Source organism: Natrix helvetica, assembly GCF_964273705.1.
Source record: "Natrix helvetica genome assembly, chromosome: 2".
Lineage (NCBI taxonomy): Eukaryota > Metazoa > Chordata > Lepidosauria > Squamata > Natricidae > Natrix > Natrix helvetica.
The window spans coordinates 82,282,361-82,426,539 of NC_138552.1; the positions used below are offsets into that span (position 1 = coordinate 82,282,361).

Here is a 144,179-nt window from a genome sequence, read left to right on the forward strand (position 1 = left end):
AAAGAAAGAAAGAAAGAAAGAAAGAAAGAAAGAAAGAAAGAAAGAAAGAAAGAAAGAAAGAAAGAAAGAAAGGCAAGATATCCAGGCATTTAGAAACCTTAGGAAACGGAACGTTTTATGGCTTCTGCTTCAAATCCGCAATATTGTTTCCTGAAATTCTTTTGTTGCTGGCTAATTTAGAATTTGCAGGACAGATAATGAAGCAGGAAGAATTAAAGGAGTGAAAGAATGCAAAACAAACCCCCAAACCCAAACCCAATTTTTTTAAAATTATCTCCATTAATTATTTGCAGCACCAGGCATCTTTCTCCAATTTGCAGTTGTGAGCCCAAGCAGCAGGGATGGTCTCCAGAATTCAGCTAACAAAGGGGTTGCTTTCATTGGGAAAGTTTTAAGGCTTTCCAAGTTTCCTCTCCCCCTCCAATCCCAGAGTTGCTTAGTTAAGGCATCAACAAGGGAAGGTTACATATTAATGAGGATTAAAAGACTAGCAGGCACTGGGAACCCTCTGCAACAAAAGAAGGACATAATTATCTAATTGGGGTTAGAGCAGAACAATTGTTCTCTCACAACTTTCAAGAATAAATAGGAATACTTAGCTTGTTTCAGGAGCCTTTCTTCCAGGTGTTAACTGAAGATATAGGTTGACCATAGGAGTATTGGCCACCATAAATGTAAAGAGGAAATAAAATAGAATTGCAGAACTTTGGAGATAGGAAGGTTGGCCCATTGAGTGGGTTGCCATCAGGGGTGAAATTCAGCAGGTTCTAACAGGTTCTGGAGAACCAGTAGTGAAAATTTTGAATGGTTCGGAAAACCGGCAAATACCACCTCTGGCTGGCCCCAGAGGGGTAGGAATGGAGATTTTGAAGTATCCTTCCACCTGGAGTGGGGAGGGAATGGGGATTTTGCAGTATCCTTCCCCTGGAGTGGGGTGGGAATGGGGATTTTGCAGTATCCTTCCCCTGCCATGCCCACCAAGCCATGCCCACAGAACCAGTAGTAAAAAAAAAATGAATTTCACCACTGGTTGGCATGATTGCATGCCAATGTGTGGGTAGGTCCAAGACAATCACATAAGTTTGTTAGAACAAAATTAATTTTAGCCTCAGTTGAATTAAATTACAGTGGTATCTTGGTACTCAACTGCTTTGAAACTCATCCTATTTGCTACTCAATGTGTTTTGACATGAAAATCTTGTCCTGGTACTCATCATTGGTTTGGTACTCAATGCCCAAACTACAACTTGTCTGGTACCTTGTTGTGACTCACTCCATTATTCATTATGGGGGGGGGGGATGTTTGATACTCATTGCTTTTGACACTCATCACACCTCCCAGAACCAATTAATGATGAATAGTGAGATACCAATCTACATGGAATTTAAAATTAACATGATCATTCTCACCATATTAAGACTCGGAGGTTGAGTGTCTTTTCAGTAGGAATAGACTTAATGCAAGCTTGATGATCAGATAAGTATCACTTGGTGGAATGGAGAATTGCTGGAGTAAAGGAGAAGGATATCTAATGGCACAAAGGAACCCATTTACAGTACCAGAAGCCAGAGGAATTTTCCAATGTACTCTTATTTGCAGGTTGACCTTTTACTTTCAGACAGTGCCAGCGTATCTTCATGATTTTCTCCGCACATGGCTTGCAGTCATAAAACACCATTATTTCAGAATGCATCAGTATTCTCATCCTGTCTCTCCATACTGTGGGGATGTTAATTATGTGCCCATTTTAAATCAACAAGCTTATTATACATTAGCCAAGATTAGAATTTGATATTCAAAAGGGGCATGATTCAATAAACGATTCAACCACCAATCCTAGTGGGGAAAAGGAAAACTTTAGCTGCTTCGTTTGGGGGCAAAATGGGGAGGGAGTAACAGAAATGGTAAATTTCAGACAGGTAGCTTCCATGATTGCAATATATCTCAGTAGCTCTTTCAAGGCATAGAGAGCAGCGCTCCGGAAAGGACAATGCAGCAATCTCCAAAAGGAAGACCCAAGAATCTGTAAAAGAACCAAAGAAGTTGTGTTGAACAAATATAAGTCTTCTACTCCAATAGAAAGATTAAACACTTTGGATTATTTTAAAAATGACTTCTTACTATACTCAAAAGCAAAATCCAACCCTCCTTTCTCTAGCTGTGGCACAGCAATTTTTTGAACCCAACAAAATGATTGGCTGCAAATGACCAAATTATTCATCTCATTCCTGAACTCTGAACTCTGTATTTATTGCGCATCTATGGAAGGAAAGCTGCAGGGGTGGGCTTCAAAAATTTCAGCAATGGGTTCTCTGCCCGGTTGCTGGGTGGGCGTGTCCATGGTGGGTGTGGCCTAGATGGCCTCCTGCAACACAGGGGCGTGGCGTTTTCACCTTCCCCAGGCTCTCGACGCTTTCCTCAAGCCTCTGGGAGAGCAAAAACTGCCTCCCCCAGGCTCCGGAGGCCTTCCAGAACTTCTAGGAGGCCCATTTCCCTCCCTCCCTGAGCCTCCGTGCAGGCCTGCACTTACCTCATATCCAAAATGGGCCATGTGGAGACTCCTGGGCGGGGCGGGGCGGGGCGGGGCGGGAGGAGTGGGGTGGGGCCAGCCAAGGTTGTGATTTGGAGGTTCTTCGAACCCGCCATAATGTTAACCCGGGCGAACCTCTAGCAGCTCACCCCTGGAAAGCTGCAGCAATATTTGAGCCTCGACCAAGGCAAACAGCATCAGAAAAGTGCACCAAATCTTTAAATTGTCTTTGAATTTCTCCAAAGCCTTTGAAAACTCCTGATCTTATGCTACATCTTGAGTTGATTTAAAGAGCCTGTTCAAAGGTTTGATTATCAACAGCACGACTTGATTTGATCAACTGAAAATCACATCATTCCATTGTAACTGTCTCAAAATAAGTATATGCATTAGATTTGGTTTTTATATGAAGTCATGCACGTATAGGAAGCTCTTGACTTGTGACTGCAATGGAGCATGCCCATTACAGTGGTAAGCATTGATGGACGTAAAGCACCACAAGATCAGATCCATTTTTTAAAAGTGTTTTTTACTTGACATTTCCCAAACATTAAAATCACAATTACACTTCCACAGCTTTCTGTTATCGGTATTTGTTTTTTATGATTTTGGGTTTTCCATTTTCCATTCTATTATCTTACACATACAATACAATAGCAGAGTTGGAAGGGACCTTGGAGGTCTTCTAGTCCAACCCCCCTGCCCAGGCAGGAAACCCTGTATCGTTTCAGACAAATGGCTATCCAACATCTTCTTAAAGACTTCCAGTGTTGGGGCATTCACAACTTCTGGAGGCAAGCTGTTCCACTGATTAATTGTTCTAACTGTCAGGAAATTTATCCTCAGTTCTAAGTTGCTTCTCTCCTTGATTAGTTTCCACCCATTGCTTCATGTTCTGCCCTCGGGTGCTTTGGAAAATAGTTTGACTCCCTCTTCTTTGTGGCAACCCCTGAGATATTGGAACACTGCTATTATGTTTTCCCTAGTCCTTCTTTCTCTTAAGCTAGACATACCCAGTTCCTGCAACCGTTCTTCATATGTTTTAGTCTCCAGTCCCCTAATCATCTTTGTTGCTCTTCTCTGCACTCTTTCTAGAGTCTCCGCAACTTTTCTACATCATGGCGACCAGAACTGGATGCAGTATTCCAGGTGTGGCCTTACCAAGGCATTATAAAGTGGTATTAACACTTCCCGCGATCTTGATTCTATCCCTCTGTTGATGCAGCCTAGAACTGTGTTGGCTTTTTTGGCAGCTGCTGCACACTGTTGGCTCATATTTAAATGGTTGTCCACTAGGACTCCAAGATCCCTCTCAGATTATTCTTTGTTTCATACTTTCTCATTTTTACAATATATACATCTATATACAATCTTTCCATATCTATTGCTTTCTAAGTATATGCCATCTCTTTTCATTGTGTTTACTATGTGTCCCTTATGCATTGATTTTACATCTCTTTTCAAGCCAGTTATACCACCTATTCCATATCTTGTAGTACTGTTTCCTCTCTATCTCTTAGTTCCATTGTTAGTTTCTCCATTTCTGAGCATTCTAGCACCATTTTTTATGATTTCTGCATTTGAGGGAATGGTTTTTTGTTTCCAACTTTGGGCAAATGAGATTCTGGCAGCAGTAATTATATGAAGCATCATATATTGGATATCTTTACTAATATTTTTTTTTTATTATTCCTAGAAGAAACAGATCAGATCCATTTTATTGACATTTTTTTGTAGTGGCCGTACAGTATAAAATCTATTGTCCACTATTGCCTACTTTTGCCCCCACCCACAAAAAAGGAAGTATGACAAAAATGTCATAAAATGTGATCATCTGACAATGGGATGCTGCAAATAGCTGTGACATGCAGTAGGAGCATTAGGACTTTGGAACCAGGTTGTAAGTATCTTTGGGAAGGAGGAGTAAATTGTAACTTTGAACAGTCACTAAGTGACCAGTCATAAGTCAGGGACTACCTGTATAAGAGGTGGCACAATGGTTAGAATGCAGTACCGAAGACTACTTCTGCCAACTGCTGACTACCTGCAATTTGGCAGTTCAAATCTCACCTGGCTCAAGGTTGACTCAACCTTCTGTCTTTCCAAGGTGGCTAAAAAGAGGACCCAGATTGTTGGGGGCAATATGCTGACTCTGTAAGCCGCTTAGAGAGGGCTGTAAAGCACTGTAAAGCGATATGTAAATCTAAATGCTATTGCTATAAGATCAAGCTGTTTAAACCAATTTTAATTTTCAGGCTGGTTGCAAGAGAATAGCATTCTGAATTGGAAAACATTTGTCATCATGCTCTTTTGTAAGCATTTGTGGACTGCTTCAAACAAGTAGAAAGGTGCAGAGTGGTAATACTGGCTGTGACACAGCAAAATTCTTACATCCTTCCCTCCCTTATAGAATGATTGTCACAGCAATGGGTATTTTACTCAATCAAATGGCTTGGATGTATTTCTGCTTTCTAACTTATTGACAGAAGACATGATTTAATCTTGGACAAAGGCACATCTAAGTACGTAGATAGAAACAACAAAAAGTTTTTCATATATGCAAAGAATAGTCTGGAAGAAGTTTTGGAAGAGTTTGAATTAATAAATCAGTCACACAGAGGGTGCAAACATTCAAAAGGATGGGTGCTGTTCAGCAGAGCCTCTGTTCTCTTTGGGAATACTCATTTGTTACTTGTGGCTTTGTCTGATTAGCTGTAGACTGGTCTGACCTCTCTAGCTGGGTTGATCAGCCTTGTGCCCTCAGTCAAATTGTCCATCAATACAAGACATCATTGGCAGGCTTTTCCAATCGCCCCCTTCCTTGGGACTTTCACTTCCTCGAGAAGAAAGTGCTCTTAAATCCATGCAGCCCTGCTGTCTGTAACGGTGGAGTCCAACTGTGCAGGGAATCAAACAGCTATCTTTCATGTGCAACAGGCTGTGTGCAAGTCGCACTTTGGAATAATGAGAGTAACAGGTCTCCAGCTCTTTTAATGAATACCGTAAATGCAGTTTTCAAAACTTTTAACTACTCTTTTCCAAGTTAATCTTTTCTTTCTTTCCCTTGCCCCCTTCTTTCTTTCTCATCATAAAAAAAGAATATGGTTTATACATTTACATTTCTGCCTACCCGTGACTTTTTTTCTTTCATAATAAATAAATAAATAAATAAATAAATAAATAAATAAATAAATAAATAAATAAATAAATAAATAAATAAATAAATAAATAAATAATAAATAATAAATGTAGCAATCCTATTGTTAAATTTAACATGAAACTCTTATATACTAACTTCCAAGCTGCTGGACAGATATGGGCAGATTTAAGGAGCCAATAATAAAACTATCTTCTCAACAGCCTCATTAAATGATATAATTTAACAAAGTGTAAATTAGAAGTTTGTTTCATCCAATGAATTTTTGGCTCATTGTCTATTTTTATAGATAGAAGCCCTAAGGGCTGGCTTATGGAAAATGATCCCAGCGCAAATTAAATAGATCAAAGCCTATATACAATCTTTTTGCCATTACTTTAAAAAAATCAAAATGTCTATATGGGACAGATAGCACTAAATGAAATGCAATTATTTGTTCTAGAAATTATCTGAACCACGTTCTTCCCATAAAACTATTGCTCTATGATGTGTAACTGGACTTCATTCCAATACTTTTGATTTATAGTTTGGGTTTGGTTTAGTTTGAGGGGGTGGAAACTGGGGAACAGTAAGCAGGGACCATTAAAGCTGCCGGCTAGAGCAAATTTTCAGAGGTTATTAATTCTTAGAGATTCTTAAGCCAATGACCTGAGAAATGTTGAATGCAAGAAAAATATGCTCCAATAAAGATCTTTTTCTACTTGTATATACCACACAAAAAACCCACCTTCCTTTACTACAGTGTATTTGTGTTTACTACAAAAAGAGAAACAAAAAAAAATTAGTTTTATCAGAACTTACTAGGCCTTTTAATTTCCCCTCATTTCTCTAAACAGGAATAGCAAATGAAAATCCATGTAAGGAAATTGAAAATAATGCTGACTATTTTTTTTTAAAAATTGCAACTACATCATGATTACAATTTTATCGTATTATCGCGCCTTCATCCAATAATTCCATGATAGTTTCATGTGAGCTGGATCCTATTCTCACACCAACCCAGTGAGATGGTAAAAGCTGTGGGAAGGCATTGAAGCAAAATTTACTCAGTGGCTGTGGGGAAAATTGAACATAAGAGCAATTCTGCTGGATCAGACCAAAAGGTCAATCAGGTTTAGCATTAAATTTTCTACAGTGGTCAACGAGATGCCTTGTGGAAAACTCACCATTGAAGTATTTCATCCTCTCCTGATGTTCTTCCACAGTGAGTAATATTCAAAGAAATGTTGCCTCTGATCCTGGATGTAGTATCTATCATGATTAATAGCCATTGATAGCCTTTTCCCCATGGATTTGTGTAACAGGCCTGTAAAGATCACTTGATGAATGAGCAAAGAATGTCCAGATCTGCTTTTCAAAGCAGCTACAGCTTTTCAACATCGCCTGTCTACTGACACATTGACATTGACACAATCTTCCTTTTTCAGAAACATTACATTTGAATGCTCGAATGACTTGGAAAGAAATTTGAGGATTGCCACCTAAAGAGGTTTCCACTTAAGAGTTTCAGGAGGCTATTTTAGAGATCAGTTTGTATTTCCAAAGAGCCATTTTTAAAAAATAAAATAAAATAAAACAAAATTGGAAGAAGGTAAGGTCTTGCAATTGCACATACATTTTAAGTAGTTTCTGCGATTAAAACCTATTTTACTAGAAGGGAGAACTTGTTAAGTCTGGCCAACTTGTTTTGAATCTGGTAATACCCATCAGCTGACATTTTCTCACCAATTGGCTCAAAGAGATATAAAAGATTCAGAAGCAGAAAGTAAACATTGATTATCCACTGAATAAAAGTGTCAAAATCGTATTGTTGAGTAACACTTATGAAATATTTCTGACCTTCCAGTGGACTTTTGCCTTTGTGATAGAAATGAATAAATAAGTTGCTGTCATCATGTTTAGTACGTCTATGCATGAGTAGAGCTACTGAGGCTGTTTCCAAGAATTTTCATACATGTTCATCATCAAATTATGTCCATTCCATTCCACCTTTGACTCTGCATTTCATTTCAACAATGCAATGTCTGGCAAAATACTACTGACTATAATGTCTGTTTAATATAGGTCCTAGCAGACTATTCAAGCTATTCCCCCAGATACCAAAAACAAACAATAACCTATAAGATAACTATGGAGCAATCTATTGAGGATTGAAATTCCCCAAACATCTGATCCAACTTTTATTTTTTGTCACCATCAGCTTCCCTTGTACTTCCCTAATGGTAAAATTGGCTCGCCTCCCCCTTTCTCCCCCAGCTCCACACTCTAGTTATTTAGAAGACCTTTTATCCCAAGGTTAAAACAAACAAGAGAGAAAGAAACCTTGATTCCTTAAGGGCTTTCCTTCAGCTCTTCTTGTTTTTCACAGAGCTCTTTCACCATATGAACTAATTATAATTCGAAGGCAAATAGAAATATCATTAAATAGCCAACTGAGAATTTATAACATTTTTAAAGCCAATTTCAGATGGCTTTGGGCACTTTCACAAGAGGATTTCGCACTAGTTTTATGGCACTCTGGACTACTCGACCAGCTATGAGCCAATTTCCATCGCAACAACGGTGGCATGTTTAAAACTGCAGTAAAATGATTCCATGCTTTAAACCACTGAAGCTTTATGGGGCTTGTGGGTGGCCTGTTCCCTTACCATGTGTCCTGGGCTTCTATATGTCAAAATAAAAACCAGTTTAGTGCTTTTTAGGTTATTCACATGACCAAAACCTGGGATAGTTGTTTGTTTATTGCATTCAATCAAATAATTGCACACAAAATGGACAACCTGCAAAGGTGGGTATATGCAAGCAATTTATTCCCTTTTGTGTGAAGTGGAGAGTAAGGGGAATTTTGTTACTGTAGAACCTATGACAGCTCAGGAGTGAGCAGTGATTTTTGCTCTTTGTTCTTAGAGTTTTGAAGTCAGCAGATCTGAAGACAGTCAAGTGATCTTGGAACATCTCCAGACTATTTCTGAGTGAGTGGGAGAAGAGGCAGTGATACTTTGGAACTTCAAGAAAAGTTTAACTTTTCTTGAAAAATATTCACTCACTCAGAAATCCAATTTATATATATATATGACAGAGAAAGAGACAGAGAGAGCGAGAGAGCTTTACTTTTTCTTATACCTAGCATTTGAAGCACCTTAATATCCTGAACTAAAACAAGATACACATTTCACACACACACTTCATTCATTTACGCACACAATCTCTCTCCCCACCCCTCCCTCACACACAGACACACACATTTCTAAGCAGAAAATCCTGAGCTTCTGCCCTACGTCGAAAACATTTTCATTCTTTGGAATTAAAGTAGAATTCTTTTTTTGCTTGTATCCTCCTTTGAAAATCCATTCTGAAAAGAGAATCCCTTGATTCTTCAGGATCAAGGTTTATGTGAAAAGTATAGATGGAGGATGGAAGAAGTAAAATGTGTTTGGCTTTCTTTTAATGTCTTCATCTCAAAACGTAGTTTGACTGCATCAATAATCTTCCACACATCCTAATATTTATACTTCTTTTTTAATTAATAAAGCAAAATTCCACTCCTAAGAACAAACCATTCAAAATGTCCCTCCAGTATATTAAAACAGTACACTAAGAAATATCAAACATTTGATTTCTTTCTCCCAAGTAAAAATACATGTATATTTAATGCATAACATGAAACTCTGCAAGGCATGATTTTCTTCTCAAAACAAAGAATCTATGGAGAAAAGAGAACTAGACCAAAAGATCTAGGAAAGGAGTTTTTTTTTCTTGCAACCCAACTTTCTTTCCTAAAAATGTCTCCCAGTAAGGCAAGAGAAACAACATAGTAATCCATGATGCTTTGCTCCCTTATATGGTAGTTTTGTCATTTAGACAAAAACAGGACAAATTTAAGGAAGTTTTAATCATTGGTCAAACTCATAGGAATATTTTTTTTTCTACAAAACCTTCCTATAAAATTGTAAATGAAACCTTTAACAGGACCAATTCCAACTGGAATGAAATGTGTTTCATATTTATATCTTGTTATTTATTACTTCTATTTGTAGACCACCCTTTAAAAAAAACAACAGGTGGATGACGCCACTAAAACTTCAGTGGAATCACAATAATGATGACAGCAGAGAGAAAAAAGCAAACTGCACAATACTATACATCCATGAAACATATAATATTTAGCCAGGCACTGATTTATCAAAAAACATAATGTAATCCACCATATTTTAGAAGGTAGTATTCCACATTCAGGATTTCCCCATTGATAAATTCCTCTCATATTACTCTGTGATGTATTTTATTTACAGTAATGATGGGATGAAATCTAAGAATATGGAAGATTTGCATAAAGAGTAATGTTCTTGAAGATACCCAGAACCCAAACTGTTTATGGTTCTGTATTCTAATACAATATTTGATTTTGGCTTAAAAACTAATAGGTAAGCATTCCAGATATTTTAAAATGGGCATTATATGTTCCGTAATTATTGTTCTTATCAGCACCTTGGCAACTGCAGTTTCCAGATGATATGTGAGTTCACCAGTGTAATATTTCTCCATTCCTTTTTCTCTGTTTTACTGTAACTTGGTACCTCAGTCTGCTTTGTAATGACCGTGCACCATCTGGAACTGGATCTTTTGATTAGTCATATATAATTATTTATTGTAGCTGTTGTTTTGGGTTCCGTTTATGGAACTTTAAATAATAAAACAATTTTACAACAACCAAGAAGCAATTATCAGAATGATGTGTGGAGGTGCAGACTGGTTCAAGATTGGAAAAGGTGTGTTACAGGGCTGAATTCTATGCCCATTTCTATTCCATATACATATATATATTTTGACGAACTTTGATTTAGATAGAAATTGGAAAACAAACTGGTTGAAGAAACATTAACAATCTAAAATTTGCAGACAACACCATTCTACTAGTAATAAATGGTTTCTCCTGCCCTGCCCCAAAATATCTGGATTGTTTGCCAATTGTACAGTGGCAGACAGGACAGCACTCCAGAGGGCTGGATTGTAGCTCAGAACCAAGAAGATTAGAGTGATGACAAAAGCTGGACATCAAGTGAAAAATTGACAACAAAGAAATTGAATCTACCCTGAACTTTATTTTTATCAACTGAAACACGACACTGGAGTTGAAATTAAATGTACAATATCATTTGGGTGCATTGCACTGACGAGCATGGAAAAGATACGGAAAAGCAAGATTCTGAACACAAAATATTTCACAGTATTTAGAACAGTCCACTTCAAAATGTGAGGCAATTGTTTCACTCCGGAGACAAAATGCACTTGAGACACGTGAATGACCCATGCCATCCATTTACCTGAAAACACAGAGCATAACTAAATTTGCAGATGATAGAACGGTGGTAGGACTCATCTCCGGTGTGTGTGTGTGTGTGTGTGTGTGTGTTGAGTCTGCCTATTGAGATGAGGTGGATCGGTTGCTTTCGTGGTGTGGAGACAATAACTTGGTCATTGACACCAATAAAACCAAGGAGCTTATAATGGACTATAGAAGGAAGAGATCAGACACCCAGCCCTTGCTTAGCAATGTGGAGCAAGTGGACAGTTTTAAGTTTCTGGGTGTTAGCATAAAAGAGGACTTGACCTGGGGCACTCACATTGCAGCACTGGTCAAAAGGGCCCAGCAGAGATTATACTACCTGAGACTTCTCAGGAAACAATAACTGAATGAAAAACTGCTTGTGACCTTCTACGGCTGCACCATAAGAGAGTATTTTAACTTACTGCACCTGTGTATGGTTTGCCAATTGTACAGTGGCAGACAGGACAGCACTCCAGAGGGTCATTGCCCAGAGGATCACTAGTTGCCCTCTCCCCTCTTTGGAAGAGCTTTATAGCTCCTGCCTCCTTAAGAAAGTTCAAAACATTCTTAAACATCCATTTCATCCTTTTTTTGAACTATTACCATCTGGCAGACGGTACAGGATAATAAAAACAAGGACAAAGAGGCTGAAAGACAGCTGCTATCCCAGAGCAGTAACTATATTGAATTCTACTGTATAGTGCAATATTAATGCAATATCAGTTTTCAATTCAACAGTATATAGTGTGAAGGATATGTGTTTGTGTTTTATTTTTATAATTATAATGTACACTGAAGATGGCATTTAATTTCGTTGTAGAAGGTGCAATGACCATAAACATAGAAGAAACTTTAATTTTACAGTTCTCAACCATATTATGGAAAATCCTCTCCATATCATAGTGATTTTTCCAATGTCATCAACTTTTAAGATGCATGGACTTCAGCTCCCAGAATGCCTGTCATGCATCTTAAAACTGATAAGGTTGAGAAACACTACACAATCACAATAAGTATTAAGGAGAGTTCTCATCAACACAAACAAACTTGTTTGTTTGCACTATTTGCTTCAAGGAAAAGTATTATTCTTCATTGCCCCGAATGGGGATGAGTTTACATAGGGAACACAGGTTAGGTTAGAAGCATTAAACTTCTTCTTATATACTGGGTATGCTCAGCAGGTGGAAGCACCTGGCTGACTTTATTGGGCATTTATTTAAGCACAATTGGGCATAGTTAGTACTTGGAAGGCAAAACACCAGGGACTGCCAGAGTGCAGACTAAGACTAGTATTTCCAAAAGGTATTTATGTGGTCTTATGAATAGCCTGAGATAAGGGATCAGTCTACATTGCAAAATAATATAAACATGTCTTAAATCAGAATTTATTTCCATTTAGACCTAGGGATAAGTTTTATGGGATGGTGCTGATTACTATAAATTGGCTATGTTTTTAAAATGTAAAACAAGTTTAAAGAAGGCAATTGCAGATCACTTCCATATTGTTGCTGTACTGTACAAAGTAATGCGGGGGTGGGTGGGTGGGTGGGTTTCTCAACTCTCATCCTACATTGCTGAGGTCTAGGTTGAAGGCATACTGAGGATAATACAAGACTTCCTATACTTTTGGCGTCTAAAGAAGTTGTCAAATTTGCCCTACTCCGGTATTTTGTAAAATGTGATCTTGAGGCCTACTGGGAGGGAGGGCCCCTCCCCCCAAGACCCTCTTAGGGGTCCACAAAAATCAAGATTATTTCCCAACCTACATTGACAAATAATGCAATATTAAAATTCCATCAAACAATAATGAGAGCTGGTAGCAAAATGCATCAATTTTAATCTTTAATATGCTACATATCGAAAAATATAATAGGAATAAATGTTCTTTTGGGATCCTTCCTAAGTTTTTAAAATGGGAAAAAGTCTTGAGAGAAAAAAAAAGTTAAAGAAACACTGCCCCTAGTCAAAACCAGGTTTGTCCAATCTGAAGCTTTCAATATGTCCTGGAATTAACTCCCATAATTCCCATTAAAAGAAAAAAAAGCAAATACCTTTTGGAAAGATAACAAGGGGGGGGGGGGGACGGGACGACACTAGTCAAAAATTCTTAAAAGCCAAGTCATATTTTCCCCCTTGTTCTTAATTTTAAAAAAATACAAAAAACCACCACCACCACCCCTAACAGTTTTACAATTGCCAGAATTTTATGAACGGAGTAGACATAGCAGCGCCTATTTTTGGGATCCCCAGCCATCACACCCAGTTGTACAAAAGGAATCGTACCAGTTGAAAAAAAAATCCAAAGTATTAGGAAAACTTAAACCAAGCCTTTTCTTCAGCCAAGCTGAAGGGAGCGAAACGAAGAGAAACGCCCGTGAATTTAACTCTGTCACAACGGGCCTTTTTTCCAAGGAAATCCTTCATACCCACAGAGAGGAGAGGCCTCAGGATGAAGGGGTCGTATTTTCTTCTGCGGAGGAAACATTAGGGAGTCCCGTTGTTAAAGTCTACCGCGACTATTCAGACATTCCCACCATAAGCTTAAGAATTTAGCCGAAGCGGATCACTCTTGGGCCAAGGATTAAATATCCTAACGAGGAAACAGAAGCATACGCGGTACGACGGCGGCTGGGACGCTGGGTGGTTGTTTTTTCTCCCTCCCCGACAGTGGGTGGCCGGAGGGAAGCGGGACTTCCCGGCCTGAACTAGGGGGAAAAAAATAAAATTAAATTAAAAAGGCGACCCGGCTTGTTTTTGGCCTCTCTCCCCCTTCCACGCTGTGGGGAGAGCCGGCCAGGGAGGCGAGGGGCGGCTCAGACGAAGAGCTAACCCCGTTATAAAGACAAGCGGGAAGCGCGTCTTTGCAACTCGCCGTGGTTTCGCGTCTGGGTTGGGGCGCTGCGGCCGAGGTAGAATTTTACGGAGAGGAAAAGAGAAAGGTGTGTGGTGGTGCGTGTGTCTGTGTGTAGTCGAAAGTTCTGGCGACAGGCGGCGGGAGGGAAGGGAAGACGGGAAAGCCGAGGCTTGGTGACTTTTGTGTTCTCCCTCCAGGAAGCCCGAGCAAGCGGAGCGGACGCCCCAGAAGAGGGTGCCATAGCTCGCCGCTTCGTGTCCGCGCCTCGCGGGACGGACCCGGCGACATGGCCCTATAAGGCAACTTTGGGGAAGGCTCGGCCGCTCTTTCGCCGCTTTCTCCCGAGGAGGGGAAGCAGCGTCTAGCCGCGGAGGTTAATTAGGTCTGAGTGGATCCAAGAGAAAAAGAAGGAAAAGACGAGCGGGGGGTGGGGGAGACACACCGGGCACTGTATAGTGGCGGCGGCGGGTGGGGGGCGGACACAAAACAGCTTCGCTGTGAGAAAATTAATGATGCTTTTATAAGGAACAGAATAAGATTGCTTCCCCCCTTTCTCTCTCTCCCGCCTCTCTCCCTTCCTTTCCCCAACCAGCGTGAGGGTCCCAGCGGATTTGGGCTATGAGATATTTCTGTATCTAGCTCGAGGTTCCTCCTGAGCTTTTACATAATCAAATCAATATAGCTATGATTCACCCTCTGGCAAAGCGCTGCTCTTTGCAAGTTGCCGCCGCCGCCTCTTTTAAGGACTGGGGAGGAAATAAATAAATAAATAAAGAAGGCGGGAAAGGGAGGGAGGGCGCCCGAAAGAAACTTATTACAGATCCGCAAACATTGATTTGTTTGGGAGTTTAGATGTATTACTTTCGCAAAATCCCAAGGCGTCTGAAAGGGGGGGAGGAGTGGGGGGAAGTGGAGTGGGTAGAAGATAGAAAGAAGCGGCGGTCATCGCCGGCCTGGGTTGACGCGTGTTTTGGGGCGGGCGGAGGGATTAAGAGTCAGCAATGGAGAAGGGCGGCAAGCGGGGAGGTGTTTGCGGACGGCGAAGCGTGTCGTCTTCCTGGATTGAGGGAATCTTCCCAATTGGATCCGGGATCCTCCAACCTGAGGTTCATCAGAAAGCAACCAAGCTAAGGACGGGTGCCGAACGAAGATGAGCCCTGCCTGCCTGCCTGCCTGCCTTGCAGGGAATCCGATCTCTTCTCTCCAGCCTAAAATTTATGCAACTATTTTTGTGCACGAGTTCTTAGCCCTGTGACTCTCGCCTCTGAGATGCTTATCGTTCTTGTTATTTCGTCCCAGCTTTTCTGTGGAAACGATGGGTTGTTTTGGGTTCTCAGCCTGGTATGTGTGGCCGCTAAATAATAAATAATAACAAGTACCCGGAAGGTTCTAGTGCCTTGAACACCACTTTTGTGTCTCATAGTCCTACTTCAATTTTTTTAAAAAACAACAACACCCTAACTTTGTTTTACGCAAGGAATCTAGCATCTGACAAGCCTGATCTTTAAAGTCTAGCCTTATTTTTCTTTATAAAAAAAATGATTGGGTTTCTACATTGACCCCTAGGCACCTTTAGAAAATAAAAAAAGCTTCATCAAACTCATCCTACTGCTCTCTTTGAAGTGAATTCACCTGCCCAGAAAAGAATAAGATAAAAGTGAATTAGATTGAAATGTCTTTGAATATTGAATGTTGAATTCACAACAGTGAATTAAAAAGCACCTACCCCCCACCCCCCCAAAAGTATTTACTACTTGAATGCAGAAGATAAGTATCCAGTGGAGCTTTTTCTCAGCAATGAAGAAATGTGGGAAAAAACAGTGCAATGTATGCAAACTGAAGTTCAGCAGTCCAGTATTTCACCTTCAGACAAGATATACAAGGGATTAAATCCTCATTAGAACCTGAGATATTGGAGCTGTTTCTAAAGGCTTTGTTTCTTAGGAGCCAACAACACTCTCTAAGGATCTGGCACACTTTCACATAACTGTTGTTAGGAAGGATCTAGAAAACAGTAGCAAGATAGACAAGAGCTGTTAACAAAAACAAAACAAAAACTTAAGAATGGAATCTTAATCCTTGCCTTCTGGGTTTTCTTTTCTGGATTCTTTTTTGGGTTCTTCTCTTGTCTAATTTTGTTATTTTTCGGAACTTTACTCTTCTATCAGCAGCCTCACCAGCACTCTTCTGTTTCTTAATTTCAATTCCCATTTTGGGGGCTTGCTAGTACAGAAATTGAACTTGTACAGCACATTTTGTATAAATGACATCTCTAAGGATGCTGTTATCTTATTTTCCCTCGGGTGACATTTCTATCAAGCTTCAAAAAGAAAGAACGATAACAAAATAATCTTTAATTTGAAATACATAGGCACATGCCCATATAGGTATATATGTGCAATTTTTTATCAATCAGGTCACTTGGGACTACCTGTAGTTATCCAGGGTACAACTTTACCTGTATACCTGTTCATGTCCTAGTGTTCAGTTTCCCAGAGGTAAAGTGGGATTAATAATCTTTACCACCGGTGAGTGAATATAGTCAAGTTTAATTAATGTTTTCAAAGCACATGGAGGTCTTTTGATGGAAGATGCTTAAAAATTGCTAAGTAAGTACAATGATCCCCGAGGCTTTATTATTATGAGAGAAAGAGAGAGAGCACGCTCAGCATGATGTGATTTTCAGCCTTCTCTTTTAATCCTCCGTTTTGTATTACTTATTTTCACATAAGCACACATACTGAAAAAGATCAGCGTAGAGAATGGGGTGTCATTGTGTTCTCTATGCATGAACCAAGATAGAGACACAAGTCTCCAAACATCATCTAGTGGAAACTGGAGGGTGTTTTTTTTAACATGTGGCTTTAATTCTACTCAGAATATTCCCACTGGCTGAAGAGGGGAAGCAATTCTCACTAATTGTCCCTTCTTTTGTAACCTCAGTGCTACCGCGCTCACTTCCATACAGAATTCCCAACCCCACTGAAGTAGGTAAATGTAAAATCTTTAGGGAAAGAAGGGAATTAATGAAAATTATCTCCTTTTTTTTATTAGTGAGATTCCCTTGTTGGACAGAAGAAAATGAGCTGTTGCTTCTGTAGGAAGCTTATGGTGGTCCCCATCAGTGGATTACAGAAAAAATAGATCTGCAGGATTGATTCAAAAAGACCAATTAAGAAATAGTATGCTTAATGAAGTTCAAATCCTGTGTTGTCTACAGATTCGCCAATCTGGAAATGTTAAATTCAACATACCATAGTATTTCTTGTAGTAATAATAGTAACAATAGCAATTTCAGTCTCAGTTCTTAGCTTCATTTTCATGGTTTTAACATTTTGGAGGAGATTTTGATTTGTTTGTAAATTGGGCTATGTATACCTCATAAAGCATTTTATCTATTTAAAACTACTTTTACATTATGTTCTCTATTTGTATTTCTAGAACCAGAATCCTAATCCACATGTCAGTTTGGATTGCTCTATTAGAGAGAGTGAAAAAGAAATCTACTTAATGGCAAACTACATGATTAGTATAACATGCAGTGAGCATAGACTAGCTTGCTGTACATTCTTGCAATTTTAACTTAATTCACCAAGTTAAATGAGCTCTGAGTTTCAGTATCTGCTTTAAGTGGATTCTTGAAAATAGACACATGGTTTCCCACAAAGCAATGGGAATAATATAAATTAGGAAGCCTTGACACATTATAAAACAAAACAAACCACCCCTTCCCATGATTCTTTGTCATGAAACACTGGAGCAAACAAAACTCTGACTCCATCCATATGAAGCTACTTTATTGCCCTCCTGCTATCTTATCCTTCCAAAAATACTATATAATGTCCTACGTCACTGTAAGTTGGTTTCCTCTGTGTTTAAACCCATATTTTAAAATTATGATTTATAAAGAAGATTTTGGGTGTATATAGATATAGGATTTCTAACTCCTAAAAGTAGTTTATTGCATATTACTGTAGTTTTAATTCTAAAAGCATTTTAGGATTAACATTTACTGATTTCCCCACTCTTCTACATTATTTAGTCATTGCCTCAGTGACAGTTGAATGGAATATGACTTTACTGAAAATATTACCATTTATGCATGCAATCCTTTTAGCAGTATTTGGATATTCTCATCTCCAACCACATTTTTTTATTTTTTTTAAAAAAATTAAATTCTACTGTGTAAGGGTCTATGCGTCTAGTAAATGTAATTAGCTACAGTGATGCCTGTAAAGTTTCTTTAGTGTTTAATTAAATAAAAGATTGGAATATGTAACAACTAGTAGGGCAGAACTGATGAAGAATGAAAACACATAGTTCTTATAAAGTTAATAAGGTGCATAGACTGACTATGTAAGCCAGGGGATCATGTGAAGCAGCCAGTATTTCAAAACAAATCAAGCTTTTTCCCCAGCGGTATTTTTCCTTTGTTTTTGAGATTAAAAGGGAAATCTATAATGTGCATGCTTCAAATACAACCCTTGCATCTGGGAGCCCGTGGCAATAACTCATCACAGTAGGAAAATTTAGGATAGAGGTAACAAAGATAGTAGTAGAAATTGAGTTTTTGGCAGAACTCTAGCAAATGAAATCAGGAGGTATCCCAGCCTCTGGAGAACTGGTTTTCCCAACCTGAAGTAACAATCCAAACACTTTCAATAACTGTTAGGAAGCTACATTTTAATAATGATTTTTTGTGGGGTAGTCTCCTCCTGTGCTAATATTCCTAATTCTGTTTCTGTTATTTGTTTAGTTTTGTTCACTGAAAATCCTGAGCACAGGATTGATTTTCCAAGATCATTATCCCTTTTTTTTAAAGTTTAGTAAAGGACTGTGAACTCTTATTGACTGACTAAGGTTTTGACACAGTACTTAAAGGAGTAAGATATTAGTGCTTGTTTAAGAATGTTCATTCTGAAATCAAAAGAAATCATTGTTCTTATGGGTTTGGTACACTTGTGTACTAGCCTTTTATAAACACGATGGACAAAATGATAATCTAAGATCAGATGTCCTGATATTTATGTTCAATCCATTTTGGAATGACCCAGTTTAAACAGGAGCCACAGTGCTGGGAAAGATTGTAATTAACATACCTACTATGCAGTGACTGATGGATTCATTGCTGTTATATCCCACCACAATCTAGTAATTCTTGGCAGCTTACATGATGTATTGTATAGAAAGAAAATTTAAAACATCCACCAGTATGATTAAAATAACAAATCAACTATCAGTCATAAACCACCGCCCCCAACAAGTACATAATATAACAAACTAAAGTAGAATGACAAAATGAAAATAAAAGGAATAAAAAGAGTAAAACAAGGCACATTATCTGAATTGAAATGTTTGTGCTGAACCAGTTCTAATTTTAACATTTTTCTGAAGACCAACAAAAAGAATATTAAATAAATCCTGAAAGCAAAATTTAGATTTATTTTTCTTAAAAAAAACTTTTCTTGGAAGTGGTATCTACCCCATTTTTTGTAAGCGTAAAAGAATTTTGGATATAATTTGGAAAGCAATCTTCACTTTTTTCCAATTCTTAGAGTTTTAAAAAATCCTTTTAGCTTGGTCACATCTTTTTCCTAACAAAAGCCACCTAACACTGCAATTTAAGAGGAAAAAAAGTCTTTTTTTAATATTATTTTTTCTAAGTTGAAAACCAATACAAGCTAATATGAAGTGAGAAGAAAAGAAGAAATAAAAAAGAAAACTAAAAGTGCAAGACAGAATTAAAAAAAACAACAATAAGGAAAGAAAACATAGAAATAAGTAGCTTCCAATCATCTTTATAGCAGTTATAAATACAATTATAAGTTTACCTCGTAATTACTCTGTGGTTACGACATAACTCTCTTCTTTCTATAATCTATCCTGTCTAATCATCAAAACCATAAATCCTAAATTCACTTTTTGCTGTTCACTCAAAATGTCTCTAAGAGGTTTCCAGTCAACAATAAACGTAGATATTGTCTTTTCACTGATCAAAGAAATCAAGGGGGAAAACAGTCCTGATTAAGACAACCTTTCTTTACCAGCCCACTGAATTTCCATAAATACTATTTAAATCATTGCCGCACCCTGAACTTCATAAACACCGTGAACTGGAGAGAAATAAAAAGTTCAATGTAGCTCTGATTTAATTCCCTTGACATCTTAGAGCAAGTACAACTACCATTCAGATGAAGAAGACAATGTAACAGTGAAGGGTTAACTCTTTGAACTTTGGGAAGTGGATCCCTAATGATGTCTTGGTCCTAAATTATAATACATTTAAAGGAGTATTTTTGTGGCTGTGAAGAAGTCATAGGTTTCCCATGCATTCATTAAAAACTTTGGTTGGAGTTGGACCTATGGGCTTCCATTCATGAAGTCACCTCGGCCTTGCTTCATGGTGCTGTAGGGAAAGTACAACAGGGAAGATAAATCAGGAATTGCCTGATGATAAGATGACCAACCATCCTCCTTTAGGGAGGACAGTCCTTCTTTTGTAAGTTTTGTCCTCCCTTGAAAAGTGTCCTCCTACATGTCCTCCTTTTCGATATTTGAAGACTAATCTGTTGCGCGTTATGTGACGTATTTGTATTTGACATGACAATTCGTCAAGGCTCGGTATAGTGCAGTATAAGATGCAATTATGAGACGCATGCGCTCCGTATGGGAGACCTTGAGAGAGAGCGTCGCGTGCAAGTGGCTTTGTTTACTTCTTACCGAAACACGACACGGCACATACACACACAGTAGACTGAGATTGAGATTGAATGTTGATACTGCAGCACTTGCCGTAAAATTCAATATGAAGGATATTTCTTGTTCAGATATTTCCAATATATTGTTAGAAGATGATACATTGACAAAAAATATTAATTCAATGGAAAAGTACTCATTTAAATAATAATTAACAGGCATGTAAGCATAATTACAATAAAATGTTACAAATGTTTTTATTATGCATATATCATATTTTAGTGTATTATTGTTGCAATGAATAAAATATTTCTTTTATTTACGATATTTTTTCCCCAATTTATTTGTCCTCCTTTTCATTGGTGTTGGTCACCTTACTGATGATGAAGTTGTCATCTTACCTATACATTTTGTTTAGATTACTGCAAATTAACTTCTATCTTCAGGCTTCCCGCCTCACATTTCTGATCTATAAGTGCAATACTGATCTATCTCAAGAGATAACGTAACTGGAATTTTCTCGGTCACTTAGCAAAACTCTATAAATGCTACATGTTGATACCTGTTCTACTGCGGAAAACCTTTGATGTTAGAGATCAACACAACTTATAAGTCTTCCCACCCCATTTCCCTCTTCCCCCAAGCAAGCATGGATGTACATATCTTTCTTGTATTATTCTTTGAGAGCTGGCAAATGACAGGTTTATGATTGGATAAGAATGCATAGATAAAGATTCTGTTTGTAATTTAATTTGGCCCTAGCACCCTTCTGGATGATACTCCAGTTCACAGCCTAAGAAAGCACACATACTTGGACTGAATGCCACAGTGAATAGAAAAATATTTGTGTTTGGTTCAATCCAAGAGGTTTGCCCTAAATAGGTTGCAGACAGTTTTTTTAATGTCAAATATATACATAATGAGAACTGCATATTAAATCTGTACAGTGTATTATTTAATGTGTGCCATTCCTATACTTCATTATCTGCCTTCCAAAATGCACATTTAGGAGTAACGTACTTTTGTACAAGACATTTGCCCACATGTAATTCATACTTTGGACCAATCACTTTTCTTATATTACTTTCCACATATTCAAATGGGGTTTTTGAAGTGAATGTTTCATCACTTACTTGATGATAGACCTGCCCTTGCTCCTTGTTAAAGCTGGCCTGATTTCATATTAAGCACTCAAGACAAGTTCCCACTGACTTAAAGAATTTAGCTGCTTTCTCCATGGTAAACTAAGGCATACAGATGACTGATGTGAGAACATATATATTATATCTGTTTGCCCCCATCCCCTCCTATCTCCCCCCCCCCAATTCTAGTAATGCTAACTTGAGACTCTAAATTCCATGGGAAGAGATAGGTATAAAGCGGTAAAACAGCAGAAGGAAAGCACTACTAAAAAAAAAGCTAACAAAAATTTTCATACAAAGAAAATGAAACTTACCTTCTATCCACTCAGAAAACAAAACAAAACAAACAAACCAACCAACAACCCAGGAACCCTATCATGATGTTTACATTGTGTATGTATAGGATGTGTGTGTGTTTGTGATCACAGTCCTCAAAATACTTCTTTCCAACTCTCTCCCCTACACTATAAAAATCAAACTCTATCTGTTAGATATTAACATATATCGTGGCAAGTCTCCTCTCTGGTCCGCTGCTACAGCGGGAAACAGGTATCGTTCTGATTGGTCGAGGGGCGTACCCGATCCCTATAAAAGGGGAACCCTCCGACCACAGAGCAAGCTGGATCACTACTACTACTAATAAAGAGCTGTTAAGTCACTTCGTGTCCGCAGTCTGTTCTCTCGTTGCCCAGATCTAACATTGGCGACGAAGGTGGGATCGAGAGACAGATAGGACGAAGAACGCTACCTCCAGAATCTCCGGATTTGATCCAGCCTAGGAATTCGGCAGAAATTCCGGCAGCCATCTCAGGTCACCACAGCGCGGCAAATTCAAACGAGAGAAGATGGCGATGCACACTCCCCCCGCTCCATTCGACCCAGCGAACGACGAATGGGAAGCCTTCATGATTCGTTTCGAGTGTTTTCTCGAAGCGAACGAATACACAGGGATCACCGACGCCCGGAAGAAAAACATCTTCCTTGGCTACTGCGGAAAAGAAGTCTTCAACACGGCCAGAGACCTCACCGCACCTACTCCAATACAGGCAGTATCATGGACGGCGTTGCAACAGGCTCTACAGACTCATTACACGCCAAAACCTTCCCGCCATGTTTGCCGCCAAGCATTCAACACGAGGAACCAGAAGGTGGGAGAATCTATCAACCAGTACGTTGCAGCTCTACGAAAAGCAGCCACACATTGTGGATTCAGAGACCTGGATGAGCAGATTATGGATCGACTCGTTAGCGGGCTGAGAGACATTTCCCTACAAAAACGGCTGTTAGCCAAAACCAATTTAAGCCTACAGATTGTACTCGACGAGGCAAGAGCTTCAGAAGCAGCAGACAGATCAGTGGAGACAATTCAACGCGGATTCAACACAGGCCAGCCAGCGCCAAGACACACCAGAGTCCACTACGAGGACACCATTCCAGATTTCGAGGATCCCGAGCTCGAGGAAAGTCACCTGATGAGGAGCAGTCACGTGAGACCTGGGGGGAGACCCGGATTCCGTTTGCCGCCCTGCGCAAGCTGCGGAGGGAATCACCCCCGGTCTACCTGTAGGTTCAGGAACGTTGTTTGTTCGCACTGCAACAAACTTGGGCACATCGCACGAGTGTGCCGGAGCGAAGTCCCTGCCTCAAGGCAGCCACCCATGTACCGCCAACAGAAGCCCAACCCAGGGGCTTGGCGAAATCAAAAAGGGCGCCCAGAGAGAAATCCACAAGTGTTTACCCAGAGAGAAAATTCCCAAAGAGCTGAGCGAGCGTATCCCCAGAGAGATTACACACAAAGAGCTGAAAGAGCGTTCTATCAAGACGCTCAACGAGAGTATTTTCAGGATACAGATGCTGAGATAGAGTTGACCCAGAGAGAGGAGTTGCGAACGTATCTCACCACGATAAGTCAGGTCCGCACCAAGCAGCCAAAAAAGCTGAAAGTCACAGTCCTCTTGGAGGGCTCACCTTGCGAGCTAGAAGTTGACACAGGATCGTCCCTGACGATCATTTCATGGGCATCCATGAAACAGGCTATCCCTAGCCTCAAAAAGAGCCAACTACGTGTTCCAGACATCCTGCTGCGAGACTACCAGGGGAACCAAGTCCCCATCGTGGGCCAAGGCACATTCCAGATCCGTTTCAAGGACATCGTAGCCCAGCTGCCCGTGACCGTCGCCACCGCACCATTACAGAACCTTCTAGGACTAGATTGGTTTGAAGCCTTGGGGCTGGAAGTCACCGGGATCAACAGCGTGGAGAACAGCAGCGCTGAGCAGATCTTTAAGGAGTTCGAGGATGTGTTCAGCCCCGGTCTTGGTAAGTATGTGGGTAAACCAATCTCATTCAACTTAGACCCCAAAGTGGCGCCAATCCGACTTAAACCGAGACGAGTGCCTTTTGCACTCCGCCCAAAAATAGATAAGGAAATAGATAAGCTAGTGGAGCAAGGAATCCTTGAGCCGGTGGATCACGCGCGCTGGGAAACGCCCATTGTGACCCCAGTTAAGCCAGACGGGTCAGTCCGCATCTGTGCGGACTATAAATGCACAATTAATGTCGCACTACAACAAAGCGCATATTCTGTGCCAGTAGTTCAGCACTTATTGCACTCGTTGGGGCCAGGAAAGATATTTGCAAAGTTAGACATGGCACAAGCTTACCAGCAATTGCCCGTGGACAGCGCCACAGCGGAGGCCCAAACTATAGTGACGCATAGAGGGGCATTCAAATGCAACCGGCTGCAATTCGGTGTGAGCATTGCTCCAGCTTTGTTCCAGAGCGTCATGGAACGGCTTTTGCAAGGGATACTGGGAGTCGTCCCCTATTTCGACGACATCTTGGTGTCCGCTGCAAACGAGCAATTAAATAAAAGAGTCAGAACTGTTTTGGCCAGAATCAGAGAGAAGGGTCTCCGCCTTAAAAAAGAAAAATGCCAAATTAACGTGCCTAGCGTAGAATTCCTGGGATATAGAATCGATGGTCAGGGAATACACCCCACTTCAAAGAAAATTAAGGCGATCCAGGACGCCCCCACACCACGTAACCAGACTGAGCTGCAGGCCTTCCTCGGACTACTTAACTTCTACAGCGTTTTTCTGAGACAGAAGGCGACCGTTGCTGAGCCGCTACATCGACTACTACAGCGAAACGCACCATGGAGATGGGGACGATCCGAAGCAGCAGCTTTTGCCGGGGTAAAGCGCCTGCTCACCACTGACTCGCTGTTAGTCCAATACAGCCAGACACTACCGCTAGTATTGACCTGCGACACATCACCCTTTGGAGTCGGCGCAGTCCTTAGCCACAGGATGCCAGACGGAAAAGAAGCACCCATCGCTTTCTACTCTAGGACTCTTTCATCGGCCGAGAGGAACTACAGCCAGATGGACAGGGAAGCGTTAGCTGCGGTAGCTGGAGTAAAACGTTTCCATGAATACCTCTACGGCCGCGATTTTGAACTAATTACTGATCACAAACCGCTGTTGGGACTGTTGGCGGGAAACCGCCCCACCCCAGTCTCCCTTTCTCCACGCATGACCAGGTGGACTGTTTTCCTGGCTGCGTACTCCTACAAGTTAATTCATTGACCGGGCTCCACTCTTGGACACGCAGACGCACTCAGCCGTTGCCCACTACCGGACCTTTTGCCAGACCCCACTCCCGAAGTACCGGTGTTGCTCATTGACTGTTTGGACTCTGGACCGGTTTCTTCCTGCGACGTTGCAAGGTTCTCCTCGAAAGACAGTTTAATAAAGCAAGTTCAAACTTGGGTTTGGAGGGGGTGGCCGAAGGGAAATGTGGGCCCAGAATTCAAAGTGTTTTGGTCGAAACGGGACGAACTCTCAGTGTTACAAGGTTGTTTATTGTGGGGGGATCGAGTTGTTATTCCTTATGCGTTACGTAGAAATGTGTTAGATGCATTACATGTTGGGCACCCGGGGATCGTTAGGATGAAGGCGTTAGCGAGAAGTTACGTTTGGTGGCCAAACATGGATAAAGAGATAGAGGAGTGGGTGGCCACGTGCGATCCATGCCAAGAATCGAGACCAGCACCCCCGGAAGCGCCCGCCACAGAATGGGAAAAGCCGAAAGCACCCTGGTCGAGAATACACATTGACTTCGCAGGGCCAGTTCAAGGTCAGACGTTCCTTATAGTTGTGGATGCATACTCCAAATGGCTAGAAGTAGTCCTAATGACTTCAACCACGGCAGAGGCAGTCATTAAGGTTCTACGGCGACTTTTCGCCACTCATGGCCTGCCCGACCTCCTGGTCTCCGATAACGGGCCCCAGTTCACGGCCATGCAATTCGAAACATTCTTAGCAGGTCAGGGAATTCGGCATGCCCTCGTCGCGCCATTCCATCCGGCATCAAACGGACAGGCGGAGAGAATGGTGCGATTCGCAAAAGAGGCCCTCGCTAGGATGGGTCCAGGTGATTGGCAAACACGCATTGACCATTACCTATTGATCCAACACATTACCCCCAGCGCAACGACGGGTAGGAGCCCTGCTGAACTACTCATGGGCCGCCGTCTACGGTCTCACCTGGACCGTCTTCACCCAAATTACTCTGCCACAGCTCCCCCAGACTCTACAAGCAAAATTCGGAGTTTTAGCATAGGGCAGTGGTCGGCAAGCCGCGGCTCGCGAGCCAAATGCGGCTCTTTAAACATTTTAATCTGGCTCTTCTGTGTGCCGGGCGCCCGCTTCCCTCCCTCCTCTCGGGCTTCGGAGGGAAGCTTCTGCAAAACCCCGGCGAGACAAGTCTCCCAGGCTGTAATTTGCCGAGCTGTACGCGCGCGCCTGTTTTCCACGGCGTGGAGCAGCGGCGAGATTCTGGGCGGCAAGCGATGATTCCGGGGGCCATCAGTGGGGGGGCAGGGTCCCCCCTCGCGTTCCTCATCTTCCCGGATGGCCCCCGGAATCATCGCTCGCCGCGCAGAATCTCGCCGCTGCTCCACGGCGTGGAAAACAGGCGCGTGCGCACAGCTCGGCAAATTAAAGCCTGGGAGACTTCTTGTCACTCGCCAGGGCTTTTGAAGAAGCTTCCCTCCGAAGCGTTCCGAGGGAGGGCTGTAAACTTCCCTCCGAAGTCTTGGGAAGTTCTGAGGAGCCCCCCAAGCCAAAACGCCGCTGCCAGGTAGTTAAAAGTACCTCTCTGATTCGTCTCTGTCAGTCTCTCTCTGATTCCCTCTCTCACTCCCTCTCTCTGTTCCTCTCTCTGTCTGTCTGTCTCACTCACACACACACACACTGTGGTCACCTTGTTGAGTGTTCCAATCACATTTGAAATGTGATTGGAACACTCAACAAGGTGACCACAGTGTGTGTGTGTGTGTGTGTGTGTGTGTGTGAATGAGACAGACAGACAGAGAGAGGAACAGAGAGGGAGTGAGGGAGGGAATCAGAGAGAGACTGACAGACACACACACACACACACAGAGGGGGAGGGAGGGAGAGAAAGATAGACAGACAGAGAGAGAGAGACACAGAGAGTGAGTGATTAAGTGAATGAGTGAGAGACAGACACACCCACATACACAGAGTGACAGAGAGAGAGGGAGGGGAGAGAGACAGAGGGAGAGACAGAGACAGACACACACACACACACACACACACACACAGAGTGACAGAGATGGGGGAAGGAGGAGAGAGAGACAGAGATACAGAGAGAGAGAGACAGACAGATAGACACCCAGAGAAAATGACAGAGGGAGACAGAGAGGGAGGGAGGGAGAGAGAGACAAAGAGCCAGAGAGAGAGAGAGAAAGAAAAAGAAAAAAAGAAAGAAAGTGGGAGAGGGAGATGAAATTAAAAGCAACAACATACAAACCTGACTTACTCAAACTATCCAAGGAAATGCAAGGCCAATGTTCACATTAGTGGTTGTGACTTTGTCAGTCATTGTCAGGATGCAATTTTCTCTACATTGTAAGGCAAATTTTACGGAATTTAACGTTATCGATAAATAATATCGTTCTAAAGTTTTTATTTTATTAGTTGTGTTATTTGTATCCTCCCCACCTATGTGGATACTTGCATGCGGAATATTCTCAATAAAAACTTATTGAAACTAAAAACAGTGTACCATCCTATGTATTTTCGGTTTTAAAAATGCGGCTCTCCAAATAAATTTCAATTGTGGTTTTGGCGAGATTTGGCTCAGTTGAAAAAAAAGGTTGCCCACCACTGGCATAGGGGATTCAGTATACACCCACAACTATGCAGGGGGGACATTGTGGATGCCGGCAAAGGTCATTGGCATCACGGGTCCACGATCGTATCTGTTGGAACTAGAAGATGGGCGGAACTGGAAAAGGCACATCGATCAGCTTCGGGGTCGCCTAGCACACTCAGACCTACGAACCGAGGACGAGAGCTACCTACCAACGCAAGGTCAGCCACTCGAGAGCCCCAACACAGAGAACTACGACACCTGCGAGCCCAGGTCAGAACAAGAGACCGAGCACGAAGCAGAACAAACCCCAAGCAACGTAAGCGAGCAGACCCCGGAACGCCCAAGCAACGAAAGCACGAAACCCCCCGAACACGAAGCAGAGAAAGCACCCGATCCTGAAACTACTTCTAACCAACCCGAACTGCGACGCTCCTCCCGAGTAAGGCAAACACCAACGTACCTAAAGGACTATGTTACTAACCGCAATGTTCCGTCTAGGAGGGGAGGGGTGTTAGATATTAACATATATCGTGGCAAGTCTCCTCTCTGGTCCGCTGCTACAGCGGGAAACAGGTATCGTTCTGATTGGTCGAGGGGCGTACCCGATCCCTATAAAAGGGGAACCCTCCGACCACAGAGCAAGCTGGATCACTACTACTACTAATAAAGAGCTGTTAAGTTACTTCGTGTCCGCAGTCTGTTCTCTCGTTGCCCAGATCTAACACTATCTTGCAAAGTTTTCTTTAGCTTGAAAGTTTAGATACAATTTCCAGAAGCCTCTAATATTAAGTTACTCCACTGACCTACAAATGTTATGTTTTATTCTTTCACTTTGTGCCCTTGAAAAATATAATGAGTGGCCATTATTTCAAAATTGTGCAATGCCACAATAGCTTGTGTGGCCTAGGCTCCAGAGTCCAGACCTATTTAAAGATCCTTTGTATACATTGTTGTGTGTGCATATGCTCACAACTCAAGAGTAGAAGCAGAGGAAAGGGCCATGTTCATTCCAGACCTGTTTCCAAAAGCTTGTTATTGATTATGTTGTGATACCCAGTTGTGCTAGAGAAGTTCAACACTGATTGATATCATATTAGCTCTTAGACAAATTCTGAATGTTGCAAAGTTTTGTTGTCCATTTGCTTGGCTAAAAAAATGCATATATTTACTATGTGTTAAATTTATTTGCTGCTTATGTATGAGGCCTTTTAATTGCATAATACAGTTTATTAATGGCCCATTCGATTCGAGTTTTCAAATCTAGTTCTGAAAGCTGTATCCCCCAACATCTGGAGGTACCAAGTTGAAAAAGGCTGTTATGGACTCTAACAGTGCTACTACTCACTAGTGCTTTTGTAGTCTATCCAAGGATCACTCCAGTTTTGCCTACAATGTGACCATTTGTACACAAAACAAAATACACATGTCACTTCAGATGAAAAGAATCATTTGTCTACCCAATTGGTCTGAAGTTCTTCAAAAAGAATAAATTATAGGAAAAACACTTTGCTATTTGTTCTGTCAGGGTAGACTAAAACCATCATATGCATTCTTTAGAATAGCATAGAATAGAATTCTTTATTGGTCAAGTGTGATTGGACACACAAGGAATTTGTCTTTGATGCATATTCTCTCTCTACATAAAAAGACACACATTCATCAAGAATCATAAGGTACAGCACTTAATGATAGTCATAGGGTACAAATAAGCAACCAGGAAACAGTATCAATATAAATTGTAAGGATACGATTGTTTTTATTAATAAAAGAAGTTCACCATCTTGCAGAAAAGATGTGAAACAGTAGAAAAAGCTCATATGTTCTTTAACCTGTCTGAATGTCTGAATTTTCCAGCTATTGGTAAGATACGCAGATTTCCCCCTGAGCTACAAATTGAGGTAGAGAATTAACTATAGTGCTTGAATTGTACTAGTTTCAGCCAACACACAGACTGAAAATCTACCAGTGAAGTATAACACAAAGAACAAAGAAACAGAGAAGGGATGGGGTTGAAATGTATTTTGCACTCTGGGTGTCCAAGTCTTTTCCAGTAAGCACTGAAACTCTCTTTTCTTTTTCTGATGTAATGAGCAGAAGAAGAATAAACAACCTGCCATGCTTCCTTTCTTCCCTCTTCCAATAGCTAAGATTTGCTCACTTGCAGTGATACCAAAATGGTTACAGCACTTCCAATGCAGTCAAAAGCATATCCTGGTTTTTGTTTTTTTCCCCAGGACTCATTGTAAAATAATTCTCTAAGCTCCACATTATTTAGAGTTTTAAAAGCAAGCACTTTAAATTGCACCCAGTCCCAGAGGCAGGCTAAGAGTCTGTGCATCTGTTTAAGCATTGGCAAGATATGTATATCCTTATTTCGAGCTAACTACAGCATCTGAACTTTCTTTAGAGCAGCATCATGTGCAATGCATTAGCATGGTCTGTTATGGAAGCCATCATAACATGGATAACAGCAAGGTTGGGCTGCTCCAGGTTCGTCTGGATTCGGGAGAATCTGTAGCTAACGGTATAGCCGGTTTGGAGAACCTCCAAATCCTGCCCCTGGTTGGCCCCACCCACCATGCCACGCCCTTGCCACCACACCATGCCCCTCCCAGGAGTCTCCACGGGCCCCGGTTTGGATGTGAGGTAAGTGCAGGGCCTGCACAGAGGCTCTGTGTGTGTGTGGGGGGGGGGGGAAATGGGTCTCTCGGAAGGCCTCCAAAGCCTGGGGGAGGCAGTTTTTGCCCTCCCAGAGGCTCGAGGAAAGCCTGCGGAAGGTGAATATGCCCCCCCTCCGCTGTGGTGCAGGAGGCTGGCTAGGCCACACCCACCCAGCTTCCGAGCAGAGAACGCGTTGCTGAAATTTTTGAAGCCTCCCCCCCCCCCCCCCGGATACCAGCATCTCAACTGTTTCTATTCTGAAAGAGTCCAATTCACAGAAAGGGAGTGGGTCTCCTTTAATGAAGCTGTCCTCCCACTGTCATACCCACAGCAGCCTGTGTAAGCCTGGCAGATACCCTCGAATGCTTCATTATATTCCATCAGTGTGAACCAAGCCAGCAGCATTGGCCACTGTCCGATCTGTGTCTCAGTATTTCAAGGGCGTTCTACCCGACATTAGAACCACCTCGGACTTCCGCTCCTTCCGACAAAAATTGAAGACTCACCTGTTCCGACTAGCTGGCCTGGCATGATTATAAATGTTACATCTATGAACTCCTGGTAGTATATTCTCATCTGGTTATTTTAAGGGTAATGTTTTAGTTTTAATTGTTTTTAGGGCTTTTAGCCTCATATTTATTCTTCTGTACAGTACTCTTAATTTTAACCTCCTCCACATACATACATATATTTATAGTTCTATTTATATTTGTATTTTATCTGTGATTTATTGTGGACTGTACACCGCCCCGAGTCCCTTTTTGGGAGAGGGGGCGGTTTAGAAATGTGAATAAATAATAATAATAAAATAATAAAAAACAAGCAGAGCTGTTCACTATGATGGAATCAAACAGTCGAGCAATTCAAGATGTCCATGGATTTGAACTTCTTCAATTGCTTTTGAATTCTGCTTTCCTCTTCCCCTCTTTTTCAATAAATTCTTCAAATGCCAGCAAATGTGTTTGGAGCAGCTCCAAGCATCTTGGGCCCTGTTTTATTCTGCTAGAGATACTCCTGCTGGTTAGGAGTTATTCGGCCTGAATGAGTGTTCTGAAGTCAGCTTTCATTTTTGCCCATTCCCGACCTCTGCAAAAATATGCTAAAATAAGTTCAGTCCAAGAAAGTATATTGTATATAAAATGAATGACAGCTCCTAGCATCACCCAGAGAATCCAACCTGTGTTTGTTTTAACATTTTTCGAAAAGAGATGTGGGGGTAGAAGTCATCGAGTTATAGATGAGTTCCTTGACCACCACCCAAAAAATAACAAATAGAGTAAAAATAACGGTACCATATTCCCTGATAAACTTGTGCCAGAAAAGCTCTTGGGGATCAGGACGGGTTTTTTCCTCCCCTTTTGTCAGTCCCCAGCTTTTACCAATTTAAATTCTTGGCAGCGTATTAAAAAAGAAATGCAGAAGGTATTTGAAACTGCAATCCCTCAGGTACTAAATCTGTTTCCTGGCAATAGATGAATGTTCCTGGAGTTAAAACCTAGCAGCACCACAGCACCAGATCTCCATAGCTGTTCATATTTATACTTAAAAGACAAATATGTCATTCTTCCATTATTCTGTTACACAGGCCATTTTTTTTTCACATTCCCCACCCCACTCCCAGCCCTCCATGCCTCTGACAATAATAAAAGTTGGAGAGGCTTGTGGCAGTGGCTGGGGCCAATTTGTTTCCTCAGCTTAGCAGGATGCCATTTTCCACCTTGGATTTTCAACCATAGTCACGTCCAAGACACCCATCCTGCTCCACATTTCAACTCCATGTGCTGGGGTAGGGCCAGATGGTGTACCTTCCCTTTCTGAAGAACATCAAGAGCTGAAGAGGCTCCGCTAACACTACAGGATTTTTAGACTCCAATCCTGAATCTGTTCAGGATGTTAAAACATCCTCATGGGACTGCTTCCCATATCTCAGCCGGGGCCAAGGTGATCATAGAAGGTGGACAAGAATTCTCTCTTTAAGGACAGCCCCATTTTTTCCATGTTAATGTTTTATAACTCCATCTTTTAGATATTAGCATATATCGTGGCAAGTCTCCCCTCTGGTCCGCTGCCACAGCGGGAAACAGGTATCGTTCTGATTGGTCGAGGGGCGTACCCGATCCCTATAAAAGGGGAACCCTCCGACCACAGAGCAAGCTGGATCACTACTACTACTAATAAAGAGCTGTTAAGTCACTTCGTGTCCGCAGTCTGTCTCTCGTTGCCCAGATCTAACACCATCCAAATGTAGTTTTGGAGGGCCTAAAAGGGGGTGAATGCAGTGGCATAGTTATGCCAGAGTCCTTCATGACGCGTAGCAACAGGTCTAGATTTGCAGCTAAAATTCTGTTTGTTAGTTTTGTGGTTTATTTACACCTCCCTCAGCTTGGTCAGACTTTCAATGGTTTAAATCATAAGTACCAAACCTCTTTAAAAAAAAATAAAGTAACAATCAGTCCAAACTTTCTGCAGGTTGGATTCAGAGGTAGTATTCAGCAGGTTCTGACCAGTTCTGGAGAACCGGTGGCGGACATTTTGAGTAGTTTGGAGAACCGGTAAATACCACTTCTGACTGGCTCCCAAAATCGGGATTTTACAGTATCCTTCCCCTGAAGTGGGGTAGGAATGGAGATTTTACAGTATCCTTCCCCTGCCATGCCCTCCAAGCCTGGTGGTAAAAAAAATTGAATCCCATCACTGTTTGGATTTATTTGTAACTTACAATTTTGTACTGTTCCATAGCCAGAGCACTGTGGTGATTTGCAAAAGAAAGGTTTTAAAAAGATATAAAATGCATAAAGTGAATAAAACAGTATGAAATTCAAGCAGATATAATCACAAAGTAAAAATGGCAACAGGATCTAAACCCGGTGCCAGTATATTTTTTTAGAACGAAAATTGGAGGGGTGGGGGAGTTCTGAACTTTAAGATTTGATGGTTACTTTAACAATGATGTTGTTACTACAGAGAATGTAAGATGGCATGTCCTGGAATAGACCAAACGCCTCTCTAAGCTGGCATTCAGCTCCCGTGGAGGTTAACCAGATGTCAATGGTTCTACTTTTTTTGTAGTACAACAATAAATCTGTTGCTTTATGTAACAATTATATAAAGATATAAAAGATATTATAGTGGTAGCTTAGTCTGTATTTCTTTCTACTTACAACAGTTTGTTTAGCGATCATATAAAGCTACAATGGCACTGGAAAAAATAGCTTATGACCATTTTTCATACCTACAACTACTACAGCATCCCTACAGTCATGTGTTCAAACTTCAGATGCTTGGCAACTGGCTCATATTTATGACAGTTGCAGCGTCCTGGGGTCATGGGATCATCTTTTGCAACCTTCTGACAAGCAAAGTCAATGGGGAAGCCAGACTCACTTTACAACTTCGCCACTAACTTCATAACTGCAGTGATTCACTGAAGCACGGTGGCAAGAAAAATCGTAAAATGGGGCAAAACTCACTTAACCGCTGTCTCGCTTAGCAACAGGAATATTGGGCTCAATTGTGATCTTGGGTCGAGGACTGTTGTAAAACCATTTTTTGAAATTTTGTCTTTTTTATAACAGCTGCAGATTGGTGTGATCAGTATCCATGGCCAGGGAGTGTTGACTTTTATTGGCAGAGAACATATTATCTCCCTTGTCTTGATTGATGTAGACATGATGTGATTGATGTGGACATGCCCTATGTGTAGCCTTCTTGTATTCAGATGTCTTGGATTGTGTGAGGCATAAGTCAGCATTTTGGTGGGCTGTTTGTGAAAAGACCCCTTACATTCAGGTTCAATCAGAATAGAGCTGGAAGGGACCTTGGAGGTCTTCTAGTCCAGCCCCCTGCTCAAGGAGGAGATCCTATATCATTTCAGACAGGTGGCTGTCCAGTCTTTTCTTAAAAACCTCTGGTGATGAAGCACCGACAGTTTCTGAAGACGAGCTGTTCCAGTGGTTAATTGTTCTCACTGTTAGGACGTTTCTCCATCATTCCAGGTTGCTTCTCTCCTTGATTAGTTTCCATCCATTGTTTCTTGTCCTGCTTTCTGGTGCTTTGGAAAATAAGTTGTCCCTCTCTTCTTTGTGGCAGATACTGGAATACTACTATCATGTCCCATTCCCCCCACTAGTCATTCTTTTATCTAGAGCAGGGGTTTCCAAACTTGGCAACTTTAAGACTTGTGGACTCCAATTCCCAGAATTCCCCAGCCAACATGTTTGACTGAGCACATCTGGGAGTTGAAGTCCACTAGTCTTAAAGTTGCCAAGTTTGGAAACCCCTGCTCTAGACTATCCAAATCCAGTTCCTGCATTGCATTGTTCTTCATATGTTTTTGTCTCCAAGCCTTTTCATCATCTTAGTTGCTCTTTTCCTGCACTTTTTTCCGAAATCTCAACATCTGTTTTGTAACATGGTGACCAAAACTGGATGCAGTATTCCACGTGTGGTCTTACTAAGGATGTATTAAGTAGTTCTAACATTTCACCTTTTGATTCTATGTGTCTGTTTACGTGTTCAGGTGGCCTGGCCGAACTGTTCAGGAGGGCGATCTTGATTAAACCCATTTGGCTGCCTGAATGTACACCTAGCAATCAGGTCCTGCTTAAGCTTCTGCTTCCTCGGTAATTGACTCTTGCTTATTGATTAAGATGCTGATGAGTCCTAGCACTTTGTGATGGTAATGCAGCTGAGAATGGACGTCCTTTCCCTGCAGCCCCTTCTCAGCACTCGCTGTACTCCTGTCACCACGTTAGCTTTAATGGATAAAGCTGTCATCCCGAAAGCAAGAATGTCTTGAAGGCACAAAGACGAAATTAACTGTTCAATAATTTATGGAACATGGAAAGGAACAACTTTACCCTACAACTTCAGTTGATTGCTCTAAGTGTTTTGGCTGCACTTGCCTTTGCTGCACGAAGTCAGGAGGAAGCAGGATTTCATCTATCTAGCCAGAAGCCTCCAAGCTGCCTTCACACTCGATACTATAATGAGCCTTTTTGCTCACTGCATCTAATGGGTTCGTTGTTGTTGTTTTTCCTTAGGATTGGAAGCCATCTCATGATTTCCATTGGATTCATTCAGAGTAAGGTGAGAAAGTTGCAGGAGACAGATTGCAGATAAAACTGACTCAAATCAAGCATATTATCCAGTTATTATCAGTGTTTCGATAGAGTAGGTAGGGAAGCGGAAAGTGTACCAGGAGTTAAATGCTACCGGTTCGGGCCGGTTTGCTCAAACCAGTAGTAAAAAATTCTATGGTTTGCCCGAACCGGTAGTAAAACAATGCTTTAAAAAGTAGAAAAAAGTTCCAACAATCAGCTGCGCAACAAACAGCTGTGCCGCACGATCGTAGGAACTTTTTTTACTATTTTTTTACTACCTATTCGCCCGAACCCATAGTAAAACATACTAAAAAAAGTTTTTTAAAAAAGTTCCGATGATCAGCTGTGTGATAATCAGCTATGCCTGATTGTCTGTGAGGTTCCTGCTTGTTGTGGGGGCCATTTTTTGTGAAGTCCAGCTTCTTTTACATTGTGTGTGAGTCAGTTGTGCAGCCACACCGACCCGGTCACATGACCACCAAGCCATGCCCATCCAGGCACATGACACCAAACCACACCCATCCAGTCACATGACCACCAAGCCACGCCCACAGAACTGGTAGGGAAATTTTTTGAATTTCAGCACTGAAGTGAACCAATAAAAGGAACCATCCATCTACCCTTCCTATGCTTATCCGGGAACTCAGAATATTAAAGGAGCAAAAAGGAGGGTGAGTACATGAGATTTCTCATTGACATGGCCCCCTTTGATATCAGACACTGATCTTTGCTACCCATGAGCTGTGGACAAAGTGAAATGCAGTGCTGCTTCGTAGAGCTCTCAAAGGTCTTGCTTAGGTGACAATGTAGTTTAGGAGTAACCTTCACTTACACTGCAATAGTCTCAGTTACATGAGATTCATATTTCCCAGCCATTGCTACTGAGCTTAGGGAGCAATAGAATAAATTTTGTCCAAAATCAAGACACTGACAAAACTATTGATAGATCTGAGTTATAATTGTCCAAGCATTTTCTACATGACAGGAAGAGAAGATGGTTATTGTTTAGATCTCATAAAACATGGGTATCAAACTCGTTGAGTTATGTTGATTTCACGTGACGTTTCACAATGTTTTCCCCATTCGCTGAGCTGGGGTGGGCATGGCCCCCTGTCAAACTGGATCTACACCGGCTGACCAAAAAAGAATTAAAAAGTCCACCATTTCTTGGCACATATTAAGCCTTTAATTCATATTGGAAATGACAACATTTGCTTAGTCTTTATGATGATTCCAGATACTTCCACAACTCTCTTTGGGTCTTTAATGAAATATGACATCAGAGACAATCAACTAATCAACTAAACAGGCTGTGGGATATTCTGTAAGTTATGGTTAACTAGATTTCATTGAAACATAAGAAAAAACTTCCTGATATTAATATCCGAATAAAAATGGAACAGTTTATCTATGGAGACAGAGGTTTTCCATCTTTGGAGCTTTTTAAGAAGAGACTGGAATCCTCCTGTCGTGGATGGTTTGAATTGTTTCCCAGCATATTGCAGAATTGGGCTGATTTTTGTGGTTCCTTCCAACTCTATATTTCTATATTTCTGTGACTTATATGTACATTCATAATGGATAAGTATATATAGAGCTTGTTGCTCAAATTGAACTCATAGGAACACCCATGGCATTTCCTACTAGTGGTACAGGAATGGTTTCAATTCTTACTGGGATCCTTTCTTGTTTATAATCTAAACTATAGCTTTAGGATTTCCTGGTAGTCTCCCATCCAAGTATTAACTAGGTTCAGCTTTGTTTAATTGTAACAATAATGAATCATCTTCATCTCCGTGTGGTTGGACTACTGCAGTGGGCTGAACATAGGGCTGCCCCTGAAGATCAGCCATCAATTTCAATTAGTTCAGGATTTACTGGCACATTTAATGGCTGACCCTCTCCCACATGTGCCCATTTCTGTGAGATCCGCTTTATGGTGGCTTATAGAGGCTGCTTTGAAATTGACCATGCTTCTGTCTGTGTAGTCACGCAGGTATATCCAATAAAGCAAGGGTGTCAAACTCGATTTCATTGAGGGCTGCATCAGGGTTGTGTTTGACCTTGGCAGCTGGATGAGCGTGGCCAGGGGGGTGGCCAACTCAATGTCACTTATGCACTCTGCCAGCGAAAACAGAGCTCGGGAGGCTGTGACGGCCACTTGCAACCCTCTGCCAGCTAAAACGGTGCTCGGGAGGGCCACACACGGCCCTCCCAAGCTTCGTTTTCATTGAGAGGGTTTCAGGAGCCCGTTGCAGCCTCCGGAGCTCCGTTTCACTGGCAGAGGCACCACGGGCCGGTCCTTCACTATTTTCAGGGTGGCTCTGTGGGCCATATCTAAGCACCCTGCAGGCAGATTCGGCCAGTGTGCCTTGAGTTTGACAATCCTGCAATAGAAGGAACATTTATACCAGGAACATGCATCAAAGTGGAGAAATGTCATAGGAAAAAGTCTCCTGGAATGAAGGAAAGCTAGTTCAACAACCAAGGAGGGATCTGAAAAATAGCAAAAATACAGATGATCAGATTATCCCTTGGAAGCTGGGAACAATTGCTTTGTTTGAATTGTCCATATATCAAGAATGCTAACAAAATGAAAGAACAACTGAATGGCTGACAAATTTTTATTTTAATCACAATACTTTTGGGTGAAGGCATGGAGCTTAGATAAACGTAGTCTTTGTCAGTCACATTCACTTATGCAGGAATATCTGAATACTTGAGTAGCAGGAAAGAACAAGGTCTTGCTTCTCTATTTCCTGATTCCTTTTCCTTTCCACCAATCCTCATTCTTTCAGGGAATAATTACTCCAATTTTCCAGGTCCGTTCCTGAAATATTTCCTTTCCTGTTCAAACCTGTTCAAAGGTTCTCATTCTGGCCCTTCCTCTGGAAATCATGTTTACCACCATCTCTCTTCCATCATCATGGAGAAATCCCACCCAACATTTCTGAACCAGTAATTTATAGCATCCTTCAGCTGTCACAGCAGCAAGATAAAGTCGTTTTTTGTGGGCAATATATAATCCCAGCTAGATTGGATGATGCCATAAATTGCTACTACAGAAATGCTAATTAAGAAGGAGGCGATGGAATAGCTGCAGAGATGTCTTAATTGGTTATGCTAGGATCCTCCATCTTGAAGCACTTTAAGTTTCATTTATCAGCATGGCAATTTATTAGTCAGGTAGGTGGCTTGTTAGAACCTAGTTAATAGAAGCAAATTTCCTCTCCACATTTTGGAGAGTTTGAAAAACAGCCCACCCGTGCTGTCTATCCCTCATATATGTCCCTCAGTGATAGACTGCTGCTGAAACTAGAGCCTCTTTATTTCTTTTATGCCTCCTGCATGGGCATCTGATATAGTTCTTTTCATAGAGTTCTCCAATCCATTAAATTCTACCACTGGAGCTTCTGCCTGTTTTGTAAAGTTGTGAGTATTGGCTGTGTTGTCCATACTTGGCCACAAAGAATGGTCCCAATGAAGAGAATTATGCATGGTGCAGTTGTTTTCAGTTCACTGAAGAAGATATGTGGATAGAAATTGCCACACTTGAATAATGTCACAATTGTGGCCAAAGACAGTTAAGTGTCATGTTTACACAATTTCCATCAGGTAACATTTCAGCCGCAGTCTTAACATTGATTTCTCTTACAGTTAGAAGGATAATTGGGGTTCTTCCTTCAATTTTATTTGCCACCAAACGAGCTTAATTTTTGGTGGCAATTGTAATTTAACCCATCTGGAAAAACCATGAGGTTGGTGAAATTTACATTTGGCTTTGCTGGAAGCTTAGTTTCTTTGAAGTACAAGGTAATCTGGATTACAAAATATTTATCCTTATGCCAGAAAAAATATCTCACTCCAGTCTTAGTATCTGGATGTGTCAAGTAACATCTTCTCATGAAATATTTTGAAATAAGACACCTGCTTAAAGAAGGAAGATACCCTGCCCCTCCCTTATGCAAATAGATAGATAGATACTGTAGATAGATAGATAGATAGATAGATAGATAGATAGATGATAGATAGATAGATAGATAGATAGATAGATAGATAGATAGATAGATGATAGATAGATAGATGATAGATAGATAGATGATAGATAGATAGGCAGGCAGGCAGGCAGGCAGGCAGGCAGGCAGACAGACAGACAGATTTTGGGGCTAGAAATCTGGGGTCCCACCCAATACAAATGAAGAATCATAATCTTACTATGTTCTGAAATAAGTAAAACAACATACATTTCCACTTAAAAGGGGGAGCATTACTAAATATTAGAAGGTCCTTCCTTCCTTCCTTCCTTCCTTCCTTCCTTCCTTCCTTCCTTCCTTCCTTCCTTCTAACAGAACAGTTCTCTTGCTATTTATAATATAAGAGAAACTACCTCTGGGAAATCAGCATGCAAGTATGAAAATACTGATATCCTCCCAGCGCTGAACTGTAGCCTTGGTGATTGAAAATGAAGGGAAAGACGTAAGAAATAAATGTTGCATATAAGACTTTTCTAACTGTTGTAATTAGAGTTTGTTCTCAGCAGGAAGAAGGTGCCATTTTGTATGAGAAGGGATGAACAGCGTAAATGATCTCTCATCCCAGCAAGTCCAGGTAAGCATTCATTAGATCCTACAAACATAATGACAAATCACTGAAAAAGAAATCAGGCTTTCAAAATGGATTTTGATGGGGGAAATGGGTACTTTGCTCATCTATAAACTTGGTTCATTATTTATGTTGTTATTTGGGGGCTGTCACAGATGAGTTACAGAATCAGTGGTGAACTTTAATTTTTTTTAGTACCGGTTCTGTGGACATGGCTTGGTGGCCGTGGTGTGGCTTGGTGGGCATGCCTTGGTGGGTGTGGCAGGGGAAGGTTACTGTAAAATCTCCATTCCCTCCCGATCAGCTGGGACTTGGGAGGCAGAGAATAGATGGGGGCAGGGCCAGTCAGAGGTAGTATTTACAGGTTCTCAAACTACTCAGAATTTCTGCGACCGATTCTCCGGAACTGATCAGAACTTGCTAAATACCACCTCTGTAACAGAATGCATGCATCAGAAAGGAGAATAAGAACAGAAACGGGACACTCCAACATCCAATTGCTAACTAAACCTTTTAACTGCAGAATCCACCAGAAAGGACAAGAGCTATCAGTGAGGTTAACTGTAGGGCCAGAGGTCCACAACCCATATTTGCTATGTTTGAAACAAACAAAATGTTAGAAAGTTTATGACATTTATGTAGTTACTTACCAAGTGCATCTAAAGTATAGAGTGGTGTATAGCGGAAGTCAGGGGGGTGGGTTTGATTGGGAGGTGGGGGAGGGTTAGGGTGGAGGGTGGGGAAATATATATGCATTACTAATCTAGAAGATGGGATTAATGAAATATCGCTACTTTAAGAGAAACCTATATTAGGATTTATATATGTTTAGGTACAATATTTGAATGAGAAATCTATTTTAAGATGGGGGAGGGGGGTACAGTATTTGGTACAATATTTGAATGAGAATTTTTTTTAAGACGGGAGGGGAGGGGGTACAGTAGTTGTATGTGATTTACATTATATGGTGGGGGGGGGGGGGAAATTTGTTTGTGTAAAACTTTTTCAATTAAAAAAAAGAAAAGAAAAATTTGATATGCTGTTAGTGGTCCAGAAGGCACAGATGGTTCTAATTTCCAATGGGAGAATGTTGAAGAACCAAATACAGGTAGTCCTCAACTTACAACCAAAATTGAGCCCAAAATTTCTGTTGTTAAATGAGACATTTGTTAAGTGAACTTTGCCCCATTTTACGACTTTTCTTGCCACAGTTGTTGTTCAGTGAATCAAGGGGGGGGTTTACCTGCAGTAACCTGGTTAAGTGAATCCGGCTTCCCCATTGATTTTGCTTCTCAGAAGGTCGCAAAAGGTGATCACATGACCCCGGACACTGCGACCGTCATAAATATGAACCAGTTGCCAAGCATTTGAATTTGGATCACCTAGTCATGGAGATGCTGCAAAGGTCATAACGATGAAAAGCAATCATAAGTCACAGGTTTCAGTACTGTTGTAACTGAACAAATGAAGCAAACTGTTTACTAAACAAACTGTTGTAAGTCGAGGACCATCTGTATGTACAATACCCAGTGGTGGGATGCTGCTGGTTGAACAACTGGTTTGTGATTGTGTGCTTTGTGCACATGTGTGTAAAAATGGAGTATTTAGAAGCTCAGCTGCTTACCTTCCAAATCAACAATGATAACTAAAACAGCTTGGGGGGGGGGGGAGGGAGAAATCAGCTGTACTGCGCGATTGAGATGAGCTAGAAAGCAGGAAATAAAGGACAGGATAGAGAAGGGGCTGGTTGGGAGGCCCAACTGATCGTCGGAGCGAACCAGTTCGCTCCCAGCTGATCGTCAGAGCTACCGTTTCACCCGAACCGGTCCGAACCGGTTGAATCCCACCCTTGACAATACCCATCCTTGCATAGCTCTTCTAACTTGTCTATCTTCTTTTTTTCAATGGTTCAGGGAAGGCATACCGGATTTTGGTTTGCAATGCAATGTAGGTTTCTGTCTAGATAGGTTTCCCAGCTGACGGAGCCAATGTGCTTAATTCATTTGAGTGAACAAATCTGAGAGAGCAGCAGGGGACAGATTCAGGTACAGCAGAGAAAAAGCATTGTGACATATGAACAGTGATGTCCTTCAGCAGAACTCCAGAGCAGATCTCAGCAGCTGCGGATGTTCTTCAAGTCAAAAGGCATGATGAGATCGGATCAGCAGGCACATTTCCAACTTCTCCATATACAAGTCTATCTACTTTCTGGAAATGACCATGCAGGCGAAGATGGTTTATCTTTAGTTACTTTGCAAACACATCCACCCGCTTCTTCCAAGTGTATATCTTAAACTATATCAAGTATATGCTGAATGAATGAGTTTAAGGAATGAAACGAGAAAGGCAAATCACACAGAACAGCCAGTCTGATCACAAGATAGATATGTTTGGGGGGGGGTGGCGGATTACTTTCTGATTTCTTGTCCACATTGACCGCATTCAGAAGTATTTCATTAGAGGCAAAAACGAAACAAAATCAAACAAAGGAAAACAAAAATCCACTAAGAATTATTCCATGAGTTTGATCTTGATGATTTTACAGCATAGAGAAAGTTTAAACCAATATCCGAAATGGAATGAAAAAAAAAACCCTGCTCTTTGGAATGCTGTAACTCTTGGACACAAAAACTAAGACATTTCGGTAAAAAAAATCACACACACACACACACACACACACACACACAGACACACTGCCCTCATGTCCTCCTTACAAGCCTCTCATGCGCGTCTATAGGATTTGGATGAATGGGCTTTTGTTTGGACTCAATCTAAATACTCTGAATTTGGTTATAGATAAAGCAGTGTTTTACGCACACCACTGTACAAAAAAAGAAGAAGAATAGATCGGCGAAGGCGATGTATAAACAGAGCTGATTTGTGTAAAGCATTTTAATGCAACGGTGAATGCACATTAGAACACAGTAAAGTTAGAAAACCGTGGAAAGAGTAAGCTGGGCATGTGTCCTGGTGTTTCCTGAGCTGGCAAACGTCTGTCACCAGTGACTTACTTTCTTTTTAAAAAAAACAAACAAACGTGTGGATAACTCATCACCCTTCCCCATCGCAGCTCAGTTTGAGTTTCTTGATAAGCCGAATATATCACCCAGCAGGAAATGTGCTGCACACCTATTTCCTTTCTTGGCGGGGAATTCAAGACTTCAGGGCCTGGCGGGTTGCTCTCAGGTATGTCAGAAGTCCAGCTCATGCAATTTGATTCTTCATTAAAATCAGACCCATCGAGGTCTTTAGCCGAGAGCCTCCTGCAGGAGCTGGGCTGTGGAATGGCTCTCCTGTTCCTACACTTCTACTTAATCGGCGTAGAGAAACTCCCTCTTGACTGTCTTCTCCCTTGAAACTTGAGAAGGAGCCTTACTAAATAGGCAGAAGTAAATATTTCATTCACGTCATGAACGGGGAGCCCCCCACTGCCATTCAGCAGAGTTCAGTTGGGGCGCAGTTGATTTCTTCCTTCCCTGATCCCCCTGCACCATGGCTCCAAATGGATCCCATGGTAGGTGGAATCTTCGGTCCCATGTGTCACCTTAGGAAGTTGGTGCACTGCAATTTCATTTAATATTGCATACGTTTCCATTAGGAGTCGATTGCCCTCCGTTCTCAGTTTAAGACTCCCTGCTTTGCTCTCCGTTATAGCTTCTGCTTTTAAGAGGCTGCCAACCCACATCGGTTTGCTCGCTCTGATGATACCTCCCCGTGCCACCTTGGATTTCATTGTTTTCAAGCCTCACCTTTATGTTGCAGATGTGCTGGGGCTTCCTGGAACTGATTTTCTAGCGAACAGAGATCTCTCTCTAATACTTGGGAAGGGGGTGGAGAAAAAAACTTTCCCCCGTATATCTGTAGAAAAGAATGAGGGGGAGAGTATAATTTGGAAGCGAAGAGGAGAAATAGGGAATATCAATTTAGAGAATAAAGGCTACTGCAAGCTCTGGGGGAAAAACAAAAAAGCCTCTCTTTTTTATACTAGGGTAAAAGTAAAGGTAAAGGTTCCCTTTGCACATATGTGCTAGTCATTCCCGACTCTAGGGGGTGGTGCTCATCTCCATTTCAAAGCCGAAGAGCCAGTGCTGTCCGAAGACATCTTCGTGGTCATGTGGCCGGCATGACTAAACTCCGAAGGCACACGGAACGTTGTTACCTTCCCACCAAAGGTGGTTTTTTATTTTTCTACTTGCATTTTTACATGCTTTCGAACTGCTAGGTTGGCAGAAGCTGGGACAAGTAACAGGAGCCGACTCTGTTACACGGCGCTAGGGATTCAAACCGCCGAACTGCCGACCTTTCAGATCGACAAGCTCATAGCCACTGAGCCACCGCCTCCCTGTACGCTAGGGTAGACAGTGCAAAGAAAAAGAGCTTAAAGCAGCCTTGTATCCTATATATTTGGCAGAGCTGGGGAAAGAAGAAAAAAATTGCAACAGGGAAGCACAATCCAGGTCAAGTTACTCCATTCAGAAAAGAGTTCCACAAATTATTTCTCTTTTAACATGATAAAAAGATCACACCCCTTCCACAATGGAATGCCTCTGTCCATCATTTATTACCACATACAGTATTTTTTAAGATTTGAGCCAGGGCTTAAAGAGGAGTTTTCCATGAACTCGCAGCTCCTATTATTTATTCTGGTTTTCTAGAGAGTGGGTGTTTTCTTACAACTAGCAGGAACATTTACATGTACAAATGGCGTGTGTGCGTCTACCTGGGTTTTGGGTGACATTCAATGATATACCTTAAGAGGTTTGGGGCTGTGTTTGAATTGAAATAAGAAATGGCTGATTCTAAGCCGTTCTAAGTAGAGCAAGATCAATGAGGAACAATCAATCAGAAGTCCTTGATATAGGTCACTTGCACTTACAAGTTAAAAAGTGGACTTACAGTAAAGACGAAGCACGTAACAGTAATATATAATTCTATAGCAATGGATTCTGAATCTCTTTGTCATAAGAGAATGAGGTAGATCTTTGCAGGAGGACTTCAAGGGGGGAGGATCCCAGTTCCCAATTTCAGACAACACTCAACATTCAGAGGGTTACAAAAGCCTTGGGCATTTCTGAAGGATCATCAGAAATGTCAGGATTCAAAGTAATAGACCCATACTAAGCAAAACTCCCGGGCAGGTGAATTCCTTAAAGAATAGCTTTATTGAATATATCGTATTGGCACAAATCTGGTGAAAACCGATTCTGAAGAGTCCCACGGTTTTCACCTATTTAAAAGTAAAGGTTTTCCCCTCAACCTCAAACAATCAGTCACATGGTCCAATCAAGGCACCATCTGGTGGCCCGAGGACATCACTCCTCCTTCCTCCGGCCAGGCATGAGAACGTCCTTGGTTCCCAAGAGAAAGTATTTTATTTTGACTACCCAACTACAGCTATCTCTAATCCCCCCTCCATATCCCTCAGCTCCAGTGTGGCAGCACTGAAGCTCCAAGATGGCTTCAGCAAGGCCAGCTTCAGAGTTGACATGCTTCCCCCCTCAGTTGAAGAGGATTTCCTGCAAGACAAAACACAGTTTTCACTGCCATGCTGCAATTCAACATTGGAGCTTAGAAGCCTTCCATAGATGTTTACCTGTTCCTGCCTGCCCGGTGTTCCATTTCGGAGATGAGGAGTTTTTCAAAAGAAAGTGGGTTTAATGATGCAAGAATAGTGAGATTCTCACAGTGGAAGGAATATTACTGCATTGAAATAACACAGTGTGCCAAGATTTATAATATTACAACAAAAGGCGGGGGGGGGGGAACTTAGTGCAATGTCATTTGATATTCTGAATAGGACATATGGATATGACTTAATTACATAGTATAATATGTACTGATTCAATGGAGACAGGATCTCTTGAATTTAACCCCTATAGAAATACACAGAGCACTGTCATTCTATACCGGTATTCCTTGACTTACACTGGTTTGTTTAGTGACCAAAGTTACAAAGGCACTGAAAAAAGAGACTTATGATAGTTTTTCACAGTTACAACCTTTATTGCATTCGCCATGATTACTTGATCAAAATCTGGATGCTTAGCAACAGATTCATATTTACGACTGTCCCAAGGTTAGGTGATCACTTTTTGTGACCTTTTAACAAGCAAAGTCAATGGGGAATCCAGATTCGCTTAACAACTGAGTTACTAACTTATTGACTGCAGTGATTCACTTAACAACCAAGGCAAGAAAAGTCGTAAAGTGGGGCAAACCTCACTTAACAAATGTCTCACTTAACAACAGAAATGTTGGGCTCAATTATTGTCGTACGTCAGGGACTCCCTATACTCATTTCCCAACTGTTTGCTTTCATAGTGTTTCCTGTGCAGAATATTCTGGCTGCTGAAAAAGATTTTGAAGCTGGATATAGTAAAAACTTTGGTTCTTCTTTAATTAATGTATTTCTTGTCCCCATATTGGTTGCATTTCATCAGTCAATATTGGTAACATCCTCAGGGAGATAAACAGCAATAACAATAAAATATGATGCCTATTAAATTTTATGGATGGAGGGAGGGAGGGAAGAAGGGAGGATTACTGCAATGTGCTGTACATGGAGCTGCCCTTGAAGATTATCTGGAACTGGCAACTGGTCCAGAATGCAGAGACATGTGCTGTTTGGGATATCCCATGCTTCACCTGTGTAACACCATTGTTATAGTGTGTGAGCTGCACTGGTTTCCAGTTGCTTTCCAGGTTGCTTTCTATTCAAAATAGTGGTTACCACTTTTAAAGTCCTACATGGCACAGAGTCAGGTTATTTGAGAGCATCTGCCCACTCTACACTGTTAAATAAGGTGGGCATGTTCCAGGATCTCTGAACTATTGCCACCTGATGGGCCTCAGTGCCTTCTCAGTGGTAGCTCCTGTCCTTTGGTCCAGCCTCTTACCTGAGATCCAGAACATCCCTACTCATTTAACCTTTTGGAGGGCAGTGAAAAAGTGGCTATTCTCCCAAGCATTGGGCTTGGAGAGTGGTTGAGCTGTAAGGATGTTTGGTCTGGCACCTGAGGAGAAGAATGCCTTTGGTTTTAATGATGTTTTATAGATTTTTGTGAGCCACCTTAAAGTAGAATAAAATATGAATTAAAATATAAGAATGAAGACGTGGTATAAAAGGGACAGTTAGAAGCTTGCTTAAAGGAACAGGAAAATGTCATCAGCCTCTAACCACAATATGTTCTAGCCAACGTCCCTATGTCAAAAGTCCAAACCACAAGGTTCAATTAAAGTTCGTTAATGACACGTCGTCCATACCTGTAACAAAAGGAGAAGTAAGACCCCCATCTACTTATAAGGCTTTTTCCCCAAAATAACCAATAGGAAATGAGTTAAGTATTTCCGTGTTGCGCTGCTTTTGAGAATGTATAAGAATGTGTGCTTCGATAATGAAGGTTGTTCAGAATTTACAATGTTAGCCATGTGCTAGCTTTCTGAACCTGGCAGCCAAATAAACTTTTCCTGCATCCTGAGAAGTCAAAGCCTGTCATTTTCTGCAACAAACTAGAGGCATTGTATGAATGAAGTGGTCATATAAATCCTGGGAAGGAAGGAATTTTCTACAATAATGATCTTTTCTGAGGAAGGTCGCCATTGTTACACATCTACCTCTTCTAATAAATAGAGGAATGCCTGCAACCTTGTCTCTGCTGAATGCTGTAAGTAACATGGAACATGCACAGACATGTATACATTATATTTTTGCTGAATTCATGCTTTTGTAAAACTTGAGAACTGACCCCAGCTTGGTTAAATAAGTGTCCCAGTAACCACTTAGAGCAGGAGTATGTAATTTTCCACGGCCTCAGAGTTGTAGCCGACCTATGAGTAGTTGTTCTCCAGTAATGTATAGAGCTAGAAGAAAGACACGGGTGGGGTCAGAATGAACTTTGATTTGATTTAATAAAATACAGTTAATAGAATAACTAACATAATTACATGCAATTAGTGTAATTTACTCTCTGTGTACTTAATCATTTTTTTCTTTCCTACACTGGCAGGCCAACAGCTAAATGCATCAGTATCTCCTAACATTCCTACCTAACATCAAAAGTAGCTCACAGTAAACGATTAAAATCTATCCAATTAATTAGTGACTAAGGGAAAAAAATATGCTAATTTTCTTCGTAATACCTCACCCGGGGGTATTATTGATACTACATAGGAAACAGCTTTGAAAAAGTTCATATTAGTAAATTATATAAATCGGCAGTGGGTAAACAATTTTCTGTCAAATCCAATGTTTGTTTTAAAAGAACAGGCGGTATGCCAAAAGAGAATAAAGATGAAACAAGGTATGCATAAAGTCAGTCCAGAGTTAGTGGGGCTTTCTTACTTCTCTTCCAGACCAAAGAGTAGGGAGAGAGAGAACCAGTGGTGGGATTCAAATTTTTTTACTAATGGTTCTGTGGGCATGGGTTGGTGGGCAAGGCATGGCTTGGTGGGCATGGCAGGGGAAGAATACTGCAAAATTTCCATTCCCACCCTACTCCAAGGGAAGGATACTGTAAAATCTCCATTTCCTCCTGATCAGCTGGGACTCGGGAGGCAGAGCATAGATGGGGGCAGGGCCAGTCAGAAGTAGGATTTACCAGTTCTCCGAACTACTCAAAATTTCTGCTACCGGTTCTCCAGAACTGGCCAGAACCTGCTGAATACCACTTCTGGGAACTGATTATTTTCAGGGAACACTTTAAGTCTGACTAAGTCTGGATAAAATTAGGCAGAGAATCCCAAGAGCTGGTTTGCTGTAGTGGTTAAGTCATCAGCATAGAAGCCAGGAGACTGTCAGTTCAAGTCCCTCCTTAGGTTCAAAGCCAGTAGGGTGACCTGGGCTATTCACTCTTTCTCAGTTGTAGGTAGACAGCAATGTAGCAAACCATCTCAGACATCTTGTTAAGAAATTTCCAGGGACTAGTTCAGGCAGTCACTAAGAGTCAAGGCTGATTCAAAGGTCCACAGGATAACAATAATCCTGAAGACCTGAAGACCAGCAGTGGGGTGAAAAGTGTTCCCTGTATCTCTTTGTGGTCATCTAGTCCAGGGGTTCCCAAACTTGGTAACTTTAAGAGGTGTGGACTTCAACTCCCAGAATTCCCCAGCTAGCATGGGAACCCCTAATCTTGTAGTCATCTAGATTTTTGCAGTCAGATTACCCTGGTGCTAAATAATATAAATTTTCTATTTATGTTTTAGACACGGTAGAAATATAGAACCAACGTATGCCTTATTTATGAAAAAAGCCTCCATCAATATATTTTCTATAGTCCAGCATGATAGCGATAGCCTTTGCTCCAAGAACCTTCAGGGGAAATTCCCACCCAGTGCTGAAATCTTTCCATTTCCCAGTCCCGACTGCATCACTATCTCCAATCTATAAGTAACATAAAGCTTTATAAAATAAATGTCAAGGAGTGCTGACTTTCTGCAAAATTTGCCCTTATTCCTCTGCTGTATTTCTGCGCTGTTTGTGAGTTGCTTTAATATTTCTGAGTGGCCTAATCTAACTGAAGATTTCTCAGTCTTCTGAGGTTCTAATTTCTCGAGAAACAGATCTGACATGATCTTGATTTCCTTCAATAACTTTCCTCTACCTCTTGGGAAATTTATGTCTGCTTTGGATTTTCATCTCAGATCTTTTGTGAACAAGAAGAAGGTAAAAGATATATGTAATTTCTGCCCCCGCCATCCCCACCTCTTTTGGTCAATAAATTTCTCTGGGCATCTTGAACAATTCTTGTTGCCACTTTCATTGACCTCGTATTTCTTATATTAGGGGCTTGAAAACATTTTAACCTAGGTGAATATCTTCTTCCTCTTCCTTAGCCTTAATTTTCTGAGTTATTATGGGCAAGTAGTTTTTCCTGTATTTTATGAGAAATGTTACAGTTTTGTATACGTGTGTGTGTGTGTGCGCGCACGCACACACTTTTTCACTATTTCAGCACTGTAGATGGCACTGTTCCCTCTACCAAAGTCCTCCTGAATCATGGTTCAAGAATGATGCTGAGTCTAACCATGGTGCTTTCTTGAAAAGATGAAGAACCGAGTTCTTGAACCCTTTATATTCAGAAAAAAAAACCTCCAGAGATGTTTTAAAATATTTTTCAAACACTATATTGTGATAACAGTGGTGAGTTTCAACCGGTGTAACAACCAGTTTGCTTTGCGCACACATTGCATTTGAAATCAGCACTAAATCGTACCTTTTCCTGCAGCCCCGGTGAGTAAAACAGCTGAGACGCGGCAATCCACACCAGTCATCTTGGCTTCAAACAAAGGAAATATAGGATGGAATAGGGCAGGGGTAAGAGGGTGGGGCCAGCTGATCGCCGGATCTACTGGTTCACCCAAACCGGTCTGATCCGGCTGAATCCCACCCCGTGTGATAAAACTGCTGCATACAGTTTTGGTTACCCCATTACAAAAAAGATTTGGGTTTGACTAGTCTAGAGAAAAGAAGGACTGGAGGGTGGGGGCACACATTATAGCAGCATAGCAGCTCCAGAGAGAAGCAGCCTGGAAATGAGGAGAAACTTCCTAACAATGAGAACATGGAACAGCTTGCCTTCAGATGTTGTGGGTGCTTCATCACAGGAGGTTTTTAAGAGATTGGACAGCCACATGTCTGAAATGGTATAGAAGCAGGAGGCTGGACTAGAAGACCTCTAAGGTCCCTCCCAGCTCTATTCTGATTCTAAATTCTAGAGATGATTTATTGTTTCTTCTTGTATTCCCTTGCATTTCTGATATCCTAATTGTCACAGTCTATTCTAACTTGCACAAGCCCGGTCCCTTGTCATTGTAACCCACAATGCTTCCCATGATGGAGAAATGGAGACAGGCAGGTATGTGTGCCTGTGTTTGTACATCTGTGTGATGCTACAACAGTCATTCTACTTTTATACTATATTATTAAATATATAGGTGAAATGTAATTTGAAGATTTAATTCATAAAATTATAAATATCGATATTACTTATTTGCTATGCTTTGAAAGCTTCCCCCCTCCCCATTGCAGCCTTTAACCTGTGCATGGTCAGAGACCTGTCCCTGATTTAGGCACATATGATGAATTTCCAAATATAGAATATAAAGCTTTTGCCCTTTAGTTGGTTGGTCTCCTTCTCATTACAGTTTTGTCACGATTGGCTAGAACCAGCCTGAGACCAATCGTTTCAAAACAGGTAATAATCATCTCCATGTGCAGCTTATTTACAAAATCATTTATTATTCATCTGACTCACCTTGGCTGTTTTTGGCAAGGAAATGGTAAATCTGTGATGGAAGCAAATCAAAAGAGGAGAAGATCATTACATACATAAAAAATCTGTCACCTCCTGGGCAACCATCTATATCAACAGCATCAGGATCAATATCTAGGAACATAACCAAAGCCCTCCTGAATTAGAGTGAAGTCCAGTTTTCTTTTTTCTGTGCAGCGAGCGAGAGACCTCTGGGAAGCCCTGAAGTCAGAGGTGAATCCAATAGCCCTCCCTCGCGGTTGTTCCACTAACTAGATTCTTCAAGAAATAAGGAATGTCAGCCCCTTTGTGTCTCTTTATTCTCTCTTCCTCATAACGAATGCAACACAACGCATCATGGGACACAAGCGAGGTATACACTTTTTCACCTGCCTTACATTATTGAGTAGTGTGAACAGAGAAATATACTACCTAGCTATGTTAGCTGATGGAAGGAGGACTTTCCCAGCAAGGGGAGGAATAGGATTTCATAAAGCCAGTGGCAAAGTTACACATTTTTTCTCCATCAATGCAGAGTTCCTTATCCAACCTCTGGTCCATAAAAGAGGGTCGCCCATTGAGTATTTATTTACATTTATTTATTATTATTTTCTGCTGGTCATCTCCTCTATAAGGTGACCCTGGTCAGATTTCTTTAATGAACTAGCAAATGAGTGACATAGAGGTTAGAGATTGGGCCCGTTTGCTGGAGTAAACACCAACCGATTTATGATTTGGGACCAGCCATCCTTTGTTATCTTAACTTACCTGATGTGGCTGTAATGCGGCCAAGAGAAAAGGAGGAGGAGAGGAGGAAAATTAAGGAACCTCTTTAAGCTGGTTGGAATTTAATAAGCAATAGCAATAGCACTTAGACTTATATACTGCTTCATAATGCTTTTTACAATCCTCTCTAAGCAGTTTTCAGAGTTAGCCTCTTGCCCCCAACAATCTGGGTCCTCATTTTACCCACCTTGGAAGAATGGAAGGCTGAGTCAACCTTGAACCGGTGAGAATTGAACTGCCAGCAGTTGGCAGAATTAACCTGCAATTCTGCATTCTAACTGGTGCACTACCACAACTTATAGTACAATAACAAAATAGATTATTAGACAAAATCAATACGATTTTGAAATATTTAGTTTTGTTTTCAGAGTGGCTTTTACACCTGCCTTTTATGAGGGGTTTCACAGCACCGCTATATTATAGCTGCCAATGTTGAACAGAAAGGGGTTTTGTGTTGGCAGGCCACAAGAAGACACGCAAATATTTAGCAGAATTCCAGTGGCTGACTGACTGTGGAGGGAACAAGCTAAAGCAGATCTTCAGGACCAAGAAGACCCCAAACCTGTTGGGATTGGGTGCCATGCTGCTTCCTCATCAGCTAACAAGAAAGAAGCCTTCTAAAGACAGACAGTAATTGCCACATTGTTCCTTTACAGGGAACTGCATCAATAATTTCATCGTCCTGAACCAAGGATACATATGTGTGTGTGTGTGTGTGTGTGTGTGTGTGTGTGTGTGTGTGTGTGTCTGTCTAATACAACTGTCTGATATGTAATACACCCCAGGTTCAATTCCCAGTAAGGATATGGCTAGCTGACGAGAGCTAAATAGCTTGAAATAGATCTATACTAGTCTCCCTTTATTTATTTATCAGCACAAATGCAACACAAATGTAACAAAGGCAACATAAAAAATGGCTTTCTGCCTGGATGGCTCCTAGGGTGAGCCGAAAGACAGAAAAGGGAAGCAGTATGCTCCCTCCCATATTTGGGCATACCAGGGGTTGTGACACAATACATACCTATTTCCCTGGCTTAGCTGATAAAGGAAGAGAGCCTGTGGCTTAGTGGCTAATACAACTGCCTGATATGTAATACAGCCCAGGTTCGATTCCCAGTAAGGGTATGGCTAGCTGATGAGAGCATACATACATACATACATACATACATACATACATACATACATACATACATACATATTCCAAAATAAAAACCATCTTTAAAAAAAATCACAAGGACAGCATCTTCCTGGAACCAGATGTGGCCTTCTTGCCATCAACATCTCCTTCATCACCAAGGTATAATATTGATTTATAGTTACCATACAGTATCTTCTGGATGACGCTGAATTTCATGGAAAGCAATCCTTCTCTGTCAATTAGAATTGCTAGGGGAGGTTCACTGAAAACATTTGTGGCATTCCATAGAGAGATCAAATTCCATACTGTACGTGGAATGCATTGTGGGGGAAAAAAGTGACCAGGTTTAGTCAACTCTTCATCTGCTAAAGTCATTCCATCGGTTAAGAAGATCACCAATCTTTAATCCTCTGTTGGTGGACAAAGCCTGTGGTGAATGGAAGATGTGAGATGCTTTTTCCTTATATTTTGGTCATTCTTCAGTCATTTCAGTGCTGTTGAACTAACTTCCCAATGCCCATATGTTCAGGGTCTCATCACCCACAGTTTTGTTATCTGCAAGAAACAGCAACTACTAATGAAACAAATTTGCACTTCTAGTACTACTATGTGGTTCTTCTCACTCTTTACACAATCTGGGATGCTGCAGTTGGTGACCAGTTTCCAATTAATGCAGGCATGGAAAAGGCTCCTACAGAATATAATACTGTATACATAGCAGTGCAAAGCATACAATTTATGTAAATGCACATAATGCTCGGGCTAGCTGTGAAACACTAAAGTAACAATCCACACATTGATTTGAATTTTATTTCACTGACTTCAATGAAATCTCTATCCAGGTCTAGATGATATTAGTTTGATATGTTCTTTTTTTTTTAAGCTCTCGCCAGCCAGATGTGTGAAATATTGTTTTCCTCTTAATGTTTCTCCTTATATTTTATATTTAATAATAATACAATAATACAATAGTAGAGTTGGAAGAGACCTTGGAGGTCTTCTAGTCCAACCCCCTGCCTAGGCAGGAAACCCTATACCGTTTCAGACAGATGGCTATCCAACATCTTCTTAAAGACTTCCAGTGTTGGGGCATTCACAACTTCTGGAGGCAAGCTGTTCCACTGATTAATTGTTCTAACTGTCAGGAAGTTTCTCCTCAGTTCTAAGTTGCTTCTCTCCTTGATTAGTTTCCACCCATTGCTTCTTGTTCTACCCTCAGGTGCCTTGGAGAATAGTTTGACTCCCTCTTCTTTGTGGCAACCCCTGAGATATTGGAACACTGCTATCATGTCTCCCCTAGTCCTTCTTTCTCTTAAGCTAGACATACCCAGTTCCTGCAACCGTTCTTCATATGTTTTAGTCTCCAGTCCCCTAATCATCTTTGTTGCTCTTCTCTGCACTCTTTCTAAAGTCTCCACATCTTTTTTACATCGTGGCGAGCAGAACTGTGTAAATTTGTGTAAATTTAATCTGAAATATTTGTGATTTCCCATCTGCCGCTGGTTGGCATTCACATAAAGTCACCACAGTGCCTGTTTTGCCCTGCCCCTCTTTCCTTGTTGTTGATAAGCCTCATCAATGTAGTGCAGCCAGCCTAGTCCTTAACCCATAAACAAGCATGCTGATTTATTTTCTGTCTAGCAGTACACTCATTGCTTTCATCTAAAATATTTATTGCGGTATAAATAATTACAAGTGGAGAAAGCATTTCCCACCAATTTCCCAAGCTCCCATTCTGATACAGAGTTAATACCAGTTATGCCCTAGTCTGACTAAAGAAACTGACAGGCTCATTCTGTGCATGCTGACAGAAAATGCACACTCTGACGGAAAGCAGTGGGACTTTAAACTCGACTTTAAGCTGCCTCTGCCTTCAGTGGGTCAGTGCCCTGAGTCCAGTAGGGCTCATCCTCAAGCTTTTTTGCTAGATTTTGTCAATGCCTTTTTGAAATAAAATAGAATCAACTCATTTGGTCGTGCTTCTGGTTTCCCCTACAAGTCTGACATCAATATTGCAAATCTGAAAGTACAGCCCATATCCTTTACAGCCCAAGACACTAGGGGGGTGGGTTCTCCTCTGAGTCTCTTGCCTTGCTCCTATCCAGCTTATCTGATCTCACCATTCCCTTGGCAGCAGGGGTGGGCTTCAAAAATTGCAGCAATGGGTTCGCTGCCCTGTTGCTGGGTGGGTGTGGTCATGGTGGGTGTGGCCTAGCTGGCCTACTGCACCATGGTGTGGGGGGGGGGATTTTTTGCCCTCCTCAGGCTCTGGAGGCTTTTCTCCAGTCTCTGGGAGGGTGAAAACTGCTTCCCCCAGCCTCCAGAGGCCAGAAACTGGCCCATTTCCCCACTTCCGGAACTTCCGGTAGGCCCATTTTTCACCTTCCCCAGGCTCCAGAGGCTTTCTTCCAGCCTCCGGGAAGGCAAAAACTGCTTCCCTTGAGCTCCGGAGGCCCTCCAAAGGCCAGAAATGGTAGACCCATTCCCCCCCCTCCCAAGCCTCCAATTGGCCTTGCAGTGATGAATGGGCCATGTGGAGACTCCTGGGAGGGCAGGGTGGGGCAGGAAGGGCGGAATGGGCATGACCAGCCAGGGTGGTACTTGGGGGTTCACCGAACTGGGCAGAATCCTAGCTGGAGGATTGCCCGTACCCGTGCAAACCCCCAGCAACCCATCCCTGCTTGGCAGCGTCATTTTGCCTAGTTTCGCAAGGTCATTACCACTTCTCATTATACACCAACAGAAATGGAATGGAAGCTGTCAAAAGAATGGTCCGTTCCAACTTTTGGCATGAATGGGGAAACTTAATGAGGTCACATAAGGACTTGGATGGGGTGCGGTGTTCCACTATGGTCAAAGGGGGAGCACTTCTCTGGAAGAACATCCAGTGGACTTCATGATACTCTGAGATGACTGCACGGGAAGTAACCTAACCTAATTGAGAGGACAGATTCTCAACTCTATTGTGAAAGAGGTTCTGGTTTTAGTGGAGCTTGCTTTGGATAAATAAGAATCAAGGGGATGTCTCACTTCTGAGCTATGCTAACTCGAAAGGCCAAGAGTGTGCATACAACCGAAGCCCTGGCTTTCAAAGTAACACTCTATGAGTAACTAAAGAAGAAAGACGAGTGATGGGATGATGCTGACATTGAAAACAACCCCAGAGTCAACAGCTTGTGTTTCAAGTACAATTTCTCACTTCTGCTCTGGGGTTCAATTACGAAGCACCCCCTTCTCTGGACCCTCGAGGATGATTTAAAAATAGTGAGCTACCGTATCCTACCTTGAGACAGACGTAATGCCTGGGCATCCCCTTTTTCAGCACCTGGTATCTGCTGAGGTAGGCATTTCTACAGGGCCGGTGTGATCAGATGCAAGTCTGGACTAATTTACCTCATATGGCATCATATTACACTGTAGGCAAGTGGCGGAGCTGTAGCTAAACAATGTTTTCAACATTTAAAATAGAATGCGGGAGTGAAAATGCAAAGCGTACAACTTAAATTTAAAAGTTGGGCACAAGAGTGATAGGAGAAAACTCAGGATTGCATTTAACTTTTTTTGGCTGTCATATACTCCCTTGGTTAGATTTCACTCTTACTATAAGCACATATCGTGAAGGGTCTGGCCAAATGCTTCCATTTTATTTGGTATGTGAAATCTAAGAAGAATGCTTTAAACAAGAGGCTTTATTACAAGAAAACAATCTAGCAAGATTCAAAAGCAATTTATACAAGAGACAGAAATATTTTGATTGTGGATGGACTGTGTCCTTGTGGCTGTGAGGGAAATGCATTACCAATAATATTTATTTTTGTTGGTGGTTGTAATTATTATTATTTTATTATTAAGCTGAAGTAAAGGAGGTGAAAGAGACACTGAAATCCAGAATATATCCCGTGTGTGTGTGTGTGTGTGTAATTATAATTGAATTCTAAATAGTGTTACAGAGAATAAGTCACAGCTTTTTATTTCCTTTTATTCTTTTATTAAAACATTGGATATTATTTTGGGATTATATAAATTTTGATGCACTTTTCAATGACTTTATAAAACAATGCCATTAAAATAAAAGAACTGAGGCCATTACAGAAAGTTTTAGTAGGGCGTGCACATTTTTAAAGATGCTCTTTGCATTATTCAAAGCTTTCTCAAAGCATCTCTTTGAAGTAATGTTGAGAAGTGAAGTGATCCTTACTTCTAAAGTTCAGAGTGGAACAGCTACCCTACTTTGTTTAAACCAATAAAAATAAAAATGACTTCTGGGTGTTAGATTGGGTAATGGATAGGCACACACAGGCTTAACGGTAACAAAAGCTCTTTATTAAGTACAAGTGAGAAGAATCCAGCAAAGGTTGAGTCTGACAGCAGCCCTTTTATAGGGAGCTGTCAGACCCATCGAACAATAGGATTAAACCCCTGTTCCTGACGGAACAGAGGACCTTGGTAGAAACCACTGTAGTTAGACTCTTGTTAGAGACACCCCTCCCCTCTTGGATGGAACAATCCTACTTGTTATGTAGTCACGCAGGTAGGCGGGCTTTTGGGTAGCTCTGCCTGACCTGCGCAGTTCAGTAGGAACGGACGGACCTGTTTGTTCCGCAGTTCTGCTTGGTGGCAGCTCCTGGAACCTTTCACAGGCCGCGGTTGGAGCTTCTAGAGCCGGTTTGTTCGGAGCTTGCTGCGGGCCTGCAACCAAACCAGATAGGTTTCCTGGTACCCTTGGGCTTGAGCTGGCCATGGAAGGAGTGAGTGTTTGCTTTGTTTGGGTAGGGCTTTGGCTAACTCATGCAGGAGTTACCTCTGGTTGTCTAAGAGTGGAGTTGGAGAGGCAGCCACGGAGTTGGTCAATATGCCTTCTCCAATTCCTACCGTCCTTGAGCTCTAGGAGGTAAGAGCGAGGCCCAGTGATGTCTATCACTGTGGCAGGAAGCCACAGAGTTCCCCCGGCGTAGTTGTGAGCATATACCGAATCCCCTACGCTAAATGTCCGACTCTTGCTTGTGGAGTCTGGGGATAATGAGGCACAATAATTGGAGTCGTTTTACTGCGGCAAATGTGGCAGCCTCGGCTTTGCCCCAGGACCACTTTGTGTTCTTAGCCAGGAGAAGGTGTAAGGGCTCAACAATGGTGGCTTTCTGTTTAAGAAAGATGCTGTAGAAATTAAGGAGCCTGAGGAATGCCTGCAGCTCGGTTTGACTGTGAGGTGTGGAGGCGTCCTGAATTGCTTTAATTTTTTGTGTGGCTGGGTGAATCCCAGAGCCATTGATTAGGTACCCTAAGAATTCAACTCTTGGCACGTTACTTTGGCATTTCTCTTTTTTAAGACGGAGGCCTTTGTCTCTAATTCAAGCCAAAACTGTTTGTACACATTTTAAAAGTTGCGCCTCATTTGCAGTCGATACTAAGATGTCGTTGAAATAGGGGACGACTCCTGGAATCCCCTGCAAAAGCCGTTCCATGACACTTTGGAATAGTCCAGGGGTGATACTAACCCCGAATTGCAGGCGGTGACATTTGAATGCACCCCTGTGCGTCACAATGGTTTGGGCCTCCGCCATAGCACCATCTACAGGCAATTGTTGGTATGCCTGCACCATATCCAATTTTGCGAAAAATTTTCCGGGGCCTAATGAATGAAGGAGGTGCTGTACAATGGGTACAGGGTAGGCGCTTTGTTGTAGTGCTTTATTAATTGTGCACTTGTAGTCCTCGCAGATGCGGACAGACCCATCAGATTTGACAGGTGTCACTACAGGGGTCTCCCAACGTGCGTGATCAACCAACTCTAGGATTTCCTGGCCTACGAGCTTGTCAATTTCCCTGTCAATTTTGGGGCGGAGAGCAAAAGGTACTCTCCTGGGTTTTAGCCTTTTTGGGGCTATGTTGGGGTCCAAACTAAAGGAAATTGGAGTCCCCACATACTTACCCATACCGGTGCCGAAGACGTCCTCAAACTCCTTAAAGATGGCTTCAGCGCCGTCATCTTTCAAGGCATTGATACCGGTCACCTCTAAGCCCAGGGCTTGGAACCAATCTAGCCCTAGGAGGCTCTGCAGGTTGCCACTGACCACTGTCACTGGGAGTTTCTCACTGAACTGCTTGAACTTCACCTAGAAGGTTCCTTGGCCCACGATGGGGACCCTGTTTCCCTGGTAATCGTGTAGGCAGATGACAGGGGTGCGAAGATGCTGCTTCTTTAGGCTAGGGATAGCCTGCTTTAGGGTAGGTGTGGCATGATGGTCAGTGATGACCCGGTGTCGATCTCCATCTCACATGGAGAGTCCCCGATGAGGACTGTGACCTTCAGCTTTTTTGGCCGCCTGGTGCGGACTTGGCCAATTGACGTGTGGTAGGTGACTCTATTGTCGCCCTCTGAGTGCCATGGTGGCTTCTGCCAGGCCCCTTAGTTGCACCTCTGTTGGCGGTTTGGTGCGCTTCTAGGCTGCCAGGCAGTGGCAGGGAATTCACTCTGGCACACCTTGGTGATGCCCCCCTTTCGCTCTCAGCGTTGGCAGGTTGCATCGCGGAAATGGCAAGCCGATCTGGCATGGTCTCCTCTGCAGCTAGCGCAAGGTGGGAGATGCGGTTTCAATTTGCGCACTGGCTGGGCGTGGCTACTGTGCATGCGGCAGTTGTCACCTTCCTCGCCTTCTGAGCTCTCGGGCTCTGCAGCCTCGCGATGTACGGGTGTACTCTTCTGCATGTCCTGTGGAGCCCTTTGGCACTGCAGAGTCTCAGTAGATTTGACAGCTGATCCGGACGCCCTGGTCTTGTCCAGTGCGATCTGTAGAGTGAGGTTAGATTTAGCAAGTAGCCTCCTCTGTGGGTTAATTTCCTGCACACCGCAAATTATGCGGTCCAGAATCAGATTGTCCATTCCTCGGAATTCGCAGTACGATGCGGCCTTGCGGAGCACCGCAACATACTCGTTAATTGACCCGCCCTATTTCTGGTTTCTGATGTTAAACTCATGGCGGCAAACATGCTTGGACAGCTTGGGCACATAGTGGGTCCTCAGCGTCTGCTGAAGCACAGACCAGGCGACTGATTGTAGCAGTGTCGGGTCAGAGAGGTCTTTCACTGTCTCGAATACTTCCCGGCCATAGTATCCAAGGAACATGTTCTTCTTGAGGCCTTCAGAAAGGCCCATGAGGTTGTTTGCCTCGAGGAAGCAGTCAAATCGTAGCATGTACGAGTCCCAGTGCTCAGTGACTGGGTCATATGGAGTCGGTGGGGCGTGCATGGCCATTTTGTGTTCAGAGGGCGTTTTGAGTTTGCTGCTCAAAAATGGCTGCTTGAAGCCACGCTGAGCTCCGGGCTGGATGTACATGCTGGATTGCTACGCTCTTTTTGGTTCGCCTAGTTGCCTTCCAATCCCACCCTCATCACCAGTGTTAGAGTGGGTAATGGATAGGCACACACAGGCTTAATGGTAACAACAGCTCTTTATTAAGTACAACAAGTGAGAACAATCCAGCGAAGGTTGAGTCTGACAGCAGTCCTTCTATAGGGAGCTGTCAGACCCTTCGACCAATAGGATTAAACCTCTGTTCCCACTGGGAAAAAAGGACCTTAGTGGAAACCACTGTGGTAGACCAAGTATCTAACACTGAGGATATTTAAGGGCTTGTGCACATCTGCAGAAACTACTCTTATTGAATCAGTGGCCAAATAAGTTGAATCAGTACTTTTTTCTCTCATGTGAAGAGAAATACCTCTGTGAGAAAAATCATGTATGATCTGTATAGGCTAGGAAAAGCCAAGATTAAACTATATGTTTTCCAAAATAAACCAGTTTTGGAATCTGTCATTCGTAAGTACATTTAGTCCTCGACTTACAGCAGTTCATTTAGTCACCTTTTGAAGTAACAATGAAAAGAGTGACTTATGACTGCTTTTCATACTTACAACCGTTGCAGCATCGTGATAGTCACATAATCAATTGACTCCTATTTATGACATTTGCAATGCCCCAGGGTCATTAAGTTAACAGGGAAGCCAGATTCACTTAACAACTGGGTTACTAACTTAACAACTGCAGTGAATCACTTAACAACTGTGGCAAGAAAGGTCATAAAACGGGGCAAAGTTCACTTACCAACCATCTCAGTTACCATCTGTACATTCTGTACTAGTTGCAGTCCGGATGAAAATGAATAAATGATTGTGGTTAGAAAAACAGAGCTAAATAATATTGGCTTGTTTGCCCAAATTCATATTTCAGCCAAATATATGACATTATTTGAATAGGGCTGCTGTAAAACAATATTCAAAGCAGAGAATAGCTTAAAATATCAAAATATTTTGGTCTGATTAATATCACCTGTATGCCATGGTCTTCGTTTTCCTTTTCCCCCTGCAGATGTCTACCAGGGTTGATCCAAATAAATAAAAATGCAATCTCTTCAATTACATAGTTATAATAAATCAAATTCCGAGACTCGTGGAATAATGTATTACATGGGTGATCAGGACTGAAAGGTATTATTCACTCTGATCCCCCTTTTCCTCCAAGAAACCTGCATGAGAGAGACTGTTTTGTTTTTCTTTACAAAAATTTGGTGTGACAATTTGCCAGATGAACTTCACCAACGAGCAAAGGCTGAACCCTTCGTCTCCCTGAGGCCCCGTTTAGCCAATATGCTACATTACATCTCTACATGTCGTGCTTTACTTCTTAAAAACAAGACGAAAAGATAACATACGTACATTTCCAAAGTGCCAAAAACATCATTGACTTCTTTTTCTTCCATTTCCAACAGATTTTTTATTAGACATGTTTAAAAATATGTATCTGCTTGGGCTGAATGTCTTCATCTCTGAAGGAATGACATTTTTCACATGCAACTACCAGAAATATTCATTGAAAGTTTGGTTTGCAAGGGTTTACTAAGAGTGAATAAGAACACCTCATTAATCTAATGTCATCTAGGTAAATTCCATGGAGGGCCTTAATGACAACAGTAACACCATCCCACTCACTGTGGAAGAGGACAAATACAAAGGAATTGCTCTAGCTTACAAAGGGACTCAGATAAGGATTTCCAGTGAGAAGAGGATTTGTCTGACAGGGAAGAGCCAAGTGAGAGAAATTAATTTCAGTTTCTTCCCAATATTCACACGATTGAGAGGATTGTTCTTAAAGTCTCTCCAACTCCCCTTTGTGCACAGATAAATACTATTTTTTTGTTTATTAGGGAATTTTGAGCGATGAAGCAGGTAGGGTGTCTGCTGGAATGAAAGGGGAGAAACCAGTGGTGGGATTCAATTTTTTTTACTACTGGTTCTGTGGGTGTGGCTTGGTAGGTGTGGCAGGGGAAGGATACTGAAAAATCCCCATTTCCTCCCGATCAGCTGGGACTCGGGAGACAGAGAATAGATGGGGGTGGAGCCAGTCAGAGGTGATATTTACCGGTTCTCTGAACTACTCAAAATTTCTGCTGCCAGTTCTCCAGAATGTCAGAATCTGCTCAATACCACCTCTGGGAGAAACTAACTTACTATTGAGGCTGTGTAGAACCAGGCTGCCTTGATTTTCCATATACTGAGTCAACTCCTTCACCAATATGTAGGAGTGGAGGAGCTGAAGCAAATTCACTCCAAATTGGACTCCAGTGTTGGAGGAAGTCAAATGAATGACAATTGCTTGACCTCTAATAGAAGCTGAACTGGAGAGCATCCTAATTATTGTTGCATTTCTTACTGGCTTTTGCCATTATCAATCATGATATTCTTATCATCAATGTGATGTTGAGAACAAGATTAGCCAGACATGTCTAGACTTCTATGCTTAAGCCACTATATTTGGTGTTCCACAATATTCCCTCCTAACCCTCCTAAGCTGGTTAACATCTATATAAAACTGCTGGTGCAGGTCACCTGAAACTCAAATAGGCTATCGTTAGCATATTGATGTCATCCAGCTCTGCAGCTACTTGTCATCAAACTAATTTTTCTTGACTGTTACCTAATTTCAGGAATGGATGAGTGACACTGTCTATGGAGATTCTTAGTCATCCAGGTCATGGTTGTCCCAAAGGTGCTTTTTCAAAAGGCAACTGGACTTTGTTTTTCTAAAACAAAGTTGCCTTTTGAAAAAGTACATTTGGGGTGGGTGAGGATATGCAAATTAAATCCAGACAAGATAGAGGTGCTACTGATAAATAGGAAAGTAGGAGGCGTGCGGCAATGTGCGGTGGATCTGAGCTGGGCGATGGCTCGCGTGCCCAGAAAAGGGGCCTGTGTGCCACCTATGGCACACATGCCATAGATTCACCATCTTTTTGAAAAGGCACCTTTGGGACAACCATGACCTGGATGTATAGGGTCTCCTTCTTGAGCATGGGGTGGATTAGAATACCTCCAAGGTCCCTTCCAATTCTGTTACTCTGAATCTGTCTGGCCATTAAAATCTGCAGCTCAGGTCCTATAGGAGTTGTGTCCAGGGTCAACATTTCATCTATTGGGCTGCAGGAGAAAAGCAGAAGAGAACATCTGGGTTGCTCCCAGCGTATAGAATGCCTCTGTCAGAGATGCCTTTGGCTCATACTTTCTCAGGATTCAGAATAACCGCAAACTTGCTTCTAAGGGTTAATTGATTTTAGCATTCCTTTTATGTTTGGGCCTTTTATATTGTATATTTAAATTATGTTAACCACCTGGAGTGCTTGTTTGAACAGAAAGTCAGGCTCTTAATCAGCTAATCAAAGAAAGAACAAATACACTTGATTCACCAACTGCAAATCCCAAAGAACAAAGCATGTCCCCAAAAAGAGAATAAAAGAGACTGCTATATTTGTAGATGTTGGTTTTACTTACACATTTAGAAAACGCTAACCCTACTAAGACGCATTTCCACATAAGCAACCAAGTCACTGTATGCTGGTTCAGACTGCTGCCAAATTATGCTTGGATTACAGAGTCCTGCAAACCGCTAATTGTTCTCTATAAAGTAGGGTTAAGCTGAGGGTTAGGTTACTTACTCATCCTAGCTGCTCATGAAGAGACTTTGCAGAACTGGAGAAAAACAACGCTCACCCCCTTGCCTGGGTATGTCTACTTCGGTTTCTCTTTTTTACTGTCACAAGAAACCTGATCCAAGAAACCTGATAGACAAGGTTGAAAAGACAGATTTGATGCAAAGTCATTTTCTGAATGCTGTGGCTCAAAGGATATGTCCTGTCCTCACATGTCTAACTGATATAACTGCTTCGCCAAGTCATGACTGAAAAATCCCCATTTCCCCCAATGGAAGTAACAGGGAACAGAACAGAAGGAACATCTCTTGTTGACTTTTATCTCTTGGTCTACAACCAGTTTGGAGGCAGATTATTGGTCTATAACCAGAGGTGGGCTTCAAACATTTCAACAACGGGTTCTCTGCCTGGTTGCTGAGTGGGGGTGGCCATAGTGGGCATGGCCATGATGGGCGTGGCTTAGTTGGCCTCCTGCACCACGGGGGGGGGGGAGTTTTCACCTTCCTCAGGCTCCAGAGGCTTTCCTTGAGTCTCTGGAAGGACGAAAACTGCCTCCCCGGGCTCTGGAGGCTTTCCGGGAGGCCCAACTTTTCCCCTCCCCACTTACCTCACATTCAAAACAAGCCACTTGTAGACCTCTGGGAAGGGAGGGGTAGAGTTGGAGGGGCGGGGCATGATGGCATGGCCAGCCAGGGGTGGGATTTGGAGGTTCTCCAAACCGGCCATAGTGTTAGCTAAGGGTTCTCCCGAATCCGGGTGAACCCGTAGCAGCCCACCCCTGTCTCAAACCCTGATTCGGTTCCAAATGCAATCAATGTCAAATGAAGATTTAATATTCTTTTTAAGTGACATTGACCAAGGAAAACTTTGGGGGAAGTTAATTTTTCCTGGACTGGGCCGAATGTGCTACCTTATTAATTAAAACAAAACTCACAAAAATTATCCTATTTGAAAGACACACAAAAAAGTGCTCTCCTGCAATGAAAATTAGAATTTAAGCAAATAAAAATATTTTGCTAATGTTCGCAATCTGCTGTGGAGGTTCTCCACAGGCAGGCACCGATTCAACAGGGCAAGTCTATTCCAAGCAGGATGACCTGCAACACTAATGCAAGATCTTCCATCCGTCTCCGCGTGGCAGTTCTGCAATTAAAACTGACCCTAAGTCTCTTGTTATGAAAACCCCAGTCATTGCAACAGCTTTCTTGTTGTGTGACAGGCGTTTACAGCATTAACTTCCCCAGGCAAAGACCAGTAAAGTAAAATTAGTCATGTATGTAAATTATAATCACGCGGCACAGTTGTATGTGCTCATTTAGCCATTTTAACTGTGTGTGATGTTATCCTCTTGGCAAGACTAATAAGCATTAGCCGTAATGAGGTCAGTAAGTCAGTCAGGCATTATCATGGGATTTAATTGGGACACTGGTCTCTGCTGAAGTGAAAATTAATAACTTTTGTCAATGTTCTGGTGAAATGTTCTGTCTTATTAAACTACGAGGGTCAATTAGAAAGCATTATGTAATAAAGTCCCCAGCAGCAGAACTCAAATTGAGTTATACCGCAGTCATTATACCGGGGCTATTGCATCTGAAAATGGAAAACCAGAATGCCATATGGAAGGGTCGGCTGATATTTATAGGCCTGGCATGTTAAGGCTTCCACAAGAAGGAAACAATTAAACGTAATATGCAAATAAATCAGAATGCCATGTTTGCGTGCCAAGAGCTTCCTGCAGGCCACATGCCGTCAGATGTGACTAGGCAAAATGGCCCTGGTTTAATCAGCCTCATTTCGGTTCTCCAAAAGAGAGGCCATCCCCCTGGACCACTTGAGTGGTTGAAAATCTGGGACACACCTGGATATCAGCAGCCTTGCACATGGACGCCGGCAAATAAATAACCCTTGATTGGGTGGCTATTAAGGCCCAACACTGCTTTTTATTAAAGTGCCATTATAGTGATGCAACAAATTAACAAACTTTAAAGCATGCTTTTTACAGCCGCCGATATTCTCTCAGCAATCATCTGTCTCGGTACTTCAAAATGGGCAGCATATTGTTAGGGACCAGAGGAAGCCTTTGCAGGCTGCGTGCGAGCGGCCGGCTTGTAAGGGCTTGAACTGTGACGATAAGCGGGAGACGAGGGCTTTTCTTCAGGGACTGTGACAAGCTCAGATGTCAGGCTTTGTTTTCACCCCTCCTTCCTTTTTCTCTTCAAAGATGGGGAGCCCAGGACTCGCAGGCAGCGGCAGAATTGCTGCTTAAGTTAAAACACGGTGCCTCCAGGTTTACAGGGTTGGAAGGATTCATTGTCATCTCCGTGCAGAGGACCACACAGAAAGCACCTTTCCCTAATTGACCAAGAGCTCTGTGATCCTCAGCAGCTGTTGCCAAAGCCAAAAGCATCTCCCCGGGGATTTCTTGGGAGGGATGATGTTCTCCCTTGTCTTCCAGAAAGTGAATGCTGTGAAAAGTTTTGGTGTAGTGGTTAAGGCAACAATCTAGAAAGTGGGACATAAGACATAGTGGGTGACCTTGAACCAGACACTTTCTCTCAGCCCTAGGAAGAAGGCAATGGAAAACTTCTTCTGAAATCTTGTTGGGAAAACTGTAGGGACTTGGCTAGGCAGTTGCCTAGGGGGTTAACACAGACTCAAAAGCAAATGCACACAAAAATAATAATATAGCAGGCATTACAGTTTTAGCTAAAGCCAAGTCAAAATCCAGTGAGGCATTGGAAACTATGTCCTATTCTGCCTTGGAGCTATTAAAATGGAGTGCAATTGTTTGCATGAGAGGCAGTTCAACCTTATTTAGAGCATTTTAATTTCCTACAGTGTTTGCTGTACTTCCTGCCAAACTGCCAAAACCCAAAAGTGTCTTAAAAAATACACTGGGAGGGAAGGGGGAGGGCGGAGGGAAGAGATGTTTGAGGAGATCAGTCTTGCATGTATCAATACAAGCTGTCCCGATCTGAGAGGGAGCAGGCAGCTACAATAAATTTAAATAAATAAATAAAATCTCCATTGTCTGGTTGAATATGCTTTTAGAGCTTAGCGCATTGTAGCTTTCACACTTAGTTGTTGTTAGTTGTGAAGTCGTATCCGACCCATTGCAACCCCATGGACAACGTTCCTCCAGGCCTTCCTGTCCTCTATCATCCTCTGGAGTCCATTTAAGCTCACGCCTACTGCTTCGGTGACTCCATCTAGCCACTTCATTCTCTGTCGTCCTCTTCTTCTTTTGTCCTCAATCTTTCCCAGCATTAGGCTCTTCTCCAGTGAGTCCTTCCTTCTCATTTGGTGGCCAAAGTATTTGAGTTTCATTTTCAGGATCTGGCCTTCTAAAGAGCAGTCAGGGTTGATCTCCTCTGGGACTGACCGGTTTGGTCACCTTGCAGTCCACGGGACTCGCAGGAATCTGCTCCAGCACCAAAATTCAAAGGCCTCATTTCTTTGGCGCTCAGCCTCATGCTAAGCTATTCTGATGCAATTTAAAAAAAAGTTATCAGAACATGTTTTTTAATCCATAATTTCCAGAGATAGTACTTGCAGAGATGTTGTGACAACGTTGGGGTGTAGTGGAGAGAAAGGTTTGTGCTTCCAACCATACAAAGTAAGACACATCGTCAGAACTTCTATGTTATATGCTGTTGAAGCAGTTGCAATGCCAGAAGTCATATAATTTACAATGTTTACTAAAAGTCAGCCCAAACTTGTGAGCAATTAGCTCCAATTCCCAATGCAGGAAATTTATTAAAAGACCCTGCAGAGCAAAGTCTGAACGGGTCAGTGCCAGTCTGAAACAAAACAAGGCAGAGTACTCTAGAATGCTGAGGCAGAAAAGGGACAGATAATTGAAATGGAAAGAAGGGAATGAAATTAACAATTAATTTAAAAAAAAAAGAATTTTCAGAAACTGTTAAAGCTCAGAATGATCCGAGGCTTGTGATATGACAATGACAACAGCAAAGCTTTTTGGGCATATTAGAAATAATTGGAACTCTAAAGAGGATATAAGTTCATTGCAAGATAATGGGGGATGATGAGAAGGCAGAACTTCCCCTATTTTGCATCTGGCTTCTATGAAATGCAAGATGGAGCTCTCATTGATCCTTGTTATGCCTTGGGTGAAGAGGGAACTGCAGTTTAGGATGGATAAGAAGAGAACAAGAGAGAACTTAATTAATTTAAACTCAAGTTCACATTTCCAGGGCCAGATGGATTACTACCCAGAGTTCTGAAGGAACGAATGAAGGCAATCACAAAAACCATTCTTGGTAATCTTTCAGAACTTCAGGAGATTCCAGAATACTGGAAGTGAGCAAATGTCATCCCCTCAAAAGTGGAATGAGGAGGACCTGTCATCTAGATGTCCATATCCATACTGATTATCAATCAATATGTTGTCAGCACTTGGATAGACATGTTACAGGAGGCAGAAGATGCTTATCTCCCAATCTAATAAACTTTCTAGCTTAGAAGACCAAGATACTCCTATAGACAGAGTCTACATGGCCCTGAGCAATGTGTTTGATAAAGTCAAGCAATCAATGAATTGTTTCAATGAAATGGTAAAATATGGTCTAGATATGATACCAGTTTTAGATGAACTCATAGTTGGCTGAATGGCCACACTCAAATAATGCTCATTCAGTTTGGATGGAATAATTGAATGAGGTCCTAGAGACCCTGGAATGTTTAACCTTTTTTTAATCAAGAATTTCACAAATGTGAGAGTTAAGGGACCATTTACAAAGTCTACACATGTCCCCAAATGGAAAGAGATGGATAATATTTTAAATCAACATAAGAAGTTAAAAAGGGCTGAAATGAAAGGGTGGCATTTAAGAGCAATTAAAATGTAAGGCACAATGGGGGAGACTTGGCAATAATACTTCTGAAAGAGATCTTGGTGTAATTGTTGACCACAAATTAAATATGAACTAGTGGAGTCATACAGCTGCTAAACACAAACAAACATCTTACAGCTGCCTTCCAGTGATTTTCAGAATTCTTGTTTAGCATAAGAGTTAGTCATAGCAAAATCAGCCTGGAATCTGGTTTCAGGGGGTTTCAGATTGCGCTTGTTTAAGCATGTGTGGATATGTCCCTTGACCAGAGAAACAGTCTACCAAACTGGGAGGGGAGAATAAATCAGTCATACAGATATTATCTAGAGGTCAACGCCTTTGCTTTTTTTTAAAGCATATTGATGCATCGATTTAAATGTGCAGTTTCAGATCAGATGAGCATATGTACAACTGATGTGGACTGAAATTAGAAAGCAGTACGGTTAAGTAAATCTGCAAGTGGGCATTGCATGCTGCCCAGAGGCTACCATACAAGGAAAAATTAGGCATTGTAAAGGTCACTTGGAGGTAGGAGATGCTTCCAATGTAATCTACTGTATTTTCTACATAATTGTTACTATGTAGGACAAATGGGAGGGAAGCTAACTACCGGATTGCAAAAACATAAGCGAGCAGTCAGCTGAGGAGACCCAAACTCATTGGTAGATTCACATTGCAATGAACCAGGACACACATTCAATTTCACAGCTACTAAGATTGTTGGCCATGCAGGTACAAAGATAGCCAGGGAAACAATTGAAGCCTGGGAAATGTGGCCCTTGTTAGTTTACAGGAGTGCTGATTTACCACCAGCTTATGAAGTACTTAGGAGCCAAGGGCTTGGCAGCACAAGGAAACAACATCCAGTTGCCAGCCATCAACACACCAATCAGCCAATAGGAAGGCACCACATAAATACAACTGCAGAATAGCCCAAAGTACATATTCCAGTAGAGAGAAGTTCCCTGAAGATGGGCTCCAGCATGAATCCAAAAGCTGGAAAGAGTAAACCTGTGGTCTTGGTGACTGACCCAGATTCAAGATTCAATCTTGTAGTGCAATAAAGGTCTCAATCCAGGATCTATATCACAGGATCTGCACAAATTAGGACTCCCCAAAATGACCACACCAATACTGAATGGGACTAAACAACTAATAGAAAATGGGTATGATTTGCTCTGTAGTAGCATAATATAGAATAACGGAGTTGGAAGGGACTTTGGAGGTCTTCTAGTCCAACCTCTCCTGCTTAGGCAGGAAACCCTACACCACTTCAGACAAATGGTTATCCAACATCTTCTTAAAAACTTCCAGTGTTTGAGCATTCACAACTTCTGGAAGCAAGTCATTCCACTGATTAATTATTCTAACTGTCAGGAAGTTTCTCCTTAGTTCTAAGTTGCTTCTCTCCTTGATTTTTGCTTGACCCATTGCTTCTTGTCCTACCCTCAGGTGCTTTGGAGAATAGCTTGACTCCCTCTTTTTTTGTGGCAGCTCCTGAGATATTGGAACACTGCTATCATGTCTCCCCCTAGTCCTTCTATTCATTAAACTAGACATAATGCTGGTCAACATAACCTCTTTCTTTTCCCCTTATTTTTAAAAGACACGGACATGGCTATGCACATTCATATTGTTATTCTTACTTTTAAAATGCATCAGTCTTCCCATAGTTAGAAGCCCATTATCCTCGAGTAAACGTACAGCATAAGTGAGTCCTGTTTTACTTCTGTAGTCATGATGGCCTTGTGACATAAGCAAGCGTGACAGGTGACACATTTTGTTTTCTTTTGAGTTATCAGATTTGGTAAATCAGTTTTGCTGGGCTGGGTTTAGAGAAGCCGTTGTAAAATCTGGAATGAAAGGCCGGGCCAGAGAGAGCAGAAATACTAGGCCTGTGTTCACAGCTTATATAATACAATGCAGCTGTCTCAGGAATAGAAGACTGTTCAGCCACAGTTTAAAATTCCCGAACTGCATCACTGATTTGCCCATCTGTAGATTCCTATCAAGTGTGCAAACATGAATCGCTCATGGAGGGAAATGTTTCCAAATGTGTGTAAAAGGAATTCTGCCAAGACTGCAGATAACTAAATATACAAAGGCTACCACAATGCAGAACTATCCAGATACATTTCATACACACATACATATGTACGTATCTTGGCCAGGAATCCGCGCACTTAGGGACATTATTCCATATAGCCAAGGACATGATTTATCATTCGAAAGCAGCAAATTCTTGCATCATTAGGAGCATTCCCGGCTTAGGGAAAAGGCCTCCTAGCAGTGCGGTGTTAATTACTTTCAGATGGTAGTATCAACAGCATATTTGTATGCATAGATATACTCTCCTATATATACACACTCTTATATGTACTGCAATGAGTGACAAATGTCCAGGTTCTCCCAGACATGGCCTCTGTCCTACTTCCTCTCTGTTTTCGATGTGGGAGCTACTGGAGCACTTAAGTCCCACATTGCGGTTCAACCTTGGTTTTCTGTTGAGCTGGGAGACTCATGTCAGACATCTGTTGCTGTTGGAAATAGCCAGTTGAGAAAGCACCAATTGCTTCTGGCTTTTTGGCAACACTGTGAAGTGGGCCTCAGTGTGAATCTACTGCCAGAGTTTCAGTGCCAGGGTGAAGCTAAAGCAAAACCTAGTATTTTGGCAAAGAAACCTAGTATGGTAGAAGGAAGGAAGGAAGGAAGGAAGGAAGGAAGGAAGGAAGGAAGGAAGGAAGGAAGGAACAAATGAACGAAGGAGAATGAAGGAGTGGGAGGGAGGAAAAAGAGAAGAAGAGGAAAGGGAGGGAGGAGGAATGGAGGGGAAAGGAAAGAAGGGAGGAAGGGAAAAGGAGGAGGGAGGGAAAAAGGAAGGAGAAAGAGGAAGGGAGAAAAGAAGGAAGGAAGGAGTGGGAGGGAGGAAAAGGGGAAGAAGAGAAGAAGGAAGGAAAAATGAAAGAAGGAGAAAGGGAGGGAGGGAGAAGGAAGGAGTTTGAGGGAGGAAAAAGGGAAGAAGAGAAAAAGGGAGGAAGGAGGAAGAGTGGAAAAAGGAAAGAAGGGAGGGAGTGGAAAAAGGAAAGAAGGGAGGGAGGGAAAAGGAGGAGGGTGGAAAAACAAAGGAAGGAGAAAGAGGGGGAGGGGGGAGGGAGGAAGGAAGGCCATACAATGAGGCAGAACTTTTTTTCATGAAAAAGATTTTTAGGAAAAAATCTAACTATAACAAAATTTAAAAAGGAATTAAAAAAAACCCATCCCTTTGAAGATATTCAAAGAGACTTTTTTTTTAAACCATATGTGGAGTGCTTTAAATTCTTAACTCCAGCAGTTGTCACTGGCGCTTGTCTCTCATCCCGACTCAAACCATTTTACTTCCATAATTCAGAAGATGAAGGATCAAACTGAGGATAATTAGATCTGTGACTCATTCGTCTACAGGATTTGGTCCTTGGGAAGTGCGGAAGGTCTCTCTGAAAGATCACCCCAAGAGGAACGGCTTCAGAAGTTGGAAGAGGCATTTTGCTGAGAAGTGCTCAAATGTGTCCCCCCCCCCCCCAGTGCATAGTTTTTAAATTTTATTTTACCTGTATATTAGTTGGTCTGATTGACAGTAGTTGCTTTTTGACACGAAAAGACAGCACGTGGCTAGTTATTAAATTAAGAATTATTGTATTTTGATTTTCATGGAGAAAGCGTGAGACTTTTCTGCCTACAGAGCCTAAAGAATATTTACCTCAAATAGGCTGCAATATTCTCATTTGCATTTGTAATTTAGCCAACAAAATACCTTGAGCAGCTCTGCCTCTGTCCCCCTCCTTCAAACTAGCTTCCGTTACAGCTCTGAGTTCAAGTTATGCCTTGAGTGTTTGGAAAGTGCCGTTTTCCACTCCAGGTCAAATTTGGCAGGCAAAAAAAAGACGATAGACATTCGCCATAGCTTTGAAATGGGGGGTTGTTTGCTTTTTAACAGTTCCAGAGAGCAAGCATGAGTAGCAGTACCTGAACATCTGCTGGAAAATCCTCACTTGCTTGTTCAGCTGGGTTCAGCAGCAGAGTTGGCAGCTGTCACCACTTTTTAGTAGGAAATTGCTGAAGATAAAGTCAAGATGTAAATCAGAATAAGGCAAACAGCCATAGATACTCTGTCTTACCTTCTATCTTGGTCTCTATTTCCCATAAGCAACAAAATACACAGATACTGATCTAGATAATATAAAACTAGTGAAGTACATTTCTCTGGAGGTACTTTGAAATTAGGTTTTAGATTTAGGTTTATTTGGATTTATATGCCACCCTTCTCCAAAGGACTCAGGGCGGCGTACAACATTAAAAACACACATCACAAAAGTTAAAAAAAAGATTAAACCCAATTCCAAAAAGACCAAACCGATTTTTTTTTAAAAAAAGAAACAGTACATTTAAAATAAATTAACATTAACATTAACATTAACAGGCCAGGCCGGCTTGCTGTAAAAGCCAACTTTTTAGGGCGCATCGGAAGGATCGGAGGTCAGGGATTATGCGGAGCTCTGGGGGCAGCTCATTCCAGAGGGAAGGCGCTCCCACAGAGAAGGCTCTCCCCCTGGGGGTCACCAGCCGACACTGCTTGGCCGACAGCACCCTGAGGAGGCCAACTCTGTGGGATCGTACTGGACGGTGGGAGGCTACTGGTGGCAGTAGGTGGTCTCGCAAATTAACAGTTCAGTCTTCAGTAGGTTTGCTAGAGCTGCAGTGCTGCAGTTCAACAGCATAAGACTCTATAGATTTACTCAACATGCTTCTATTAGTGCCATGCTTTCAGCACAGAATTTGTGTATTTTTATTATCGTTGTTGTTCTTTAACATGTCTTGATCACACCTCTTTCATGGTTTGAAAATTGATTTGACGGTGTTTGACCCTACAGGGCATATAGAAATCCCAAGAAGCCAGAATCCATTTTGTAACGTCGTGAGGTAACAGAAACATCTAGAAGACTCCAGCTTAGTCTGTGACACATGTTCTTCTGAAGACAAAATCTATACCTCATATGTAGCATCGCTATTCTTTAATAAAGTATCAAGATCTATGTTTCCGGTCTGGCTTATTAAAAGATAAGAGGGTTTAGCTGCATGTCGAACTACACACAGAGTAACGCAGTGGGGACAGAGCAATTAGTTTTGTGGACGTATTCTATAATAATCATTTTTGACACATGGTGATAACCTGGTAGGATAAAGAAATATTTGTGACTCCCAAATTAGATGTAAAGAATCCTCACAATCTCGCAGGCCAATCCCGAGCTGGTGATACCAATTGTACACCCCGAAACAGGTCTAATCAAAGATAAGATTCACTGGGCTCAATTTTGCATAGGATAACATCTCAAACAGTCCCAGCAGAAGATAATATTTGTAGTTCAGGGTTGAAACGAGGGGTCCTTGTTGCTACCTAAGTTTGTTTGTTTGTTTGTTTGCAGATGTTTCATTGTCCAACTAGGTAACATGGTATACTGATGATATTCCCTAGTTGGGTAATGAAACTTCAAGAATGTATTTATTTATCATACGGCATACAATGTCAGGCAAATCTATAAACGAAGGTGAGGTTCATTCTCCGAGCTTGTGGGTTGGTTTCCGAACGTTTTGCTACCAGGCTAGGTAACATATTCAGCAGAGTTTAGGGGATGTCAATATTCTTCTGTTTATAAGGGCTTCAGGTGTGGGTGTGTCAAGTGAGGGTCTTGTGATGGGTCAGGTGTGAGTCATCAGTGTGTCCTGTGATGGGTCTTGAGATAAGGAGGTTACCAGGTCAGGATCATTGGGAGGTAAACTGCTGGGATGGTGTGTGTGGGGGGTGTTTGCATGGGTTGGTTGAGGGTCAGTGCTGTCTCTGGTTGGCTGTGCACCAGCAGTTAATCACCCAATGATCCTGACCTGATGTAACCTCCTTCTCACAAGACCCATCACAAGACCCTCACTTGACACACCCATACCTGAAGCCTTTATAAACAGAAGAACACCCACATTTCCTAAACTCACAACAATAATACAATATAATAAAATAGTAGAATTGGAAGGGACCTTGGAGGTCTTCTAGTCCAACCCCCTGCCTAGGCAGGAAACCCTAAACCATTTCAGACAGATGGCTATCCAACATCTTCTTAAAGACTTCCAGTGTTGGGGCATTCACAACTTCTGGAGGCAAGCTGTTCCACTGATTAATTGTTCTAACTGTCAGGAAATTTATCCTCAGTTCTAAGTTGCTTCTCTCCTTGATTAGTTTCCACCTATTGCTTCTTGTTCTACCCTCAGGTTCCTTCGAGAATAGTTTGACTCCCTCTTCTTTGTGGCCACCCCTGAGATATTGGAACAATGCTATCATGTCTCCCCTAGTCCTTCTTTCTCTTAAACTAAACATACCCAGTTCCTGCAACCGTTCTTCATATGTTTTAGTCTCCAACAGATTGACGATGTTACCTAGCCTGGTAATGAAATGTTTGGAAATGTTTGGAAATCAACCCACAAGCTCTGAGAATGAACCTTCACCCTCATTCTACACACGAGCTACAGATATTTGCCACTATTGCAAATCTATAAAAAAAAATTCTGACCTAGGTTTCATGAGAAAGCATAAATCACAATCTTAGTCCCAAAAACCTTCTTTTATTTATACGGCTGGAAATTATGGTCATTAACAGTCTGCAAGGCTTCACAAATGGTCTGTGAAGGTTCCAACATATGTCTGCTCAAGTTGCCACAGTCTTTCAGAGGAATGTTGATAAACACCCACCTTATCTCCCTTGGAATTCTGGCAGAGACCTAATAACTAAATGCAGAGCAAGGCCAAACTTAGCACAGAGTCAAACAGAACTTTTCAAAGCTTGAACCAACCAGTTGAACTAATTGCTTCCTGCAAAAGCTCATGTCCTGTTCACCCCTCTTTTATGTCTTATGGGAGGGGCCAGTCATCTCCAAACGTTACTCCCAAGTCGACCCTGTTTTCTTAATTGTTCTTGCCTTCTGGCAGCTCTGCGCATGCGCACACTGGGAACAGGCTCCCACTGTTCTTCTGCCTCGCTGATGTCAGACTCCGGAGGCTCCGGAGGCAGCAAATAACAACCAGATGTTCTTGGTCCCCTCTCTGCCTCCGGTGCAGAGCCCTCATCCAAGCCTTCCCCAGACTCCAGGACTGGCCCATGTTCCTCCTCAACCTCCTCACTGTCCAAATCTGCTGGCCGCTGGCAGGCCACAACAAAATGCTAGATAAAATGCAGTCCTGACAGGCTAAATTGATAGTTCATGCTGCGTGCTTATCCTTGGTGCAGAGCAGGGGGTGAACTAGCTTATACCAGCTGAATAGCAGCACGCAGGTTGCTGGTTCTTCAGGGCTCCTCTGCCAATCTCGCCTTGCCTCACCTCATGTTGCATTGCGTCATGTCCAGCTAGGTCCAGTACCAGCACCAGCTTCCACTCTCTGCCTGAAGGCAGCTAGGTTTTCCCCTGCCAAAATGGTACTCATTTATCTACTCATATTATTGCATGCTGCTGGGAGGCCAGGAGCCAGGAAGCAAGCAGCAGGAGCTCGCCCCGCCTTGTGGAGCCAGGCTCAAACTGTTGGAGTGCAGACCACTTCTGGCTGGCAGTTCATTAAGCTGCTGTGTCACCATGTCCACAATCACACTCAAACAGTTGTTCTTGGAAGCAGTGCTGGGAAATTGGCAAGGAAGCGTTCATCAGAGACGGGGCCCTTAAACAATCACAGGGGATGTATAGCAGAGGGGCATTTATTCCACAAATGACATTTTCCTACTCCCCACTCCTTGATAGTGAGTGGGAAAACTTTGGAAAAATTGAGGTATGTCTCTGTGGTGAGCAAAAAGCAATTATCCTCCAGCTGATCCTGCAATCTCCTAAAAAGAAATCAGGCAGAATTCATCTCACGACCAAACAAATCACTGTCCTATCATCCCCCCCCCACTGCACCAACATCTGGAAACATAGCTGTAAGTGCGGCTATCTCTGAGAGATTTCTGACAGGGGGTGCCAAACCTCCTGATGTGCTGAGTGCGCTGAGCAATTCCTCCCGCTCACATGTACATTAAATGTCACGATGATGTGCGTTTATACTTTAGCCAAAATAAAATATGCCTTCCTATCTTTGTGCAGTGTGCAGGTTCTCCAGGGTAAGATCATATCAATGTAACTATGTTGGAGAATATGCGAATTGGTCCGGTGTAGTATTCAGCCGACGTATGAACAGCGGGATCAGACAGGATGGTTTGTCGTGGCAAATTTTCCTTGTCTGACTCAAGAATTCTTAGCAGACATTTTTAAGGTGAAGCAATCCACAGCTCCGGCCCGCTCCTTCCCTTCTGGATTCCTCACTTTTTCTTCCTCTGTTCTGTTGGTTTTACCATCCTTCCCACTGTATCGCCTTTGAGCTGCGCTGTAGCCGACAGGCTCTGGACAGCAGGACAGCTCGATCCAATAAATCTGAGACCTGTCTAGGTGCTTCATTTATCAAGAGGCCTAATTTATCCAGGCCCTTTAGACTAATTGCAGATTTGCAAAAAATGCTGAGAGTGTAGAACAGTGCCTCGTGAATGTCCCTTGCCATATTTCTGTTAATGTGTTTCATCTGGAGTACATAAAGAGACAGGGATGCTGATTTTAGACACAGCACTTTGGGACTAATCCAGTTAAATGATTATCCCTAAAAATGTGCAGTGATGTCATTTTCCCTACAGGACTTTGCTAGTTGCCTTGTTTGCTTTGTTGTGAGAAATATGTAATTCTCAGCTCATTTTCAGAACCGTTGATGTTCCCATTACCTTCTTTTCTTCACTTCCTAAATCACCATTGTTCTCTTTCCTCCTTCATTGCCTCCTTTTAAGTCACTCCCTTAGTTGTCCTGCTCCAACATCTATTATGGATAAATGAGGACACTGAGTCCCCAGCTGTGGTCACCTTTAGTATCCCCTCCAATATATTTCTGCTTCCCTTCCTATTGTTGATTTTCCTTTGTCCTTCAGAGCAAGACCATATAAAAGTCCATTGTTTTATCCATCCATGCAGCTAGAGTGCCCATTTTGCTATTTTAACCAGGCTGTTTTCATATGAATTTTTTTCATTATGTAGTGATGGTTGCTGAACCTGAAGCTAAGGAGGGAGGTGCTGTGTTCATCAGTCCTATCCCTATTTTTTTTCCTTACGACTTGCTTCACCTGTGGTGGTTCACACCTGTTTGTTTACTAATTTGTAGTTTCAAAATTAAGTGATGATGTATATATACACAAATGGCCCATCCCGGATGTAACCTAGGCAGACCTTTAAAAAAAAAACTCACTCGCACCAGGTCAAATGCAAAAGTTTGCAATGAAATGGGCCAATGCAGTCTGCTGCGATACATCTAAGGTGGGTCAATGGAATGAGCCACACTGAGTGACGGCAGCCAAATGTGTTATTCATATCACAAAACACAAATCATATGCTAGGTAATAACTATGTGAATATCTAGTTTTCCCCAGCTCAGTCACCCCAAGCGGGATTGGATTTCAGTACTCGTCTTTTAGCAGCGTGCAAGGCCTTTAAACCAGATGAGTTGGGGATTTGGAAATTGAAGCCCTACAGATTTGGAGTAACCCAGCTTTCATTCCAAAGGATTGGAATCTTGTAGAATAGATATCCTAGTTTTGTCTTCTTCTTCTTTCTGCTTTTCTTTCCTTCCTAAAAAAAAAAAAGCATGCACGATTCTCCATGATAATTTAATTCTGCTCTCATGCTCCCAGCTCCCCAAACACCAGCTAATTTGCTCCTTCTCTGAAATGGTAGCTACAGATGCATGATAATTTTTTTTTTGTATCTTCTGGCCCTTGACAACCAACACAGCTGCCTGCTTGCTCCTTTCGCCATCTCCCCTTCCTGTTGCTCTTTCAGTTCCATGATGTGATAGAAATCAAAAATAAATTTTCTTCACTGAAGGCAGGACTGGGCTTAATCAGTTCTTCCCAAATAGCAATAGCAACAACACTTAGCTTTATATACTGCTTCATAGCAGCCCTCTCTAAGCAGTTGATAGAGTCAGTATATTGCCACCAACAATCTGGCTCCTTATTTTACCGACCTTGGAAGCAGTGGTGAAATTCAAATTTTTTTACTACTGGTTCTGTGGGCATGGCTTGGCAGGCGTGGTGTGGCTTGGAAGGCATGGCTTGGTGGGCGTGGCAGGGGAAGGATACTGCAAAATCTCCTTTCCCACCCCACTCCAGGGGAAGGATACTGCAAAATCTCCATTCCCACCCCACTCCAGGGGAAGGATACTGCAAAATCTCCATTCCCACCCGACTCAGGGGCCAGCCAGAGGTGCCATTTGACGGTTCTCTGAACTACTCAAAATTTCTCCTACCGGTTCTCCAGAACCTGTCAGAACCTGCTGGATTTCATCCCTGCTTGGAAGGATGGAAGGCTGAGTCAACCTTGAGCCAATCAGGATCGAACTCCTAGCAGTCGGCAAAGTTAGCCTGCATTACTGTATTCTAACCACTGAGCCACCACATCTCACTTTGGCGCACAGTCGGGGTGCCATCACCATCTTGGCATAATCTGTAACTCCAACAGCCATCACAGAGTAGCCACTGCTAGATTTTGCAAGCAGAGAGCCAAAGGACGCTAATCTGTTTGTATTCTCATTTCTCACATGTGTTTGAATTGTTACTTTTTTCCCCTTTATTTATTTTTTCCTTTATTATTTTTATAAACAACTCAACGTTAATGATCTAGGGGGAAAAAATCTGAAACTCTAAGGTGGAGAAAAGCCTGACCTATATTCACCCTTGGTTTATATATTTAGTGGCTGCAACACATACATTCTCCGGCCACAGGTTGGGCTCATATTGTAGGTCTTTCTGTCTCTCTGTATGTGTTGCTATATAATGAGCAAGCATTGCTATGTGGATAGCTTGCCTGCTAGGCCCTCCGTTTTTTAAATAAAATCCCCCGTTTCCATTAGGAAATTCTAGATCTCTTTTTTTACTTTTGCTTTTGGGGATTAAGCTGATCTGGAACAAGAATAAATAGATTCAATTCTACTGCTTGGGAAATAGTCTCAGCTGGAGGACAGGCAACTCCTCTAATCAGACTTCCTGACTGAAGAAAGGGAATAAGAAGAGAAACCTTGAAACTTTGCATTTTAAGAGACATATTAATTTGATTTCAAGAGTACTTTCCAAAACCACACTGACTTCAGGGATGGGTCTACATCAATGATAGCTTTAGTAATTTAAAAGCTGGAGGAAAAGTAGAAAGTAGAACTTTCTAGGCCAGCTAAAGAAGAGAGTAAACACCAATCTTATTTGGCAAAGCAAGATGCTAACCACAACAGATGGGTGTTAACAAGAAGATTGCAAATGAACACCATGTGATGTTATCCTTAGAAAGCAGGAGGACATTCGGCTTCCCAGACCATTTGTATGATGCAGTCTACCCCAATTTGGTACTCTGCTGAAGTGTTGCACTTTCAACTCCCATAATCTCTAGCCAGCATGGGCAAAGGAAGAGAGGAATACCCCAAAGTTAAGAGGCTAGTAATAGTTGCAAAGCCATTTGTTATGCAGTTCCCACTGAGATCCCGTGGTTCTCACCTTAATAGTCTTCTGGAACACCTTAAAGATCTGGCTGTTCTTCCAGTGCTTCAGTTAGGCTACCTGGAATCCCTTGCAATCTTTGTTGATAGGGGAATTTTTTTTGTCTACACTTCAGGAAAGCTGGTGAATCATAATTGCATCCCGGAGAGAACATAAGGACCACATTGATGGGAGGTTTCTTCCCAACCAAGAACCGGCCCTACTTCAAAGAACTAGGGAAGACATTATTGTATAGTATAACCCCATGATGACAAGCCTATGGCAGGCATGACAGAGGTGGCATGCAGCGCCCTCTCTGATGGCACACGAACTGCTGCTCCAGTTTAGCTCTGCTGCGCATGTGTGCACAACTCCCACTAGCCAGCTGATCTTTGGGTCTCTGCCGCACATGCGCTGGGGGTCATGGGGCGTGTGGTGAGATGGCTGTGTACGGGGAGGCACATGTGCATGGGGAGGTATGCATGGGGAGGTGAGTGCATGTGCAGGGCAGAGCACATGCGCGGGGCCCATGCACACATTACATTTTGGGAGTTCAGGCATGTGCTTTGGTCACTCGGTCCAGAAAACGTTAGCCATCACTGGTATAACCCAAAAGAAACTGATAGGTCCACTATCTTGTCTTTTCTCTTGCCCTGACTCTGTTTGTTTGCATTGGCGTGGTCTTTTTCTTCTATTGTCTTCACTATGCGTTGAGTTGGCCACAGTTGTTCTGGAATTGAGCAGCAGTTAAAGTCAAACAAATTAAATCAAATTGTTTAACGAAAGCTTTGCCCCCCTTTTAATGTGCATTGCTTTGATTGCATGGTCCTGTCCCTCATCTTCATTTTTTTGGCCTGCCTATGTGTATTGGGGGAAGGAATGAGAAATGGGGAAGGAATGAGAGCTTTTTAGAAAGTTTTATTCAGCCATGAGAAACACAAAAATGCTAAGAATATCAAAATATTTTCATCTTGATTTGGTTTGGAATCAGATCAGGGAGAAACTCTACCAAAAATTCAATGTCCTATTATTCAACAATTAAGAATCTTCCTGGAATACCTGCTGTGCTGATTCCTTGACCCGGCCTGCTTCAAAAGGCTGAAATTTTGTGTGACATAGCTCCATCTCCATAATCAGGTTTGAAAAATATAAACGTGCCAACAATATTGTAATCAAAAATCCCAATATACTGTGAAAATATTCTTCCAACATAGAACTTGGGGTTGTTCCATCACTGGAAGTTCGAAGCAAATGTTGGCAGCCATTTAGATGATCTAAGGAAGGGGGTTGGACTAGAAAGCTTCCAAAGTCCTTCCCAAACAATAATTCTAGTATTCAATATAAACAGCCACAATCTGCAACTTCTTGTCGTCAATCTCCAGAAACTTCCTGGAACATCAGTCAATCTTGATGGCCTTTCTGGTTTCTGGATTCCAAAGAGAAGGTAGATCAGGAAGTTTCATATGTTCTCTGGGTACCCAGTCCTAAATCAAACCAGAGCCAGTCTTTCACATGCCTAGTGACAACCCATCTGAGTTCAGCGCTTGTCTCCTTTGGACAACTAACCTCAAGCTGTTCCAAAAGCTGTCACCAGGTTCCCAGATCTTGCTATCATCATGTGTTGCAGTGTGCTTTAGGAGTAGCATGTACTGAGTGGAGAAATATGGAAAACTTCAGTGGTAAGACTGGTTATGAATACTGAACTAAGTTGTCATGGGTATTTTCTGCCCCAGTCTTGGAAATATGTTAATTTCACCATTGCTGTTGTTTTTCTCACATTTCAGGAAAGCTGGTGAATCATAATTCCATGCCGGAGAGAACCTCCTATTGATGGCAGTTTTCTTTCCAACCAAGAACTGGCCCTACTTCAAAGCATTACTAGGGAATACATTCAATGGTGATATTCTACCGGTTCGGACCGGTTCACCCGAACCGGTAGCGGAAATTGTGGTCGGCCCTGCATCCCATTTAGGCCCTTTTTAAAGGCAAAGTGCATGCACAGAAGGCGGAGCACATGCACGGATGTGGTGCGTGCGAGCAAAGCATCCAAGCATGCATGCACACATTTGCGATCCAGTAGGGAAGGCAAGTGATTACCACTCCTGAATACATTACTGTATAGTATAACCCAAAGAAACTGATACCTATCCTAAAAATAATCCACTCTAAAACACTTGAGAGGACTTCCGTTCAGTTACAGATTTACTCAACGGCCTTGGAGGTGGTCTTGCTCTTTCGCTCAGCCAGAAGCACCATTAGGACAATCTTGAGAAAAAAGAAAACATTCTCCGGTGGGATATTCCCTGGAGAGGAACAACCTACAGCTTTATAGTCTATTAGGCTGCTGTGTAAGCGAGCAGTGATAAGTTGCATGCCTAGTTAGGACATTACTTAATAGCCCTAGCAAGTTCCTCCGCATTACCACGAAACTGATGGGAGAAATGAAATAATGTCTCATGAAGATTGGTGCAGGTTTGCAGTGCCAAATTCCTGAGGCTGTCTTAAGCATGCCGCTATTTACGGTGCTTTTGAATAGGGAGATTTATCTTCTCTGATCTGAACCGCCTCCAAATCCACATTAGGAAAATCAGCCATCAGCAAAGTAATGAAACAGGCAGCTGTAGGCTGCGGCCGTCCTTTGCAACATCTACAGTTACAACATTTGGAAGGATCCAGCTAAACATCTGCATTGCACAACAGTGGAAAAGAGGTGCTAACCCTACAGTGATGACAAGCACAGGCTCTGCCCCGCAAGGAAACAAAGTGGTACTGCTATGTACCACTGAAGTACCTCTATGAACTTCACATCGTATACTAGGTACCACATCCTCGATTGTCAGCGTGATCACACAGACAACCGGAATCTGAACTTTAAGTAAAACTTTAAGAATGGAACTAGCACTTAGCATTTATAATAGAGCCGATGTGGTTCAGTGGTTAAAGTACAGTACTGCAGGCTACTTCAGTTGACTGCTAGTTGCAGTTTGGCAGTTCAAATCTCACCGGCTCAAGGTTGACTCAGCCTTCCATCCTTCCGAGGTCAGTCAAATGAGAACCCAGATTGTTGGGGGCAATATGCTGACTCTGTAAACCGCTTAGAGAGGGCTGTAAAGCACTGTGAAGGGGTATATGTCTAAATGCTATTGCTATAAGTGCTAATGCTATTTAGGTGCAATTTTTTTTTTCTGAGTCATGTACAAAATACAAAAGGTGGGGTGGGATGGTCCATGAATGAAAAAGAAATCCATCATTAGGAAACCAAAATGAGGATTGGATTGATACTAAAAGAGTATTATCCATCAACCGTTTTTGAACTTTTTTTTTTCATGAGCACCAGAAAGCAAGCCAAGAAACCATGGATAGAAGCTGATCAAGGAGAGAAGCAATCTGGAATTAAAGAGAAACTTCTCAACAGTGAGAATAATTAACCAGTGGAACAGCTTGTCTCCAGAAGTTGTGAGTGCTACATCACTGTGGTTTTTAAGAAGAGACTGGACCAGGGGTGGGTTCCTGCCAGTTCTAACCTCTTCTATAGAAGAGGTTCCACAAATCTACAGTGCTGTTTAGAACCGGTTCCAGCTCCCCCCCCCTGCCCGTCCACACATTATCAAGATGAAGAGCGAGAGGAGGAATTCTGGGAGTTGAAGTCCACAAGTCTTAAAGCTGTCAAGTTTGAACACCCCTGCGTTTTTTTCTAAAGGGTTAGGGGTGCAAGGGTCTTGTAACTTGACAGCTTTAAGACTTGCGTGCTTCAAATGCCAGAGTTTCTGAGCCAACATTTTGGTTGCTAAGCAAGAGCGTTGTTAAATTAGCTTCACCACATTTTACAAGTTGGCCACACCCATCCCATCACATGGCTGGCAAGCCACTCCCACTCGGTCACATGGTCAGCAAGCCACTCCCACAAAGCAGGCCACACCTACAGAAGAGGTTCTAAAAAAATTTGAAACCCACCACTGGACTGGATCATCACTTGTCTGAAATGGTATAGGGCAGGGGTGTCAAACTCAAGGCCCACGGGCCGGATCTGGCCCATGGGATGCTTAGATCTGGTCCATGGGGCTGCACTGGAAATAGCAAAGGACTGGCCCGCAGTGCCTCTGCCAGTGAAAACAGAGCTTGGGAAGGCTGTGTCCTCCCGAGTTCTTTTTTCCTGGCTGGAGGTCATTGCAGCCGAAAACGGAGCTTGGGAGACCGCTTCCCTTAGCAGAGTGCTCAGGCCATCACAGCCCCCCCCCCCCCCTGACATGAGTGATGTCGAGCTGGCCATGCCATCCTGGCCACACCCATCCCAGCCCCCTAAGGTCAAACAGAAGCCTAATGCGGTCCTCAATGAAATCAAATTTGACACCCCTGGTATCAAATCTCCTGCTTGACCAGGGGGTTGGACTAGAAGACCTCCAAGGTTCCTGCCAATTTCTGTATTCTGTATCCTGACTGTTCAGTAAAGGATTCTGTCTTACACTGAATTGCACCACCTTACATCAAGCCCCACTGAATTAGTACAGCTAACTCAGGGCTGCCTGCAATGATTGCAATAATTCTTGGGTTTGTATAGGAGTCTTTCCCAATCACGAAAGCCCTTATGATTCTAGAGGTCCTGACCTTCATATTAAGTACCTCAAAGTGTGGGGGCTTCTAGAAGTGGCATTGATTTTTAAGAAGGGTGCCTGGCAGTGGTGGGTTCCAGCAGAGACTACTGCCGGTTTGCTCACACCTGATGCGTACAGTGCACACGCTTGATGCGTACAGCGTGCATGCTTGACGCATGCAGTGCGCACATGCGCAGTACAACTAAAATTGCTCTGCACATGCAAAAAACAAGATGGCTGGTTCTAGCAACCCAGGCTGCCAAAGCTACTATTGGTTCGAGTGAACCGGCCCGATCTGGTAGGAATCCACCACTGGTGCCTGGTACACACCAAAAAGAGTGTCCTACCTTTTCAATAGAAATGACAACGGATTAATCCTTCCTTGTTGTAAGTATCTTTGGCAGTCCAGGAACTGTAACATGGAGCAGCATGGGTCAAATCAGGGCACTCCAAGTCTTCAACACAATCTGATACATCAAACTGGGGGATGTCAGTCCTTCAGATGTTACTAAGTAGTGTCCCATTTTTTCAAAAAAAAAAAGCCTATCTTCTTGCAAACAGTTGAGCAAATCCAGTAAACATCTGTGAAGTAATTTCCATTGACTTCAGTGGAGATTACTGTAGGGGTCAGAAAGGTAGATCTAGGTCTGTTACACCCTGGTGGACGGAACTTCATTGTTGTTAGTTGCAAACTTGTGTCCAATCCATTGCGACCCCGTTCCTCCAGGCCTTCCTGTCCTCTACCATTCTCTGGAGTCCATTTAAGCTCACGCCTACTGCTTTGGTGACTCTATCCAGCCACCTCATTCTTTGACGTCCCCTTCTTCTTTTGCCCTCAATCTTTCCCAGCATTAGGCTCTTCTCCAGTGAGTCCTTCCTTTTCATTAGGTGGTCAAAGTACTTGAGTTTCATCTTCAGGATCTGGCTTTCTAAAGAGCAGTCATGGTTGATCTCCTCTAGGACTGACCGGTTTGATTGTCTTGCAGTCCAAGGAACTCGCAGGAGTCTTCTCCAGCACCATAGTTCAAAGGCCTCAATTATTTGGTGCTCAGACTTTCTTATGGTCCAACTTTCACGGCCATACATTGCAACTGGGAAAACCATAGCCTTGACGATACACACTTTTGTTGGCAGTTATGGTCATAGAAAAATGTAGCTATTCAGTGGAATTTACTCCACTCTCCTGCAGAACTAACATACACCAAAGCAGCAAGTAGTTGCCTTTGGAATCCATTTCTTATGTGCCAGTCCCTCTATTGTGAACTGTGTTCTGTCACCTGCTGTGGGGCAGCCATAGGTCAACGGGCTTGTTAAAATTCAGCAGGGACAGAGTTTCCCCCTAATCTTGTTTACTTCAGCTGATGTATTTTTCTCATTACACAGGGATGATCTGGATCTATTCTAATTGTACACCCTTTCTCTTCTCAGCCAAGATGTGGCCTGGGCACGTTAAGATGCCTCTTTTGTCCTAGAGCGCAAACCTTGCATTACTCATTAATATTAAGAGGTAATGAGGAATTAACATGACTGATTCCTTGCGTCCTACTCCAAATGACAAACCTTGATTGCGGTATAATTTGGATCTCGCCTCTTCCCAGACTCCAACACACATACCTCTGGAATTGGAAAGGAGCATCCTAGAGGGAGGCTGAAACTAATGGCTGACATTTTGAGCACACATGTACATATATCAAAATTATCCCAGAAGAATATGTCAGTGAGCGGGAGAGAGTAGTTTTTCCATATTAACAGTGGCATTAACTTTCTGTACTACATCACTTCCCTTAGGCACCTCTGAATTCTGGAAAATTTTCAGGTAGCCCACTGTGTCTCTGAAAGCAATTTTCATCACTTCTTTTCTTCCTTCCTTCTTTCTTTTGTAATTTCTTTCTTAATATATTACTTTCCTCCCTCCCTCCCTCTTTCTTTTCTTTTCTTTTCCTTTCTTTCTTTCACTCCCTCCCTCTCTCCCTTCCTTTTCTTTCTTTCTACTTTCTTTTCCTTCCTTCCTCCCACCTTCCCTTTTTCTTTCTTTCTTTCTCTCTTTTCTTTCTTCCCTCCTTCTTTTCTTTTCTTTCTTTTTTCCCCTCCCTCCTTTTTCTTTCTTTCTACTTTCTTTTCATTCCTTCCTTCTTTCTTCCCTCTCTCCTTTCTTTTTTCTTTTTCTTTCTTTCTTCTTTCTTTCCTCCCTCCCTCTTCTTTCTTTCTCTTTCTTTTTTGTTTCTTTCCTCCCTCCCTCTTTCTTTTCTTTTATTTCTTTTTTATTAGTTCCCTCCCTTTTCTTTCATTCTTTCTATTTTCTTTTCCTTCCTTCCTTCCTTCCTCCCTCCCTCTTTCTTTTCTTTTCTTTCTTTTACCCCTCCCTCCCTCCCTCCCTCCCCTTCTTTCTTTCTTTTTTCTTTCTATTTTCTTTTCCTTCCTTCCTCCCTCCATCCTTTCTCTTTCTTTCTTCTTTCCTTCCTTCCTCCCTCTTTCTTTTCCTTTCTTTTCCCCCCTCCCTTCCTCCCCTTCTTTCTTTCTTTCTTTCTTTCTTTCTTTCCTTCCTTCCTTCCTTCCTTCCTTCCTTCCATCTTTCCTTCCTTCTCTCTTGTTTCTTATCAGAAACAGCAAAATTAAGCTCCATTCTCATTTGACAAAGACCTGGGGGCCTGCAGCAGGAAAGCCAAGTTTTTTACAATCACCAGGAGAGATACCCACAGCTGAATCCTTGCATCCTTGCTGGATTTCCCTTCTGCACTTGGTGAATTATGTGTGTTTATGGTGAAAAACCACAGGAAGAAAACTGTGCGCCAAACCAAATGCATCCCATTAACAGCAAGCCATCCCCTGATTGCTGAGTGGCAAGAAAGTTGTGAAGAATGACAGATCTATTTACAAAGCTCTTCAGTTTCACTAACAGGTCTACTGTCTTCAGCAGCCTCCCTGAAAGCTGAATTCATTTAACAAACAGAAAGCTATTTCTCTACAAACATCCTTAGGATCAGATTTGCAATTTCTTTCCATTATACAAATAACTCTTGAGAGAAAAATCTATGCTGGCTATGTTAGGAATGGCAACTGAACAGTCCCAACCCTTACTACAGGGGTGTCAAACTCAGTTTCATTGAGGGCCACATCAGGGTTGTGTTTGACTTCGGGGGTGCCGTGGCCATGGCGTGTGTGGCCAGCTCATCATCACACATGCCGGGGGAGCCTGTGGTGGCCAAGCACTCTGCCAGCAAAAACAGGTTCCTGAGGTTAGTTTTCAGCTGCAACGGCCTCCTGCTACCCTCTGCCAGTGAAAACACAGCTCGGGAGAGCGGTGTGCAGCCCTCCCGAGCTCCATTTTTGCTTGCAGAGGCACAGCCAGCCAGTCCCTCACTGTTTCCAGGTGGCCTCATGGCCAGATCTAAGCACCCCACAGGCCAGATTCGGCCCATGGGCCTTGAGTTTGACACCCCTACCTTAACAGATGCTGCTAGATTGTGATTTATGTGCAATGGCCTTGCCGAAATGGAGCACACAAAGTGAGGAGCCTTTCTCAAGAAACTGTTTTATAAGCCAAATTTGGATCTGGTTAACCCTGCCTTTTGTGTTAGGAGACATTGCTGCTGCCACCTTGGCAGTCTTTGTGTCATTCTGCCATACCCAACTTCCTTAGTTGGTCATATTCTGCTGAGCCGTTTCTTTAAAAAAACGTTGGTTCATTAACAATGCCAGACATTGCACACCACCAAAAAAACACAACACAGAATTGAAAATTACACAAACACCCTGGCAAGAATCACCTTCTGTACAGCACAGACAGCCCTTGACTTACAGAAGTTCATTTAGTGACTAAAGTTACAACGCCCCTGACAAATGTGGCCTATGACCATTTTTCACAGTTATGACCTTTGTCACATCCCCATGATCATGCGATCAAATTCAAATGCTTGGCAACCGATTCGTATTTATGACCGTTGCTGGTTCCCAAGGTCATGTGGATTATCTTTTGCAACTTTCGGACAAACAAAGTCAAAGGGAAATCCAGATCCACTTAACAACTGTGGCAAGAAAGGTGGTAAAAGGAGGCAAAATCCACTTAACAAATGTCTCACTCATAACAAATTTTGCGCTCAGTTGTAGTCATAAGTTAAGGACTACCTTGTTGTATTAAATTAGGAGGAATGTAATTGTAATTGGAGAGCTGGATTGGGAACGTCTACAACATTGGCTATCTTTCTTCTGGTTCTGGAGATTTCTGGGAGACTTTTAAATCAAGATGGAGATGAGAGTTCCTGAACTGTAACAAAGAGATGTTTGACGTCAAGTGTTTCATATAGTCTGTCCTATGCCACATACTGGTAAAAGTTAGCAGCACTTGGCAACAATAGTTTATAACCAACACAATCTTTTGCCATTCTTTTGACAGGTGTATGGAGTTGAGCTCTGTACACAAACTTAGACTCTACATCCATAGCTACGTGGGACACGGTGGCTCAGTGGCTAAGATGCTGAGCTTGTTGATCAGAAAGGTCAGCAGTTTGGTGGTTCGAATCCCTAGTGCCGCATAACGGAGTGGGATGGAGACATCTTCGGACAGTGCTGGCTCTTTGGTTTTGAAACGGAGATGAGATAGAGTTGGGAATGACTAGCACCTATGTACGAGGGGAACCTTTACCTTTACAATGTGGATTGTATCATCATCATAGCACTTAGCAATAGGACTTAGATTTACATACTGCTTCACAGTGCTTTACAGCCCTCTCTAAGTGGTTTACAGAACCAGCCTCTTGCCCCCAACAATCTGGGTCCTCATTTTACCCACCTCAGAAGGATGGAAGGCTGAATCGACCTTGAGCCTGGTGAAATTTGAACTGACAAATTGCAGGCAGCCAGCAGGCGGCAGAAGTAGCCTGCAGTACTGTACTCTAACCACTGCACCACTCCAAATCATCATCAATCATCATTGCTCTTGCCCCAATGCCATTATTGTCACCACCTCCACCACCATCATTATTACACAAATCTATTTACACAAATCTATTTACAGTGCATCTAGTTTTTCTACTTATTCAAAAATACAGAACATGGTTGAGTTTTTGCAGTTAACAGCTTCAAAAGGTGAGGAATGCTTTGGCAGCAAAAGAAAAAAAAGGAGCAACTCCTGATTTTGAACCTCATATAAGTTCTTCTGATAGTCTCCTAAGGCTTTAAGCAACAAGGAGGTGGTTTTTTTTCTTTAAAAAAAAACCCACCCATAATGATTTCTTTACATTACAAATGATAAGCTGGAAAGATAGCCAGAGCTATGAATGGGAACATTTCCATGAAATAGGGTTCCAATCTGCCCTAGTTTATACAAAGACCAATTCATTGCAGTATTAAGCTATTTATTTATTTAAAAATTTATATTGCCGCCTATTCGCACATGGCAACTCAAGGCAGCTTACAGGAATATAAAAACATCATATATAAAAAATAAAACTAATACCCTGTTTTCCCAAAAATAAGATAATAAGCCCAATCAGGCTTTTGAGCGCATGCGCTAAAATAAGCCCTCCCCCAAAAATAAGCCCTCCCAAAAATATTGCAACACAGCAGCAGCTGTGAGCCTCTCTGCCTCCTATACCTCAAAAATAATATGACCTCCCCGAAAATAAGGCCACGTGTTTATTTCGGGGGGGGGGGGGAGAGGAGAAAATAAGACCCTGTCTTATTTTCGGGGAAACACGGTAGAAGAAAATAATCAAATAATAAATTAATAAAATAATATAATAGCCCTCTCCACTCACACACCTGTGACGACACATCACACAAGCCATTTAATGGGCTCCATCCTGCTCTGGGTTCCCAGGCCTGCTGGCAGAACCAAGTCTTCAGTGTCTTTTGAAAGAGTGTTAGAGTCGGGGCCATTCTAATCTTTGGAGGAATGATGTTCCAGAAAGAGGGAGCCACCACAGAGATAGAAAGTACCTTACATATAAAAGTCTATGTCTTTAGTTAGGGCACCCTGCTTCATTGTTTTAGGATTTTGACCAACTAATTTCTTCTCAGGTGTTGCCCTGCAGTATTTTGCACTTTAATTAAACAATGGAATTTTGTTGGGAGTTTGACTTCCACTTGCAATGATTTTTCAGCACCTCACAATCTGCTAATCACAAGTGGCATTTGGAAGAGGTATGGACGGACAAACTAGCAGTTCCTCTGCATTCTTTTCTTGCTGCTCATCCACAAATTAACCATCCTTCTGCTAACATTACAAGAGCTTGCTTTGCTAGGTCAGGATGGATTCCTACTCTTCAGAAATGTTCAAATCCTATCATTCTGAAGCTGTTAGATTGCACTTTGCAAATGCTTCATTGCCAAACCAGATTGTTTGACACAAGAGAGTGGGGGAATTGCTGTTTGTTTGTCTGTTTCATGTCAGGCAGCTTGTCCTAACTCTCTTGATGAGGTTATGTTGTGGTCTATGTGCCTATTTCAATTCATTTCCTTCTTGGGTCTTCAATTGCTGTTTGAATAATTTGTAGACTAGATTAATATCAATGTGCCCATAAGATCTAACAGAATGGTCTAGGAATTCTATTGTATTCTTGGATTTAGCTGGATCTGAAACGGTTATAGTTTGTCTGTGTGTTGTGAAATGAAAAGATTTTCTTCAGGTCTTCTGTTTGCCAACTGGTATTCATGAATACGTTTTAAGAAACTATACCAGAAACCTGGCATTCTGCCAGATCAGTCATTAACAGATGTAGAGACTTATACCTGGATTCCAATAAAGATAAGGGAGAACTAAAACAATAGGTAGGGACAATCTAAGATGAAACAGTTAGCCAACCAAACCAGGTAAGCCCATCAGAAATAGCCACACCTACTAAAACAGCTCCGTTCAAGACAGGTGGAATGAGCTGCAGCTTGTAAAAAAAAAACTACATACCCCACTCCTTTCTGCCAAAGCACTGACAACATTGCCTAGTTTGGTAATGAAATGTTTGCAAGAAGGAAACCAACCAGTGGGAACACCAGGATCCCATTTCATCCCTGAGCTATGCATATTCTACACCACTGGAAATAATGTATAAGACTCAGCTGAACATAAAAGAGCTAAAATCAATCCAGTTAATACATATGTTTCCAGTGCTACATTTCAATGAGTGTGCCTTTTCAGCATTTTGAGACATACCTGGGAAAATGAATTATATAATGGCACCTAAAAACAAAGCAAGATGGGTAGACATAGTGTGATGGGACAGAATAAAAGTTGAAGTATAGTTTATTTAATTTGGCAGATGGCAAGGCAACCCATCACACAACGCAACTATTTTTCACCTGGACCCACACACTGGCATAATATAAGGAGCGACAAATGCCTTGAAATGGATCAGTTCCTTATACCTTCATGCAGTTAGAAATGTGACTGGAAGCTTCAAATGTCCCTGGGGTATTTTATCTTCATGGACCCACCAATTGGTCCATGAACGATCAATACAGCAGCTGTGATAGTACAGTGGTTAGAATGCAGTATTGCCAGGAGTTCGATCCTGACCCGCTCAAGGTTAACTCAGCCTTCCATCTTTCTGAGGTGAGTAAATTGAGGACCCAGATTGTTGGAGGCAATATGCCAACTCGGTAAACAGTGGTTAGAGAGGGCTGTAAAGCACTTTGAAGCAGTGTCTAAGTCTAAATGCTATTGCTATTGCCCATGCTCGCAAAAAGTTTGCAAGAACAGTAATAACGCTAAACCTGCATTTAAAACATTGTTATGGGAAAAACAGATTATTGGAGAAAACCATAGGCAAAATGCCATTGTCATTGCTAGGTAAATATAAGAAGGTTGCCATAGTCATTTGGATAGACATTCACTCAGCTGTTATTTGGGGACGGAAATCCTCCATCTGAATGGTTGGTGATTATTTCCAAGTCAGCACACATGGGATCGGACTATAAATGATCGGTCCTGATATATACTCGCTTATTATTGCTTATAGAAACTATTTTAATTAAATTCATATGTAAGTTGCCTCTAACCACTTACGTATCCCTCCCCCCCCCAAGCCTAATAACAAACAGACTTTACAATATATATGTGCTACGAACAACGAGGATCATGATAAAGGCACTCCAACTTCTGAAGCCCGGTCAAAATCCTGATGGTTCAGGAGCTGTGACTTGGTCATAGACCTCCCTTTGGTAAGAGGTTCTCTCTCTCTCTCCCTCTCCCTCTCCCTCTCCCTCCCTCCCTCTCCCTCCCTCTCTCTCCCTCCCTCTCTCTCTCTCTCTCTCTCCTGTGTCTCCAGGTCTCTGTGCCAAATGAGAAACCTGCTTCCTGTTACACTCTGAGCTGGAATGGTTCACCAAGCCTGCCTCCCTTATATTCCGAGGCCGTTGTGAGCTCAAGCAAAATTCACTGCTCAAGGCCAAATAGCTTCAAAGCTAACAATCCTCCAGAGTCAGGGTGAAAGTGTTGAAACTGTCAATGTCAACTTACACCCATGCATAGTGAGTGTAAAACTTCAATAATGACATTATGGAGGGAAGGACAAAGGGCAGACACTACACAGGATAAGCACCAGCGCCCCTCAAATCTTTGAAACCCTTCAAGGATTTATCTGGCCTAACACTTCTACACATCGTCATTTGGGTCTTAGGCTGTACTGATTAAGGATTTAGTGTGTTCAAAGGCCCACTGATAGGGAGGATGACAACTTTTCAGCAGTTCTATTGGATTCCATTAGCTTACACTTGAAAAAAAAGAAAAACACAGGAATTTGATCTCTTCCTGGCTTTCCCCCCATTCCTTTTGTGTCGATGCGAGAGATTTCAATTTGTTTTTCCTTTTTGCTTTTTCTTTGGTCCTTTTTCTTCCTCTTCCCCTCTCCCCCTCCTTAAAAAAACCAAAACAAAACAATTTGAAGGCAAAAAAAGCACCTTGCTTCCCCATCTCTTAGCCTCTCCAGCCTCAGCCCAGGCATCCCAGCAAAATTAAGTACATTCCATAGCAATCTGTCGTAGTTCTGTCCAACCTCACTCGCTCCATCTTGCTTGGCCCCATCAGGGCAGCCAAAGCTATGGCATTTATGAATCTGTGCAGGCATAGTTCAAAAAGGCAACGTTTTTGCCTAATAACGCTGAAGGCTGGAAACATTTTCTCATTGTAAAATGCAATGGCCATGTGTGCGCTGGAATGCAAAGGGAGTTTCATAAAAATTTTTGGAGACAGGCCCTTCCCCCCAAATCATTTGAGGGGTGCTCGGCCAGACTGAAGCCAGATGTTTGGAATATGGCAACATACCAGGTCATGGAGCAATAAGATCAATTGTCTTCTCCTCCTCCCCAGTTTTTGTTATGCTCACATTTTCCAGCCAATAAAACCAGTTTGCTGACCGGGATTCTAAACACTGAAGTCCCAACGTGTTGGTAGAGTGTCAGGATTTGGGTGCATGTCCTATGTATATGTTTGTCACAGGGCTGGGGCCAGCTTTGAAGCCACCCAGAAAAGTATATTTTGGAGGACGTTTCAAGGTCACTTGTAGCCCATGATAGATTTTCTTGACAATGGCAGCCCTGCGTTGTAGCTGAGTATCGGAGCCTCCTTTATACTTTTCTACAACCATTGTGAGCTGAATTGGGAGCAGCAAATAGCTCCTGCAATACTTTGGGTGCCAACTCAGAACCAGATAAAATACTGCTGTTTATTTTAGCATATCCAAATCTGTTGGAATGAAGTGCTCTCTTTCTAAAAAATACTGCTGTTTGAAAAGGTGACTCTTGGTTCAGCTCAGACTCTGCCAAGTCATTTTTCCAAGGATGAAAACAAGAGCACGGCAGATCCGCTATCATTGCAAACATACTGATAAATCTAGGGAGGATTAAGGCACTAAGGTGTGATGCACCTGCACTCACACATTAATGCCAGGAAGCTAGGCTAAGCTATTGTGGGAATTGTTGTCAATGCTTTAGAGTCTTTTTGCTTAAAAAAATAATATTAAAAAAATATATTAAAAAACCTCTATACAATACAATACAATACAATACAATACAATACAATAGTAGAGTTGGAAGGGACCTTGGAGGTCTTCTAGTCCAACCCCCTGCCTAGGCAGGAAACCCTATACCGTTCCAGACAAATGGCTATCCAACATCTTCTTAAAGACTTCCAGTGTTGGGGCATTCACAACTTCTGGAGGCAAGCTGTTCCACTGATTAATTGTTCTAACTGTCAGGAAGTTTCTCCTCAGTTCTAAGTTGCTTCTCTCCTTGATTAGTTTCCACTCATTGCTTCTTGTTCTACCCTCAGGTGCCTTGGAGAATAGTTTGACTCCCTCTTCTTTGTGGCAACCCCTGAGATATTGGAACACTGCTATCATGTCTCCCCTACTCCTTCTTTCTATTAAACTAGACATACCCAGTTCCTGCAACCGTTCTTCATATGTTTTAGTCTCCAGTCCCCTAATCATCTTTGTTGCTCTTCTCTGCACTCTTTCTAGAGTCTCCACATCTTTCTAGAGTCTCCACATACATAAATCATAATCGTGACACCCAAAATTACCTGGGCAAAATAACACTCTCTCCAAAATAATTTTTTGTCCATACATCAAAATTTACTTTGGTGGGTGTTAAAATGTGCAAGATGTCAGAGGCTTCATCAAAGCCCCATGTATGAACAAAAGAGGTGGGGTTTCCTTTTTGATGCCAGCCCCCTTACAGATTTTAGATACTTCCATATCCCTGTCGTATACTCAGTGCAAAGTGAAATTCTTTTGCTCATAGGTTTTCTCATAGGTTTGGTACTTATATGTCTTCAGGGCAAAGAGGAAAAGGCATGATTCCATGGCTTCAGAATGGATTGTGATTTTACCATTGCATTTGGTTTATATGCATTTGGCTCTTTGTCATCTTTAAGGTTCAATTCAAACATATGTGTTCAAAGACAACTATTAATTCAATAAGGAAGGCAACTGTTCCATGTCTTCTCACAGCCATGATGTAATACTGCCCAGAAAGTTGTAAGATCAGGCATATATGGAAGGCTTTTAAGGCACTTTTTACAAAGCCAGACACTTTGGGAGGCATAAGAACTTCAGTGCATGAAACCTGATATTCAGCACCTGAAGGCAGAGCAAGAAGCAATGGGTGGAAACTGCTCAAGGAGAGAACCACCTTAGAAGTAAGGAGAAATTTTCTGACACAAAAATTAATCAGTGGAACGACTTGCCTCCAAAAGTTGCGGGTGCTCCATCACTGGAATTTTTTAAGAAGAGATTGGACAACCATTTGTCTGAAATGGTGTAGGGTCTCCTGCTTGGAGGTTGGACTAGAAGACCTTCAAGGTCCCTTCCAACTCTGTTATTTTGTTATCCATTTTGAAGGAAAAGATAGAGGAGCAGGTCCAATCAAACCCCTTCCTTCGTAAATGACGATGATAAAAGAGAAGCAGATAAGCCATCGTCCATAAGAGCCATGGTGGTACAGTGATTAGAATGCAGTATTGCAGGCTAATTCTGCCGACTGCCAGAAGTTCAATTCTCACTGGCTCAAGGTTGACTCAGCCTTCTATCCTTCTGAGTTCAGTAAAATGAGGACCCAGATTGTTGGTGCAATATGCTGATTTCTGTGGTATATAAATCTAAGTGATATCTAAGTGATACTTCAGCAACAGAGTGGTCAATGCCTGGAATGCACTACCTGACTCTGTTATTACATCCTCAAAACCCCAAAACTTTAGCCTTAAACTGTCTACCATGGACCTCACCCCAATCCTAAGAGGTCTGTAAGGGGGCGTGCATAAGCGCACCAGCGTACCTACCGTCCCTGTCCTACGGTCCCCATTTATTTGTACCCATTTCTTACGTATATGCTTAGATCTGCTTATACTTATATGTTTATATGTTATATTCATACTTATTCTTGTTTTCTCATACATGCTTGACAAAACAAAACAAGGGAATAAATAAAATATTGCTGTTGCTATTCCTTTTTAGACCTGCTTGAAAGTTCAGATCTTGATGTTAATTCTTATGAAGCTCAGTGTCCTGCGACTGTAATCGGAGGATTGCACATTATGTAACATCCCTTGCTGGATTGCCTGTGTGTACTAATGAGAAGTGATGGCTGATCCCATTTAGAGGCATCAAGGAGCTAAAGTATCGAGCCCATGACTTTTACAGTGCAGTAGCCCTTCTCCAGGGACTACTTGGATAGCGAAGAGGAAGCCCTTGGATCTTAGTGCTTTCCTTTCTTATTTTCCCTTCTTTTAAAGCAATAGCTAAATGCAATAACCACTGCTAGGATTGTTATTTCCCTATAAATCCTATCAGCACCTGAACAAATGGAGGAGTGGGCAAGAAGAGAAAAATTCTCTTGGCTGAAGATCACTGAGCTTTTCAGTATTTATCCTGAGTACTGCCAGATGCACTGCAATACATTCTGGGGCATTTGGTTCATCCACTTTATCCCCCCCTCTCCATCAAAACACTATTCCTATTTTTTCCAGACGTCGATTGGAAACTCACAGGGTTAGGATAGAAAAGGAACTCAACTGGAACTTGTAAAAATAGGAACACACACATTTAGAAATCCAGCCAAAACTATTTGGTATCATTTTTGCCTGAGACAAATCCAGCAAGAGAAGAAAACAGAGTTTAGAATAAAAACAGTAGACAGAATTAATCTTCCCTCCCTAATTATAGATGAGTTGACTGGCTTTAGTCATATTAAAAACTGGCTCCTTTGGAACTAATCCCCAAATACTCCTTTAATGAAGATAGCCCAGGGCATAAAAATATGTATCAATATCCTACAAGCAATCCAACACTTCTACCCAGTAATGTGGAGTTGGTCTTCTATTGGATTGAATTGGCATTTGCTATAGCCCCATTTCCCAATTTCTTGTCTTGCGAGAACATTGAACGTTAGCTCCCAGGAGTCTGTTCGATAAACTCTTGACATGCATTACTTTACCTGTATCTTAGAAAATCAATAATAAATTGCAAATCATCTCTGTAAAAAGAAGCACAAACTAGTCAGATATAAACAGAAGACAACACCTTCCGCTAATACCAATACTCCAGGGAGATTTATTTTGCTTATTGCCGTATTTATACCACACCAAATCACAAGAGCCTCAGAAACGTACAAAAATCTAAAAAACCAATGATAAAGGATAATTCTTGAAAAGCAAAACTAAACTTATAACTCAGTTAGCTGAAAACATAACAAAACAAAATCTAAACTTGAGATGGGGTCATCTCAACCTTTCCTAGGACAAGGTTAGCCAAGAGAAAGTTTCCCTTTCCACCCTCCCATTTCTCTTCCTTCTGAGAAGCTGGAATGTGGAGTTGCTGACTGGAAAAAGTCTTACACTTTAGTGGTGCTAAATGTAACAATCTGACTTATGTAGGTCATAAAAATGAGGTTCCTCCCAGACGTCTTTCCTGACGGCATTTTAGGAGGTCTTGAAACCCTGACTATTCTCTCAGGTCTTACAGTAACCACATTATCGTTGGTGTATTGACTGGATCACCATCTTGTATTTATTTTATAATTCTTTTTGTATTTACTTTATTTTGTTCTTATTTACTTGCTGTTTTTATGTTGTGCTTTACTTTATGAGCTGGCCAAAGGTGGTTGGAGATGAGTGGCATCAAAAATAAAAGTAAGAAATAAATGAAGCAAACAAACAAATAATGTCACTACTCAGATCTGTTGTATCCACAGATCAAAAGAGTTGATGTAACCACCCATGTGCTTCTAGATCCATGATGGCAAACCTATGGCACATGTGCCATGTGGGCCAGAGGGGAGTGGTGCATTGCATTGTGGATGTGGGCATTTGCGTGCGTGCTGTCGCACATATGCACAATTTCAGCACGCGAGGACAAAAAGGTTAGCGATCACTGTTCTAGATGATCTAGCTAGGACCATAGAAAACAACTTTCCAAGGCTACAATGGCACATGCAAAAATCTCAATTCCACTAGCACTAATTTGTTGTTGCTGTTGTTGTCATTCATAAATAAATAGCTTTCCTAAGAGAAGTAGTCACAAGATTATCCATATCCTGGAAACACCCAAAGTAATCTTGTTTAATCTAGTATCATCCAGCAATCCCAATCCAGAATAGCTATTAAATATGTGGAGTAAAATGGACATTTAATACAACCACAGGGCAGCTTGTGGGTGTGCAAACCACTTACCTAAAGAGATAATAACAAGACTTAGACTTAGACTAACTTTATTGTCACTTTGAATGTACACTAATTCAAAAGGTCTCCACCTCTAATATACACTATGTAAACATGGCAAAATAAATAAATACAAAAGTATGCATATACCCACATATATTATATACAGTATATTGTATACTAACAAACAATCTTATTCATGTTTATATCAGCCATTGACCAAGGAACACCTTCTTATGCTTGTTCTTTTTTCCTTCTCTCCTGCTTCCCCCCACCCTCCCAGGCCAACTTTTTCCCACTGTAAACTTTGTCACACAAATGAAGATTTTTCTTTTCTTGGCTCATACCTTCTGTGACTGACATCCATAGTCTCTAAACACTGTAATTGGACTGAGTGGCTGACTGCTTCCCAGGGCTACAGCCATGGGAATCTGATGGAGGAGGGCAAAGAGAGTAGAGAAAAAGAAAGGTGGAACAGCCAGCCACTCAAAAAATACAGACTCTTTTATTTCAAAGGTTAAGGGGTACAGCATAGAACCTCTGTCTGTTACAGCTGACTGGGCTTTGAAATTCCAATGTCTTGTTTTTGATACTGCCTTACAGTGATTGTCACAAGGATGACAACGGATGGGGAAGCACAGGTCATTCTCATTAAGGACTTTGCTGAGTTACTGCCTGTTTTTCGGAAAGCGGAAAAATACTTTGCCAGGCACTGATTCAGAGAACCGTACCAGTTTTCCCCATGTAGACCTATTAGAAGAAGCAACACTAACTGCAATTCAAGCAAGACTGAAACCTGAAAGCAAGTTGACCATCACGATAATAAGACATGTGCTACTCCTTTGTGTAGAACTTGTTGAATCTGTGGGAAATGCATCAAAGCGTGGCTTAAATTAAATGTGACCAGTTTTTGTGGTAAGGTTTTTGGAAGGAAAATTCTCTTGTCTTTTAGATCTTAATATGCTCTTGAAGGTGTTTTCATAGGAAATAGCAACTTCAGGGGCAACTGGAACATTATAGCTGGTAGTGCTGAGTTTAATAGACACCGATAGGTCTGTAGTCCTTAAATTTGTCTAAAATTCTTTCAAACTCTGTGTAAGGAAGTGTTTATCTTCTGGAAGAGTAAAATTTTGGCTTTGTGTTCTAAAGTAAAATCCCAAGGCAGGCTCAACTCCTGATAACATATGGATACAACCATGTATTTGGCATTTTTTGCTTTAAAAAAATATTCCCTAATATTTATTGCTAAGTATCTAACCAAGACTTACCAGATCCGATCTTGCTTAAGCTTTTCAAGATCAGCCAAGCTCAAGTGAAATGCGTTCATCTGTATTCTATTTTGAGCAAATTTTTTTTGCAGTGTTAAAGGTTCCCTTTTACTTTTCATTTTCTAAGCCAAGAAGCTCAAACATTGTAATGATTCTTTCTTCTACCACCCACAACCCTACTTTTCCAATAATTTTGCTTGCCCTTTGCTTCCATATTTTCATAAAATCCATATTTAGATTGTAGATAGAAGTAAACAGCTTCATTCAGCGTTATATTGAACGTACATGTTAACCTATACATTCCTATTTTCATGGCTATCTTAACAGTTCTAACAATTTGCTTTTGAATTGTCGGACAAAGTCCCAAGATCCTTTCAGGGTCTGTTACCTGTAGTATATCACCAGGGTATAATTTCTAAAACATTTTTAGACATGCTTCCATTGAATTATATCAGGGATGGGTTTCTGTCGGCATTACAACCCGTGTGCAATGTGCATGCGCCAGACACGCACTATGCGTGCATGCACAGTTCAATGTAAATTGTTCTGCGCGCATGCACAGTTCAATGTAAATTGTTCTGCGCGCATGCACAGTTCAATGTAAATTGTTCTGCGCGCATGCACAGTTCAATGTAAATTGTTCTGCGCGCATGCACAGTTCAATGTAAATTGTTCTGCGCGCATGCACAGAACAATTTACAGTGAACTGCGCGCATGCGCAGAACAATTTACAGTGAACTGCGCGCATGCACAGAACAATTTACAGTGAACTGCACGCATGCGTGCAGAACAATTTACAGTGAACTGCGCACACTCAGTCACTAAAATCCAAAATGGTGGCAGCCAGGCGGCAGCCAGGCGGCAGCCAGGCGGCAGCCAGGCGGCAGCCAAGCAGCAGCAAGGAAACTAGTTTGGGGGCGTGGCAGGCCTGGATTGCTGCCGGTTCTGCAACCCAGGCCTGAATTCCACTACCGGTTCAGGCGAACCGGACTGAACCGGCAGCAACCCACATCTGAACTATATTTACCATTCATCCCTATTTTCCAATCTGCTCTAGATTTCATAATTTTTATCTTTTGTTTTGCCAGCCCTGAAGAATTGAATGTCAGCAGAAAATTTATCTATTTTTTCAACTTCACATCAAGTGTGTATAAATTAAAATGAGCAGAGTATAGCTCAGTATACCAGCTTGGAGAACTTTTATTTTATCTCTATAATCCAAATGTCTCCATTACATCATCTCTCCAGTTCCTAATATTGTACTTTGTATTTTTAACAGTTTAATTGAACATTCTTATTCTGTGGCTACTAGGTTTGCTTAAAAGTTTTGGGTGGAGTGCATTTACATATCAGAATGAAACTTAACTAGAAAAATCTATGAATAGAAATGAGTCCCAAAGACCTAAAACAGAAAGAGAAAGAGGGGAGAGGGGAGAAAGGGAGAGAAGGGGAAAGGGAGAGAAAGAGAAAGAGAGAGGGGAAAAAGAGAGAACAGGAAAAAGAAAGGGAAAAAATGAGAAAGGGAAAGAGAGAGAGAGAGAGAGAGAGAGAGAGAGAGAGAAAGGGGAAAAACAGAGAGAAATGGAAAGGAGAGAGAACAGGAAAAAGAAAGAAAGGGAAAAAAGAGAGTGAGAAAAGGAAAGAGAAAGCGGGAGAGGGAAAGAGAAAAAGGGAAAGAGAAATAGAGAAATAGAAAGAGGTGGAGGAAAGAGAAAAAGAGAAAGAAATAGAGAAAAGAAAGAAGAAAGAAGGAAAAGGAAAGAGAAAGAGAGAAAAAGATAGAAAGGGAAGGAGAGAGAAAGGGAAAGAAAAATAGAGAAAGAGAAAGGGACGGAGGAAAGAGAAAGAAAGAAATAGAGAGACGGAAAGGGAAAGAAAGAGAGACAATGAGAAAGAGAGAAAAGGAAATATAGTAAGAGTATGGGAGGGAAAGGCAGAAAGAGAGAGAAAGGAAAAGAAAGAAAAAAAAGAGCAAGAGAAAGAGAAAAGGAAAGAGAGAGAGAAATGTTTTCTTACATAATTTATTTTTCCTGGCATTTCAGTCATTAATATGTATATATCTACATTTATATGTCCTTAGTAGTTCAAATGGAGAGAAGCTTTTTGTTATTCTAGTGAAAAAGGATGATAACTTCTATCTTCTATCTATTGTCCTCCCCAAGTTTTCTATGGTATCTGAATGGCCCAGTGAAAGGCGGTGCTTGTGGGGGGTGACCATTTGCCCAGGTTGAAGTAAAGCAATATAATTTCAATCAAACCCAAGTGTTTTAGCCAAGTTCCCTTTCACAGAGAAAGCTGATCTCCCAAGATGAGTGACTGACAAATTGAATCTGGCTCTTTAAAAAAACGACTTGAAGGATATGTCAGCCTTTAGCATATCAGATATTTAACTTATTGAGGACACATCTTCTAGTTGTGCAACAGGGGTCATATTTGTATGATTTATTGGGTGACAGGCTGCCTTTGATTCAGTAACGAAGCCTTTGACTCAAGAGGTGATGCCTTTAATGCCATTTTATTCAAAGATGACATTTAAAAAAAAAACTGGGCTAGAGTTCCTGATTTAATGGCTGATGGGTCTAGCTCAGGGCGAATGAGTCTATTCCCTCAGGCAAGGTATTTACCTCAAACAAGGTATGTATGTAATTTAATAATATAATGCATGTTTCTCCTATAGTTTGTGTAATTGGCATCAATTTATGCCCTGGCTTTCCTTAACCTGAAGGGAACTACCATCTTCCAGTTCCATTATAGGCAAAGTTCGCTAGCAATCCAGGCTGGTGAAACAGTAAAACAAAAGAGTCCAAATGAGGTGATAAAAAGTAGGCTTCCTCGGTGAAAGATTTTCATCAAATGTGATGTGTGGATACAAATGTCCTGTCACCGGAGTTATTGCAGCTTCTGTTCATGGGAGGAATATCCCAAATCCATTTATGTTCCGTATCCTCTCTAGGATTCTACAAGCTTTATAGTTATTTCCCCAGAGCAAGGCCAACTTACCAAAAACACTCTGCTACGTGATTAAAAAAGAAGAGGAGAAGAAAAATCTCAATTTGTTTTCAATATTTCCAATTGCTTCTTAAATATCAGCAGGAGTTTAAAATGAACCTATCGCCAGCCGTGCTTTTAAGGCTGGATAAATAAATAGCAGGAGCCAGTTTTTGAGGAAGAAAAGGAAGCTGCGGTGCTAGTTGCAGTGAGAAGCAGGCCCCATAGTTAAAGCTTAAAGCTTGGGCATTGTGCGTTTTATGTAAAACACAAAACTCTAATGAAAGATTGTAAGATAAGGGCTGGTTTACACATTCAGCCAGATTGCGCAGTCCATATGTCAGGATTCCAAGTAATGCGCCCATAACAAATGGAACTCCGAGGCAAGCAAGTTCCTCAAAGAATTGGTTTATTGGACATATCATATTAGCATAGGCTGGTGAAAACTGACTCTGAATATTCCTGCAGTTTTCACCTAATTAAAAGTAAAAGTTTCTCTCTCTTCCCAAACAGTCAGTCACATGGTCCAATCACTGTCCTGTCCAGCTGCCAGACGACATCGCTCTTCCACTCTCCGGCCACCTGTGGAAATGTCCTTGGTTCCCAGGAGAAAGTATTTTGTTTTGACTACAATCCCCCTATCTCTATTCCCCCCTTCCTATCGCTCAGCTCCAGTGTGGCAACACTGAAGCCTCAAAATGTCCTCGGTCAGGTCAGCTTCAGGGTTGACACCACTCTTTAAAACTGCAAGCCATGTTTCTCATAGCCTTCATCAATGCATTTCTTTTAGTTTGCAGGAAACTGAGCTCATCAGTGCAACAGCTTTCCTGAGCTACCTGTTTTCTACATGCTGCTGGTTTTCTAGAGAACCCATTCAACCATGCAATGATGTTATTTATAATCCAAAATAATCTGTATTTCAATTTACAGTTTAATTGGTTGGGGACAGACCAGCTGTCTCAGTAATGCAGTGTTTTTCATTCTTGGCTGAGGAATTCTGGGAGTTGAAGTCCACACCTCTTAGAGTTGCCAAAGTGGAGAAAAACTGCAGTAGTGGCTCAAAAAGGGTGAACATTCTCAGGACTTGAGGGTATCAATCAATCATCATCATTTTTTATTTGTTGTGCTATTGTTATTACAGGTTTTGATTCTGTGAGTGCATTTGCATTGCACTCTTAAGCTGCTTCTGATCTCAAAGCTGGCTTAAGAAAAACTTATCTGGATGGACAGACTTTGGCAGCCATTGGCAAGGGCCAGACTGTAGAAAACCAGGTCCTATCATTGTCCAGTTTCCTTCCTACTTTTTTATTCCATGAAAGCAAATGCCAATTTTGAGTAGGTCTAACTGAAATACATATTTCGATATGTGCATCCACACATACAAATGCCCACATCCACACATGATAAATATATATTTTTAGAGAAAGAATAAGCTTCAAAATACACATGCATGCAGGAATAGCAATCCGTTTTACAAATTCTGTTCAGGCATTTCCCATCTTTTCCCACAGAAAAGTCTTGTAGCTTATGGTTCTCTAAGGGTGAAATGCATCAGCCTTAAATAACTGGAAAAACAATGAAGAAACAATGCATTGGTGGCCTTAAAATTAAAAGGCAATGGGAAAAGTCAATAAACTCAGGAAAAGAAAAATAGTAGTTAAAAAAAAGGAGTTCCTGATGAGTTCTAAACCTGTAGAGATCTGTATGTTAAGCAAGTGCTGTAACCACTATTGCTTGAGAAAAACATGCAAGTTCTTGTCTCTGTGCTGTAGCCAATTAAGATGCAGGGAGTGACCTACAGCAAAGTATAACATCACAGGCCAATCGGATAGCCACGTTTGAGTCCTCCTAAGCCAGAGCAGGAAAACAGTTGGCTGGAAGTAGAAGATAACAACAGTTGTTCCTTTCCTCCTAACACTATTGGTGGCCCAATGGGATATCTTAGCTGTGCAGCTACATCCCATGAATTGTGGATTTTTTGATGGGGTAGTCTTATTTGTTTGTTTGTTTGTTTAGTTAGTAGTTCGTATTTAGTTATCTGTGGAGGCATTGCTCTAATTGTTTTTCTTCACTGTAGGCATTTTCTTGCATGCTGCATTGTGGTGTGCTGAATGATTGGGTGGCATATAGATTTAATAAACAAATCAATCAAGTGTTCTCCTTGAAAGTCAGCCAGAGCAGAAATAAACCTTTAGAGGGGTGAGTCAAAAATAAAACAACAACCAAGATATTTTGCCCCCAGCAGTGGAAATGAAATAGTCATTGTGTTGTTTAGCGCCAATCCAGAGGTGTGTCCATCGGATATGGTCAAAAAAGTCAAGACAGCAGCCTTCCCTACGGTAACTGAAGCTCTTGCCATCTTTTCTCCCCTCGACTTTCTTTTTTAGAGTCGCAGCTGTCTATGTTTATAAGGTCATTTTGTTGCCCATTTTCAACATCTGTATTCCTATCGTTTTTGTTTATGTTTTCATGCTCGGGTAGAATCCAAATAGTCTAAAATGGACTGTCTGTATTTATTTGCCTGGAAACTTTTCTCTTTCCAAGAAAGACGCTGAATTAATTATCCTGCATCAAGGCTTCCCCAACCAGTTCGCAGCCAGAGGTGTTCGACCACAACTCCCATAATGACCAACTGACTAGTCTTTGACATTGTCTCCCTTCAGAATTATTTATTTCCCATTGCAGATGTTGCAGGGTTTTTAATCTTGATTTATTTTGATTTAGTTTGTGTAATTTATTGATTACATAAAATAAATAAGCCGAGGGCTGAACTCCACCCTCCAGAAACTCTAAAACCACTTCCTCGTGGCTTTTCTTCCTAACTGTAATTGTAACATGCACAATCCTAATAGCTAGATTTTTAAAAAGTGCATAGTTCTAGGTTGATAGAAAACAGACTTCAAATCAAAAAGTCTGTCTCTCAGAAAACCTTGTTTTTTTACTTTATTATTTCAGGCTGCATCTAGAAATGTGCTGCATTTTTAAACAGTACCTCGAAAAACTTTTTTTTTCCTTTCCTATCACCTTTTTTTCTTTCTGGACTAAAGTACTAATATCTTTCCAAATAAGGAATCATCTTCTTTTAAAAAAAACATTAATGTACTCTTCCTCCAAGCTAATGGGCATTTTAAAGGACACCTTTTCCTTTAATTTATTGTAATCAAAAATTGCTTCTTACAGCAATTTAAGGTCCTGTTGGCCTCCTCAGGTTTTATTTTAAGAGTAATAACATTCTTAATAATGGTCAAGATAAGCATCTTAATGGTCTTTACTTAGCCCTCTATCTACTTTACTCAAGTAAAATTAAATGAACAAACTGCTAGTAATAAGGAAGGGACAGAAATTGGCTCATATTGATGATGTCAGATGATAAATTCAGCTGTAGTTAGGTGCTATTTGGGAGAATAACAGGATCTGTGGTTAGCTGGGACAAAGCTCTCCATAAATATGCTGGATTTCTTGGCGAATCATAAGAACTTATACATGGCATGGTAAAAAGAAAAACCACCTTTTTGGAAATATGATGGCATTCTTAGAATTAAGGCCCTGGAAAATACCAGCCCTTGGAGAGAAGAGCAGTGGTGGGATTCAGCCAGTTCACACCACTGCGGGAGAAGCAGATGTCTTTGAGCAGTTTGGTGAACTGGTTGTTGGAAGAAATCATTAAAGCAGAGAACCGTTGTTAAATTATTTGAATCCCACTACCAGAGAAGAGTATGTGCAAACTGCAATGCAATGAGAGATGAAGGCTGTGACTGACTGGAATGATGATAGCCATCTGCTTTGAGGGACATAAGAAGGCTCCAGTCAGGAAATAGGCCTGAATGGAAGTGGAAAATGCAGGCATGGAGTGGACTGGGAATATAAGAAGAATGATATCCTTAGTTCCTGCACTGAAAAACAGCAAGTGGTCCGTTTTGACAATGGGCCATGCAGAAAGTGTGGACACAGAAGAGAGACCAGGTTGGTAGCTTTCACAAATCTTACAACAACCCAGAGGCCTCCTTTTTTTCTCCCTAGAAATTCCACTGAAACATATTATACATTTATACCTGGTTTGATGGGCCTACATCTGGAGGTGATAAAATATTCAAGTTCTGAGTCCAACGCAGTCACATTTGACTTCAGAAGTGCAAAGCTCTAAAATGGTGGAGATTGATAAAAAGAAATTTGAAAATGAGAGTGAAGAGGATCTGTTCTCTTCACAATGCCTGGAAATCATTCAAAACCAATAGAACCTTAGCCAGAATTCATAACTCCCGGCAGGAAAGATACTACATATAAGATGAGAACAGAGGGGCTAATGAGAGCAGCAGCAAAGAAATAGAAGTACTATTAGGAGCACGGGCCAAGGAACATTAAGACAATCAACAAATAATTCTCCAAATATATTAAGAAGAGTGTTAGATTGGGTAATGGATAGGCACACACAGGCTTAACGGTAACAACAGCTCTTTATTAAGTACAACAAGTGAGAACAATCCAGCGAAGGTTGAGTCTAACAGCAGGCGTTTTATAGGGAGCTGTCAGACCCTTCGACCAATAGGATTAAACCTCTGTTCCTGCCGGAACAGAGGACCTTGGTGGAAACCACTGTAGTTAGAGCAAGTATCTAACAAAGAGGAATACAATTATGGAATCCATTGGGTTATTAGATGTCCAGAGTATTAAATTATTAACTAAACAAAGTCAGGAAAACAGTTTCTTTACTTTTGTTTCAGTGGGACAGATACTCATACCTTAACTGGTGGTATTTTCAGGAGAAAGCTTGGAAAAATAAAAACTGATAGAAGAACCTGTGAACCAAAATGACACAAATCTAAAAATAAATAAATCCTCAGGTACTGATAGCATCCACCCAAGAGTTCCTAAAGACCTTAAATATGAAGTTTCTGTCCTTTCCCTAAAAATATACAATTTGCTTTAACTTTAGTCTCTGTTCCCTAATACTGGAAAACAGCCACTGTGACTCCAATATTTAAAAGGGGTTGAGAGGCATAAAGAAAACTTTCATTTTCTTTAAATAAAATCATTGTAATAGTTGTTCTGACAAAATGATTAGAAGTATTATAAAAATAAAAATATATAAAATGAGTTTTTTTGAAATGGTGACAAGGTTGCTTCTGCAAAAGTAGGTCTTGTCCAGGGGTGGGTTGCTGTACTGGTTGGTAGTGGTTCGCTTTGCGTACGCGCATGCCACACATTGCTTACGCATGTGCAGTGGACTATAAATTGTTGTGCATGTGCAGAAACATGCTGGCAACGGCAGAAGACACCGGGGAACCAGTTCGGTGGCGTGGCTGGCCTCAGTCGCTGCTGGATTTGCAACCCAGGCCAAATCACCACTACCAGTTCAGCTGAACCGGGCCGAACCAGGAACAACCCACCTCTGGTCTTGTCCCATTAAGCTTCTGGATTTTTTTGGAGAGTGTCAACAAGAACACAGACAAAGATAACTCCCGAAGGTATTATCTATTGCACGGGTGTCAAACTCGATTACGTCACATGACATCATGTGATGTATTTGGCTTTGCGGAGCCTGGGTGAGTGCGGCCTGTGTGTGATGTATCCAGCCCACAGGCCGCCAGTTTGACACCCTGGCTTTGGATATTGTAATTATTCGGGAGGACTTAGAGCCGAGGGAGTCTACTGTGCCACAGACGTCCGGATGTGAATCCCTTGTTGTGAAATGGGGGCCTGGGAGACAGTTGGGCCTGCTGATAGTATACCTGGCTCCTCCCTATACATCAGCGGCCCTGCCCGAACTCCTCGAGCTGATCGCATCGGTGGCGGTTGAGACCCCCAAACTTTTAGTGATGGGGGATTTTAACCTGCCTTCGATGGGAGAAGCATCAGAGGGGGTTCGGGAGTTCATGGCTTCCATGACAGCCATGGACCTGACTCAAATGATCCAGGGCCCGACACACGAGGGAGGACACACTCTGGACCTTGTTTTTGTTTCTGGCCAGTGGTTGAGTGATCTGGGAGGAGGGGACTTAACCATCACTCCCCTGTCATGGTCAGATCACTCACTCCTTCGTCTTGACTTCCCTGGTGCTACCTCCCGCTGCGGGGAGGCGGAACCGGAAAGTTCCAGATGGTTCTGCCCCAGGCGCCTGATGGAACCTGATAGGTTCCAGACGGAGCTTGGGCCACCTCCTGTAACCTTGACCCGCCCCCGGGTAGAGGACCTGGTAGTTGCGTGGAATAATGCAACTACCGGGGCCTTGAACCGGGTGGCGCCTTTGCGGCCTCTCCGGCGGCAACGATCCACCCTAGCCCCTTGGTTTACCGAGGAGCTAAGGGTGATGAAGTGCCGCAAGAGACGTCTAGAGAGTCGTTGGAGATCCTCTCGCTCCGAATTTGATCGAACACAGGCACGAGCCCATTTAAGGACGTACCTTGTGGCATTGAGAGTGGTCAAACGCCAATATTGTGCCACTCTCATTGCATCCGCGGAGAACCGCCCTGCCGCCCTGTTTCGGGTGTCCCGCTCCCTCTTGTTTCAGAGGCCGCGGGAGGCCCCCCTACAGGGCAGGGCAGAGGAATTTGGTAAATATCTGCAGGATAAAATCGCTCAAATCCGGAAAGATTGGGTTCCTGTCAGTGATCCAATGGAGACGTCCATGGCGAGTCTTGAGGTATCGATCTGGGAGGAGTTTGACTTGGTTGCCATCGAGGATTTGGACAGATTGCGTGGACGACTGCGACCCACCACATGTTTATTGGACCCGTGCCCCTCCTGGCTTGTACTGGCATCCTGGGAGGTCACACGAGACTGGCTCCTGGGCCTAGTGAATGCTTCGCTGAGCGAGGGGTCTCTCCCGGCCGCCTTGAAAGAGGCGGTGGTGAGACCCTTGCTCAAGAAGCCTTCCCTGGACCCTTTGGAGCTGGCCAATTATCGTCCCATCTCCAACCTTCCCTTTTTGGCGAAGGTTGTAGAGAGTGTGGTGGCCTACCAGTTTCCACGACATCTGGAGGAAAATGATTATCTAGACCCGCGCCAGTCCGGCTTCCGCCCCGGTCACAGCACGGAGACGGCCTTGGTCGCGTTGGTGGATGATCTCTGGAGGGCCAGAGACAGAGGTTGTTCCTCTATCCTGGTCCTATTAGACCTCTCGGCGGCTTTTGATACCATCGACCATGGTATCCTGCTGCGCCAGCTGGAGGGGTTGGGGGTCCGGGGCACCGTTTTGCGGTGGTTCGGCTCCTACCTTTCTGACCGGACGCAGCGTGTGTTGGCAGGAGAAGAGAGGTCGACCCTACGCCCCCTTACTTGTGGGGTGCCACAGGGGTCGGTCCTCTCTCCACTCCTCTTCAACACATATATGAAGCCGCTGGGTGAGATCATCCGTGGTTTCGGGGTGGGATACCATCTGTACGCTGATGATACTCAGCTGTACTTTTCCACCCCGAACCACCCCAACGAGGCCATCGAAGTGATGTCCCGGTGTGTGGAAGCCGTACGGATCTGGATGGATGACAACCGACTCAAGCTCAACCCCTCCAAGACGGAGTGGCTGTGGGTACCAGCTCCCCGGTTCAGCCAATTAATTCCATCATTGGCCATTGGGGGCATTCAACTTGCCCCCGTGGAGCGGGCGCGCAATTTGGGCGTCCTCCTGGATGCCCGGCTGTCCATGGATGACCATGTGACAGCCGTGGCAAGGGGGGCGTTCCACCAGGTTCGCCTGGTGCGCCAATTGCGCCCCCTACTGGACCGGGACGCCTTACGCACAGTCACTCATGCGCTGGTGACGTCCCGCTTGGACTACTGTAACGCTCTCTACATGGGGCTTCCCTTGAAATGCACCCGGAGGCTACAGTTGGTCCAGAACGCAGCCGCGCGGGTAATTATGGGGAGTACTAGGTACTCCCATGTGACACCGTTCCTGCGCGAGCTGCACTGGCTTCCTGTGGTCTATCGGGTGCGTTTCAAGGTTTTGATAATAATCTTTAAAGCGCTCCATGGCTCAGGACCTAGTTACTTGCGGGATCGTATTCTGCCCCATACATCCCTGCGACCAATCCGCTCGCACAGAGAGGGCCTCCTCCAGGTGCCGTCCACTAGACAGTGTCGGGGGGCGGCGCCTAGGAGTAGAGCCTTCTCTGTGGCGGGCCCAGCCCTGTGGAATGACCTCCCTCCGGATATTAGGAATACCTCTGACCTCCGCTCCTTTCGTATTAAGCTTAAGACCCACCTATTCCAAGCAGCTGGCCTGGCTTAACTTTGATTTAACCATATCGCTCCTGACGGGTTTTTATTTGGGTATTTTAATTATATTTAATTATCTAGGGGTTTTTAAATACTGTATTTTAATTGTTTTATTTGTCAGCCGACCTCCTCCTTGTGTATGTCTCGGTATATGTCTCTGTTATATGTTTGTTTTGTCCACATATTTATTTCATATGTTTCGTTGTACGCCGCCCCGAGTCCTTCGGGAGAGGGTGCGGCTAAGAAATAAATATTTATTATTATTATTATATATTGGGTTTTGAAAAAGCCTGTGACAAAAACTCTTAGGAAGGCTTCTAAGCAAACTTGGCTTCCATGAGCTAAGAACCTAGGAACTCTTATGGATTGGCAATTGGGTAAAAATTGAGAAACACAAAGCCGGAATAAATGGGAGTTTCCTACACTAGTGACATACACAACACTGGATTTTCGTGGGGCTGATGTTAATATTAATAATTAATAGTTGCTACTGCCACCTGAATCACAAGTTGGTGCTAGGCAACTGAGAGTGAAAGGAATTATTGAATTGTAGTCCAGCCTTGAGAATTATGTGGTAAATACTGGACTGTGGACCTGATTCAGTTGAGTTCTTAAGTACTTCTGTCTTCAGAAACATGGAGATATCAAAGAGAGTATACAGCAGTTGTGACTTCTTTCTTTATCCTTTATCTATCCTGGTCCTATTAGACCTCTCGGCGGCTTTTGATACCATCGACCATGGTATCCTGCTGCGCCGGCTGGAGGGGTTGGGGGCTCGGGGCACCGTTTTGCGGTGGTTCGGCTCCTACCTTTCTGGCTGGACGCAGCGTGTGTTGGCAGGGGAGGAGAGGTCGACCCTACGCCCCCTTACTTGTGGGGTACCACAGGGGTCGGTCCTCTCACCACTCCTGTTCAACACATATATGAAGCCGCTGGGTGAGATCATCCGTGGTTTCGGGGTGGGATACCATCTGTACGCTGATGATACTCAGCTGTACTTTTCCACCCTGAACCACCCCAACGAGGCCATCGAAGTGATGTCCCGGTGTGTGGAAGCCGTACGGATCTGGATGGATGACAACCGACTCAAACTCAACCCCTCCAAGACGGAGTCGCTGTGGATACCGGCTCCCCGGTTCAGCCAATTAATTCCATCATTGGCCATCGGGGGCATTCAACTTGCCCCCGTGGAGCGGGCGCGCAATTTGGGCGTCCTCCTGGATGCCCGGCTGTCCATGGATGACCATGTGACAGCCGTGGCAAGGGGGGCGTTCCACCAGGTTCGCCTGGTGCACCAATTGCGCCCCCTACTGGACCGGGACGCCTTACGCACAGTCACTCATGCGCTGGTGACGTCTCGCTTGGACTACTGTAACGCTCTCTACATGGGGCTTCCCTTGAAATGCACCCGGAGGCTACAGTTGGTCCAGAACGCAGCCGCGCGGGTAATTATGGGGAGTACTAGGTACTCCCATGTGACACCGTTCCTGCGCGAGCTGCACTGGCTTCCTGTGGTCTATCGGGTGCGTTTCAAGGTTTTGATAACAATCTTTAAAGCGCTCCATGGCTCAGGACCTAGTTACTTGCGGGATCGTATTCTGCCCCATACATCCCTGCGACCAATCCGCTCGCACAGAGAGGGCCTCCTCCAGGTGCCGTCCACCAGACAGTGTCGAGGGGCGGCGCCTAGGAGTAGAGCCTTCTCTGTGGCGGGCCCAGCCCTGTGGAATGACCTCCCTCCGGATATTAGGAATACCTCTGACCTCCGCTCCTTTCGTATAAAGCTCAAGACCCACCTATTCCAAGTAGCTGGCCTGGCTCAACTTTGATCTAACTATATCGCTCCTGACGGGTTTTTATTTGGGTATTTTAATTGCATTTAATTACTTAGGGGTTTCTAAACACTGTATTTTATTGTTTTTATTCATTAGCCGACCTCCTCCTTGTACATGTCTTGATATATGTTTTTGTAATATGTATGTCTTGTCTATATATTTATTTCATATGTTTTACTGTACGCCGCCCCGAGTCCTTCGGGAGAGGGTGCGGCTAAGAAATAAATATTTATTATTATTATTATTATTATTATCACTGCACACATTTCAATGGGGCATGGCTCCCATTTTGAGGGTCAACATTAAAGCCTACCCTGCCCTACAGTATGAATGGGGCTGATGTGAGAAGTGCATTTTCACTGAAATACATTGTAAACATGTTTAGGTATTGAACTAAAATTCAGCATGGAAAGCAATTTATTGTTATTAGTAATATTTATTTCTCATGGTTTGGTTGTTTTAATGTTGTAAGTTGCCCACGATCCCCTGGGGCAAGATGGGCAGTAAAAACATTTAATACATTAATAAATAAATTAAATAATCACACTCAAATATCTCTTTTGAGAAAGGAGGAGGTAGTGGAAGAATATTGTTTACATTTTTAATCATGTCGTTCTAGACACTCCCAAATAAGCCATAAAAGGAAACTATTGCATTATAGAAAACCATTTATTTACGAGAACATATGTGATAGAAAATACACCCTTCAAGTGAAGCTAAATATTCTGAATAATGTATTTATTGCTATCTTCTCCATTTTAAACAATTGTCATCATCATCATCATCACATAGTAGTAGATATCATTGTTTCTCTGCAATTGAACAAAATTTTGGTTTTAGATCTTTTCTGGGACCCAAAGAAGGATTGCAAACATGAAAAGCATTCAGAAAAAAATGGACTTCCCCCTTTCTTCTTGAAATAAATATGACTTTTGGATGGAACGAAACGAAATTAAGGATGGGAAAGAACATTCAAAGTAAGTGTTGAATTTTGCATGACATCCAAGTTTTTTTCTCCCTTTGGGGGAGTTTTACTAAAGCTTCAAAGTTCCATTCTTGGAGAAGCAGAAGGTGGGGGTGGGGAAGAGTTTCTTCACCTTTTGATCTAAAACCTCACAACAGGAATACATCTGCTGCTAAGCTGGGCTGTAAATATCTTTAATTTTTATACTTCATCTAAAGGGAGCTGTTAAAATTGGTTTTACCAGGTGATAACTTTTTAGAATAGAAGATTCCATTTCTGAAACTGATCTCAGTGTGATATATCATTTCACCATAATAAGCCTTCCTGTAACACTAGCCTTCCTTCCTCCCTCTCTCTCTTTCTCCCTTTCTCCCTTCCTTCCCCTTTCCCTTTCTCTTCCCCTTCCTTTTTCCTTTCCCCATCTCCCCTCCCTTCCCCTTCTTTCCTTCCTCCCCTCCCTCCCACTTCCGCCTCCTTCTTTCCTTCCTCCCTCCCTCCCTCTGCTCCCTCATTCCCCTCCTTCCCTTCCCCTTCCCTCCCTCCTTCCTTCCTCTCTCCCTCCCCTCCCTCCACTACTCTCCCTCCCTCCCTTCCCCTTCTTCCCTTTCTCTCCTCCTTCCTCCCCTCCCTCCCTTCTCTCCCTCCCTCCCTTTTAAAAAATCCATTGTGGCTTTTTGGATTTGCAATTCTTGTCATTTTATTAAGAAAAAAAGGGAGAGGGTGCAGAAAAAAAACACTTGAAGAAAGTTATCTTTCTTTTGGTCCTTCTTTCTTTTCTATTTATCTGACATCAAGATATCTTTCAACCTCAAGCCAGATGTGTTCCTCTCCCGGAGAAACAGTGTCTGAAGTTGTTCAAAGGTATTCCTTCTTTCTCTTCCATTGAAAGAAGATCCCTTTTCCAAAAGCCTGCAAGTAGGTCCTGTAAGTGAGGTAGCCATTTTAACATTTTAGCATTTGGAGTTTAGTCGATCAACCCTTGGCCGCTGGTTCAACCTGCCCCTTTGCAGGTTCACATTGCCAAACCAGCAGGATGATTTAATGTATTTTTTTTAAAAAACAGAGTTGGAAGTGATATGAAAGATCATTAAGGATCCATCTTTTCTCGTCTCTCATTTTCCAGAATGCTCTCACTATTTAGCAGGCTTTGAAACCAGAAGAAAAATCTCCATTTGAGCACAGAGGCAGGAAAGATTTCACTACGCTGGAAAATGATGCTGGATCTCCTGCAACTCATTTCACCCCCTTCAGAATGACTTCTTATCTCAAGCCCTCCCTTAAAAATCAATACCTGTCTCCTTTTGAGTATTTATTTATTATGTTTACACCCTGCTTCTCTTTAGAAAGCTCAGAGCACATTACAGCAGACTTGAAGATGTGTCTCCTGTAAGTATTATTCTGCTCCACGCTCTCCCAGTTTCCAATACACCAAGCAATGGCTGCTCACAGAATTTGCTGGGCCTAATAAGAGCTAGGTACTCAGTATGAAACACTCCGTCTTTTCCCAAAGGTTTTCCATGCTACAGGTAGTCCTCGACTTATGACCACAGTTGAGTCCAAAATTTCCAGTCCTAACCAGGACAGCTGGGACGTGAATTTTGTCCCAATTTATGACCTTTTGTTGCCATGTTGTTAAGTGAATTGCTGCAGCTGTTAAGTTAATAACACAGGTTGTTAAGTGAATCCGGCTTCCCCCTTATCAGAAGGTCACAAAAGGGGATCACATGACCCCGGGACATAAATGCACGCCAGTTTCCAAGCATCCAAATTTTGATCACATGACCGTGGAATGCTGCAGAGGTCATAAGTGTGACTTGTTTGTCACTTTTTTCAGCCCCATTGCAACATCAAATAATCGCTAAACAAATTGTTGTAAGGCTAGGATTGCATGTACTTTACTACTTATTTTGGCATTTCACCTTTAGCAGGGTGGCTAACAGGATAACAGAGTTAGAAGGGACCCTGGAGGTCTTCTAGTCCAACCCCCCGATGGTAGATTCAATACCAGCTTAGAGTTCAAAGATCAGAAATCACCCTCTAGCATACACTTGGGACCAAGTGGTACATTGCTCATACAAATATTTTTGCCTTTCCTAGGATTTGGGCCACGGCCACATCAGTTACCAATTGTGGGACAGAAGATGATACGTTGCTCTATTCAAATGCCTTTTGGATTGTATAGTGCCGTGATGGCGAACCTATGGCACGCGTGCCACAAGTGGCACGCGGAGCCATTTGTCAGGGCACACGAGGCGCTGCCCTGTCAGCTGGCCAGCGCGCATGCACGCACTGGCCAGCTGAGTTCACCTTTTCAAAAGCTATTTTTCGCCTTCCCCAGGCTCCAGAGGCTTTATATGAGCCTGGGGAGGGCGAAAAGAGCCTCCCCCCCCCGGAGGCTTCAGGGACCGTCCCTGAAGCCTTCGGAGCGCTTAAAATGACCCTCCGAGCAACCCAGAAGTCACTTCCGGTTTGCTCGGAGGGTGGTTTTAAGCACTCCGAAGGCTTCAAGGAAGCCTCCGGACAGTCCCTGAAGCCTCCGGAGGGCCTCCGGGGGGTCGGGGGAGGCTCTTTTCGCCCTCCCCAGGCTCCTATAAAGCCCCTGGAGCCTGGGGAGGGCAAAAAAAATGTAAAAATGGGGGGGGGTCGCGCGTTGTGTGCGCATGCGCACTGGGGGGTCACGCGTTGCATTATGGGTGTGGCACGCCTGCACTCGACCCCCCTGCGCTCCCCCCACTTGTGGCACGCGAGCCAAAAAAGGTTCGCCATCACTGGTATAGTGTATTGGCTGTTTCTGTACTGGGTTGTCCTTCCATCCTTTGACTCTGTGTGGCTGTCAATGTCTTGCACAGGCCAGTTCAAATATGGGCCCAAATATGTCCACTGCATACATGATTTTGAAAGAAAGGAACAAACAAAGGCAGGAGTGGTACAATCATTGTTAAGAATTAAATATTATGGCTTTCTATTGTAAGGACGGTGTAGATTTCACCCTTCATCTTTTGTTTGTTTGTCTTTTCATTTAAGTCCATTTAAGTCTTAATTGTGTTGTCCTACCTATGCATTGTTCTACTTAGCTACTATTTACAGGCAAATAAACATGCTTCTCTAATGTAGTTAAGAATTTTCTTCTAGTGCATAATGCAAAGTTGGATACTTAAGATTGAAATAAGGAAATACATTATTATGTAATTTAAAAAAGATACCTACGCTGATTTATCTATTTCTCTTTGTATTACACATTCTAGCAGTGTAATAAAGTTTTGAAGAGTCCTAGCAGGAAAGAAAGCTGATAGGTCCATGATGGCGAACCTGTGGCACGTGGAGCCATTTATTAGGGCACGTGAGGCGTTGCCCTGTCAGCTGACTTCGGCCTTCATTTTTGGCTGTTTTTCGCCCTCTGGAAGCTTCAGGAAAGCCTCCTGAAGGCTCCGGAGGGCAAAAAAAAAAAAGCCCTATAGGCAAACCAGAAGTCTACCTACAACCTTCCCGTTTGCCTGTACGGGTGTTTTTCGCCCTCTGGAGCTTTTAGGGAATCTTCCAGAGGGCCTCCGGGGGGTGGGGGAAGGCGTTTTCACCCTCCTCAGGCTCCTAGAAAGCCTCTGGAGCTGGGGAAGGCGAAAAACGAGACCATCACATACCAAAAGCGGGAAGGGCAGGGGTTACGCTCATAGAATTATGTGTGTGGGTACCCCCCCCACTTTTGACATGCAATGGGAAAAAGGTTACTCATCACTGTGATAGGTTGATAAAAATTAGTTAATTGGCTACCCAAGCTATACAAATAATATTTCTGATTTCCCTTTCTTTTGAAAGTGTGCATATTCTCATGATGATTAGGCAGGAAAATATTTTCAAAGACCAATACAAAATCCATTTGACTCTACAATTATTTTCTGATTATTAGTCTTTCATAGGACAGCCAGTTCAAACAGTTTCTATAGATTGTTTCCCTACATTGTTCAGCATGACAAAAAGATGTCAGAACCAAGATACTGCAGTAAATCAACATTTGGCAAGAGCTTTTTACTTTCTATCATGTTATAAGTTAATAGGAGGTGAAAAACCCCAATTAAAAAAATATGCAGCTATTAAATCTTTGCAAAAAAATCAGAATTATTCTGTAAGTACTTCTTCCAGCTATCAATTTGGTTAAGCATTACTAAATATCTCACAAAATATAGTTTATTACCTGAAAAAAGTGTTACCAGATTTCTTTCTGTTAGTCTCTACTATGGATTAACATTCAGCAATGCTACCTGCTAAGGAGGCTTAGTGGCCAAATGAAGTTAACATGACCAGAGGGAGTCAAGCTATTGTCCAAAACACCTGAAGGCAGAACAAGAAGCAATGAACGGGGAGAGAAGCAACCTAGAGCAAATGAGAAATTTCCTGACAGAACAATTAATCAGTGAAATGACTTGCATCTAGAAGTTATACTGGAAGTTCTTAAGAAGAGATTGGTCAACCATTTGTCTGGAACGGAATAGAATTTCCTGCCTGGGTAGGGGGTTGGACTAGAAGACCTCCAAGGTCCTTTCCAACTCTTCTCTTCTCCTCTCTTCTATTATACCTGATAGGTATGAAGAACATGATCATCCTGTCCTTCATACCTATCAGGGCCTGGAAAGATGTTGTGGGCATTTTCTTTGGTATTTAAGGTATGTACGTTAATGGTTTTCCCAATAGTGCTTTTTTTCAAAAGGCAACGGGACTTTGTTCTTCCTTGAAAACGTTTTGCTTCTCATCCACGAAGCTTGAAGAAACTGTTTGGATGAGAAGCAAAATGTCTAAAGAAAAACAAAGGAAGTCCAGTTGCCTTTTGAAAAAAGCGATATTTGGAACAACCATGTTGCGGATGACTAAGAATTTCCTCAGACAAGTTAATCGTTTGTTAGCAGTGAATCTGTGGTGTGTCAAAGCCTACAGATCTATCCCTTGGACCAAAAGGTTCTAGAATCATTTCAATTCATCTTATCTTTAATCTACCTTCTGGAATAACAAGGTTGAAATCACAGTAAGAAGAACTGGGGAGCATGTTCACTCTGTTTTTCTTAAAATCTGCCCAACACTTGCTGCTTCCTTTTAAAAGCATCTCTACTTCTGAGGTGCCTGATTTATAGAGATGTAGAACTCAATCTGTTTCAAAGGATATCTGCTGAGAAGAGAACCTCTACTAGCAGGCGCTTTCTGTGATATTTAAATAGAAGAAAATCATCCTCTCAAAACCTTCTTCTGATGCAAGTATAAGGTCTCCCAAGGTGGAATCTGACTTTCCTTCTTTAGTTTTATCACATGGGTTGACCAGCAAATCATTTGGAAGCTAGAATTTGCTTAACGACTGCATGATTTGCATAATGACCACAGCAAAAAGTTTGCAAAATAGGACATGACTCACTTAACAACTGCCTCCCTTAGTGATGAAAGTTCCAGTTCTGATTGTGGTTGTAAGTCAACTACTAGCAGTACCCCCTTCTTATTACCAAACATAAAATTTACAATAAGTTTATTGTCACTTTGAATGCACAAAATGAAATTTCGTTGCATGCAGCTTTCAGAGGGTCTCCACCTCTAATATACACTACATAAACATAGCAGAAGAAATAAATCAATCAATCAATACAAAAGTATGCATATACCCACATCAGTGGTGGGATTCAAAAAAATTTACTACCAATTCTGTGGGCGTGGGTTGGTGGGTGTGGCAGGGGAAGGATACTGTAAAATCTCCATTCCCTCTTCACTCCAGGGGAAGGTTACTGCAAAATCCCCATTTCCTCCCGATCGGCTGGGACTCAGGAGGCAGAGAATAGATGGGGGCGGGGCCAGTCAGTGGTGGTATTTACCGGTTTTCTGAACTACTCAAAATTTCTCCTACCGGTTCTCCAGAACTGGTCAGAACCTGCTGAATACCACCTCTGACCCACATATATTATATGACATGGAGAAACAACACAGAAACTCTGCCAAGTGTAATTTTCCAATTGTCTTAGATATGACTGTAGCTTCCTTGATAGAGAGCAAGACCGACAACTGTACACATATGATGAGGTTGATAAACATGCACAATTTTGCTTATTGGAGATTTGGTTCTACACGAAAATACAGGACAACATGTATATGTTAGAACTTCGGAATTTTCTGGCATGGCAGAACATATGATGTTATTTAAACTGCCAATGTAACACTTGTGAATTGATGGAGAGCTCCACATGTGTTTCTTCAGCAAGCCAGATCAGACCAGGTGGCAAAAATTTAAATGATAGCTGTAAAGGCACATCTGCTTTTCCTGACAGGCTATCAGATGTTAGCACTTTCTCTACTGAAGCAGCAGGATTGGCTCACGTTGTGCACCGGTCGCTTGTAAATTCAGTGTGTTGGTTCCAAGTTTTAAGGGGCGATTTAGAATCACAATTAATGTTTAGATCATTGTTGAAAATGAAGCATAATGTATGTTTGTTTGTTGTATGGCAAGTGGAGAAAAATCAGAATGCGTGTTTGCTTGTTTATACCGAGTCATGGAAAGAATTATGTTTACCCAAAGAATTTCCTCAATTTAGTTGAAAATGTACATTTAAGGCCTCCTTTAATGGGTGGAAGGAAAATCATTTTTAGTTGTGAGGTTCACTGAAAGCAAACCACCTTCTGCACACAATAGTTTCAACCATTGACTGTTTTTGTAGTCCTGGCCACAATCCAGTCCTCTGTCTGAATAACGATACATTCATTCATACAACCAGAGTTGGGGTTAGAGAATATTATATATGGAAAACATTGCCCTTTGAGCAGAAAATGTGCAAGTCCATGTTTAATACTTTTTAAATCTGTAGAAAACAATATGCAGTTGAATGTAATAAGGCTAATAACAGCTGAATGTAATAAAGTTAATAACAGAAATGGAGATAGGCTGCCATTTTGAGCATATTTAGAGAAAGAAATTTTCTAAATTATTGACTTGAAGAAGATTTACATTTAAACAAGAACATTTCATTCCAGAATAGGTTCAGTATGCTATGATAATGCATATATACCATTAAATCCTTTATTTGCAGTTATAAACCAATTTCCCAATAGTTTATTCGTATTTGGAGGGAGGATATATTTGGTGTAAAAGTCATTTTATGCTGTATAACCAGCAATGAGATTTCAGAATGATAAGGTGCTGTGTAGCACGGCCATGTTAGGACTTCAAGGCGGTCCAGACAATTTATTATAAGATTACATTAATAGAATATTGCAAGAGTGAAAATATTTCCTCCCCTCTCTCTCCCATCTTTCTTTTTGCTCTCTAGAAATCCAGGGAGGGCCTGTTCTGTTCTTTCCACGCCTGCTCTCCTTCTGGGAGCTGATGCTTTTTTTTAATGTTCTGGTTGCTGAACCTGAGACTCTTCCTCTTGTCTTCCTACACACCATGACAAGACTTAACTGACACTCTTCAGACTTGTTGGAATCAGAAATCCTCAAATCTCCTGATATTGTCACTTTTTGGCATTCCTCCAATCATGCCTTATTCCTCTAACCCGGTGGTTCTCAACCTGTGGGTCGGGACCCCTTTGGGGGTCGAACGACCCTTTCACAAGGGTCGCTTAAGACCATTGGAAAACACATATTTTCGATGGTCTTAGGAATCGAGACACCAATTTTATGGTTGGGGGTCACCACAACATGGGGAACTGTATTAAAGGGCCACGGCATTGGAAAGTTTGAGAACCACTGCTCTAACCAAAGGCAAAAAGAACTGTGCTATACTATACCAGAGTTCACATGAAGTGTTAGTACCACTTTATAATGCCTTGGTAAAACCACACTTAGAATATTGAATCCAGTTTTGGCTGCTGTGATATAAAAAAAAAAGATGTGGAGACTTTAGAAAGAGTGCAGAGAAGCGCCTCAGGGATGATTAGGGGACTGGAGGCTAAAACATATGAGGAACGGTTGCAGGAATTGTTTAATGAAAAGGAGGACTAGGGGAGACATGATAGCAGTCTTCCAATATCAGAGGGCCTGCCACAAAGAAGAGGGAGAGGAGCAACCTATTTTCCAAAGAACCTGAAGACAGAACAAGAAGCAATGTTTAGAAACTAATCAAGGAAGAACCAGCCTAGAATTTAGGAGAGATTTCCTGACAGTTGGAACAATTAATCAGTGGAATGACTTGCTTCAGAAGTTGCGTGTGCTCCAACAATGGAGGCTTTTAAGAAGAGATTGGCCAACTATTTGTCTGAAATGGTATAGGGTGCGGGTGTCAAACTAAGAGTGTCACATTGCCATCATGTGACACATTACAACGTTTTTTCCTTTCACAGAGCTGGGGTTGGCGTGGCCTCTGTGTGACGCATCCGGCCCAGAGGGCGCCAGTTTGACACTCCTGGTATAGAGCTTCCTGCTTGAGCAGTGAGTTAAACCAGAAAACCTCCAAGGTCCCTTCCAACTTCATCATTCTGTTCTGTTCTATTGTTCTGTTCTGTTCTGTTTTGTTCTGTCCTCTCCAACTCTGTTATTCTGTTATCTGTGAACTCCTTCTCAGTAAAAAATGAAGTCTTATCTTTTTTCCCAAGCCATAGAGAATCACACCAAAATCGCTGTGGATTCCTTCCACACACTGTTTATCTGGAATCACTTTCCATCCCTCTGTTTTTTAGAGAAAGCCTAGAAGAAGGTGTTGCCAAATTATGACTTTCCATCATGATATTATTATCCTGACCTAAACAAGCAAAGATGGGTGGGTACTTCAATACTGAGTATATTTTTACAGGCGTTTTTACAGGACTATTGTAGGAAGCACTACTGAGATGTTTGAGAACTACTGTGCCTTTAATTAAAGTTTCCTGTTTACAGGAGATGCTTCCTTTTGAACACAGAGATGAATGAGGTTACAGATGAACAACTGTTCACTTTCCTTTGAGTAATCTTTCTATTTACTCCTTTATTATCAGGTTTTGTTCCCACAAGAAGGGAGAGGTTTTAATTATTGATTTCCTCCCTGTCCTTTTTAACTCCTATTCTGAAGGAAGCACTTGGAAGACTGTGCTCCATGCCACTTCTACAAAGGCCATTTCATTGGATAATACATGAAATGTGTCTTCCAGACCAAACCCTTGCAGTGCTTCAACAAACTCCACCCTCTGTCTGTCTCTCAGGCCGAACACAAAAGGTGGGACAGAAAAATCTAACCTGAGCTTCCTTTACCCATGGTAGGATTTCATTTCGAGCAAGATGCGAACAAAGAAAGGGTGTTGGCTGCTTGCAATAATGAAAATCCATGACTCGGCTGTGCATTCATAATTATTTTATAAATAAATGTCTGCTGGAGAGCCACATCTGTCTCTTCCAACTGAGCGTATGCCTTTCATTAATGTATCATAGGCTGAATGAAGCTGGCCTGAGTGCTTTGCTTGCAGTTTTTCCCCTTCCCTTCATCATTGTCCATGGATAGGATTTTGTGGTTCAGAAAGAGCTGCGAGCCCACGCTTCTCCACAAGACTGATGGCTCGTCAATAACATTAACCAGCATTATGGGCCGCATCAGTGTAGAACAGAATCAATACCGCCAAGTAAAAAGTCTAATAAGTTGACATGGCCATCCTCAGCAGGGCTCACGTTACAAGAAATGAGTTTTTTTAAGGAATCAGCGTCAGGGCTGCCTATTCACCCCACAGCAAGATGCTTTGACTAAGATTGATTGCTTTTGCCAGCAGGACTGGCTAAGCTGGCAAAAATAAAATATTAATTGAAGATAAAAAGAATAAACAACAGCAACAATGAAAAAGGAAACCTACTGGCCATTGAGAAGGTAGGCAGGCCTGTAGGAGCAGTAGCTTGGTGCATGTTAAAAGTAAGAAGTAAGGAATAAATAAATGCCAAAATAACTCAGAGGGGTGTTTGTGTGTATTCTCTCTCTCTCTCTCTCTCTCTCTCTCTCTCTCTCTCTCTCTCTCTCTCTCTCTCTCTCTCCCTCCCTCCCTCCCTCCCTCCCTCCCTCCTCCCCCTCCTTCTCTCTCTCTCTCTCTCTCTCTCTCTCTCCCTCCCTCTCTCCCTCTTACCCTCCCTCCCCCTCCCCGTCTTCCAGGGCTTTCCTTTTGGGGGTAAGAATCAATTTAAAATAGTGCTGTTTAAGAGCAAATCCAACAGACAGTCTAAAGTTGCTGGGCATTCTAACTTATAGTAGAAATCGGAACTAATAATAATAATAATAGCAGCAACAGATAGAGATCGGTCCCCCTAAAGGAAATTAATTATGTATCTTGTGAGCAATCATTATGAAGTTGTGTTCTCCTCTCTCCTTCTCCCTTGCTTGTTCACCTGGGGGCATGAAATTCATCTTCTGACCAGTTAGGGGTGGGCATGTGTGTCCATGTGAATATTTGTGTAGGCAAGCAGGGAGGGAAAGCATCTGTGTCATTCTGGAAGTCTACCGATTATCCACCCTCACTTTTGGAGAGAAGGCATATCCAAGCAAAAACAGACAAATGAATCTATAGACCTTCAGGATTAAGATGGGGCAGTCTTAAATTCTGAGTTCTTCTTACCTCATAATGACCAGAATGAGAAGTGAATGCTTCTCTTTTTTTAAAAAAATGCACATTTTATATTTGTGTTAGATTATATTTGTTGGTTCATTAGGTCTACTGGAAATAAAATAGCTCAATCTTACTGGGCATGGCCAAGGAAGTTCTCAAGTTACAGATCTTCAATAATGTTTAGGATTTGATGGCACTAATTGGTTACAAGTAGAGGACCCATCAGAATTCAGTTTTATTCAGAATTCAGAGGCCCAATTCAAGCAACACACTAAGTCACATTGTTTGAGTTTGGGTTAATGTGTATAGTATATGGATGTCACCAATGCAGTTTCTAAATAATTGCTTATCACTTAATATGCTTGGCAATCCCATCCAATTGTGGGTTATTTATATTATGATTAAATAAACCATGGGTTAGCTCAGCATGTGAACCCAATCTTCGGGTACAGTATTACATTAGAAAGAAACAACATCATTACAAAATGAGTGATACAATCAACATTCTTTTTAATTTTCATATGACTACAGTTCAAAGCAATGCATCTTTTTTTTTTTGCTAAGTTTTATTGACAGGAGCTTGATTTTCCTCGAAACCCTGTCCATTAGCTTTCCATTTCTACCATATCCAAACAAAACATTCTTGGACTGTGAGAAAGACATGTTTTTTTTTTTACTCTCCCCAAATTTCTCAAACACATTTTGTTGTCTTCTTTTTTGGATAAATATGATTTCAGCTTCATACAATTACATCTTAGACTTTTTGACTGAAATGGATCCAAAAGTGGTTGAGGCAGAAAATCAAATTGTTCCTAAACAGCTTGGATGAAGAGAAAGTGGAAGTAACATGGGGTTCCAATTCTTAAAGAAGGAATGTTTAGCAATGAGATACTCTGATCATGAAAACACTGATCTGTCACATCTATGAGTCTGAATTGTGGAGGAAACACTCAATTTCCTTGCAATCATGGTGTTCATTTTTTCGTATCCTAATTCTTGTTCAGGAAGCAGATGTTGCCCAGAAATATAATGTCCTCTAGAGATGCTGGAGAGATGATACTCTTCGAAAGACAGTTGGAGAACACATCCAATATTTGTTTCCTCTTCATCCTTTTTCTCTTTACTTGTACTTCAGTTACTTGTATTCAATGGAATATTTTGTGAGTAATTCATGAAACTAGCATACAATTTTTTCCTTCCTTCCTTCCTTCCTTCCTTCCTTCCTTCCTTCCTTCCTGCCTGCCTGCCTGCCTGCCTGCCTGCCTTCCTGCCTTCCTGCCTTCCTGCCTTCCTGCCTTCTTCATCTATCTCTCTCTTCTTTCTTTCTCTTTCTTTCCTCTTTTCCTCATTCTTCTTCTTTCTCATTTCCTTTCCCTTTCCCTTTCCCTTTCCCTTTCCCTTTCCCTTTCCCTTTCCCTTTCCCTTTCCCTTTCCCTTTCCCTTTCCCTTTCCCTTTCCCTTTCCCTTTCCCTTTCCCTTTCCCTTCCCCTCCCCTTCCCTTCCTCCTCCCTTCTTTTTCTTTCCTTTCCTTTTTTCTTTCCTGTTCTTTCTTCTTCTTTTTCCTTTCTTTATTTCCTTCCCTTCCCTTCTTTCCTCTTCTTTCTCCTTTCCTTTCTTTTCCTTTCCATTTCCTTTTAGGGGGGAAGGAATTAGATGTTATGATGCAACTTTTGAACCTGAACCCTGATTATTCATCTCCAGCAGCATTGTATCCACTGACATCCTCAATGCTAATGAAGGAATCTCATGAGATGCCATAATTTACAACCTTTCAATCACACTTTAGAAACATCACATTAGATTTTGGAAATGTTAAATACCAATAAAATAGACATTTCTTTTTCAACTTCCACCTGGATAAACTTAAAGAAGAATTTTGATGGCAAATATCACTGCATTTTTCCTTACTTCTCTTCTAAATAGCCCGATCACTTTTTCCACTGTACTTTGAACATTTTTGCCCCATGACTCCAAATAGCGATCACTCTGGGCATGTTGCAGAAAAGTCCAAAAAGTTCTCTGCATTGAGATACAGAGTCTACAATCATCCTCCAACTTTACTGAACACTTTTTACCTCTTCATCTCAAAAGTTCATTGCTTCTTTTAATCTTGTACCAAATATAGACAGCCTTTGGGAGCTCAAGGGAACATCGGAAGCCAGGGGAAGCTTTCAGAAGCATACCTAGCACACACACACAGAGAGAGAGAAAGAGACAGAGAGAGAGAGAAAGAGAGGGAGGGAGGGAGGGAGGGGGAGAGAAAGAGAGGGAGAGAGAGGGAGGGAGGGAGAGAGAAAGAGAGAGAGGGAGAGAGAGGGAGAAAAAAAACCAGCATCTATATCTCCACACTCCTACATAAATTCTCCCTATATATAGATAGGCACACAGGCTATACACCCACACAGAGTCTTCGCCACCAAGAAGATTTCATCCTGAATGAGCAAAACTCTTTTGAACAGCTTATCAGAGCTTCTTAGATCTTTAGCTAATGGAGCCATTGTTTTTTTTAAAAAAACAATGCCCAGTTTCACCACCCATGCCAGCAAGTAGCCAGTTGTGCATTTGTAGTGATATCTTTTCCTACTTCCTATCCTTTGGTTCCCCTTCCTAAGGGAAAGGTTCCCCTCGCACATATCTGCTAGTCCTTCCCTACTCTAGGAAGCGGAGCTCATCTCCATTTCTAAGCCAAAGAGCCAGCACTGTCCAAAGACGTCTCTGTGATCATGTAGCTGGCATGACTAAATGCCAAAGGCACACGGAATACTGTTACCTTCCCACCAAAGGTGGTTCCTATTTTTCTATTTGCATTTTTATGTGCTTTCGAACTGCTAGGTTGGCAGAAGCTGGGATAAGTAATGGGAGTTCACTCCATTATGTGGTGCTAGGGATTCAAACTGATGAATTGTCGACCTTCAGCATCTTAGCCACTTAGCCATCACATCCCCTTCCTACTTGTTTATAATTACTCTGTCCAAGTGCCTCTGGCCTTCAGGATTTTGGCTGGAGCCAGGCCACCTGTCTGTTGCTTCCTCTCACCTCATCTTACCCAGCTATACTCCACCAACTAACATCTACATCAGCCTGTCCTCTCAATAAGTTCACCATGTTAGCACAGGTTGAGAAACACTGTTCTAACAAGAGCCAAGAATGCTATGATTTGATGCTTCAAATGTCATGGCTGCAATAAAGATCACGTTGGTCAGAAAATACTAATCTGTCTAATACTACTTTGGCCTGTTGCTTTGTGTCACTTAGCTTTGTATACTCAGGTAGGTTTTTGAATATTGGCAAATTGCCCTCAAGCTTACAAAAGGCATACCGGATGGCAGGCTCACAGAGGTTTATTTGAGAAAGGAAAAGGCAGTTGTGACTCAGTAAGCACAATCTTGGCTCTTCTAATTCTACTAGGGCAAGCTCTTTTCATTCCTAATGGTGTAGATCCGTGATGGCGAACCTATGGCAAGCGTGCCACTGGTTGCACACTGTGCCCTGCCTGTGGCACACGAGTTGTTGCCCCAGTTCAGCTCTGCCATGCATGCACATGCTTTTCCTGCCAGCCAGCTGGTCGTGGTGTCTCTGCCACGCATGTGCAGGGGAAGGGCATGTGTGGGGGGGTCCGCATGCACATGCAGGGGGTAGGGTGCATGCAGGGGGCAGGGCATGTGCACAGGAGCTACATGTATGCATGGGGAGGTGGCATGCATTGCATTGTGGGGGTTCAGGTGCGCACACATGTTTTGGGCATTCAGCCCAAAAAAGGTTAGCCATCACTGGTGTAGTTCAGTGTTTATCAACCTGGGGAATTCTGAAGTCCACACTTCTTGAAGCTGTTGAGATTGAGAATCACAGACATTAAATATAACCCCTCAGCATCGAATTGAAGGTGCTGGGAGTTGTAGTTCAGCATAGCTGGAGTGCCATTAGCCCTTAGTACTGGCTCCTTAAAAATGGATATGACTGGAGGGTCGTGATAGTTTATATTTCTTATTTCCTGAATAAGCAAAAGGCACTCTGGTGTACAAGCCAACTTCAGAAAACTGCTGGTACTACAAGAATACAATTAAAAGTCGCAGTAAAAATTGACAGATCTTGGTGTGGAAAGCAGAAAGTACATTACAGTCCCAATCAAATGATGAATAAAATACCTTAAATCTTTTACAATTATGGATTAAAATACACTGGACTTAATGACTTAGAATTCAAGCCTGAATATCTACTGCTTATTGTAATAGAATACTTAATCATCATACAATAAAAAAGCTGCTATTGATGTATTTCAGCACATAGGCCATGGAAAACAGAGAGATAAACCTTTTTATCTTTTGTGCCACAAATTGGTTCCTTTTCCATGATGGATTTACAAAATTGCCTTGCTTGTAGTGTGATAGGTGAAGAGACCTCAAGCAACGCTTTCCCAATGTAGGACCTTCAGACAACTAGGGCTGGATTCCCCAAAGTCTCCCTTCAGGTCATGTTCTAACTCTGAGCACTTCACCATAGTCAAAGATGTGCCTGATATGGATTGTGCCTTGCTTTTTGTCACATGCAGAAAATTAACCCTGGGGTTGGTAAGTCGCATAAGATGGGTGCTACATGTTCCCATCACCTCAAAACCTACTTAAGGAAATCAACCAATTTTGGGGCAGAGTTCATAGAATAATATCTTGTGGGTTTGTCATGACTTTTCAGTTAAAAAAAAAAAGTTCCAGGAATTTCTTTCCAGGTCCTCCCACTAAATTTCTCTTTAAATGAAAATGGCAAATGCGCAACAATGGGTCCTTCTCTGGCAGTGGTTTCAAAATATAATTTTGAAAAAAAAGTAGCTTTTCTTGCAATTCTTGGAGACAAGATGGCTGCGCGCATGGATGCTGCGGCTGTGCACTCCTTTTTTCAGTGTATAGTGTGGATTGGATTTTTTCCCCTTGATTGAACCCTGTGGGGCAAGGGGCATCTATAGTCGGCAAGCCTTTATTTAGCCTTTGGAAAAGCTGGCCATAACGTCACCCTTCAACATCTCTAGAAGGAGAACACACAGAAGAGCTTAATGAAGTTAAGTTAGTTCCAACTGCCATTCAAGATGGCTGCCCACATGGATGAACCCCGTGGGGCAAGGGGCATCTATGGTCTGCAAGGCTTGTTATAAACTGCATTGAAATGTGAAAAGATGATTACAGACAATTTGATACATTCTCATAAAATACCAGAGGAGCAGTTAGGCCTCTGGGGGAGCCATGGATTACTATCCCTGCAGGCAGCGGAGGAGGAAGAGAAAACAGAGGGACGGGAAGAGAAAGAGAGGATGTAATGCAGGCGTTCTTTTTAAGCTGAGAGAAATTGAAGATATATGTGGAACATCATCCTTGAAGAAATAATAAGGTCCCTCCCCCCCAACATGCTTTCAAAAAACATGAAGACATGGTTTTGCCAGCAGGCGACAGACCCCAGGATACTAAGGAGCCCACCAAGTGGTTAGTCTGATTGTTGTCATCAGGCTATCATTATGCTTTGTCAACCATGAAAGACAGGGAAGGGCTTTTGACTATACAGGTAGTCCTCACTTAGTGACTTCTTGTTCAGCAACCAATCATACAACAGTGCTCAGCAAGAAGACTTATGGCTGGTCCTTGAAGTTGTAGCTGTTGCAGTGTCCCCACAGTCACAGGATCATGGCAACCGGCACACAGTACCAGCACTTGACGACCGGCACACAGTTACAATGGTCACAGCTTCCCACAGTCACATCTTCACCACTTGTGATCTTCACTGCAAGCTTCCAATAAGTCAAGTCAATGAGGCAACCAGCCACCACCTGATATTGTGCTTAATGACTGCACATGATTCCTTAACAACCACAACCTGAACTGTCATTGTACACTGAAGATCGCATTTAATTTCGTTGCATAAGGTGCAATGGCAATAAACTAAACTAAACTAAACTAAACTAAACTCTTTGGTTGGTGTCAGCATAACTATAAACCATCTTCTCTCATCCTAATGCTACTGTTACACGGGTTTCAGAGAGAACAAAATCAAACTCCTTATGTAATTTTGCATTGATTGTGGATTTACCCCTTCTTTTTGTATATATGTCCTAAAGTCATTTGATCTGAGTTGAACATCGAATAAATGCTTTAATAAATGAATAAATAAATACATTGGGGGTCATGTTGGGAAAATTCAGATCCCAAGAAAGAGACTGTACAATGTAGACTTTCCTCCTCAAAAAGTACCAAATAATCCTTTTTAATAACCCCTGCTTAATTGAGATACTTATTTCCGGGGTGTTTTAATTATTGCCGTCAAATAGCTTGATTTTGGGTGGGACTGTGTATTTATTTAATTCAGGATTTTGTTTTGTAGTGGCACAGAACACTTTGGGACTCATTGACCATGTGAAATAGGTGAATTATCTAACTACCGGTATTCATTTTCTTGGTGGTGGGGTGGGGTGGCAAGGCTTCACTTTTTGAACAGGGATGCGAAGGTCAGTCCAGAATGTGGCCTCTGTGTTTCTCTGTGTGTGTGACAGAGGGGGGGGGAGAGGAAAGGGGAGGAGAGGAGAGGGGGGGAAGGGAGGCGAAGAGAGATATTGTGTCTGTGTATGTGTGTAAAAGAGAGAGAGAGATGGAGGGAGGGAGAAAGGGAGGGAGAGCGAGAGCTTGTTTTAGCATCATACAGAGCAGCCTCTGGAACTGTGGAGTAAATTTAAAATGATTCAATATGACCAAGCCACCTATTGATCTTCCAATGAACAGGCTGCTCCTGTAACCTACATCATTTCCTTTAAACACCAGTGAATTCAGGGGAATAAAAATTGCTGGTGGCCAGCCCAGACCCTCTCAGGTGTGGCTTGGTCATCTTGCCTTCTGCTCTTTAGCTAACCGGCTCCATGTTCCCTAGCATGGCATAAGTTCAATACTAGGGAACCATCTCCAAGTTCTCTAGCATTTGCCGATCCCGGGGAAATGCCTGCTCACTATCATTTCTTTTTCCTTTTTCGAGAGAGCTGATAGCTAAAGGTCGCGGGAGAGCCAGGCTATTTTTTAAAAGATCCTCTGAAACAAAACAAAAAAAATCAATGGCGGGACCTAGAATACCATAAGTTATGTTACAGGGCTATGCACCCGTTGTATTCCCATCGGAGACCTATCAATGTGAACTAGCACTGTGGAGAAATCTCTCTGGCTAATCAATACCTTTGTTCATTATGCTGTCGCTGATGAATATGGATAAAGATTGGGCAAGCGTGAGTCAGGTGACTAGGAATAACTCGCCTGGTGAACAATCCATAAGTGTCTCTCTGTGTGTATGTGTGTGTTATTAGTGATCAAACCATCCAATCTGCCCACCCTTTTCTTGAGCATTCTCATATTATTGTTGGCAGATGGACCTTACTCTCATAACAGCTTTATTCAATTAGTAATATTTCATTGAAGCCCCTGACATGAATGAGCAGACAGCAAGGGCTCAGGGCATTTGCATTTATTGGCGAACCAGTTTGGACTCACTTCCAATCTCTCAACACAATCTGGTGGCACCAGCCTATTTTTTAAGGAGTCCCTTCTAATCTCGGTGTGCTCTGAATAAAAGTCTTGGCAGGTTGCACCCCTTTAAGGGCATGATCACCAAATGGTGATGTGCTACACTAGGTAAAAGAATCAAGTGCATGTCTTGTGGAATTGTACTAACACATTTATGGTATTGAATGTCTTAGGATGTAGGTCTTATGTGTCTGAACAGAGATGGTCTTACCCCATAGTACTTTGGTTTTTTTAAAAAAAAATCTATCTGCTATTCAAGCCAACTTCTTTAAAAAAAATAATGCCATCCATCAAGGGCAATCAATATGAGGAAGAACATGTCTATATGTACAGTTGATCTGAACATCCACCTTCCATCGTAATTTGAGTCTAATTGAACTGGCGTGCTACGGCTTTCAGGGCAGCTTCAATGTACAGCGTTGGTGGTAAGACTCCTTAGAACTATTTGAATGGGGTGGGAAATAACTCCCTCCAGGGTTGACGGACATCTGAAATTGAAGTAGACGTCTCATTGTTTCAGTAAATATCCCCTTACTTCAGGCAAACTTTCAGTCCCAAAGTATTTCGAAATTTTGGAAAGTTATCAAGCAATACTGAAAAAAAATCCTGGAAATGGCATCTTCAATAAAGAACAGAACATGTAATTTTTTTAAAGTGCTAGATATAGGAGAAGGAGTGGCAGAGAGGAGGTGGAGTCATAAGAGGAATCAGCAGAGTCACAACCTAAGCACAAACGAACTAAGTCCAAGTCTTCTTGAATCCCATTAACCTTATCTAGTGCCAGAATAATGCTAACCATTAGTTGATTAGAGTTTTGTGCCTACTGCCAACAGTATCTGTGAGGTTCCCATTGTCACTAGAATCAGAAAAGAACAAGATAGTCTGTGAAGTGCCTTGTTTGGTACCACTGTTGACCAACAATCAAGTCCAAGAGGCAGCATTGGAACCTCAACACACTCTTCAGAGCAACTTGAATTTGTTTTCAGAGCTTATATCTTATTTTCCTTCTTCCATTTTGTGCCAGCAGGAACAGTGGTTTCCTGCCACCCCGAAACAATTTGCTTCTCTATAAGCAGGCTCCTTCACCAGTGGCCTTTCTCAGCTGCCTTTTTATTGAGAAGTCATCTTGTTAAAGTTTGCCTGCACTAGAGCAGCCGAGAGCTCCGTTGGCTTTTTCCAAGACAAATTGAAGATCAGCAGATGAGGCCTCCCTTCCCTCATGACAGATGTCAAAGCACACGTCAGAGCGCTCCAGGGACCTTCCAAGGGAAGGCCCACCTTCTAATACTCAATTTCCCCTTCATAGAGATAAACCAGCAATTACGCATCCTTTGATAGTTGATGGCCAAGTCATGAACTTGAAAGGAGACGATTAGTTTGTATCCCTTCAGGGCCACCGCAATAAGGAGCCGAGAGAAACAGGGCTGAGGAAGACAGGGTGTTGTCTGCAGTTAATGTGACACTTTTGTCAGTTGCGGTCATTCGTGTTAGTGGAAGTAATAAAATGACAGGCAAGTTATTAGAAAGATAGGAGATGAAATTGAGCTGAAACTCCTGGCCACTTATCTCATCTTTGTTCTGTTGGGTAATGGGCTGCTATTTGTCACTAACTACACTTGCTGGCTTGATCATATCTAGAACCTGCAGTATTTGTTCCTTGTGGAAAGGACATTAGAATTTGCCACAAAATATACAAAGAAAGAAATTGTGGGGGAGGGAAAAGAGTTGTACAAGTATGTCAGTTAAAATTAACAAAGTTCCTTCCCAATGGATGTGCATATGGATGAAGACAGTATACTTTTCAAAGCTGCTTTGCTTGAGAACCATTCTGATCAAGACATTTGTATCTCCCGTTGTTTCTTGTCCTACCCTCAGGTGCTTTGGAGAATAGTTTGACTCCCTCTTCTTTGTGGCAGCCCCCGAGATATCATGATAGATGTACATGAACTTAATGGCTTATTAGCTTTAGTTTTTTTCACTCCGGAAAGGAAAGCATTTGTAACAATATTGCATGCTCGGTTGATTGCCATTGCCATTGTTATGAGGCACAATTGCAGAAGGCCTCTGATCAGCAGGGGGGCGGGGCGCAGGGGGGGGGGAATGTAGAAGTAACCTGATCAACTTAAGCAGAACTTCTTTTAAAAATGTATTCATAGCACTGCTAATCAAATGGTTCTTTTTCAGCCTCATATGTTATATGCTTACTAGAAGTAAGCCCAGGGCCGGATTTTCCTATAGGCTAACTAGGCTTCAGCCTAGGGCCTCAAGATCAAGAGGGGCCTTTTATTTTTATTTATTATCCGTGCCACATTTTTTATAAAGGTTAGTACCAATTACAACATGTTTCATTTAATATATTGATATATATCACAGTAATGATGTATTGAAATAATGATGTATTTCATGTAATTTACAAACTTAAAAATGGGAGGTGAAAGGGCCCCATAAGTGGAATAGCCTTTCATCTAAATCCGGCCCTGAGTAAACCCTCTTAAATTCAGTGAAATTTATTTTTAAATTGCACAGTATTGCAGCTTCATTTTCCTTCCATTAAATTGTATTTCTTACATTATATTCCCCGCTATTTAACTGTATTTTTAAATATGTGTGCTTGATGTTTAGTACCACTTATGCAAGTAACATGGACTGTTGTGTCTAGGCAAACTCCAACGATTTCTAGGTTTGCTCGGCCCTTATGACAGAAAAGGGCTTTTTAAAAGAGAATAAATGGTAATTTTTTGTGTGCTCCACATTTTTATATGAGTAAATATAAATATACATGGTTTCAGTAAATAGACTCCACGTGTAAACCACCACTTAGTACCGATCTTGGCTTACTACAATGGAGATTGATAAGTATAACTTCTGAATAGATTTAACTTCTGTTAAAAAGATGTAAAGATAGAGGTTAAAAGTTCATGGTCAGTGAAATTATATTAATTATGTTGGAAGCTGAAAAGTTGTTATGTCAATAATATGTAAAATGGTTCAGCCATAAGTATTTGCAATCACCTACCCTTAATCATGAAGTTACCATTGCATTGTGCAATTACTCTTGTTGTACGCCTTGCCTCTCATTTATCTCCATACTTACCATAGCAACTACTGTTTCCCAAGGGGCACAACAGGAACTGATGTTTTGTCCAAATTTCTTATCAAAAACAAAAATGAAAAAGATCTCTCTAACATGAATGCTAAAAACAAAGCTGGAAATACTATGTTCTGAAGTTGGTGAAGGACTATCAACTCTAGGATGGGCTTTTAACCTGGGCAAATCTATTGTGTCCAACAAGCAAAAATGTTAGTAATATTTGTAGGGCTGTGATGCAGAAGAGCCATGGTGGAGAAGAGCTGCGGTGGCTCAGTGGTTAGAATACAGTATTTGCAGGCTAATTCTGCTCATTGCCAGCAGTTTGATTCTGACTGGCTCAAGGTTGACTCAGCCTTCCATCCATCCGAGGTCAGTAAAATGAGAACCCAGATTGTTTTGGGGGGCAATATGCTGAAAACTGCTTAGAGAGGGAAGTCTAAGTAGTATTGCTATAGCAATAGTACTACCTTTCTCTCCACATGGAGAAACTACTGAGGGAATGCTTTAACTGTACATAGAACACAAGACAAGGAACATTCAGTTGGTGGTTAAGGATGTAGGAGCAACCTGGTCAAAGATTTGGATTATGAAATTTTACTTGAAAGCCCATAACTTGTTTTCACATTGATTCAGTGCCTTGCTTTATGCAAGGAGCATAAGTCGAGCATAAAGTGGTATTGGTGTGTTGACATCACATTATTGTCTTTTGCTCTTCCCTTTCTACCTCTGCTTACAATTGGATGACCATATTCTTCTGCAAGCAGTGTATTGTGAATCAGATTGAGAAAGAGACATTACTGCTGGGTCAGAATATTATTGGGTGGCATAATAAATTCAAAGTTCAAATAATTATATTATCTATATTTTCTGGACATTTTAAGAAGACAGATCACTACCTTTCCAGAATTTGACTATTTCTGCCCTGTATAATATTTGGAGAAAAGGGGCATTTGAAAATCAGAAAATTGCGGTCCACAATCAGGCAGATGCCAGAATTAATTGATCAACAAGGAATGGCACATATGTTGCTATAATTTAGTTTAAAAGGGGAAAAAAAAATACAATCACATGCAGCTCCCCATTGTTGGTCTCATTTCCATAGAGATTTATTTCCTGCCAAGGATTCTTACCAGTATTGTAACTCAGAAACCATGAGATAGCAGACACCAAGAGATGTGCTCCTATCCCTTTGATTCCAACTTAATGACCTCTTTGATAAGGACAGCTTCCTCGGAGAGTCATTCCCTACCTCCAGGTAATTGATTTGGAATGCCTAATCACAGAACTGCAATTAAATGGAGCATTAGGTTTACTTTTTCCAAGTAAAATTCTGATTAAAACAAGCAAAGCAAATATTCACTGTCTGGATTCATGCATTCTGCTAAACCATTAAATGGAAGGTAGATTTGGTAATATCCACAGTTTGTTTTAGGCTGCAGCCAATAGATTAAGACTGTTATTGTAGGTTTAATGATTTATAAGGTAGGTTAGCATAAGGCATAAAAGGGGCCACATGATTTGTTTGTGGTTTCCTGGTTTGGTTCTATGCTGAAGCTATTCAATTCACACAATTGTAAAGCAAATGTAGCTAAAAATACAATCACACAAAGGAAGAACTAGGAATGGATTGTTTAACAAACAATGGTTAAAATGAATCAACCCAGAGATTAAGATGCTATGAAACTCAGCTACTAAAAGGCCACTAAACATGCTTAACCCTAGCCTTCATGTCTGAACAGCCAATAGACTATGCACTTAGGGACCTTTATGAAAGCAGTATCATAATCATGTATTAGAGGGACATGATATTTATGATCATGTATTGGATGGATACATATGCCCTATGATGAAATGATCACACAAATGTCACAGCTCCTTTATTTCATAAGAGCAAAGCTTTAACTATGACTTTCTGATTCAAGTGTTGTCATTCTGACAGCTTACTCATAGCTTACTATGGAAGCCACAGTTGGTGTCTAACCATTCTAATATGGTTAGAAGTGTAGGTTATTCTTACACAGGAAAGAAGATGACCATCAGCAAGCTGAATGGACTCAGTTACTGCAATGGAATGTGTAGATGGCCTTGGGGGGATGAGGAAAAGAGATGCTGCCTAGGGAATGATCACACAAGAGAGGGAAGAGCCCCCAGTGCTTAATGGTCAGAGAACAAAAACCTAGAAAGGATCCACCCTAATCAATTAGTTAAAAGTGGGGGTAGGAACTTTGAACATTTAGACTTGCAAGATTTTGCTAATATAGCCTTACAATAAAGTAGATTTATTTAGCTCATCTACTGGTGTTTTCCTGTCCAGTTTACAGAGGACAGCTAATAGTTATATTTGTCAATCCATGCAGCTTGCAAGGCCTGAATAACCAGGTAAGGGAAAGATTGTCATGGAGAAAATCTAGGTGGTTACTAGCAGTCAACCTGAGCTGATCAACCAACATTCTATGCATGTTTCCCTGGGATTAAGTACATATAATTGTTGCTATTAGACTGGCTGAATTATATCTTACATTTATTAGTATACAGAAAAGAATACTTAAAAAAAAGACCTCAAGGTTAATGGTGGATATACAGGCTGTGATGGCAAATCTATGTCCCTCAGCTGTGTTTGCTGGAAATACCCAAAAGCAAATGAAAAGGGTAAACATAAAAATAAAATAAAATAATAAAGTAAAATAAAAGCTAGTCTGATACAGTGGTTAAGACAGCAGGCTAGAAACTAGGAGAATATGAGTTCTAATCTTGCCTTAGGCATAAAAATCAGAGGTGGTATTCAGCAGGTTCTGACCAGTTCTGGAGAACCACTAGCGGTAGTTTGGAGAACTGGTAAGTACCATCTTTGACTGGCCCCGCCCCCATCTATTCTCTGCCTCCTGAGTCCCAGCTGATTGGGAGGGAATGGGGATTTTACAGTATCCTTCCCCTGCCATGCCCACCAAGCCAGCCCACAGAACCGGTAGTAAAAAAATTTGAATCCCATCACTGATGAAAACTGTCTGGATCATTTGGGGCCAGTCACTCTCACAGAGTTGTTTCTGTGCAGAAAATAGGAGGAAGGAGTATTAGGTATGGTCACCACTTTGAGTTACTTATAAAGTAATAAAGGCAGTATGAAAATATAGAAAAGCAACAAACATTATTTTGAAAGGAAATGATAGCCCTGATTAGAAGACATTATTAAATGGAAACAAAAGATTTATGAAGAAACAATGACAATCAGAAATGTACTCAGTGATCAGTGATCCACTACAGCGGATCTACAGTACAGTGATTTACTACAAAACTACTCCCAAGTCTTTAGTTAAAAGAAAAGCATAGATTAGTGGATCCTAAATAGCATTCTAAATATAACAAGACTTTGAGCACTTTTCCAAAATTTCAGATGCGCTCTAGGGAATAATTCAGGCTAGCCACTGAAAATGCTTAGATATTGTTCATGCAAAATGGAAAAACTACTTTAAAATTGTACACCAATCATTAGAGAGCAGGAACTTATTTCTAATTTTGGTTCATGTATACTTCTGTGTGGAATTTCTGTTATTTTTTTTAACCAACCTGTTTCAGTGTATAACCAGAAAGAATGGAATCTTGTGTGATATTTCTCATGTTATTGGCAGCTGGAGCTTTGATAAAAGCCTTCATAAGCAATGAAGTGCTCAAAAACTTAAAAAGATCTTTCAAGGTGGATTTCATTCCCCCAACCATCTTCTAAACTGAATTGGGGAACACAGATTAAACTTCCAGGTATTGTCCTTAGTGCCAATTTGTTGCAACGATTGTTTTTCTTTTTTTTCCTTTCAAAATCAGTCTTAGATATACATTCTTATAATTGCTATTTAACATTTGTCAATTCACATCATTTTTCTCATTTTTCCTGTGCATTAAATTAGTCCGGGTTACAGATTAGAGCATATGTTAGCATCACTCATTTGAAGTTGAGAAGATATACCTTATCACATTAACTTTACTTGCGCGCTTATGAAATTAGCAGAATTGGGTGGAGATCTACCTAGGTAGCTGTGCATTGTTTCTGTGCATCAATTGTTTTATTGCTTTAAACTGTTTTCAATATCTTGATTGCAATATATGTATTTGAATGATAAGCTGCCAACTGTAAGATGACTGAGATGGGCAGCTTTATAAATTGAATGAATAAATACATAAACAGTATAAGTCTTTTTGTGTTTAAATAATTGTTTTTATAAACTGCTCTAGCTCTATTGTTCCATTTTATTATTAAAATACTCATTTTACGTAGTCATAGCCTTAATAGTTGCAATCACCCCATCCTCTAAATACCTTCCTCAACAAATGTGTTTTGGGTATCTTTGTGTAACATAGAATTTAAAACAGTGCTGGTCCTAATAGAAACGTACCTATTTCCTATTTCTCTTTTCCTTTTCAATGAGTCTCATGGCTTTGATTCCCAAATGTTGTTGTCCTGAGCAATGTATCTGCAAGGACTGCCCACAATGTGAGATATGGCAGGTCCTGCCCATTTTTTAGGTGTGTGCAATGCAAGTAACACATAATAAAAAGGGACAGATATTATGATCATGTCCACCATTTGATATTGTTGACAACTGTGCATTTCAGCCTCTCTATTTTCTGGATTAAGTACCATTCGCTGTTTCACTAAAATATTACCACTTTCCATTATGCTCAGGTAGAACGAGCAAATCGTGTTGTTTTGTTCCTGGGGTCTTATTTTTTTCTTTTGACTCATGAATCAGAGGTTTGGGGGTAACAATAAAATCTTTTCAATTACTTTAGGACAATTCCTTATTTTGAGGGGGAAAATGAGTCATAACCAGCCTTAAAAGAACTGGGACAGAACTTGAAACAGGCATTTTTCTGCAGCCCAGTACTGAATTTGCAATTCACCCACCTCTAAACATCAATACCTTGCAAAAGAAAGAGAACGAGCAAGAGAAAATGTTTCACAGAATTTCTGTTTTCCCATGCCTACAAAGGCCTTTGGATATGCACCTCCACAAGCTAGTATGTGAATTGAAGATCACAAAGGTATGACAAATAAGTTTAAACTATATTTTGGTTGATACAAGCAGTCTAGAATTCCCATAGCGCCTTGTCTTCCACTTCAAAATCTTGGGAGACAAGAATGCTAACGTCTAAACCATGTGGTGGTTCTTTTCCAATTCAAAAATGTTCTACCATCCTGTTTCATTTTCTGTAAAAAAACAGATGTCTGTTCGGCTATTTGCTGAATAGGGCCTAGCTGATGATGTTTAAGTTTCCAATCTGTTTTACTAAAGCCATTTGACCTTTATCAGAAACAAATGTAAAATGAGAATGCCGATCAGTGATTTATTCGGGAAAGAATTATTTGTATAACTCAAGCATGTTTTTCATTAAAAATGATATTTATTTATACCATACATACTTCAAAAACAGTGTTTTTTTCTTTTTGTTCCTTAGATACCATTTAGCCATTTGTTTAGGTCTGTTTTGCCTTGTCAATATTTATTCTTGCTTTGTTCTTACTATTTTGATAAGTGTTTGAAAACAGGACAGTGCAGGACAATCATGTAGCACTCCCGAATGTCATTTAGGTTTGAGAAAAATTACACCTTTGCTTTCTCTGTTCCCTTTCACAAGTATACGACACATTATGCAGCATAAAACAAAACAAACCTCTCTCCGTTCAAATTTTTTTTTTAAAAAAAGTAAGACTTTGGAAAAAAAGACAAAGCACAAATGAAAAAAAAATCAAGTCAGCAAAAATTGTGGCGGTTTTGATGTAAACATTTTTTTTTTGATATAAACATACTTTGACGAACTGGTCAGTATTTTTCAAGAGTCTCTATGAATTCTGGAGGTCATGTCAAGACTTACGCTCACTAACTGAAATCAGAGAAATGTGATTTGAAATAAGGCATTTTAATTAAGGAAGCTTTCATCCCCCATTTTCTTTTCTTTTTTAAACACGCATGGAAAATACTGCAACTATTGTTTTTCCTTTGTTGTTAAGGGTAAAAATATAGGTATACAAAGGTACCAAGCTATTTATGATCAAGTTAGGATTTACATTAGCTGTGACTAATTTTTTCCCATGGCTTTAATGGAGTTTGGTCACCACAAACTACTGTATAGTTGGATTGGGGCCAATGAAGAGGAGGAATCGTTTCCTCTAATAAAATTAACAGACTGAGTTATTATACAATCAACAGTGGTTGGAAAGTATGCAATTGGTTCAACTTGAAGGCTGAAAACAAATAACCATTTCTGGTTTTGCAGTCACAGGAGAAACTTCTAAGAAAGAAAAAACATTTTCTGTGCATTAGTAATATACTGCATGGGGGAAATACTCCTTAGGTATCCTTCCAAGAAAGAATTTATTATATGACACATACCATCATGATCTTTGCTGCCGAGCTTGAGCAAATATCATTCCCTCTGTAGGTTGGGGTTAGAGAGGCTGCTAGTGTGGCTTGCCATGCTCAGATAACATGTGTAAACGCCAGAAACAGGAACAACCGAAATGGGTTGGTGTGCAGATTCCTTTCTGGCTTCTTCTTGGATGCCCCTTCCTAACTCCACTGTGATTCTCTCTTTCTGACAAATCGCTTTTGGAAAGTACAAACAACCCAAACATTGAAATTTCCTCTGGATTCCCCCCCACAGCTGTCAGCTTGTCTCTACCAAAGGCTGGTCGCCCAACCAAAACGAACAGCGCATGTCTCCCAAGCTTTAAGTGCTTGTGCCGTCAATGGCTTTTGATTGCTTCTATAAAAACATGCCTTAATCAGTCTATTGCACCTTCCAGTGCGGGCCAGTCAACTCTGCAGAGGCTGGTGGTTCTCTTTGGAAGACAACCACAGCCCAAGTCTTCAGTCAGGAATGCAGGAACATCTTCATTTCAGGAATTTGGAAGCTGTCAAAGTCATGGAGGCGCAAAGGGAATACCACAGAGATGTATGCCTTCCAGGAGCTCACCAACCCCACCCGAGCCTTTTTCTATTGATCTCTTCGGGGGACAGAAGGGGGAAAGGAGAGAAGATTTATAACGCCATTGTCTTCAGAGCTTCAACACACCCTGTAAGTGTGCCGGACGGGTGTGGGTAAACACTCAACAGCATTACATCATACAACTGCATTTCCTGAACGTTGGCAGGGCAATTAGTTTTGGGTGGGGGGAAAGATCAAGAGTGGCTTTGAGAGACCAACAATACAATCTTTTGCAGGCCTCCAAGAGAGGAAGCCCCCCCCACGCTTATTTCCAGGTAAACAGTTGCTGGCTTGCACCACTTTTCTAAAAGTTCATCATCCCTTAGTTGAAGAAATGCCTTCTCCGTTGTCTCTTAATAAGTAGATTTCTGCTCGTTTTTTCCTCCTCTTTTTCATTTTTTAAAAAACAGAACTGTGGCCTTGTTTTGCGAATGTGCATAATTTTTAGGACCTGAGAAATACATTTAGGTATGGTGTTCTGTTGCTCCCCAGTTCCTAGGATTGTTTTTTTTTTTATTTTAAATCTCACTGCCACAACCAGCCGATTCATATATTTTGGTTACTGAAAACTTGTGCAAAGTTGGCAGTTTCGTGTTTAACGCGTAACACGATTTTGTTCAGCATTTGCCTGCCATACTGACCAGACACCACATGGAACAAAGGGTAGGTTTTTTTTCTTTTCTTAATAAGACACTGATAGTATGGCAATACTTTTAAGGGAAAAAAGGGTATGGATATTATTACACATCCCCACATCGTGTAAGAAAAAAGTGCATGACTGGATTTATGTAATCGTAACAAGACCAAAATAAAAACAAAACAAGGAAAACCTGTATCCAATCAGGTGCTCTAAAGCATGCCAGCACCTCCCCTTATGCGTTTCTAGCAGGTAGTTAAAAATGGAACTTGTGTGTTTTCTTCTTTTCTTTAAAAAAATGTGCACTGAAGCTAATATAAATGAATTGAGCTAGCCAGTAAACTATTCCCAACCAACCCCCCACACATCTCACAGCTGGATGTAAATGTAAATGTAAAACAAAAACAAACAAAACCCAAACAAACAAACAAAGAAAAGGTTAAACCACCATCAATCAATACAATTGTTTTACATCATGGGCCTTAGGAGGCTCAATATATACAAGAGTTAACAGCCATGCGTAGTTGACTAACCTCTCAAAG

The 144,179-nt window shown here is 41.9% G+C and overlaps 1 protein-coding gene and 1 long non-coding RNA gene across 4 annotated transcripts in view; one reads left to right on the top strand and one right to left on the bottom strand.

The window, feature by feature from the left end:
- The first annotated feature begins 13,407 nt into the window (after nt 1–13,407).
- LOC309388117 lies at nt 13,408–74,318 on the top strand. Of its 3 annotated transcripts, none has more exons than XR_014174724.1 (4): nt 13,408–13,956; nt 35,596–35,641; nt 40,196–40,263; nt 74,170–74,318. It is a non-coding gene; the product is annotated as an uncharacterized lncRNA (long non-coding RNA). The 3 variants fall into 3 exon arrangements; XR_014174725.1 differs by lacking the exon at nt 13,408–13,956 and adding an exon at nt 30,490–30,538; XR_014174726.1 differs by lacking the exon at nt 13,408–13,956 and adding an exon at nt 35,072–35,175 and having other exon boundaries at nt 40,193–40,263.
- A 67,050-nt stretch (nt 74,319–141,368) lies between these two features.
- The window catches only part of BNC2 (basonuclin zinc finger protein 2), a 444,437-nt gene continuing 441,626 nt past the window's right edge, over nt 141,369–144,179 (bottom strand). Inside the window, exon 5 of the mRNA XM_081940176.1 lies at nt 141,369–144,179. This exon is cut by the window's right edge and continues 1,202 nt beyond it. The gene's annotated coding sequence lies outside the window, so the exon portion shown is untranslated.